At 35.9% G+C, this 137,753-nt stretch overlaps 1 protein-coding gene across 1 annotated transcript; it reads right to left on the bottom strand.

Annotated features, from left to right (window-relative positions):
- Positions 1 to 47,272: 47,272 nt before the first annotated feature.
- On the bottom strand, positions 47,273 to 112,920 carry LOC121736183 (homeobox protein Nkx-6.2). The gene is made up of 3 exons (XM_042127270.1): positions 112,659 to 112,920; positions 93,496 to 93,677; positions 47,273 to 47,434 (listed from the first exon to the last, which is right to left on the bottom strand). Exons 1-3 carry the CDS (start codon positions 112,918 to 112,920, stop codon positions 47,273 to 47,275), a joined length of 606 nt encoding a protein of 201 aa, XP_041983204.1.
- Positions 112,921 to 137,753: the final 24,833 nt, after the last annotated feature.

Below are 137,753 nucleotides of genomic sequence, written 5' to 3' on the forward strand. Positions count from 1 at the left end.
GTCTCATGTATGTGCTTTTTCCCAGCGCCAGAAAAAGATAAGCAAATCATGTATTATTTATTATACGCTGTAGAAAATGGCTTTATTAGTAAGAGCCAAAAGGGCATATTGTGCTGTTTTCTATTGTTTTTATTTTCTCTTGTTTCTAAGGTTTAGTTTGTAAATTATATTTTTTTTCTATCTCTAAAGATTTAAAAATTGTTTAAGGTCGATTACTCAAAATCTACTAAAATGTTTTATAATGTCAAAAATATAAAAAGCAAACTCTGTAATAAAGAAACCTGTAGAAACCCCAAAATATTCGTACTTCGTACTAATATTATAAATGGGAAAGTGTGTCTGTCTGTCTGTCTGTCCGTCTGTCTGTCTGTCTGTTTCCTCTTCACGCTCAAACCGCTAAACCGATTTTGCTGAAATTTGGCATGGATATGCTTTGAGTCCTGGGGAAGGACATAGGATACTTTTTATTCCGGAAAAATGTACTGTTCCCGCGCTATAAACGAATTTTGGCGCAACAGAGTTGCGGGCGTCATCTAGTTATGTTATATTATTAGTTTAAGCGTTATCTGATTTGAAGGAAAAAATGTAAAAAAATTAAAAAGTTAGTTCCTATTATTTTGCATTTTCATACACTTCGGATAAGAATACAAAATTTTGTCAATTACCTAGTTTACTATTTAAAGATTATTTTCAGACTTTGTAGTACCTTTAGATGCAAAAGTACAAAAAATATAATATACCATTCTACTAAAAGTATAGCAAAGAATATTAAAAATATTGATCGCCACTTACAACCTTATTAATAAACGAAAAATATGACAGGACTATCTAACTTTGCTGTCGTTTTCTGTTAAATGGTTTTTTCAACGTAGAAGACAAGGACAGAAACATTTTACTCCTGTTTTATACTCCGTTTACTAATAAGGCCGTCAAAGTTTCTATAAGGGCCGCGCCGTACCGGAATGGCAGCGGCGAGGCGAGCACTTTCAGTGTCATATGATTTTAAACTTTATCTTCATTATTATAATAGATAGTATCGCTTGAAAAATCGCGGCCACCGGCGGCCATTAGCGGCCATTAGCGGCCACGAGCGGCCACGAACGAGCGGCCACGGCCGTAGACTTCTCAAGTGCTCGTCTCGCCGCTGCCATTCCGGTGTAGCGCGGCCCTAAAGTTTGATGACACGACCGACTTAGACTATAGATACCTAAAACTTGTTTTACCTAATATTAACAGTATTTATAATAAAATGCAATACAAGATCTGGATTTTACTGTACATACGTATAGTTTTAGTGAGAAAACCTGCAGCTATTCATGATATTAGAAATGCAAAAGTCTGTTTGTTACCATTAGGTCAAACCGCTAAACCAATCCTTTTCCGGGAAAAATTTTATAGGCCGGGAAAAATACTCGGCTATTATTTAGTGCGACAAATGTGCGAATTTGCGGGCGATATCTAGTAAAGCCATGTCAATATGTAAAATAGTTAGATTATGTATGCTTTACAAATTATGTAGCTTGAGTTCAGACTTCGGATTGTGAAATAAAATGATTTTTACAGCATTGGTTTTACATTATTCCCCTTACCCACAAAATATTATATTAGTTGTACCAACCTTACCTAAAACTATTTAGTAGTAAATCAAAATACTTACATCTATCTTACCACTCCTTGATGACTTTACGGAACATAATACATTATTTTAAATACTGTGTACAGTCAAAATGAAATAAGGTGTCCCCAACAAGGATTAAAAAATCAATGAACATTGACCTTTTTAGTCTAGGAGCTATTTGAAAAATTCTCGCGCCTCATTATATTTTAGTTAAGTTAAGAAAAAATTTAACTCTTAGGCACTGATTATTATTAGCTGATATTCATCGTAAAATCTCTTGGTCACTCTTCGAATGATAAACTCCAAATTTGAGTGATATACTTACTTAAGATATGAATACTTCAAACTCAGTACTCATTGTTTAAGCAAAATACGATATCACCCGACTAGAAATATCTGTCACTTCATTGTCAATCGCGGTTTGTATAGAAATTAGAAAACGATAAACTATGACAAGTATATTGACAGGAGTCAATAACCGCTACGGACTGGTCACGACTCATGACATTATGAGAATAATTTATTTAAATAGATTTAAATAATAAATTCAAAATATGCAACGCAAAGTCAGAAGCTCTATCTAGTGGTCAGAGGTGAGACTTCCGATTAGCTGAGTTACTCTACAAATTCAGTGATTCAAACCTTTAAAAAAGTATATTGTTGCGCCATCTGTGTTATATAACTAAAACTATAATTCAAGAGAATAAGCACGTCGTTGTATAAAACGTCGTATAGATGACGCTGCAGTTACTTGCTAGTTTCCACAACTGAGTGTTTTCGTTCAATCACAGTAGATGGCGCTAGTAATAACATTACACTTTACAGTATATTCTGCAGGACCAATTAATATTATTAGTACGCGTACTTATATAGCAATTAGTAGGTATTTTCATTATTTACTTTTATATAAGACAGTAGTATACAACTAGATGATGCCCCAACCCCGTTGCGCCAAAATGTGTTTATCGCGCGGGAACCATAATATATATTTTCCGGGATAAAAAGTATCCTATGTCCTTTTTCCGGGACTCAAAGTATCTACTTACATAGACTTATAAATATGTCTGGTCTAGGTACATACAAATGTGTGACTGAAAGCGTACCAGCCGAACCTTTGCGCCTGCTATTTTATAGTTTTTTGATCGTCGTTTTTTTATACATCAATTAAATCAAGTCAAAAAAACGAATCGCCCTAGATATATTCTTTGTCTTTAATTCAGTGCAAAAATTATCTGAAAATTCCAAATTATTTGGACATAGTATGGAAAATTCGTTAAAAGAAGAGGTAAGTTTAGGATTTTTTCTATCGAGTGAAGTTCATGATATTGTGTAATGGAATATAAATTCCACTGTGTTAGATCCTTAACTAACACATATATTTTTTTCAGAATTTAAATAACTATATTTTTGTGTCTACTGTCACTTTTAAATCTTGAAAATCGTCCGTTTTTGGGAATACAGGGCCTTAATGCTGGCATGCTAAGGCCGAATGAGTAAATTGTATCTAGCTGTAATTTTCTATGAATCACGAATGTATGTTTTTATTCTATTGATACAAAACTGTATTTGGTCCTAAAAGAAATAAATGAAATATAATGAAATTAATAAAATATTATATAAATAATATAAAATTATAACTGTTTGTTTAAACTTCCAATCCCTATTTATTTTTTATTTTTAATGAAATAAGGGGACAAACGAGCAAACGGGTCACCTGATGGAAAGCAACTTCCGTCGCTCATGGACACTCGCAGCATCAGAGGAGCTGCAGGTGCGGTGCCGGCCTTTTAAGAGGGAATAGGGGAGGGTAGAGAAGGGAAAAGAGTAGGGGATTGGGCCTCCGGTAAACTCACTCACTCGGCGAAACACAGCGCAAGAGCTGTTTCACGCCGGTTTTCTGTGAGCCCGTAGTATTTCTTCATGCCGAAGCACGGCTCTCCCATAGGCTAGCATAGGCCGCTATTTTGGACGTTTCCAATGTGCCAGACAAAGGCAAGCCGACTTTATGTTAACAATTTACTAGAAAGGGGGATACAATATAAAGTATAAGGAGAAAATAAAATATCATCATGTATGATAATATTATCATGTACTTACTTACTAATATTATATTGTCGAAAGTTTCTGAGTGTGTAAGTATGTTTGTTACTTCTTTACGCTTAAATGGCTAGAGTGATTTCATTTTATTGCTAACTCTTAGATGTTAGCTGACATTCTGGGTTAACACTAACGGCCGTTCCCAATATCTATCTCTGGTTTTGCCCTACTAGAGATAGGAATAGCTCACATTTGACATAAAAATGTCTAACGGCGGTTCCCAATATTTGATCTATCTCTGGTTTGGCCCTACTAGAGATAGGAATAACTCACATTAGACATTAGAGACATATATTTTATGTCTAATGTGAGTTATTCCTATCTCTAGTAGGGCAAAACCAGAGATAGATCAAATATTGGGAACGGCCGTAAGTGTTCTATTATAACGCAATTTACTTATACCTAAAAAACCGTGTGTAACACCGCGGGGCACAGCTAGTTAATCTTCTTATATTAAGAGGATACACCAGGGGTTAGGGAAATGAAAAAAAAGTACGTGTAATATCTGTAGCTGTCTCCTTTACCTCAAGCCTATACCGCAGAATGCGATAGAGACAACTGCAGAAAATCCAGAAAATCAACGATTCGTTGTCCCCTGATTCCTTTCCCAAAACTTAACCGATTTAAGTACTTTTTTCATTAAAGATTAAAACAAGGCTGTGTTCCTATGTTTTGCTTTTTTTTGTATAATCTAGCCAAATCTGTTTTCTGGACGTTTGAACACAGCGGAAAATCTGGCCATTTTTTTAGGTTTTTGAACGTTCATATCTTATTTAATAATTAAATTATGAAAAAAAAGAAAACATAGGGACATTGTATTAGTGGCCGTAGATATTCAGGAAAAAAATTATAACTCTACTAGCATTATCCAGGGAGGAAACAGGGGACAACGTTTGTATGGAAAAAAGGGCGGTGTGGACTCCTCTTAAGTATAATATAAAATTCTTGTGTAACACTGTTAGTTACCATACTCCTCCGAAACGGCTTTACTGATTTTTTTTTACCAAAATACTCTTTCGAAACGGCTTTACTAATTTTTACTAAATTTTATATGCATATTCAGTAGGCCTGAGAATCGGCTACTGGTTACTTTTTATATTGATAAGTGCATTTGCTGAATAAGATATAATAGTAAATTATTACAACTCGAGACTGACGGCGACCATTGTCTGTGCGACGGGATAGCAATGGACGGTGACATACTTGTTTAGTCACTTCAATAAAATAATAATAGGTAGGTAACTATAGGTAAAAATTAAAATACATTATATTATCGTAAAATAACGTATGCCGGGACAGCTAGCAGTAATGTATAAGAAGATAATAATAAGGATATCTTCCACAGCCAATTTATCTGTATAAATGCCCTAACAACCCGTAGGATAGATGTGTCTGACCTCTGTTTACGGCCTAACGCGACCGCCATACTTCACCAGTAATTGGACCCCCGATTACTGTCTTGTGTCACTAACAGTTTATATGTATTAGAAGCTAATTAGATCTATCAGAATTTGAGATAAATCACAAGAGAAAAAGTTATAATAACACGAATAAATTGAGACTAATAAAATATAAGTAGAATAATAATTATTAATATTAAAAACTTTACATTTTTTCATAGCATATAGTCGTAAATTTAAAAAAATATGGCTAACTAAATGAATGTAAAATGTTCCGATTTTAGAAATGGTTCATGCGGAAACCGGCCTTATTTTGTTATCGAGTCTAATGACTAATAAACTACCGACATATTTACCAAATGTCGGCCAACAATAAGTAAATAGGTATGTTTCCTGATGTCAAAAATTGACCTGAGATCGCAACGTATCAAGTAGATAGCTCAACGGAACAGTACACGTTATTTTGCTGGGGCTATTCATTTGATTTTTAGTGGATATTAATATTATTATAATATTATCATAGATTGATTGGTCTCGCGCGCGACGCGACGCTACGTCGTAGCCAAGTAGACCAATCATTAATCTAAGTATATTATACAATATAATTATAGCAATTAGTAGTTGAAAGCATAATTTGAGACTTTTAGAAATAACTAAGTTCCTATTTTGATTAAAATTGAGTTTAAGTTTAAAAAAAAACAATTATGAAATATTTTATTTGCCAGTTAATGTTAGGACAGATAGATATACTGTGGTAGATAGGTTGTAAAAAAATCTTACTTTAACTTTAGCAATAAAAATACTAATCTTGAAGTACTAACACCTCCCCCCAAATTATTCTGCCGCGCGGCAAAGTGTAATAACAATTAAACTCAATATTTCACTAACACCTTTGATCTCCAGATGTTTATAATGCTATTTGTCGTAATTTGTCGAGATCGTGCAGCTGCCAATGATCTATAGATCGCAAAAAATCCTAAACGCCCGTCAAACATGCTCGATTTCGCACTGTTTGTGACAAATTTAATGAATTGTAAACGAGATTTCATTCGATTAAATTACAATAATTTATTATTTATGATATCGTATAATGTATTTTTTATGATTTATTATAATAATTATTGACATAATAAGAATATCCTCCGAAGACATCTATATAATAAAATTGTTTTATTTATCATAATAATAATTCATATTGCACCTTTAGTTTAGACTTTAGAGTTTGCTAAAAAGATTAGCTCTCGGTATAGTAAAGCTAAACTTAATTAAGACATTATGTTAGTCCTCATTTTTTTCTTGTAAATGAGAGGATATTACAATTTACAAACATTTTTTTTATTAAGAAACCATACTGGTTCAAACATCTTTAAATGAATAATAATATTAGCTATCTTTGCAGATTTGAAAAGAAATTGACTTCTTATAAGTAAACACCAAGCTAGAGTTATTTACCTCTTAAGTCTCACATATAATCTTTTTCTCAACTGAATAATAATATTAGCTGTCTTTGCAGATTTGAAAAGAAATTGACTTCTTATAAGTAAACACCAAGCTAGAATTATTTACCTCTCAAGTCTCACATATAACCTTTTTCTCAACTACATAAATGTCACTTTTAATAACATAACTCAACGGACGTCGGACAGTACTATGAATGAAACTATTTTTGACACATTCTTATTAAAACTCATTTCGTAATAGCATAAAATCCAATTCCAAAATTACGCACAAAAGTGCAACAAAAAATACAAATACGTCGATACGCTAATCCGTGCAGTAAGCCGATTATTGTAATAGATCCGACACTATACACCAGCCTTATTACACCGGTATAGAGTTCAACATGGATAAACTATTGGCTGATGTGACGTGACGTGACGCGATAATGGGTATTATGTTATTAGCCAACAGAATGACACACAATGACACAGAATGACACGAGTGTGGAATTGTCGGTAATATTGGATTTTGTGAATTTTGGTGTCAGTTACAAGTCAAAAGATTAACATTTTATAATTGACAGGAATTTTATTAAAAATTTGGGTTATAGCGTTTTTGCGCACCAGGCTTATGTACATATACTAATATTATAAATGCGAAAGTGTGTCTGTCTGTCACCTGTACACGCCCAAACCGCTAAACCGATTTTGCTGTTTGGCATAGAGATACTTTTTATACCGGAAAAATGTACGCGTGCGGTTCCCGCACGATAGACATAGAGTATGCCACGAGGCAAGTTAGGACATATAAGCTACTTTTTGTAGCGCGAAACAATATACTGGTACCCATAAGAGCTTTAAAAACGTTTGCAGTTTTTAAAGTAGCATTAAAATGAGCAGAGCATTTAAAACGCATTCAAATAAAGTTATAGCGCGTTATGGCGTGGAATAAGATGAGTAAATGATAATATAGTGTCTGCGGTGATCAGAATAAGGCGGGATAAGTTATGGCGGATTAGCGCCGGTAAAAACATATTAAACGAATATTTGTTTACGCGAACCGCCGAGTACGGTTAAGGCAGGTTTATACTGTAAGGCTCTTGGCACGTTGGTCCATATTATATGCCCAGTAGCTCTACCATGAGTTTAAAGCTATAGTATTTATCGATACTCGATACCGACTACGTAAATATTTAGTATGGCAAAGATGGCAAATTTTACAGCGCCTCTAGCGGTCACTTGTGGAACTAAAATTGAATATACTAAATATTTACGTAGTCGGTATCGAGTATCGATAAATACTATAGCTTTAAACTCATGGTAGAGCTACTGTTTCTTAATTGCAGCATAAGAGCGTATTGTGCGGCCATAGTGCTCAACGTTGAAAGATTCAACTACAGCAAGCCATTGTGTTTTTTTTTATGAAGGGGGCAAACGAGCAAACGAGTAACCTGGTGGAAAGCAACAACCGTCGCCCATGGACACTCGCAACATAAGAGCTGCAGGTGCGTTGCCAGCCTTTTAAGAGGGGATAGGGGAGGGTAAGGAAGGGAATAGAGAAGGGTAAGGAAGGGTAGGGGATTGGGCCTCCGCTGTAAAGTATTTTATCTAAGTATTCTCTGCTCCTTATGTATCTTTGTCGTGTTTGCACAATAAAGAGTATTTCATTTACTCTCAAACAAAGTAATTCACGTTCCAATTAAGCATTAGCACACTTGGGCATTGTGCATTACTTAGTCGCATTTTTTTTTACCTGAACCATAATGTTAATATACCGAGCGGAATAGAGAAACAAAGGCCTGAGTCAGAGAGATGTCACTATCAGTAACACTGCGTGGTAAAAAGAGACGTGTGATACATGACAGCAGCACTCTTTTTTGACGTCCAGTCGGCACGTGCCGCACGTTGACAATTAAATCTCATAGAATTCATGTTCAATCATGCTTGTGTAAGTGTGTACGTACACATATTTTTGACACAGATGAAAACCAATTTCGGTTTCAGTTGACAGCTCGACATTGTTGCTCTATTCCGCTAGGTATATTAACTTTATGGATAAAACTTAAATTTAAAAAATATGCTCTGCAATTGAACTATAATATACAGGGTGTAACAAAAATAAGTGATAATACTTTAGGGTGTCTACGTGTTCCTTATAGAGAGTTCACTGTGAGAGTAGGAACGCTGAAATAAGAAATTTTTTTTTCACTTTTGTATGGGCAAGGGCCCGAGCGTCACGAGTTTCCCCATACAAAAATGAAAAAAAAATTGGTCTTTCAGCGCTGCTAGTTTCACAGTGCACTCTCTACAAGGAACACGTACACACCCTAAAGTATTATCACTTATTTTTGTTACACCCTGTATATATGGGTATCATAAATATGATGGTCACTAATATTGCGAGGCTTATATCATTCACTCGACGTCGATTATGGGCAATCATAACCGTAATCGCTTGTATTGGTCAATCATGGACCGGAATGCTATATTATGGTAGAGGCCGAATAATGTCCCGGATTTTAGAGAGAAACTAGGCACAGTATATTACTATATAATTATGTAACTAATCTAATCTCGTAGAACGAACTAAGCTTGTAGAATTAGGTTTAGACTCCTGTAGTCAACCTAGTATTAGCGTGATCAGAAGAGAGTTAAAAGATCTCAATCTATACAGTGTGTAACAAAAATAAGTGATAATACTTAAGGGTGTGTACGTGTTTCTTGTAGAGAGTTCACTGTGAAAGTAGCAGCGCTGAAAACCGATTTTTTTTTTCACTTTTGTATGGGCAAGGGCCCGAGCGTCACAAGTTTCCCCATAAAAAATTAAAAAAATTTTTTGGTCTTTCAGCGCTGCTATTTTCACAGTGAACTCTCTACAAGGAACACGTACACACCCTAAAGTATTATCACTTATTTTTGTCACACCCTGTATAGCCAAAAACTTTGTATCCCTTTTGACGAAAAATGGGGAAACGTAGGTGAATGAAAATTTGCACAGTTATGTTTATATGTTGAAGGAGTGCCTCGAGCTAATATTATTTTAAAATTATGCTTTTATTCGTCACCGTCATTTTTTCAACAAATACACACACTACAACACACACACTAGGAAAAATGACAAATTTTTGAGTGACAAGCCTATAGTTAGTCTGTTGACAACATAGACTTATAATCATTGAGGTACCATAGACTGGAGAGACCCTTATATCGGTGTATAAGCATCAAAAAAAAATATCCACAGCCGAATATATAACCTCCTCGTTTTTTGGAAGTCGGTTAAAAAGCGTGTAATGTTATGTCCCACTTACTAGGACATAACAAAGGAGTCGGTCTGCATATTTCATGTAATAAAAGTGTTAGTAAAGGTTTTTAGTGAACATTTAATGTTGTTGATATTGTTGAGTTTTGTGGTTCCGCTACATAATAAACTATAAGAATGGTCAAAGAATGCTTCAAACACGTGGATTTAACATTAAATACGTAAGTTTTGAACAACGTTTTTTGGGCTTTTTAATCGGTATTTTTGTAAGCTAAAAAGATAATTTATAAGTTTATTAATCCCTTATTCGTGCTATATAAGGCATTAGTGCTAAAAATGTCATAACAATTAATAATTTGGCTATAAAAATTGCATAGCTTTTTACGTGTGTTTACGGATTCTCATCACTTGAACTATAGTTAATCGATATCATGAACTAATTGACTTTCTTTCCTGTATCATAATGTGCTTCGAAATAATCGACAAATAGAAATATTCAAGAAAATAAACGCACACTACTTGTATGAAAATAAGCACAAAATGGCCACGCGATGACGGGCTAAGACTCGCGGGCGTATATATAGCTTTGATAAGGGGGGGCGGGTCCCCCTAATGTAAAAAAAGCGGCCAAGTGCGAGTTGGAATCGCCCATGAAGGGTTCCGCAGCAGCAAATAGGCAACGTGTTCAGGAAATGAAAAAATATTTTTTTATACATGTACCACACCGCTTTTAATCGGCGAGGTACATAATATATTATTGTCGAAATTGGACAATAAAGATGGATAGTAATGGGGGGGATCCGGACCCTCAGGACACCCCCCTTATATACGCCCATGCTAAGACTACATCTATACTATAATTAGTATAATACTTTATCTATGCTTATAATATACACGGTTGACAATTACAAGGTGACAAATTGAAAATGGATTAAAGTTTTTAATGAATCTGAGATACTATTAGACAATGTTAGACGGCCGAAACTAAGCTCGAATTTCGACCATTGGGCGATCTCTAGTTCAAATAAATGGTCTACAAACTGATGTTGAATTACTTAATTCATTTGAAATTAAAAGTTGGTGGGCGTGTTGGTAGCCCATTTTTCATTATCTTGAGCTTGCTTTATTCTTTACAATATCGGAAGTGACTCAAGCGTTTACTTCCTGAAAATAAGAAGGAGGAATGGGCCGGCTCGACCGGAGAAATATCACGTTCTCACAGAAAACCGGCGTGAAACAGCGCTTGCGCTGTGTTTCGCCGATTGAGATTACCGGTCACCGGAGGTCCAATCCCCTACCCTATTCCCTTCCCTACCCTACTTCTTCTGTATATTTCTTTGGTCGTGTGCATTCAGCTTTTCTCTACACGCGGTCCTTATTAACTTATTTTGCTCGGCACCTCACCGCTCGCGATAAACTTATTTGTCCACACACACAACGAGTCACGACTTATTGACTCACTACCACACTTACCTGTATAATCCAACATTAATACAGCTTCAATACAGTCTGGGTCTGATAAAACTAAGAAAAACCAGATAAAAAATTCCCTCGTATATTTCCATAACAAATTTCAACAAAATCGGTTCAGCGGTTCAGATGTGAAGAAATGAGATTAATTAATCAATAATTTATTCAAAGGCGGTATAGATATACTTACTCGTTTTGAACGTCGGAACTATGATGCCTACCACCGGTATCAAACGGACAGACAAACAGACACACTTTTTAACAACATTATTTAGTATTTAGTATAGATCCAGAGTAGATATCTAGATTTAGAAATTAGTTGAAAAGTAACATAATATTAATTCTATGTTATTAGGTACTTATTTCTTACTAAATTTATTTCAATGTTGTATAGTTTCCACCTATCTTTCCACATAATACAAACAAACAAAACAAATATACTTTATTGTACACAAAAATTACAATATAAACTTAAATAACAATAATTATTCATAAATCAGACATGTACCTACACAAGTACTTTGAAGCAATGTCTTCCAGGCAACCTTTTAACATTCTTAACAGTGTTAAATCCAGGAAAACGGTGATGTGCAAAAGTATACCTAAAATTAATTATTTTAATTAAGAATCTAACAAAAGTACTAAATTAAACAAAATACATAAGTATACAATACATTTGATTTTAAATATGGTAAATAATAGTGTAACAAACACCCAAACATCGGTAGCGCTCATTAGCGGCAGGTAGCGGGCAGCGGGTTCGAGTCCCGACCTGAGCTCTGAGCCTGATAAATTACCGACTTCAGCTACTGGTGTTCAACACTGGAGGGTTCCGTATAGTTTTAAAACTGACTATACTTATTTTGTTTTCTGTTAGCGATATTTCCCCCTTATAATTTTAAGTTATTTGTACGAAATCAATTAACTTAACCTTGCTTATTTAATTTTTTTAAACTTTAAGTTTTTTTTCCGTTGCATCCTGTTTTTTATTTGTCAAAAATTCCCGTTGTCCATGCCCAGCCGAGACATTTAATGATTACTAAACTTCGATTTAATAAATTAAAAATCTTTATTTAATTACAATTAAGTTACATATATTTTATATTCGTCTCTGAGCCCGGCAGTTAGAGAATCAAATCAAATCGAAATGCCATTTAAAAATCCAAAGTTCTTCTTCAAGTGACTTAGATTTTAATCCCAAAGTAATACAGTTTCGTTATTTCGTGCATATAAATTGTCGTCTTTATATTTAACCTATAGTCTACTGTCTAAAACACGAGGACAGCAACAAATCTTTTAAATTCAAATTAAGAAAACCAAACCATATTCTTTATTATTAAATGCAATGATTGTACAAAAAATGATATGATCCTTTTTTATTTGTATAAAATATTCTACTATGGCCTCGTAGAGAGTTAGGTTAGTTTATAAATGATGGTTTTTGCTTCACTCGCGCGGAACTCCAAACAAAACAAGTAAAAGAGCCGCAGTCTTTTGTGGATCGGTATATTATGTCGGTGCTGAGCTGAGGCTCAATAATTTCTACAGTCGTTATGGTTATGGTGTTGGAATCATTAAATACTTAAGGTATAATCAAAATAACGAGGTACAGCTGGGCTAAAATGGTCACATTGAGCAATTCCTCTCAATCAATTCAGCAAATGAATTGTCAAAACTGTCAAACTGACAAATGTCAAATCATTACAGAAATACAGAAATGAATTGCAAGCAGAGTTGCATTTTGCGATTTTAGAAAAATGAATCATATTCTTCAAAGCGACCATTTTAGCCCCGCAGAATTATTGTATACTTACGACATTTTATATGATGTTTTATGCCACGATAACCGTTTGGACTTTAGTTTAGTTTGGTCAAGGTCACTAATTTTGTATTGGTAAGACAAAGATCAAATCTATTCCCAATAATATCAAATTTTGGCACAATACATTATACCAGGGGTTCCCAATCTTTTTCAGCCTGCAGCGCAGTTACACGTAAAATATTTTGTGACGGCGCCGTACTGTACCTAGTTATTAGATAAAAATACATAAATAAATACCTTTCATAATTATAGTTAGGTTAAGCAGGTAAATAGTAATAAACAAATATTTAATCATATACCTGATTAACATGATTAATATTATAATTTTATTTTATACTATTTCTGGTTTCGGATAGGGATGAAGGATCGACTCATGGCGCCCCTCTTGCCTTTCCACGGCGCATCAGGGCGCCGCGCCGCGGCGCACAGTTTGGGAATTGCATTATATACTTTCAATACGAAAAGTGAAAACCCTTTTAAAAAAATCGTTTTGATTGGCCAAATCTGTGAAAATTTAACAACAATATAAAGACAATATCAACATGACATACTTACGCTAGTTTTTATTGTAAGTAACATAAACTTATAATATACTGTAAGTAATTTAGTTATATTGTATTAGTTTATGGTTTTAATATAAAATATAATATTCTACATGACACAGTAACTGTAAATCTATGTTAATCATGAGAATTAGGCTATGAAGACGAATTTCTAAATTAATCTCAAACAATAACTCAACTCTCAAACTCAAGTCTCAACTCAATTACAAAATAGGTCATCAAAATGAAACTTACTAATTATCACGCAACGTATAACTAGAGCTCGACAAGGCTTTAAATGAACGTGGCGAAAAAAGGAACTAACGCTGCAATCATACAAAAACGTCATTTTTTGACAGTTCTCCTTTACCAGCAGCGCCCCCGACCACGTTCATTTAAGGCCCAGTAGTCCCTAAAATAAGAAGGTCGATGTCTGTCAGTACGAATATCGACGTTAAGGACATTAAAATAACATTCATATCAGCGCGCCTTGTACAGTGGCTGTTACGCGCTCGCCGCGTGCCTTGATAATAGAAAATAGGAGTAAAAACCTTTTGTTTTTAGTATTACACAAATCAAATATATCAAATCGTTTACGTTAGGTTACGACACATAAACTACATTTTTTGTTTTTTCTAGAAAGTGTAATAAATGATTTAATTATGAAAAACAGCGTTATAACAGTCATCTTTGAGATTTTTTTCTATCAAGCAGAATTTTTCAAATTGTGTACTGATATACCTTTGCGTATAGGAAATTTTCTCAATTTTAAAATGGTACTTATTTTATACTTAAATAATGACATTTCCTTTACTAAAAACGTGTTTTAAAAAACCCATTTTACGTAGTTGCAACAACCACAGCGCCTTAAGCCTTGTCGTACTTTATTGAAGTCCATCGTCTTTGTCTGTTATACGACTAATCTAATGTGCCAGACAGACAGGTAGACGTAATAATATAATTCCCTGTAAGTATAAATATTTTTATAAGTAAGAGGCTACAAGTCGTATAAACCATTTTAAATGTATTTAAATATCCATATGAACACCGTGCGTCTTTAGAAACAAAAACAACGACAGTCAACGCCACAGAGTAAAAACGGTTACAGAGAAACAACTGCATGTTGCAAGCTGTCAATTTCAATGGTCTACTGTAGCCTGGTTATCAAACAAATAGATAGACTCATAAGTTTGATCAATCACTGCTCCTTGTTTACGAATTTCATAGAAAATAATCGTGATGTACCATCGAGGAAATTTGTTCCTAGGCAGTTGACAGACCAACGTCATCATGTCAATCAGATCTGTCGGCTGGGTTTGACGTAACTCGACCAAACTACGTAGGTCCCCCATCTGCCTAGAAATCAACTTCTCTGATAGTACATATTGCTCTACTATTGTATAAAGAAAATTAGAGAATTAAATATTAACTGCTCGAGTAATAAGAGAGAACTAGTGAAATATCTAGCGGTAGGTCAATAGCGAATTTCTTCATGTTCAGTGACTGGGCTATACAAGAACACCTGCCGAATGTCTTCTTCTATCACATTACACATACGCGACTTTTTGTACACATTATAATATACTTATTCTACTGTAGCTCTACCATAAGTTTAAAATTTTAGAGCGCCTCTAGCGGACACTTGCGGAACTAAAATCGCCATACGAAAAGTTTACGTAGTCGGTATCGAGTATCGATAAATATAATAGCTTTAAACTCATGGTAGAGCTATGTTTGTAGCAGTGAAACTAAACTGTTAAAGTTTGTCAAGAAAGAGTAGACTCTGAACAAAATATTCTAAACCAAATAATTACGATCGAATGGTGGTTTTTTTCGCTTTATATTTCCGCAGACCATGCTTACTATACTTTTTAAATTATTATCGCCCTGACATATTTTATTTAATTTAATAAAAATTTAATACTACTAATATGTGATTTAAAAATTGTGGTCGGCGTACCTACTCTTTTTTGACAAGCTATACATACGTTGTTCTTCTGATTATCTTTACTATTCTATGACCGACACAACAGTGGATGTTGTGATAGGACCGTCAGCCATCATCCTGTCATCATGGTGTCACTCCAGATCCACTTCCGGTGGACTAATTGCCTAATAAGGATATATCCTTATAAGGTAAACAAACACAGGTTGTTAAGAAAATAATGAACCGTCACAGATATTAATAGCTATCTACAGATATGGCTAGACTGACCTACGTTATTTGGTCGGGCTATGTCGTATACTATGATGGTCAAAATGGGTTTGAAATAGTCCGATCATAATATTAATTATAAAGTTACTTCTTTAATTTTTCTGACAGTACTTGTATTAAAAAGAAATGTTATCCCATTGATTAGGTACACTTTCAAAACTTTCATTATTTTTAGAGTTTTTTTTTATAGTTTTAACTTGCTTTAAGTGCTTATGAATTAAAAATGTTTACCCTTTTATTAAAAATACTGAAAGTTTGTGTTAAAATTGTTGATTTGTTCGAAATAAAAAAAAAATTGAGTAGAGAGTAGATACGAGTAGAGACATAGAAGAATAATAGTCTTCCCAAGTTGATAAATAAACCGCCTAAATAATATTAACGCTTAGAAAACGTAAGAGTATCCAACATCCGTTACAAGAAATATATTATTGTGCAATAAATATAGTCGATATAGTTTACAATTGACTCCAATATGGCTAATAGTGTACAATAAAATCAAACAAATTAAAAAAGATTAATACTCACACAATAGAATTTGCACCGTGCATACAATGAATTGTAGTAAAGTCAATACTACAATACTACGAAGGTAAGAAAGAGAGTTTCAGTTCTATTACCTGGGTTTAAAGGTTGAGTTCACGTTGGGTTAGTTTCGTGGATCCGTGTGTGATGTGAAACCCAAGACAAATACTTTAATACAAAGTTGTTGACTGGATTCCAAACGTTATACGTTTGGAATCCAGTCAACAAGTAGGATGCTTCTGAAATCGTTTAGTTCAAGCTTATTCAGAAATTTTCAGCCACAATCACAAATCTTCATGTCATTTAATTTTTAGAAAGTTTTGTGACTAGTTTCATAGTTTGAATCATATTTATTGTGTTTATAGTGTCTTTTTCTATAAGAAAAACAGAATCCTACAACCTACTTATAACTAAATAGGACTTACAGTAGATTAAGAAAAAATGTAATCGTATAGATATAAAATAATACGCGATAAATTATGTAAATAAGACAAATAAAGGATATGGGCGACTGGCGACGACGACCCTAACGACCCTAAGACGACCCTAATTAATGTAATAAAAAAACCTACTTATAACTTATAAGTGCATTAAAGACACATAAACACCCCGTTGTCTACTTTTAAAGACATATAATATGATATGTATACCCCGTTATCTACTTTTACCGAGACTCAAAGTACCTCTACTTATAGGTACATAAAAATGTACTGTAAATACTGAAGAGGTAACAGACGGATAGGCAGTCACAATTTTGCATTACTAATATTGTGCATACGTATGGTTAACACAAAGATGTGCAGCGTACAAACTTTTCATAATGTTTCCAAAAACTTGCCATCATTTGTTTCCTAAAATCATTATTATGCGGAACCCGACTAAAATCGCCCAGCTTACACTCGCAAAGGTGCCATATTTCCTTTTAAGGTAAATCACAAAGCACCGAACCGGAAACGTGGCGATAAGTCAGACATTCACGAGCAGTTTCTGAGCTGAACAAATAAAACAATACACACACACAATACAGTCGAGCACACTAATGTTAGAAAGTGCGATACCGTACAGTCAATGAAGGAAGTAAGGAGTATTATTTAGATTCAAAATTGGATTTCTTTACTTACGTTATAGTAATCATTTCAATGAACGCCTCCGTGGTCTAGCGGTACAGAGCGCGGCTCTTGACTCGGAGGTCGTGGGTCGATTCCCGTGTTGAAAACATTTCCAAGTTTGGTTAGGACAATGCAGGCTGATCACCTGATTGTCTGACAAGTAAGATGATCCATGCGTCGGATGGGCATGTAAAACGTCGGTCCTGCGCCTGATCTCTCGCCGGTCGTGTCGGTCTGCCATAATGCCTCTATTCCTTTACTCTCATAACCACTGGGTTATGAGAGTAAAGGAATAGAGAGTGCTCTTGTGTACTGCGCACACACTTGGGCACTATAAAATTACTCCTGCGTAGCTGGCCTGGTTTCAATGAAACCGGCCACCGTCACCGAAATCGGTGTGGGAGCTTTTATTATTATTTCAATGAACCTTAAATGAAATTAATTAATGATGATTAGCTTTCAATTTAACGAAGAGTTTGACAGATAAGACAGTATGAGTTATGAGGCTTATGTCAAAATTTTAAAATTTTAAATTTAAGTAATAACTAATTAATGTTCGTCGGTGAGTGCAGGAGTTAGATCGTAGTAGCACAATAGACATAACTACCAGTAGTTCGACTGCAAAGAAACAGACAGGTTTCAATATCTGTCAAATTCGTCGGCTTTCACTAGGATTATGAACGGAATGTGCCTCGCGCTGGCTGATATAATTTATTTTTAAATATTTAAAATAAAGATTTCAAAATTGGATTCTGTCAATTTTAATCGCATGCGCCAAAACACAAACAACAATACGACCAAAGAGGAACACGTCCAGCGGATATGTCATAGTTTTAAATTCGTAGGTAACACTTAAACAACCCTAGCGACGATTTACGTCATAATACGTCAAATTTAAAAATTTCAACATCAGTTCTAAGTCGGTATATTACTCTATAATTCTGTCTACTCTGGTAGTAGGTATGCGCATGCCGCATGATGCATGTTATGTTTATATTAAGTAGTAATTAAAGTTTGCCATTACATTTTTTGATAGTAGTTTAATATCAGATCACTAGCAATTTTGATTGATTGGTTAGTCAAAATATTAGCCAATCAACAGCGATGTTAAACAGTAGTATAATGTAAGTACAAATAGAAATGACAAATAGAACATAAATTCTCGTCAGAAAACTTTAGAAAATTGACATAATAATAATTATGTAAACGGGTACTGGAATGCACTGATTGCATTCCAGTGCCCTGTGCCCGTTTAGTTTATTTCAAGCAATCAAGCGCTGGATTGGAATAATGTAATTGTAACTTTTCAATCATCATCGTTAAATATAATTTGGCATGTATTTAAATCAATATCTGTATATTCCCTTTTCTCGATCAAAATATTTGAAAGTTTCACCAAAAATACTGACTTGCACACTAATTATACACCCTAAATAATGCGAATTCAGCATACTATTTAAAGTTATTTGTGAAACTGTTTTACTGAACGAATAACTATTATTAAAATTGTATATCTAACAATTCCTTAGTTCAACAAACATACTACAACTTTATAAAGGAAAACCTAAATTACTTTTAGGAACATCATTTATTCTAAATAAAACCCAATTTAATCTGTTATGTTCATATAATAATTAATAACACATAAAAATCATCAAGAGCTAACTTAACATGGACTAAACTTTGGCACAGTGAATGGTAATCAGTTTATAAACAATAATAATAAACAATCGGCAAAGAGCGAGTCGGATTCGCGCACAAAGGGTTCCTTACCGATATATTGCAAAATAATTAAGCCTAAGCTTAGGAATTGCGCTCTAGGGGTTGACTACTAAAGAAAAAAAAAAGAAAAAAACAACTGGCTTCAATTATGAGTCGACGAAAGCTACGCTAATTACTGGCTAAGGCGGGAGCTACGCTGCGCTACGCTCCCGCCTTAGCCATCTAACCTAATCCAGTCAAGTCGTATTGGACCAACATTGCTATTAATTACATAAGAATCATTAATAAATTTATTACCCCTACAATTACAATATAGTAGTGAATTTTTTCTTACCTTATAATTACCAAAAATCTTTGTCGCTAACACAGAAATAGATCAAGATATGTCGGTGGTCGCTAAAGAGTAAAGAGCGAGCGCAAAGGAGGCCCCAACATGTTTTTCAGTAAAACAGAGAAACAAAAAGAAAATAAAGTTAGGTTAAAAATATTTTTGTTGCACGATTTGTCAATTTGTAGACTTGTTTTGATAATAGAAATTGATTTTATTGTGGTGCTCCTTTCGATATCGTTTTTAGAAATTTCGTTGTAAGATTGTCCAATTTAGAGTGCAAGTTTGTATTTTTGATAAACAATTTAAATTTTAGTTGTACAAATAATATATCCGATGTATGAACCATATTTTTGGTGTGAATTCGGTTATAAAGGTCGTCTCGTTTTGTATGATGTTTAAGTTTTTTTTGAAGGACGAGTTCAGTTAATCAATTGTTTTTTTTTATCAACATTAGTTTTTCTGGTACGCATTCAGTTAATTAGCGGAGTTAAGGTAGTGTGCTGAAAAATTATTCTGATGTGGATTTAATAATATCCCATATGATTTTCATAAAAAATATATCCTGTGTCATCAAAAAGGATACATTACTGTTTGTTTTACTTTTTATCCCCGACGAGTGTCATTTTCATCCTTCTAAATAGGCCGATGATGTCCCACACGTTTGATACGTCGCAGACAGCGTGGCACCGACATACCAATGAGTATTATCAACCTTATGTCAAGGGGATAAGGGCTGTAATTAGGCAGGTTATTTTAAAGTCAATAAAGTAGGTATCATTGGATTTTGAATTGTAATCCATTGTGATAAACTCTTTTTTACAATGTTCAAGAAAATTGTCCTTTTTAAAGTCAATTCAAGAGCAGTCACTCAATTTTAAGCTCTATAAGGTACGCAATAAGGGCCACCTTTCGGGTATAGTGTTGTGTCAACAGGAATGTGTCAAAGTGTCACTCAGGAGGAAGGAAGTCGCAGGTAAGATCCACAGGGGGCTCCCTTTGTGATGGAATTCCGGAAAGGTAATTTTACGGTTTTTGGCTGTTGATGTATCGATATTGACTTTTTTTTGCCAAGTTAGTGGACTGTAGAGTTAATCTGGGATAAAAGGATCAACCTAATTTGGCATATAGCCAAGTTACAATCTTAAAATAACGTTTACCTTTAAATTGGCAACTTTTAATCCGACGAACGACGAAACGACGAACGTGGACTCGTATTTCTTTCTTTTGGATGATTGTTGACATTTTTTGAATGTAACTTCTATTAGAAACAACAGGAATAAGCAAATCAGCACTTAGTAGTCAGGGTTGGTACTACTAATATATATTCTGTGGTCAGGGTTAATAATAAAAACTAAGGAAATGTAACTCCCATACTTCAATCGTTTTGAATTTGGTTCTCAAGGTTCTTTTCGCATACTAAAATAATATGGCAATAGCTACCAAACACTACTTTCAAATTGACAAAATAAAGCCGTTGACAATAATTGTCACTTTTATAATTACTTATACAAAATTCTTGCATGTATTCGGTCCTCTTTCTGCATAAAGTAGGTATGCATAGCTACCAAACACTACATTCAAATTGACAAAATAAAGCCGTTGACAATAATTGTCACTTTTATAATTACTTACACAAAATTCTTGCATGTATTCGGTCCTCTTTCTGCATAAAGTAGGTATGCATAACTACCAAACACTACATTTAAATTGACAAAATAAAGCCGTTGACAATAATTGTCACTATTATAATTACTTATACAAAATTCTTGCATGTATTCGGTCCTCTTTCTGCATAAAGTAGGTATGCATAGCTACCAAACACTACATTCAAATTGACAAAATAAAGCCGTTGACAATAATTGTCACTTTTATAATTACACAAAATTCTTGCATGTATTCAGACCTCTTTCTGCATAAAGTAGGTATGCGTGTATTCGAGTCACAGTAGAATCGGAACAAATTTTTTGACACAGTTACTCTTCCTTAGTTTTTATTATTCATAGTCTAAATTCTAATGACTCATTTCGTGATGTTTCTTTTTGCTATAGGCCTAGGTATGTCACAAGGGAAACTTAATACTATTATTTATTTATTTATTTAAAGATACACCAACAACATATTGTGACAACATTAATAACTTAAAAACTAATACATTTTTGTTTTAAACTAACACAATAGTTATTTACAGGCGTATGCAACTGTTTTAGAGGTATTTGCTCCTTCCATTAAAAATAAGTGTCTAGAAGTGTGTCATAAGAAATGCTTAACTTACTATAATATTTTATGTAATGATTAATATAGTAAACAAACTTACAATTAATTAGAAGAACTAATATTTAATTTTATTTCATTGCAATTAAGAAAAAAAAACAATCATCGTGCGATAGCTCACTGCGGACGCGCGTGTTGTTCTCCGCTCAACTTGTTTTCGTATCTCAGTGCCTACGGACGACGCGATATAAACAAAACTTCGGAAACGTAAGAAGGGTATCTCCTGGTAACAGGAGATCCTTTTATTCATTATGTCCTCAAACCCAACGTACTTAAGCAACTCAATGTCACAAACATCCACATCGTCAAACTTACCTACAATGTCCCAGAAAACATCAAGTTATGCAAATGTAACTTCTTCAATGTGCTATCCCAAAAAAGACCAAGCTGTAATATTAGATGCGATTGAGGGAATACCTCTAAGGGATTACATCATGAGCTTATCTTCCGTTACACCCGCTGCGTCTATTAGATTTGTGTCACGAATTTCCAACGCTCGAGTTTGTATTTATCTCGACACCAAGAAAACAGCCGATAACCTAATTGAAGATAAGAAAACAATTAGTGTAAAAAACCATATCTTAGCTATAAAACCCTTGGTGACCAAGAATAAAAGAATTGTTTTGTCAAACGTATGTCCCGTTATACCGAATTGTGTGTTACAAAGCAAATTTGAAGAATTTGATATTAAATTAATGTCCGAAATATCTTTTATGAAAATTGGTGCCACTGAACCAGGTTTCTCACATATATTGAGCTTCCGAAGACAGCTGTTTATCAGCCCAGAAGACGAAGTTAAACTGCCCGAGTCCTTCCAAGTTACTTTTGAAGACACTAATTATTGGATATATGTGTCAACGGACGCTTTAAAGTGCTTCACCTGCAACAAGATGGGTCATTTAGCCAAAAATTGCACCAAAATTTCTTCCAATATGCAACCCCTAGATATGGAAACTGAAACTGAAAATTATGAAAGTAGAAATCCCGAGAATCTTCTTTCTAGTCCTCCTGTTGTCACATCTCCTATGCCAGAATTAACTCAACTCTCTTCAAATGCTCAACCACCTAACATAAGAAGTGCTAATCAAGAAAGTAGTATCCGTGGCGATCTTTCATTTAGTACTAAGTTTATTACACCACAAGTTCCTGAATCATTTCAGCTCCCGGAAGAAAACCTGAAAGGAATAAAACGAATCCATTCTCCATCAACAAGTGAAATATCTACATTACAAAATAAGAAAAAAGATAATAAAGACGAAGAGAGTGATTATATGGAAGGAGAAACTGATGAATCTAGTTGCAGTAATATTTCAACAGATAAAGAAAAAAAGAAAAGTAAGAAGAAGTTAAAAAGATCCGATTCTAAGAATGAAGAAGATGTTTGGAGAAGTATTGAAAACGATTTTGATGAAATAAAGAAAGACAGTGAGTTTCCCATTAACCTAGACCAATTCATTAGTTTGTTAGACAATTCAAGAGGTAAACAAAATGTTAAAGATCTAGTTTTTTCGTATACTGATAACATAAAAGATCTCATTTATATGTGCAACACATTACACTGTAAAATGAATAAAAGTTTAAAAAATAGATGCTCTAGACTTACAAAAAAACTACATCAGATGTTAGGTAATTCATAGATTATAAAAAAAAAAAAACAGTTGATACGCTTTTTATTCTTTCTATAAATTTAAAATGAATAATATGGACATTTTACAGTGGAATGTTAACGGCTACTATAGACGATTGGAAAATATACAATTACTTAAAAAAAGATTACTTCCAACTTGCATTTGCTTACAAGAGACGAATTTCACAGGAGATCATTGTTCTAATATCAAAGAATACGATTCATTTTACAAAAATAGGGTTACAGGTAACAGGGCTAGTGGTGGAGTCGCAATATTTGTTAAAACTTACACAATTCCAGAAAAAATTAATTTAGTTACAAACCTGGAAGCAGTAGCTATTAAAGTTAAATTGCCTTTCCCTATAACAATATGTAATATATACCTCCCAAATAGTAGAAATCTCAATTTACAAGAATTAAATGATTTACTTGAACAGCTTCCTATTCCTTACATTATAGTAGGCGATTTTAATAGCCACCATTTTTACTGGGGTTCTGAAAAATGTGACAATAGAGGTAAATTAATAGCTGATTGGATTGATGAACATACAGATATGTTAATTTTAAACAACGGCCAACCCACTCATTTTGATTGCAATACTGGTCGCACAAGTAATATAGACTTATCGCTGGCTTCACAAAATATAGTGCCATATTTTGAATGGAATGCTTTGGACGATTTATATGACAGCGACCATTTCCCAATAAGTATTAAAAGTCAAACGACAGTTGATGAATTATCATCTCAAAATATAAAATTTCCATTAAAGTGGAAATTTGACAAAGGTGACTGGGATATGTTTCGTAATGAAATTGATCAAAAGATTAACAATTTAGTATCTCCAAATGGGTTATGTGATTTTTCGATTAATGAAATTGTTGACAAATTTAACAAATTAGTATACGAAGCAGCAATAAAGGCCATTCCCACAACATCTGGAATATTTAATAAAAAATACTTACCTTGGTGGACAGAAGACTGTAAAATAGCCGTGAAAGAAGCTAAGAAAGCATTTAGACTTTACAAAAAACATTCCAATAACGATCAAATTTCAGTTAAATACCAAATAGATTATAAGAAAAAGAGAGCAAAAAGCAGAAGAATTCTTAAGGAACACAGAAAAAAGTATTGGGAAGATTGGGTGTCATCTATTAACTACAGTGCGCCTCTAGCAGATATGTGGAAAAAGATAAACTGTCTTAATAATAGAACCAGAAGAAATAATGGCATATCTTTAGAGAAAGATGATGAATCTTATACATGTAATCCTATCGAAGTCTCTAATATTTTAGCTCGTACTTTTGCCAATAATTCTAACTCGAATAATTATTGCGATGAATTTAGAAATTTAATAAATAATAATCAATTACAAAATTACAGTTTTGATACATTAGATAATTCTAATTCGATTAATAGTGAAATTTACATGCATGAACTTTTGCTAGTTCTATCAGAAGTAGGAAATTCTAGTCCAGGGCCCGATAATTTACCGAATATTATAATTAAAAACCTACCAAATAGTGGTCTTAATTACTTGCTTTGCATATATAACTTTATATGGAAACAACAAGTATTCCCGGATATTTGGAAGGAGGCCATAGTTATTCCAATATTAAAACCAGGAAAAATACAATCTTTACCTTCAAGTTATAGACCAATATCGTTAACATGTAATTTATGCAAAATATTAGAAAAAATTATAAGCAAAAGACTTAAGTGGTATCTAGAAGGCATTAATTACCTCTCTCCTAATCAATTTGGTTTTCGGCAGCATCGATCAACCATGGATCATTTAATAAATATAGAAACAGAGGTGCTCGACAATTTTGCAAATGAAAATTATGTAATTATTGTAGCTTTAGATATTGAAAAAGCATATGAAATGGTTTGGAAACCCAGAGTGCTAAAAATACTTCAGGACATAGGTATTAAGGGAAACGTTTTAGGCTTTATTAAAAATTTTCTTTCAAACCGATTTATTAGAGTGCGAATTAATGATATCCTTTCTGACAAAATGTTTATAGAAAATGGCGTTCCTCAAGGCTCCGTGCTTAGTGTAATTTTGTTTTTGTTAACAATAAATGATGTTCTTTCACATATTATTAAACCTGTAAAAGGGTTTCTATTTGCTGATGATTTAACTTTAACTTGCAGTGGTAGAACTTTAAAACCAACTTTAAAATTGTTACAAAATACATTAGATAATCTTTACGAGTGGTCAAATAAGTCAGGATTTAAATTTTCAAAAACCAAAACTGAATTTATGATACTTACCAGAAAAAGAGCTAAAATTAAGAATGCACAGTTAAATTTAAACGGACATAATATAAACGAAGCTAAAAACTTAAAGATATTGGGGCTCATTTTTGATAAAAAGATGTCGTGGATAGATCATATCAATAAACTAAAATCTGAGTGCTATAAGAGGTTAAATATATTAAAAGTATTATCTTCTACTAAATGGGGTGCTGACAGTAGGTGCTTATTAAATTCTTATCGTGCTTTAATTAGACAGAAACTTGATTATGGATCGATTTTATATGATTCTGCAAAAAAACGCACACTTAATTCTCTGGACCCAATACAAAATCAAGCACTTAGACTTTGTATAGGTGCTTTTAGGACTAGCCCAATAATGAGCATCTTGGCAGAAGCTAATGAAGCACCATTAGAGTACAGAAGGAGGGAGTTAGTTTTATCGTATGGCTTTAAATTTACATCTCGGACTGATAGCCCTTTTAAAATTTACACCCAGTCACTAGCTGTTGATTCCGAATATTTACAACAACCTAAATTATCCCAACCAATACGTATTCGAGCCGCTAAATATATAAAAGATTTAAATATTATTTCACCTCCAATTTTTACTGAACGTTTATCACCTTTTTGCCCGTGGCATAATTATGAGATTCCAGTAAGTTTTGAATTAGTAAACAATGAAGAAATAACATCTAAAGATTTATTTCATGAATTTATGAATACCTTTTCTGATTACGAAAAGATATATACTTATGGCTTCGCCACAAATAGTCAACCAAGCTGTTCTGTTTTAATAAAAAACAAAAAATATATATACAAACTTTTGGACATTTTTTCAGTTTTTAGTTCGGATGCAATGGGTTTGATTAAAACTTTTCAAATCATTTCTGAAAGTTCCTCTCAACAAAAATATATTATTTTTACTACATCAAAATCATGTTTAACTGCTATTTTAAACCTTAAAAACAAGGATCCTATCATCATGGATTTAAAATTTAGGATTATAAGCCTTTTGCAAAATAATTACAATTTTAAAATTATATGGATTCCAAAGTATCTAAAAGTAGAATTAAATTTATATTATAACACAACTAATGAAATAAATATTGAATGTACAAATAAAGTTACATATTCAGACATAAAGAAATATATAAAGTACAAAATTAAAAGCAATTGGGACATTAATTGGAAATCAGGCAATGTCTCTAAATTATTTTCTATTAGAAATTCTATATTCGATAAAGTTCCTGCCCACTTTTCGTGTAGAAATGATCAAGTAGTTATAACCAGATTGCGAATTGGACATACAAACATCACCCATATTCACAATATTACTAAGACTGAAAAAAGCAAATGCAAATGTGGATGTTTTCTTTCTGTTTTTCACCTCCTTGTTGAATGTTTATCCTATAATGTTGAAAGAAGCTATTGTAAATTACCTACCGATCTAAAAGAATGTTTAAATGATGAAAATGGATGTATTAAAATTCTACAATTTTTGAAAATGATAAATTTATACAAATGTATTTAAGTCTTCTGTAATGTATTCTTTGTTGTGGTCGCTAATGACCCTGATGTTAAAGCGACCTTAAATAAATAAATAAAAAAAAAAAAAAAAACAATATACTTAATTAATTTTTTGTGAGAATAACTACAAGTTTAGTAACAAGGTGTCATCGGTTGAAACTAATTAGCAATAATATTAATAGAATCTAATTTAGTCAGAATAATTATTACAACTTACAAGTAATGAGATGTCACAGGTAAAAAACAACAAAATACATTAGCAATAAAAATAATACAATTAAATTTTTGTCAGAATAAATACAATTAAAATGTCAGATTAATTGCTAGCGGGATGTCATAGGTACAAACAAAATACATTAGCAATAATAATAATAATAAACAAGTAAGTATGTCAAAATCATAATAAATTAACTATTATTATTATACTAACAATCATTCCAATCCTTACTGACCTTACTAATAGTATAGATGCGAAATTTGTCTGTCTATTAATTTTGTGCTGATTGCACTGAACATTGGGAGATTGGAAAGGACCTAGTTTTTAACGAATTTAGTCCAATACCTAGTATTAATTTAAATGACCTAGTTTGAAACGAATTTAGTCCAGTAGAATAATATTATCATAATTAATAACCACCCTGTATTCAGTATTGTTTTCCATACGACATTCGTCTTTCTACTTCCCTACAATAACATCGGCTTGTATTTCAACGTTTGTCAGTCTGTATGTACGCACACACAGACACATATAATGCGTGTATGTGTGTGCGTCTAATGATCATTAATGGTGATTGGTGCTAGCACCTTCATAATTACTTAATAGTTTAGTAGTGTTGGTGTTTATTATGTCGATTAATTTAATTATTTTTTGTGTTGTGTGTTCTGTAATAAAATGTATGCCTATCGCTTATTCATAATAGAAAATATATTTAAATGTGTGATTTATATTTTAAAAACTATATGACGCGGCACTTTATAGCGCGAAAACCGTACATTTTTCCGCGATAAGTATCCTGTGTCCTTTCATGGGACTCAAAGTATCTCCGTAATAAACAGCAAAATCAGCAGTAGATAGTATTGAAGTATTTTTTTTTATGAAATAAGGGGGCAAACGAGCAAACGGGTCACCTGATGGAAAGCAACTTCCGTCGCCCATGGACACTCGCAGCATCAGAAGAGCTGCAGGTGCGTTGCCGGCCTTTTAAGGGGTAATAGGGGAGGGTACGGAAGGGAATAGGGGAGGGTACGGAAGGAAATAGGGGAGGGTAGGGAAAGGAAAAGGGTAGGGGATTGGGCCTCCGGTAAACTCACTCACTCGGCGAAACACAGCGGAAGCGCTGTTTCACGCCGGTTTTCTGTGAGGACGTGGTATTTCTCCGGTCGAGCCGGCCCATTCGTGCCGAAGCATGGCTCTCCCACGTCAAATGGATGTACTTTTCCGTGGTCTATTCTACACTTATGCTTCGGCCTAGTTTCAAAGTCTGTTCAATAAAACACACATATTTTTTTACAATAATTAACTTTAAGAATATCAAGATACATCATACAAGTTACAACACAGACATAATATTTGTTATTTACACAGCCAAACATAAAACGCGATTTACTCGATAAAATCCGCTCGATAAGCTGCGATATCGATAATTTAATGCAAATGAGTCGATAATACGTGTCCCATCACTAGTTAACACGTCAGCAATCGACAGCCTAATCCTTTTCGGCTACCGGTCGTATTGACCAAGCTTTTTATTATGGGATTATTATTTACTCACATCAAACTTATTTTGAACTTTATCCCTTTGACTTAAGAGCTGCTAAGTATAATATTATTAACTAAACGATTGTCATTTTCAACCTTACTGCCTGGAGATAAGGGTTGTACGTTGTTAGTAGTGATTTATAAGTCGAATGCCGTGTGAAGCCGAGCCGATATTATTATGAAATTGCCTCAGATTTGAAGCGAAGGCTTTAATGCCTTTATTGCGTTACAAGGGGGTCATAGTGGTCATACTGACATCTTAGAGTGATGCGGGACTACACCACAGAATACATAATAATTATGATTTCACTCCATACTATTATTAGATATTTCTCAGACTATGATAATGTTGACAATGTGACACAGTTAATGTTATAAGCCTCTGAAGTCTGAACCATAAAAATCATGGCCTACAAGATTTCGTGACGTCATCCATGAGTCACAATCGACTCTATCCATATATATTTAGTGTAAGTGTTAGTTCTAGTATAATTGTATATATGTTAGTCTATAAGGTATTTATAATATGGGCCAAGATGCCTGACCTAAATAAATAAATAAAAAATATTCTATAACGAAACAAAAGAACACTTAGAAGTAAGAACATTCCATCAGGCCTATCCTGTGTTTCAAAGATGCATTTTTTTTTATAAATAAGGGGGCAAACGAGCAAACGGGTCACCTGATGGAAAGCAACTTCCGTCGCCCATAGACACTCGCAGTAGCAGAAGAGCTGCAGGTGCGTTGCCGGCCTTTTAAGAGGGAATAGGGTAATAGGGGAGGGTAGGGATGGGAAGGGAAGGGAATTGGGGAGGGTAGGAAAGGGAATAGGGTAGGGGATTGGCCCTCCGGTAAACTCACTCCGCGAAACACAGTGCAAGCGCTGTTTCACGCCGGTTTTCTGTGAGACTCGACCGGAGAAATACCACGTGTATTTCTCCGGTCGAGCCGGCCCATTCGTGCCAAAGCATGGCTCTCCCACGCATGCCTCATCAATTCAACAGAAATGATTGGTTTACGTTTTGAAGTAAGCCAATCAAAAGCTCTATTGAATCAATAAACTACCGTCAGAAAATCTCTAAAACCGGCCATTAGAGGCAATATTTGTTCTCATTAAGGTCTTCATCGATCGAAGTGGTTTAGAACAAACACGAGACAAGAACAACAAATTAGTGGACTGAATCAACATCCGCTTCCGGGATCACTTATCAATAGCTTCATATGCTCGTTTATATACCAAACACGTGGAAATAAACAATATTGTTTTAATGGGCCATGAAAAATGTATCCATACCAATATTATAAATGCAGTGTGTCCTTCTGTTAATTTGTTAAGTTTTTTCTTTTGTTTAAATTGCAGAACCGATTTTCATAAACATAACATTAGGTATAATTAATGATACATTTTATCAAGGTTGAGACTTGAGGGAGATCGCAGACGACAGACTTTTTGTGCGATCGAGTCTGCGGCGCCCATACAGTCGGCATGGCGCGGGCGCGGCCATACCGACTGTATGGGCGCCGCAGACTCGATCGCACAAATTTTTTTACGGGCTTTGGCCCATTACACATTCCCACCACTGTATCTCCTGTGTCGCCAGGATCGACAGCGGTATCCAACCACGAAAACCCTATGATATGATCTCAGGGAGCCCGAGGGACAGCCTAAAGCTGTCTTGGGACCCGCAACGAAATTAATCAGAAGAAAATAGGAGGAGTAGGAAGAATTCCAGATTCCCTCCCCATATAAAGCGGGAGACAGCACAAAGTTGCAGTGACCGAAAGTCAAAGAACTGGAAGGGGGAAGCACCACGGGAATAAACGTTAATTATAATGGTGACTACTACGCTAGAGCTAAATTAATTTATTGTGTTAGACTGTTGCCAGTAGTAATTGTGACAAAAAAGCTTGAAGGCACGGAAGTTCCTAGCGCTGTCCACGAGATCACCGTAGTATGCGACACCAGATGTACAGAGTAGGTTGTTTAGCATTGTAGTTCTTTCGTCCTGCCAGAGACTGCACTCCCAGAGAACATGATGAGCTGTTTGTTCAAACATGTCGTCTGCGATCTCCCCAAATGTTGTTATCTAGTTCGAAGGTTAGGTAGACCTTTAGAACTAGGTACCTTCTAAGTTCTATGGTAACCGCGACCGAAACTCCATTGTTGCTGGTTGTTCTCCTCTAAAGTAATCACTGGTAATATAAAGAAAAACTTTCAATCTTATAAGATGACGAAAGTCTGGCTGTCGCGGCTGGCTCTTATATTATTATTTCGTTACCATACAAATTAGTAGCCCTTAGTGTGAGGTTTTGTCACTAACACTTTTAGGGAGATCGCAGACGGCACACTTTTTGTGAAATTTTGTGTGATACTCTCTGCGGCGCACATACATTTTGCATGGCCGCGCCATGCCGACTGTATGTGCGCCGCAGACTCGATCACACAAAAAGTGTGCCGTCTGCGATCTCCCTAAAAGTGTTAGCGACAAAACCTCACACTAAGGGCTGATCACACCGGAATGGCAGCGCAGTGGCGAGCATTTTCAGTGTCATATGATTTTAAACTTTATCTTCATTATTGTTATACATAGTATCGCTTGAGAAACTTGGAATTTCTCAAGCGATACTAATATATTACAATAATAAAGTTAAAGTTTAAAATCATATTATGACACTGAAAATGCTCGCCACTGCGCTGCCATTCCGGTGTGATTCGGCCCTAACACTTAACACACATTAATATTTATCTTTTGTGCATGGAACCCTAAAATAATGTCTTTTTATTGCATCTTATTAAATTATTGATGTCCTTAACTAGAATGAGCATTATAATGAGTTATTGGCCAATAATAGTGTATACGAATTGTATATCTCGATTTTATTTGATTCGATAGTAAAATCTGATAAAAATCGACACAAGTAAAAAAAAAGAAATATAATTTGTTAATAGCTGTTCATTGGTGAGGGAAATTATACTTTAATGCGAGGGTATAACGCATGTTTTCGGTTGGACGGGGGTGCGCATTAAAAATTACAACCTTCACCTCAAGCGGATGACTCGATCAGATATTCTCAAAGTGGCGGTTATTATTGTTCATTTTATTGGCCAATCATTTCTGATAGCATGTTTTAATGTTTTCATGTAGGTATACTTTTCGCAGTACCGTAAAATTAAAAAATGGGCTGTGGTTATCACTTAAAAAATACGGACACATAATATGTTTACGTATCCAGGATAATATTATTATCCTGGATTCTAATATTATAGATGCGAAAGTGTGTCTGTCTGTCTGTCTGCCTGTTACCTCTTCACGATTAAAATAGCTGAAATTGGGAAAGGACGTATGGGATAGTTATTAGCCCCAAAAATTTGGTGAATTTTGGTGCTGTTTGTGGTTTAAATTTTTTAATTCTTACTGAGTCCCAGAATCTTTTATGATATAATTGATACGGCAGATACGGTGATAGTTACGCACCTTTTTAGTAAAAGGTGGACCCGTGCGAGTTTCTTACGCCGGCTCTTCTCGCCGGGTACTTTCCCGAACCGGTGGTAGGCCTCATGTAGACGCGACGTTCTAAAAGTGTTAACTTTGTTAACCTATTTAGAAATAAATATTTTGATTTTGATTTTTTGCCTGGTTTATCTATATTATTAATTTATTATGTACCCCCAACAGTTCAAGAGGCGCTGTTCGGTTTTACAACTAATATCACTGACAATAATCCGTCCGTCTGTCTGTCATTAAACGCGCGACAGATTTATGCGCCGCGTTTACAGCCGGAGTCGCGGCTCGGATTATAATCATTAGGTTCACACGGTGCGGTGGGGAATGCCCTAGGTGACCTAGGATACCTAACCTAACTCAGTGCCGAATTTATATTTTTTTATGAGAGCATTATAATATATACTTTATTTCGCCGCCCCATGTATGTAATTTGTAGGGCTTCTATGGACGTTGCCATAGCCCATAGGCCTAGGAAGCTGCCACCCCTAGGCCGTGGCCTATAACGGCCTATCTATAAATCCGGGGCTAACCTACCTTTTTGCGATATGCAGGTGTTTGACATCAGCAAATATTGCATAATAATATCAGCTGCTGTCTAAGAAAACGTTTTCCTGTGGTCCTTCGTCATTTTACCTTGGTAACCTTACCTAACCTCGAACCTATGTGTAAAGGTGAATCTAGGATGGACTTGGCACCTATAGATTATTTAGAGCCAAGTCCGTCCTAGTTTTTAAAGAGACCTGGGAATAATTGTTTCTCTTTTACACACGAACATTGCTATTATGCTTCTATCGCTTTATACGTGGAAGAGCCATGCTGCGGCACGAATGGGCCGGCTCGACCGGAGAAATACCACGTTCTCACAGAAAACCGGCGTGAAACAGCGCTTGCACTGTGTTTCGCCGAGTGAGTGAGTTTACCGGAGGCCCAATCCCCTACCCTATTCCCTTCCCTACCCACCCCTATTACCTTCCCTTCCCATCCCTAACCTCCCCTATAACGCTATTCTCTCTTAAAAGGCCGGCAACGCACCTGCAGCTCTTCTGATGCTGCGAGTGTCCATGGGCGACGGAAGTTGATTTCCATCAGGTGACCCGTTTGCTCGTTTGTCCCTTTATTTCATAAAAAAAAAATCATATTTCGCAGAAGGAGACAATAAGTTAATTGTTCTCCATCGCAACCCAAAATCAAAAGCAATTCTCAATAAACTGGTGAAACACGAATAATAAAAATGTAATTGATGTACCATCAATTAATTATCGGGACAATAATTAGTGAAACACAACCGTGCCGATGATCGGCTTAGGGCCGGCGCATAAAAACGGTTCAAACTGCCATAAATAACCAGTTAACGAGCGACTACATGAGCCGCTATTAATCAGCTTTTATGGCCCGGTGTGCCCGGACCTTAAGATTTTTTTGATATTGCTATTTTTGGTCTTTTGTTCGGTAATCCGGCTCGAAGGACCAGTGTGGTTATTAAACAATTGCACTCGATAGTTTTGGCCGCAAAAGTAGAAGCCGATAAAGTATAACACGGTCAAATTAACTTGACGCATCGCTGTAATGCAATAACCTGCCCGCTTCATAATGACCATGCGTCAAGTTGATGTGACCGCGATGTTTGTCATGCTAGGGTCAATAGAGATGAAGAGACAAACCATCAAACATCGAGAAAACATGTAGAGTGAGTTAACTCGTTGGCGTATGCTAGGCAGGCATATCAAGCGATGCTAGGCTCGATTAAATGCGGCCGCGCGAACGAGCGGCTTAGCTGCTAGTCGCTACACCTTGTGGTGATCACAAAGGCATGACGACTATTTTTTTCTTATTGGTAATTGAAAGACCTTTCAAAAATAGAAACATCGGTGAAATTATGACTCTGATAGCTTAAAAATTCACCAAGCTATGACAATTCAAACATCTCATAAAATAAAATAGACCGGCCCGAAACGAATCCGCTCCATACATACGCGGACGCATAGATATAAGTCGAGTCTGGTTATAATTATAATTTTTTTATGTCGTACTTCGCTGCCGAATGTAATTTGATTAAAGGATGTGTTTTGATTTCTATTATCCCAAAAGTATTAAATTTTTTATGAGTCTTGCTAAGACATGTGAAGCCAGAAACTAAAAGCTCTTTTTTAAGACTAGAAAACCAAAAACTTTTTCATTTTTGTCATAAAAAATCAAAAACTTTTTTAAGATTCTGATTGTTATTAATATCATAAAATTAGACATATTTACCACAGTATTAAGATACTCGTCGTTAGTGCATGATTAGCACTACATTTTTAAATTTATTCAAAACTTAAAAAAAAGGCTAATAAAGAACATTGAACCTAATAATTACTAACAAACAACTACTCTTAATATTTTCCCATATATCCTAGTGTGTGTCCACCCTTACTGTTATTTACAGGACAATAAAATCGTGGTGTTCCGGGTCTGGTGGTCATTATTTTGATGGATGCCCAGCTATTTATTGGTCCCACTTAGGCGGACAGCGTAGGTTATGATTTTTTAATCTCTGGGTATGGCTTGATATGTGGTTTTAATGATAAAATAGGTATTTAGTGTCCTGACTTATGGTAATATGCAGATGATATTGCGTACAATATATCTATAGATTGATATTTTGTATACAATGATCTGCTTAATGTATTAAGGAGATTTAAGGCTTCTTACAGACGAACGGCACTTTCTAAGGTGTTGCAGAAAAAAATAATTGATATTCTGATGAAGAAATATCAATTTGTCAAGAAGAATAACGGCGGAATAAGAGCCATACCTCACCGGGATGCCACGGCGACGTGGCGTCTGGCGGCTTTACGTCGCCGCAAAGCCGTGTTTTTCTTAAATTATATGAAGATTTAAGAAAATACCTAAAAATGTTCAATTATCTGAGGATATCATTAAAATCAGCGACTGATTGAGTGATGGAGCATACAAAGACGTGCAAACAACTGGCAATGTCAACAGTCGCCGCATGCGGAGCGGTCGACTCTGGCTACGTCTTGGCCAGTCGTTCGCCAAGTGAGTTACCCGTCAATCGTATACATATATATATATACAACGGAACTAGTTGGCGACGCCGCTGGCCACGTCGCCATGGCGTCCAGGTGAGGTATGGCCCTAATCGTTGAACATACAAAAAATATACCCACAGCCAAACATAACATCCTTTTATCTTTTGTTATTTTAAATGACTCATTAAAAAACCGGCCAAGTGCGAGTTGGACTCGCCCATGAAGGGTACCGCAGCAATAATTTATGAAATTAAAAGGTTTTTGATTTATTTTTATATTTCAGTTGATTTAATCAAAGTTAAATTAAGGTAACATTTATGACGTATAAAAAAAACTATTTGCTAAATCTCGTTCAAACCAATTTTAGTTGGTAGTTTTTACAGTAATGTACATCATATATTTTTAGTAGCTGTGACATACGGACGGACAGACAGACAGACAGACATGACGAATCTATAAGGATTCCGTTTTTTTGCCAATTGGCTACGGAACCCTAAAAAGTAACGCAAGCAACGCAACACCTCGCGGTAATGTAATGTGATCCAATCCTTTTTTTCCCGGTGAGGGAAATACATTTACGCATCCCCGGCAGTTTGGGGAGGGCCAGGAGTCTGTAGCCAAGACTCATTCTTCTTTGCTTCTTACGGCCGTTCCCAATATTTGATCTATCTTTCTGGTTTTGCCCTACTAGAGATATTAATAGCTCACATTAGACAATAGAGACATATATTTTATGTCAATTATGAGCTATTCCTATCTTTAGTACTCGTAGGGCAAAACCAGAAAGATAGATCAAATATTGGGAACGGCCGTTAAAGAGTCGCCGATCAAAATGTATGGAATCGACAGCGTTCGTATGAAGTTGAAGTTTGACTCGTGTAATGTCAATTCCATACATTTAGATCGGCGATTCTATAAAGAAGCGACAAAGAAAACGTCCTTGCTAGGGGCTCCCCTAAGAATATTTGAGAGAGTCGAAAGTCGAAAGGAAAGTAAAGACATAAAGCATTGTTTAAGTGCGGTCTGAGACGAGTGTTTTATTGTTTTATTTATCAACCCCATTAAATGGTAAACATCAATCTTTTTATGTCCAACTTCGAATTTTGATGTTCACGAGGGTCAGTTCACACTACAGCGAAACGATGCATTTTAAACCAACTTCCAAAATACGAGGTTCTACGTTCGGCCGTAAAAGTTTAAATAAGACAAGCCAATTAAACTTAAAATAGGCGTCTTGTAAGTCTATCAATTCAATATGCATCTTCTTGTGTAGTAAATAAAGCTTAATTTTGTATGGATCACTAAATTATCCATCGCATTGCTTACGTAATGTGACCTGACCCTTACTGATCTGTGACAACAGTTAAACGCGGACAGGTGACAGTTATGGCTGTCAAAATTGATCTGTACCCATTTTAATTGTTTTATAGTCCATGTCGAGCTCGGAATGTGGAGATAAGAGAAGTGTTTGGAGCTAGACTATTAAAGTTGGAAATAATTGTTTACTTTGGGAGACTACGGGGATATTAAGGCGACGCCTTGATAATTTCGCTATAGTGATATCGATTTTTCTCAGCGATGACTAAAGCTAAGAAATTAAAGTTCAGTGTCGGTATTCATCATGTCTTTGTCTTTGAATTATATATATACCACCCATAGCATAACACGATTGGTCAACTTTTATAACACAGAATAATCAATCAAAAAGACCTCTGTAAAAACAGGAATTCTAAGTTTGCCAGCAGAGGAGAGTGATGTAAGCTTCCACATATTGTACATATATTGGTTCAAGTATTCACTTTATTTTGCCCATAGCTTATATGAAATGTATTTAATATTTATGGTTTATAAATTACGCGACAAAAACCATTTTGAAGCTTACGCCCTTTCCATTTTTTGCTGTTCCATTGCTTGTTTTCTATGAAAGGCCGGGCCGGCCTCTTATAGAAAACAAGCAATCTAAAATATATCCAACACGGTTTTTTACTTTAACGCGGCGTCACCTTAACCTTCTAATTGCGAGAGAATGTATACCAATTAAACGCACGTCAAATAAATGCGAAAGCTTATACGTCTTCACGCCCAAACCACTGATCCGATTTTTCTGAAATTTGGTATGGGGATACTTTGCTTCCCGGGAAAAGACATAGGATACTTTTTATCACGGCAAAATGTACGTTATAGACAAGTCGCAACACATCTCTACTGGAAACGCAGCCTATACCTCCCAAATACTAAACTGTATAGACAAACTGAAGTGTTTGCTGCCAATTATAGAAATACACAATAATGTATAATCTCCCCGTCTAGTATAAAATAAAGCTAGAAAAGCCTGCTTATTAATTATTCATGTTGAGAGTTGAGACAATCAAATTAAGCAATATAAAAGTTTATGATTACATAAAAATAATAATAATTTACACGAGTCAATAAAACATTAACAGCATACCCATTAAACATGATATAAAATATAGGACCGCTGTAAATATTTAATAATAATACTAAGGGCCTGTTTCACCACTTTCTGATAAAGTGCCGAATAGGCTATTCACAGCTTTTTTGACAGATTCTCCATACTTCATCTGTCAAGTTAAGTGGTAGATAGCCTATTCGTGACTTATCAGGAAGTGGTGAAACAGGCCCTAAACTAAATACATATTATGTAGTTCATTTTTATGTTTAACATTATTAGTTATAGCATCAGTTTTTTTGTTTTTAACTAAGTACAGTATCGAATTGAAGTATGGTGTACTGTATAAATATCTAAATATCTAAATAAGATCAAAATGAGATAAAACGCAGTATAATGCTAAAGGTCTAGCAACGCATCAATTACTTTATTGTTCCTTAATGTGTGCGCACTAGACTAGGACTGTATTTCTTTATTGTCGTAAATAGCAGGCGCAAGACTGACTTTTTTACCGACTAAGGTGAAGCCAAAAAAAAGGGTTAGTATTTTTGCCTGTTTAACATTTTTAGTTCTTTAAACCAGGAATTTAACCGATGACCTCTGAGTCACTCTGAGTGTTGCTATAATCCTTTATCGGCGGCTAAAGACACCAAGTCATGCCCAAAGGTCTGTTTCTCATACACATGGTATCGTACCAAATGGTGATGAACCCATAAACGTATTGTCAATCTTATGCCGGCTTCTCACGGCGCGTAATATCACGAGCCGCACCGCGTCAGCTCAAACTACGCGCCGTGTGAAGGGGGACGTGGCTCGAGGTGGCGCGGGCTGGCTCGAGCAGGCGCGTCCGATCCGATTGATATGCGGCTCGTGATATTTCACAATACGCGCCGTTGGAACGGGTAGCGCGGACTCGTTGTCTCTTGCTCGCTCGTACAAATCGGCACGGTGCGGCGCGGCTCGTCATATCACGCGCCGTGAGAAGCCTGCATTACCTCATCACGTAATGTGATAGCGACATCGCTCACTAATCACGAGGGCAGGCGTAAATCACGCACACGCACACACACACACATGTAACACACACACACAAACACAGCCAGTAAATCAACGTAAATTACTCATCGTCTATTCTGTCCGATTGTTTCATAGCAACGGGCTTATTCTGTAAGCCGACGCGATATGTACACGATGCCGTTTTTATCTCGCGACTACTATGTATATTTATGAGAACAGTTGTGGCGTATATAAAAGTTGTTGTGTGTATATTGTTTTTAAATTATGTACGTGATTATAGGACATGATGTTATTTAAACTACTTAATACTTAAAAAAAATTGGACTTTTTTACACTTTAAATAGATTTTCGCTCCAAAAATGATTATATCAACAGGTGGCATAAAATTTGAATTTGTAGACATAATAAACGTTTGAGACTTTACTTACCATGTTTGCGCACAAATTAAGTCAGTCCTTACTAAAAACCTATCTCTAAAACGTTTTAGCAATAACGTAGGATAAAATATATCTACGAATAGTAAAAACTAAAGAAACGTAACGTAACTCCCATTCTTCAATCGTTTGGTTCTTTTTCACGCACTAAAATAATAATACGAAAATAATTAAAAAAAAATAGCTACAAAACACTAACACTCAAAATTATGAAATAAAGCCGTCGACAATAATTTTCGCTTCTATAATTACACAAAATTCGGGTCTCTTTTTGTAGCTCGCGGAACAATTTTTTTGACACAATTACTCTTCCCTAGTTTTTATTATTCGTAGATAAATATCATAAAAATCGGATAAGCGAGCGATGACGTACGAATACACTTTCTAATGTCAGTGCGGATATTCCAGAATAAGCCCCCTCTACGTGTGGCCGTAGTACATTCGTCGTAATTGTGGCTGGCCCATTCCCGATGTGACTTTGTTTTATAGTTGTCGTCCGCGCTTGTTTCACGTCACATAAAAATGAGGACATTAATGTTGTTTTTAAATAATGGTGTTTTATGTATTGTGAGCTCGATGAGTTTTATATTTTGATACTAGTGGGAGATGTTCTAAACATGATAGTTTTGAATATCGTGTCATTTTTGTGTCACGGAGCGTGATTCCTACGGGAATCATAGTACATTTGGTCTAGTTTTATGAATATCGGCCTTAGTACCTTTGTAAGGAGGAGGAGTACCTTTGTAGTTTGGACGCAAACAAAACAAATGTTTTCTCTTTATAATAGGAGTTTTAACCCACTGCCTGGTAATCGTACATTTTGCCTAAATAAAAACCATCCTATGTCTTTTGTCTAGGCTCGAAATGTCTCCATAATGTTGTTTTGAGTGATACAATGCACAAACTCTTGAGCATTATAAAGTCTATCCTAGGTAGCCGGCCTGCACCCGTAGCATGGCTACAGTAGAAATACGAAAGTATAGACAAACAGCGGAGATAAACTGCAGAAGGTTCCGTTCCGATATTTACCGCGGCTATGCCGCGATCGACGAAAGATCGGAACGGCACCTTCAGTTTATCTCCGCTGTTTGTCTATACTTTCCTATATCTACTGTAGCCATGCAACGGGTGCTGGATTCAATGAAACCGACTACAGTCATCAGGACCGATGAAAAATAGCTTATCAACTTATAGCATTATTAGATGACACCCACAACTCCGTTACGCCAAAATTAGGCTTCGTTTCCACTGAAGCGGAGCGGAGCTAAGCGGTGCCCGAATTGACCAATCGTGCTATTCCAGCGGAATGACAGCGAAGATTTCGAGCATGGTGATTGGTGAATTCGGCACCGCTAAGCTCCGCTCCGCTTCAGTGGAAACGCAGCCTTAGTTTAGTTTACATTTTTCCGGGATAAAATGTATAATAATATGTCCTTTCCCGGGACTCAAAGTATTTTCATACTTTTCAGCAAAACCGGTTCAGTGTTTTGAGCGTGAAGAGGTAATAGACAGACAACTTTTGCATTTATAATATTAGTATGAATGGACTTCTGTTTGTTCTTGTTAAAAGCAATAAGTCCTTGAACTTTGTGACGTCCCAGTACATTGTGGCGATGAACACAGTGTGCGGTAAATCAGCCGCAAATCCCGGGGAGAAATCACAGTATCGCCGATTGCCAGTTTAAAATACACCATAACTCAAGGTACACCTTATCGTGAAAGAATACCTCCCCTAACTCCGTCCCTCTCCGATGTACGGGGAAAACCACCCCTCTCTGTCCCACGCCCCGCTTTACATTTATAAGTACACGGGTTCGCGAGCGTCCAGGAGTTTTTTAAATTAATCCACTTCGAACCTTATGGTGGTAACTTAAGGTTTGTTTTGTACTGTCGGAGTGGTGGTTAGTTGTCGGTCGCCATGGCAACGGCCCCCGCGTCTCGACTTTTGCTAGCGCCTCCTTCGATTCGGAAGATTTTTCTGATCACTGGCAGGATGTGTTATGTACGCGGTGACCGTCTCGTTGTATATTTGAGGACAGTTTAAATTGGCTAGGGTGACAAAGATGTTGAATATTTTGAGAACATAATCTTTAACAATACGAATTGTCAATTAAGTTGATACAATAAAGTTCCTTCTATTTTTGTTGAGTAAGTTTTTGCGGACCTATTTTAGAATGTGTAATTTTCCCCCTCTAAATGGCCAATTGAAATAGACGCTATTCTTCAAGTAAGCAAGTGAGTGAATGAGTAAATGATTGAACGAGTCTCTATGTACCTATCCATCTTTTATAGCAGCTTTTGTTCATTTAATGTTGATCGTTTCTGGCTTTTCATATTAACTTTTTCATAGTTAGATATTTCTTTTTTTAATAATAATTATAACAATTTTGCAAACTAAACTAGCAATGCGGCTCTCTATATCTCTCTAAAAATCACGTGAGAACCGTAAATTTTTTTACTAAATAAGCTGTTAGGAGAAGATAACTTTCCTATGGTCTACTACCCTATAGGAATCTGTGACTTATTTAATAAAAATGTTTCTTAACATACAGGGTAAAAATAAAATACCTTTTTTTAATTTATTTAAATGTTTATTTCAACCACATTACTTATTCTGTTCTTCACGATATCTAGCCGAGCCGATACTATTATATTTTCCTCAATAATAATAACAAAATATTCCAATTATAATAATAAAATGTCCAGAATAGGACTGCTGCTAATGATTATCTAGTATTATAATATAAAATCAAATTTAATATGTATGGAATAACTTATCATACAATAATAAAAAGCCAGATTAGCAATAAACAAGTATTTATGTTGTTTTAATTAATTATAATATTCTTATAATAGATTTAAATTATACCACATTATAAATGCAAATATTTCATATTTTATTGAGCCGGTTTGATTCTTATTTTTATTTTATAAAACTTATTAAATTGCTTTTTTAAGCAATTTGTTTGGATATTTTTATTTATAAGTTATTAGCAACTACTTAAATGTTTCCAGAAAAAAAAAACATAGGTACTATACCTACTAGGAAATACAAGGTCTACGAAAGCCAAGCCATTTTAGGACCTACTTAATTTGACTCAGTTATATGAAATTTGACAACCTTCTCAATTTGTCCGTGTTATATAAAATTATCGGTGAAAATTCTCTTGCCGTCGGCACAGTATAGCAATATGACATATACCTAAATAAAATAACATTAAGATTTTTTGTCGATATTGGGTAAATTTTAGAAAGTAGAAAAAAAGAAAACATTAATTCTCCATAATACAATAATAAATATTTCTGTCGATAATACTATCGGCTCGCATAATATATAACTTCGGTGTGTATTTACATAGTGTGTTTAAAAAATCGCCTATTTACAAGCGTCCTTATGTTAATATACTTTCCGATGAAACTTAAACTCTACTCAAAGTTAAAGGCTCCTTAATCTACGTATAACCTTTCTTGTGAAAATGACGAGCAAATGAGCTAAAGGATCGCCTGATGGATAGCGATTACTCGTGGACACTCATAACACCAAATGAGTTGTAAGTGCTTTACAGACATTTTAGGTACCATCAGAGTAATTGATTCATAGGCAGTTGGCAGGCCTACGTTGTTTGGTAGGGTTATGTCAAGTCAAAGTTGACCGTAGCCTGTCGGCTGAGCTGAATGTAACCTGACCAAATTACGTAGGTATCTATCTACCCATAACTCGATTTCTCTAAAAGTACATGGGATGAGAAGATATAATTATTTTTTGTAACTAGATCTGCTTGGCGAGATGGACCAGGAAAGCCTGAGACTAAGACAACCCAGGACAGAAAATTCTGGCGCAAACGTACAGGGAGACCCGACCCCAGATAAACTGGGACCATGGGGTGGACAAAGAAAGAAGAAGTACTAGATCTGCTTGGCAGAAACTTTTTTATGTCAAAGGAGTCCCTTAATTTAAGTAGAGTACTCAATTCGATCTTAAATGAATAAAATATATCTTAAAACAAAGGCTTGGTAGTCATTGAAACAAATGACAAAATGCGTTTTAAGTTCCTCTTAATTATTTTTTTACATAATAGTAATTCTTAACATAATTTGTAATGGTCAGTTTACATTATTTCAATCCAGTGATCCAATCTGGAACAAAAAAAGCACTGTAATGTAACTAGAATTCAGTCCTTTCCAGTCACTGACCTCCATTATACAAGTACGCTGGACTTGTATACCCTTTGAAATGACAGCTATTTTTTGTGCCTATTTGAAGTGGAATCAGGCATCAGCGCCCCCAATGCGGGGGAAGAGAACTAAATCTGACGTAAAAATGACGTTTGAAAGTCGCCATATTGGCGCTGATAGCAGTAGTGGGAGTACTTGGAACTAATACTAGTGACAACCAATAACGATTAAGCGGCCATTTGCAAGTTACGTCAGATTTAGTTCTCTTCCCCCGCATTGGGGGCGCTGACCGCTTCAAATAGGCACAAAAAACAGGTGGGTATCATAAGTCCAGCGTACTTGTATAATGGGGGTCAGTGTTTCCAGTGCCCGTTTATTCCAGTGCATTCCTGTAGCAAGTCAGCGTTGGATTGGATCACTGGATTGGAATGATGTTAACCCACTATTATTACTCTATTCGCGAATAGGAAACCTGTGTTATATTTTATAAGCTGGTAATAAGTAATAACATTTTGATAAAGCATTCCGAAAGAAAAATGCTTTACTTTGCTTTATTTCTACAAGTATTTTATTTTTAAAATATAATACTATATTATTAGAACAGGAACTAAATTAAAATAATAATGTGTGGTCACATATTAATGTGATTAGTACGACTAACGGTGGCACTTAAAGTGATTTTAATGAGAAGTATGACAGAAAATGTATGAAGCTTATGTCAAAATCTTCATGAATCAAAGTTAAGTAATACTTAAATTTCACTAAGGGCGGCCATAAGTCCTTGGACAGTTATAAACATAGTTACTGTACTGCACAAATAATTTGGGACAAAAATATGTCTTAAGACAATATGGTGACCACTTCATATAGAAAACATAGGACAGAACTTGCATGTGACCCAATACACGGAAACTTAGGACAGTAACGTCTACCCTGAAACACCAAAATAACGCGGTGTCGCTTCACATCGCCGGTTACAACTAATATAAATTCGTAAAGTAGCTATATACAGACTTACAGACCTACACATTTACATGTTATTGCCAATTCCAACAGATATTTACAAACAAATTGTGAAGCTAATATTTAAAAAATCGGAAAACTCTCCTCAGGATCAATTCACATTGCAACGTGTCGATGCGATGAATTTTAAAATGACACATTCAAAACTGAACTTTATTTGCTACAAAAGAAGGTGCACATTTTATTGACAGGTTGTTCGCGGTGTCGACCTGCCTGGTTCAAATTTAATGTCTGATTTATAGGCATATCGCAACGCTTCGCAACGTGAACATGAATTAACCCTTACAGTTTTAAAACTTTCAAGTTTCATTTTATTTATGAGTGTTAATTTTTTTATAACTGTTAAACTGTTAGTAAAATTATATCTCTTTTGCTTGACGTAGAAAATAACTTACATAATAATACTCGTAAATAAGTAAACGTTTTAATAAGAGTTTCAATAATATTTCTTCTGTCGTATACCTTACAGTAGTCCTCAGACAGAATAAAAAGTTTAGACAGAGTTTTGTCGAACAAAAGTGAGGCCATATTATTTTAAAGTTCATTTCTGCTTACATAATAAAAATGAATCATCAATTTTGTTAGTCTTGTTACAACCCGAGAACATTTAGTCTTGAAATATTCGTGGAAACCTAGTGAAGGTTTTTAATAAGAGGAAAGTGACACGACGTTCAGCCGGCCGTCTTATACCTACTTATACGTAATTTGAGATAAAACGGCCTGGTGAAGTTTAGTTTTATTGCATGTGTTTCACTCACAAAACTCTTTCTTTCCTTTTATTTGGTCCGAGAAACAGGAAAAAACTAAAACAAGCTTACGTCTAGTGTAAAATCTATGTAATAAATAACTTATTGTACCTGACTAATACTTGAACTATGTACAGTATATTATATTATACAAGCCTAAAGAAATCGCTTATTATAAAAATATGTAATTGAACAAGAGAGTCCACCCATTCGCTTTTGGAAAAGTTAGCTTGAAATGTGGTAAGTGCAAAATATAATAGGTAGGTATAATTAAATGTATTTTTGTAATAAATCACTAACGGTCTTACCACAAAAGATTTAAACATCTATTGAACCATAATACCATATACGTGGGAGAGCCATGCTTTGGCACGAATGGGCCGGCTCGACCGGAGAAATACCACGTTCTCACAGTAAACCGGCGTGAAACAGCGCTTGCGCTGTGTTTCGCCGAGTGAGTGATTTTCCGGAGGCCCAATCCCCTACCCTATTCCCTTCCCTACCCTCCCTATTCCCTTCCCTCCCCTATTCCCTTCCCTACCCTCCCTATTCCCTTCCCTTCCCTACCCTATTCCCTTCCATTCCCTACCCTCCCCTATTACCCTATTCCCTCTTAAAAGGCCGGCAACGCACCTGCAGCTCTTCTGATGCTGCGAGTGTCCATGGGCGACGGAAGTTGCTTTCCATCAGGTGACCCGTTTGTTCGTTTTCCCCCTTATTTCATTAAAAAAAAAACTAATTATGTAACCATTAAGTTTTGAGACCATTAAGTATTTATTTTTTTCCTAATCAACTGTTCAACAGGTTTTTAAATCTTTTGTAGAAGAAGAAGGTTGAAAATGATAGTTACGTAAGAAATTAATAGTTTACTTGGATATCACGCAAGTTTAAAGTAAGCATAATATTCTTTTGAAACAATATTATTACAAAAAAAGTATTTTTGTAAGTATGAAAAACAAAAAAAAAAACAGTTAAGTAATAAAATAAACAAATTCTTTTAAAAGATGGCCGCGTCAAACAAAATGGCGGCTTGACAGCTGATTCCAAAGTCTTTGAATTATGCTCTAATTTCAAATGGCATCTATTTATAATGTATTCTAATTTATGTTCTCAATTTAAGCAACTTAAAAACTTTCAATCGGCTAACTCTATAAATAATTATCACTGTGTTGACATTATATTAAATCCAAGATGACAGGTGATTTGGAAACTGGATTTTCTTAAATATAGTTACTTAATAATAAATGCGTCTTATGTGGGATAGTGAGGTAAGATGGGATACCTAAAGTTGAAAATATACCTTGTTAGTCTTGCTCCATAATAAATTATTTTTAAAATTATACAGTTAAGCAAATAACTAAAAGTAGGTTGTCTTGATAAATAAAAAAAACAACCTTAAGGGCCTGTTTCACCGCTTCCTGATAAGGCTATCCACCACTTAATTTGACAGATGGAGTATGGAAAATCTGTCAAATAACCCTATCGGGCACCTTATCAGGAAGCGGTGAAACAGGCCATAAGTATAATATTATGATATCAATACAATATATTCAGTAGTTTGAAAGTCAATATTAAATGCGAGATTTCTTGTTGTCCTATATAAGGCAAACGTTGGTAGTCATTATTGATACTTATACTTTTGCTTGAAAATGCTAGGAATACCAATTAAGTAACATTCTGCAGTAGAAACTCAAATTACGAATAATTGGGTGATTTATCTTGTGAGTCCCATCTTACCCCCTCTCTCCTATCAATATACACTGGTTAAAAATGGTAGTAAGCGAAGTTAATCGGTTCATCGTAATGTTCGTCACTCTCACTGGGCTCCTGGCACGGGCGCGGCGCCTGGCCGGCCTGGCACGGCTGGCCCTGGCACGCCTGGCTCGCCTGGCACGGCTGGCCCTGGCACGGCTGGCACGGGTCATGCCAGGTGTGTCGTCACTGGCGGTAGTCGAGGCGCGGCCGCTTGGCGTCGTCCTCGTCTGACGCATCCTGCTCCTCGTCGCAGTCGTCACCCAGCTCCTCCTGCTTGCGCTTGGCCGTCGCCATCTCCGCCGCGTGCTTTTTCCGCCACTTCGTCCGTCTGTTCTGGAACCATACCTGCGAAGAAGATGGATGTGAATTACACAAGCAATAAAAATATATCGTCTGAAATTTTAACACTCTATATATCTCGTCTATAAGACTGCTTAGAGACGGACGGACTAACCTTACCCTTTAGGTACAAAGTTCTGATAGCGACCACCGTTCAAATGTCATTTAAATTGGCAGTATTGAATAAGTAAGCCGCCATGTTGAATAAAAACTGAGCGTAAACATTGCTACGCCGTAGCGCGTCGTAGCGGAGCGGCGTAGAGGCGCTACGACGTAGCGATACGAAGTGTAGGTTTGATACACATATTATAATAATATTATATACCATCGAGGAAGTTGATTTCTATGCAATTGACAGACCAACATTATTTGGTCGAATATGTCAATTCAATGTTAATTGTGATCTGTCAGCTGGGTTTGACGTAACGCGACCAAACTAATTTTAATGTGGAATACATTACTAAATCAAATTATTTATTATAATAATCAAATTGTTAAATAGGTTTTGTTAAATTTAGTGTAACGAAAGAAATTCATAAATTAAAAAAAAATACCAAGTTGTCACTCTGTTCTCGTAAACTACATTACTACTATTATTATTATTACATAAAGTATAAAGGATTTTTGATCTATTAATTTAATTCCTTTATTAACACACATAAAATACGCAATAGAACAAAGCAGGCAATATACTGCTATGGTTAATAAAACCTGTGTTATGGCAATTAGACAACACATTCACGATTTTAGAGGTAGCACAAGATACTTTAATACTTTATTCAATTAGCCATATAGTCATCAAAACAAACATCAGTAGCGGTAGCACGGCGACCAGCGGAAATGCGAAAGTATGGACAAACTGTGGAAATAAACCTAAGGTGCCGTTCCGATCTTTTTTCGTTCCGAAAAATTCAATTAAAATGCCACTTTATGACACACTATAGTATATGTCATAATGTAGGATATTATTTGAATTTTTAGAACTATAGTCTGTCATAAAGTGGCTTTTTAATTGAATTATTTGGAACTAAAAAAGATCGGAACGGCACCTTAAGTTTATCTCCACAGTTTGTGACTATAGTCTGTCATAAAGCGGCATTTTAATTGAATTTTTCGGAACGAAAAAAGATCGGAACGGCACCTTAGGTTTATTTCCACAGTTTGTCCATACTTTCGTATTTCCGCTGGTCGCCGTGCTAGTACTACAGGTGCTGATGATATCCAAAATGGCGGTGCTCCTTAAAACAAACAAATTAATATCAAAATTCAAACAGAGGTTCTCCATCTGGCGCCGCCACAACTTCATGTTGTACCGAATATAAAGACCGGGTCACTGCTAATCCGACATCATAATGTGTCCCCACCTCACACGCTATACCTGTCTCTTTCCCCCCCGTGGATACCGCGGAGGCGCGATAGAGACGGACATAGTAGCCGTGCTCCCGGTAATTAAGGGTCGTTTTGCAAATTACACGGTACTTAACCACCCATATAACACTCATTAATCACGAACTTCGCTCGTGCCCCGTCCTGCTCGCTCTATTGCGACTCCGTATAGCTCGCTCTCTCTCTCTCCGGCCTCGGGCAAGACAGCGCTTTAATTAGGTCATAAATACATTTTCATGATTAGGACGAGCCCCGCCGTAAGAGGTTTTGAATTACCTGAACATTATGCGCAGTTTATGGATCAAATATGTGTACGCGTGTAAAATACGTCCCTGTGCTTACCCTGAAGATGTGTAGGTACTCTGATCACATGTACTGTGATAAGAGAAAACGAATTTGAGTTTTTAAGTTAGTTATTGCCTATCATAGTACTTATATCCAAAAAAAATGTCCAAAAACAAGTTTAAAATATCAAAATGGTTTTTAAGTACTGCACTAATCGTCCTTGGAAACCAATATCAGTTTGAAAGTGAAACTTTCATTAATTTTTTTTTCATTAATACTAGATAGGATTCCAATTTACAATTACCTACGTCAAAACCTAATTATTTATATTACGCTAATCAGTGCGAGCGAAGCGAGCCCTATAAGTATATCCTACAAAGTACAACCTGAACATTTTGTGATACACTTTACGGAAAAACTATCACGCGGCACGCCTATTGAATTGCGCTTTAATATAGTATTTTTTAAATATTTAGATGTGTTGATTGCGTGATTAATCAGTCAAGGTTTTTTATGTACAGATGTGTTATCATCAATCAGTCAAGGTGTGACGACGCGAGCCCTCACAAAGCTCGGCTTTTAGCTAGTGAATAACTCTGTTAAAAAAAGCCAGAAACTGGAAATTTTAGGCAAAAGCGGTGCCAGATTTTAAGTGCTGGTAAACCCATGATTTATAATTTAGTACATGCCATTAAATCTTTATGCACTCAAATCCAGATTATATTGCGTGCAATATCGACTCGTTTATGCAAGATTTTTATGTCGTTAATTATAAGTTTTAACTGTTACAAGTGTAAATTCGATCCGGGCTGTACGAGTATAGCGCTAACGAGTGCCAATAGTAGGGCTTTATTAAACGAGGTGAGGACACGGACATGAGCGCAGCGGAGAGCGAGTAGCGGGGAGTATTATGTTGAACATTGTTAAAAACGAAAACGATGCTACAAAATAAGTTTAATTCTGCAAAATGTAAAAATCCATAACTCTAGGTTACTTATTTTACCCGTGTCGTTTTAAATAATTCTGTTGACATCTCTTCAAACAAATTGGATCTGTATTTTAGGCCATGAAAATTTATATTCAATATATATTATACGTGGGAGAGCCATGCTTCGGCACGAATGGGCCGGCTCGACCGGAGAAATACCACGTTCTCACAGAAAACCGGCGTGAAACAGCGCTTGCGCTGTGTTTCGCCGAGTGAGTGAGTTTACCGGAGGCCCAATCCCCTAACTTATTCCTTTCTCTACCCTCCCCTATTCCCTTCCCTCTCCTTCCTTACCGTCCCCTATTACCCTATTACCTCTTAAAAGGCCGGCAACGCACCTGCAGCTCTTCTGATGCTGCGAGTGTCCATGGGCGACGGAAGTTGCTTTCCATCAGGTGACCCGTTAGCTCGTTTGCCCCCTTATTATCATAAAAAAAATATATATACAGCTGCACAATTGTTGGCTTAAAAATAAGTTTACAAGTTGTGAGTAGCATTGATTTTATTTAAACATATTATAAATAAATATTATAATCAACTACATTAACAACTTGTTGTTCTTATACTTTTAAATAGAGTATATAGGCTCATCATTTGATATTCAATAATAACAATATTAGGGGTCATATCCATACACGTACTTGACGCTCCCGCTTCCGCCCCCGCTTCCGCCCGCTCTATGGTCGCAGGCCGGCGACATTATTGTTGTAATATCGGCGGTAACGACGTTTTGATGGCATCTGCTACTACCACGTATTAATTAGTGACATCGACGTGGCGCTACAGACTAGATACACGATGCAGATAACATTGATGTATACAGGGTTATACGTAAATTATGTACCTCTACGTCAGGGTTTGTATATTTTAAAAATAGAAGCATTTTGTAAAGTTTTTTTATCAAGAGAAAGATGAATTTCGCCTTTTTAAGGATTTCGGCCTTTCGTTCTATCTGTATTTTCCCATACTACGATAAAAAACATTATTGATCCGATTTAAATGTGTTGAGGTGATCCTCACTCATCCCAACTCGATAGTTGGGGTATTGGATGTTTCTTAATTCATTCTTGGCAACAGTTGTTTCATTCTTTCTAGAAGAAAGAATAAATTTTATTATTGTTTAAATATTTTTTCTCAAGTTGAAACGACGAATCGAGGCACAAAATTTCATATTATACAATTTCAAAATTTGTCTAATATTGTAGGGCTCGTTATTTTAATCACAATTTACACCCGAAAATGAAGGGTCTACACTGTCTGACATCGGGTCGATCAGAAATCTCATAAATACTTCAGGAGCTGCGAGTTTAGAGCGGTGTTATATGGCGGTTATGGCAACATGGCGGTCGCTATGATGGCGGCTGTGGCGTTTAATTGGCGATTGGCACCGTTTTACACCGCTGTCAATAATGTTTATAGCTTTATTGTGACTATAATTGTGTTACGAGAAAAATCGCAATACTTGGACTTACGCCAAATTGGCTCGTTCGCATTATTGAGTCGGATTAATGGAGATGTTATTCCTTAGTTCAACGATATGATTCTTGGATAACGTTTTTGTAAATATTCAAATGTATGTATAAAATGATAGATATTATGAGTAGATATCTGTCTGAAATCTTTGCCTCTTCATTCTGAACGTTGAATCGATTTTTGTATGAATCGATGATCCTTGGATAATGTTTTTGTACTTCAATGTTCAAAATATGTATTTCCAAAATTATGTAAGTACCTATCTGTAATCTGTGTCGGTTACTGCGTAATGCTTAAACCGTATGATCCGATTTTGGTATGAAGATAGTTTAATATATAGTTATGTTATTATTCTCGAATCTTGATAAGTATACGGTTTCCGTTCCGTTTATTATATTTCATTGTGATTCTGCATAGAAGTGTATGTTAATTCAAATGGGTACAGTACCTATAAGATGGCTTTAAATTCAAACAGTACAATAAGAAATGAAAGATTCATTTCTTGTTTAACAATTTTTTCAAATATAAATACAATCCAAAACTTTCGTGTTACGAAGTCGGCCTCATGTTTGTTATTGTATGTCTGTTTGTCATCAAATATCAAGTTTACGATTATATATACGGCACTTTAAGAACTCGGAACCCTCAAGAAGCCTTTCCCTCTATCCCCCATATTCAATTACTTAAGTGATAAAAGACGGTCCATAGAAAACATATCTGTCCCGCTTACACATACTTCGTATTTGATCTGTCTTTTTCTTATAGATATAAAATTATTTCTCGTGAGGGATGACGTCATAATGTTATCATTGTTTTGTTGGACTGGATAAAAGATCGAAAAAGCGCATTTTACATAATGTGCCAACAATATCAGCTTTGTTTATGTGTATGAGATTACAATATTCTATTGTTAGAGGAAGAAAACGATTTATAATTGAAAAAGAGGTGATACATTATTATTTATTATAAAAAGTCTGAAAGAAACCATTGTACTGTAGGGATGAAAACTTTTCCATGTTATTTTCCTGGGTCTTAAAGTATTTTAATATAAATTTCATTAAAATCGTTTCAGCAATGGCGTCTGTGTGTGTTACCCTAACAGACAGACGTTTCATAATATTAAAAAGTAGTGATGGGCCGAATGTGGTTTGACCCGAATACGAACTTCGGCCGAACATTCGGTAAAAATGAAAAATTCGGCCGAACTTCGGCCGAACTTCGGTTCGATTTCGCCGCGCCTTTTCGAGTTGTGACTTGTTTACGCACTTGCTGCAAATGTGCCCCGCCCGCACTCTGCGCTTTCCCGCGGAGCCGTTAGCCAGCTAGTCATTTGTAAAGTAAAAGTAAAGTCAATTTTTTTGTTTTTTGAGTAGAGTTTAACTAAGAGAGATTTCGTAGACTTGGTGAGAAGGGCAGTAAAATTTGTTTTTTGATTAAGAAAGATTTCTAAGGTGGTTTGGTAAGTAAGAAGAGCGGTTTAATTTTGTGTTTAGTTTGTTTAAATTAACCAAAGATTTTTGAGACTGGTCGTTAAAAAGACCAATTTAAGTTTTTTGTTTATCGCGTATGATTACTTTTTCTAATTCAAATAAGTAAATAACTATGAATGAGTATAGTTCTTGTAGTATCTTGTTTTTTTTTTTCATAAATTCCTATTAAGATAGTGCAAGTATATTTAGTGCCGAATGTTCGGCATTTTAACCGAAATTCGGCCGAATGACGAAGTTCGGTTCAAGCTGCCGAAGTTCGGTTAACCGAATGTAAAACGAATTTCGGCCCATCCCCATTAAAATGTCCAAACAGCGTATTGAGGCACAAATCTAATACTACATAATATAAAATTCTCGTGTCACAGTGTTTGTGCGCGAACTCCTCCAAAACGGTTCAACCGATTTTAATGAAATTTTGTACTCAGGCCTGAGAATAGGTTTTTATCTACTTTTTGTATTGATACTAGAAATAATTTATATGGCAAAACAATGTTTTTTTTTTTTTTATTATAAAATTGGGGCCGTCTATGGACTGTTCGTCCATATCCTTTTTTTGTTATTTTATTATTTAGATTTTTCGCACCAAGGATAATTGAAATAATATTATGAATTTTAATTAATTGTGGTCCATCACGCCATGGACACTTTTTTTTTTTTTTTAAATATATATGTGTATATATATATATTTAATAGAATAGAGTATAATATATTATACATTTAATAAATAAATATATATATTTATTGTTTTATAAATTGCATAATAATAATATTAATGTTTTGAACGGTGAGGTCCCAGTCGGTGAGGCGGCCAGTAGATCCGACATTTTCCGATTTCCTTAGATTTTATGCTGCTCCACCCTTTGCCTTTAGATGTTGTGACATTGGCTTGGTGGAGAGGGGTCACTCAAGCTGGGTGGAGTTTCTAGGTTGTTAAAAAGATATCGTTCTGTGTCGAATCTACCCGCCATGTGGCTTAGGACTTTATCGTTCCTGTCTTTTATAGTCATTTTTATAGTTAATGGAATCAGGCGTTACTTTGCGGAAATCCATAGTTTAAATTTAGTTTGTTATTATTTTTAGCAATATTCCGCGAAAACAACTACCACCTTTAAGTAAATGAGTGAGTGTACGCATAGACATGCGTACAGCACCTCCCTCCTCCCACACTGCCTATGCGTACACTCGCATGCAAGAACTTGCAAACACCACCACCACACAAGCAATAATGTTGGCAAATCCGTGCAAGGCCCCTCACCACCATGTAGGTTGAAAACCTCGACGCGCGTTTCGTCCCAACACCGGAGCATCCTCAGGATGTGGACTCTACGAACAACGTCCGTTAAGTACGCATGTCTATGCGTACACTCACTCATTTACTTAAAGGTGGTAGTTGTTTTCGCGGAATATTGCTAAAAATAATAACAAACTAAATTTAAGCCATTTTTATATTATAATATTTTATGTGTTCGGTTGACACCTCCGTGGCTCTTTTTATGAAGCTTGCCACAGCGTCTCCATCAGTGTCAGTGTAATAGACACAGGTGTTAGTGACAGGCAAAACAATGTTTGCCGGGTCAGCTAGTCTTCATATAAAATGTCTGTATGAAATTGTACTATGCCTCATTGTTTTGAGACTATTTTGTATGGATTTTAATATTATAATGACTAGTTATCACTAGAGCTTGCGAGAATCCGTCCCCTGTCCATCATTAGCGCGTCATCTGTGACACTGTGACGTTATCGCCGCTGTGACGCGGTCGTTTGTCACACCGTCAGGATAATGATCTGACCGATAATGTGAGGCTGGGGGGGTGATGTCACTTAACATAAGAAGCGAAGATGTAACTTGCATTCTACTCATTTTGAAATAAGTTTCCTTAGATGTACTAAATACCTAACGCCCGTACTGAGAGTCTGAATGAAAAACGATTAAATTAGTCGAGTTTTTTGACAGAAGGTTAATAACCGCCGTCGCGCTAAAACACTGCGTAAACTATAAGCTATGTCCACACTATGCGCTTTCGTCTTCAATTTTCGTCATCTTCTTTCATTCAACTTTCATTTTGGCGCATTCAATAACTGAATGCGTCAACGAACGCAACGCCAACTGTCATTTTTAATAACAAATCGAAAGTTTTGGATACGGTCAGAGGGCATGCGTCGTGGGCATGCCTCACGTTCGCTGTTGACTGCACTATAACGCATGCCCTTGACGAACAGAAAAAGGCACAGTGTGGACAAAGCTATAGACAACGGATCTACGCCATTTAGTTCAGTTATGTAAATTCAGTTTTAGTCGTGGTCAGCTGGGTTAGACACAATCCTACCATTTTATGTGGGCCCGCTATCTGCCTATGAATCAATGTATCTATAATAATAATAATATAATAATATCTATGGACGCTTCACACCACGTCAGTCTGGCCCTGTGGTAAGTACCTGAAGGACTTGTGTTACAGGTACCAGACAACGGAAATATATTTAATACTTTTATACTATACATATATTTAAGATTTTTATTATATGATACACATATTTAATACACATCCATGACCCAGGAACTTTGAAAACTTTTTGTTCCGTCGGCGGGACTCGAACCCGCGACACCCGGCTTGAGCTACCAACGCGCTCACCACTGAGCCACAGAGGTCGTCAAATCTGATAGTACTTACATAAGAATTCAGCAAAAAATGCAATCTCCCGCAATAACTCAAACAATAAATTGGTCGCACACTCGATCATAAAAAGTTTACAAATCGAGTCGACGTTTAATTCCGGACATCGCAATTTGGCGGGATTTGTGGGCGCAGGTAAATTGGCGCGCTGATCGATGGCCATGTTGGAAAAATGGCGCCTGATTGATTGTGAGTCTACGCGTCTAGAACAAAGGACTAACGATCGCAGCCATCATAGCCGTCGAGTTTTAGTGTCAATGATAAAAATTATTCATTCATGTGCTGTCGACTTTACCTACAATTCATACCTACTTTTCTCATTCATAGAGAATGAGAAAAGTATGAATTGTAGTAGGTAAAGTAATAATAATAATAATAATAATAATATCTATGGACGATTCACACCACGTCAGTCTGGCCCCGTGTTAAGTACCTAAAGGACTTGTGTTACAGGTACCAGACAACGGAAATTATATTTAATACTTGTATACTATACATATATTTAAGATTTTTATTATATCATACACATATTTAATACACATCCAGACCCGGGAACATTGAAAACTTTTTTGTTCCGTCGGCGGGATTCGAACCCGCGATCCCCGGCTTGAGCTACCGACGCGCTCACCACTGAGCCACAGAGGTCGTCAAAGTCAACTTGCCCCCCCCTGCGCCATCGGCTAGCGACGCCCTTGTTAACAGGCGTTTATCTATTCAACAGTTTTGTTGATTGGTTCATATTTTGACGTTAGCCAATCAAAAGCAGTTGTGAATAGATAAACTTCAGTCAAAAATCGCTGAAACTGGGCACCAAACGTCAAACGTCGAATAGACGGATGTCGAAATCAAACTACAATTATAATTTTTTCTCAGGAAAAAGAGCATTAAAATGATCCAACAAAATGAAACTCAACGAATGGCGATTAAAAAAACTTTAAAGTGCGCTTCAATTCAATTATACAAGTCGGTATAATTGGGACGATGGTATCGTCCGTTTCTTTTTAAAAAGATTAAAAACTCGTCATAAATCATGGCCCCCTCTCGAGCGCTCAAATTTGGCGTTATTAAAAAAACTCATTAGCAAATTCCGAAAGACAAGGAGATATTAAAACGATAAACTTAATTATCTACAATTTAACCCCCTGAGTTCACCCCTTTTTTTAAACCCCGCATAAAAATGTAAATGGCTATCACTGATTACGACGATGAAACTGTCTTGTCTGGCATTTACTTCTTCTTTAAGCCTAGTACGTATATAAGTGATAGTCTGTCTATTGGTCCTCTTCTAAGTCTCGGAAAAAGATATATTACTCGTAGGATCATTAATTTTATCGCACAAAAAAAATATATCCACAGCCGAACATAATATAACCTCCTCGTTTTTTGGAAGTCGGTTAAAAATATGTGATTCCTGTGCTATAAAATAATTTGAGCGCAGCAAAGTTGCAGAAAAAAGACTATAATTACTACTATAATTTTAGTTTTCGAAAATAATAAAGATTACTTTTAAATATTATGCATTGTAGGAAAATTCAAAACAAACGTTTACTATTTAAGATTCCACATCGAAAACTTTTTCTCTACCTTCATGCAAATCGATATAAGCATTAAGCAGTCAACATTGAAATCGTAATAACTTTTTTTGTGTAAATTACATAAAGAAGTATTAGTGTGAGTATTAGGCTTTCATTTTAAATATTACACAGTGTGATATTTAAAATGAAAGCCTTTAAGAAAAACTTAAAATAAATGTTGTTCATTAAATACAAAAACAAGATAAAAACAAAATGAGTTGAGTCAAAAATGTTTATCGCGCAATAAACTCTGAAATCTCGGCTCGAGACAACAACACCGCCAAATTACGTCGCCGGACATGACACTTTGAGAATTAAGAAATTGTAATTAGTGCCACCCACCTGGGGACTCCCCCTCCCCACGGGTGGAAGTAATTTTGGACATTTCACGTCTCTGCCCACCTCTTAATTAAACCAAAATTTTTAATCTCGCGAGACGCGCCGGCGACATTTGATAACCTGCCGCTTTTTTAATTTGGCGCTTGATTAATTGATATTTTTATTAATTTTTGTGTGAGTTTAAATGAGTTTTTCTTCGGATGATTGTTTACCTAGGATATTATTAAGTTTTACTGTTTGTTAACGTAGGAACTGTATTATACAAGAATACTTTTTTTAGTCGCCACTGCAATTAATCATTGAAACAGTGAATGTTCTCGTTACATTAACATTATCTCGTTTTATGATAGTAAATTTAATTGTAACACAGATAATTTAACAATAATAAGCGTACAATAATATTATTCTTAAATTATTTTTTAGGGAACGAGAAGCGAGGGTGATAAAAATTCCAAATTAGAATACAATAAAACATTTTGTTTCGGCGTTTAGCATAATCGCGATAAGGCGGAGGACACACTAGCAATTTAAATGTGTAATGTGGCGCGATCGCCGCTGTAAAATGGCGGGCGCACGTGGCGCGCCGCAGTCATCGAGTCGGCATTATCTCCCGCGGCGAGGCGCGACGAGGCGAGGCGGTGCGCGTCTGTGCGGGGCGGTGCGTCATCGGGATTACGAATGCATTACGTGTGTGACGGAGGTGAGATTGAACGATTTTTTAGGATTTAGAGATTTTATTTAAATGGTGTAGCATTATGGTGTAGAGTTGTAGACAGTTTTATCTGTTGGAACGACAAAATTAATCGTCTTCTGATTTGAAAAAGGAAGGAAATGTATTAGAATGATTTAAGGATTATTATTTCTTGCATATTTATAAATTAACATGATGAGATCTTTAACATAATATTCACAATTCAAATTCTTTATTAAGCATACAATAATATACAATAGTATAAAGCTAGGTAATCTCATGCTAAGTAAAAACTTCTGTGATGGCAATCAGACAACGGATGCACGCCGAACAATTTTATCCCAATACGTTTAAAAAAGTATTTTAAGAGCTTGAACAATTATAATTCCATGTAATTTATGGACGTAATTACAACATTAAAATTCATTAAAAAATTAATAACTATTAATTAAGATTAAGACAATATCTCAGTGTCATGTTATGATCGTACTTTGTAGCATTACTGATGATATTATATTTTTACCATATTTTAAATAATTTAAACACCACATCTAGATTTTAAACCAAAACACAAAAAAACACCCTAAAAGCATCACATAATTTATGTGAAGTGCAAAAACATCATTAACTCGAACACAATCGTCCGAGCTTAGGCGTTATTTAAATTCAAATGATGGCATTAAATGTTCTGACGGCGGCGGTGTGCGCGCGGCTTTACTTATCTGATGTGTCGCCGCCTATCGCACAAATTGCTTTCGAATTCTCCGCCATTTTAAACAGTCACGCTTGTTTGGGTTCCCGTGATTTAAATAGTTAAGCATCCCTAATAATATAATGCGAAAGTGTGTCTGTTACTGATTCGGTATGGAGATACCTACTTTTGGAAATCGAAAAAGGACATAGTATTACATAAACGTTTTATTTTATTTTTTAGGAAAATATACAGTAATTTGTTACAAAATAGTATGCTATATAGAATTAATAGAATCTATTAATACTTTTCCATACTCGTATTTATAAATGTAGGTACCTACTGTTCCTCGCGAGTTGTTATTAACCGCCAAATTACATATTTTATGGCATTTTATATCAAGACTCAATACGAAGAGAGCTATGGCATTTCTGTTAACTATACTTAAACAAAAGTAATTTATTTACCTCTACATGACGCCAGCAACTCTTTTGCGCCGAATTTAGTTTATCACGGGAAACCGTCAATTTTTCCGCCTCTTAAAGTATCTCCGTGCCCATTGAAATCGCCAACCAATTTGTATCTGGCGCCTTGCTTAATGCATTATTATGTTTTGTTTTATGGTTATTATTATTTTTTTCTCTTGCATTGCTGTTCTTTTTTGTGTTTCTGATTACTATCAAGGTACTTGTATTGTGTGGTGTTTTTAAATTTAAATGCACAGAACTTTGTGTAATGTCCAGATTACTGAATAAACGTTTATTTATATATATATATATATATATATATATATATATATATATATATATATATATATATATATATATATATATATATATATATATATATATTTAAATCGTGAAAAGGTAACAGGCATATTTGTTAAAGAGAAATTAAAAAAATCATCCTTTTTTAATAAGAGTTTTTTACGCCGGTTCTTCTTGCCGGGTTAGTTCCCAAATCGGTGGTAGGCATCAGTTGTACGTTCAGAAAACATTTGAAAAAAATACTAATTATATTCTGAATAAAAAAAAAATAGTTTGAGTTCAAGACACACTATCGCATTTATAATATTAAAGAACAGACACATAAACTTATAATATATAAAGATAAGAATTACTACCACAAAACGCGCATTTTATCTAGTCGTCCGATGTTAAATCTTTTCAGATTTATACCCCACCGATAGTGCTATCAGTTCCCCCACGCTGGGCCAAATTGAAAACCGGCGTGTTTTATTATTTATGAAGTGTAATCCACGCCGATAAATCTGCGGGCATGTTTTTGCGGGAAAAATCGCGGAAAGCGGGAATGAGCGGCATTAGGCGGGATAAGTCCCGGGATATTAATGGCCCGTGACGAATGGCTAAGCGTTCGGTTTTTATCTAACCCCGCGCCTAAATATTTAAAGTGTGAAACATGCGAATTGTGTGAATTTAAATTATTTGTTAATCCTTTTGTGAAATCCTTATTAATATTGTAAATGCGATAGTTTGTCTGTCTGTCTGTTTCATCTTCATTATTTTTAAACGGCTGAACCGATTTAGATGAACTTTGGTTTGAACATAGATACTTCAAGATGGTTTTTATCAAAAGTATAAACATTTAAAGTGCGAAACATGCGAATTGTGTGAATTTAAATTATTTGTTCTTACTTCTCACCTTTTCAATCTTCAAATAAAGCTGAATATAGATGAGAAGGGAGATATATAAGAAAGAGAAGGTATGGAGATACTTTGTGAGACAGAAATAGGACAGTTTTTAGTTTTGAATAGAATTTCGGTGGACTTAAGTTGCAGGCGTAATCGTAATTGGTGATAAGAAGCATTTGCTAGCGAGAAAAATTAAAAAATCAGTAGCATCCAATCAACTCATTAACTACACTCCCGTGCAACAAAACTTGTACCCTATCATAATGAATACCTATCGCTCATAAACTCCATGTAACATCACTAATACAGTTCCAATAACGTCTCTATCTCGACCCGTACGTGTTATGGCTCCCCCCCCCTGTCCCCTCTTCCCCCTCTATGTCCTGAGAACTGCTTACTCGCATGTTTTATTGACTACCAATATTTTCCGTAATACGCCGTAAAAGTTATATGATTAGATCAGCTCCCGTCGGCCATGTTGTGGTCCTTCGAGCCGGATGTTTGTAATCAAATTTACATAATCTTTTACGGGTCGTTATAAAATTAGTACGAACGTAGCGTGAAGCGTTTTAAACTGATGATATGAGATACAATTTTGATGTTATTACTCAATAAATTTCTCATACTCGAGAAGTCGACAATTAAAACTATAATTAAGTTAAATTGAACGTTACATTTAGTAAAATTGTAGAAACACAATAAACTATAAAATATGTAGTAATTTTAAGCAAAACACATAACACAGTGTTTGTATATTACACGTAATCTGTATAGAATAAACCGACAGTTTCGACGGAGCACAAAATAGAAACGATAAGAGTTGTTTGGCCACTGTCGTAACACGCGCCCAACTTTACCAATAACATCACACCGATACACCGCCGAGCACGAAAATTGGGCACATTCAATAAGTTTTAACCCGCTTATTTAATAGTAGCGTTAGAACAAAGGGAGTTTACAAATTTTGAAAGCTATTCGTATTCAGTACCAATTCGAAGCATTTATCTTAATAGGAGAATGAAGGTGATAAAAAATCTATTATGAATATTTTTAACATATTGTGTTTTGGCTAAAACTATTCGTACTTGAAATAAATTGCAGCTGCAATTACACTCGTATATGGGTAAGTTAGTTAAGTACCTGAATATTTATAACACTTTTTTTCAGTATGATGAAACTAAACGAATGAAAGCTAATTCTTTCATACGTTACAGCTTTGATGTTACATTTATAAATATTTTTTGGCATACGATCTAATGATCGTATGCCAAAAATATTCATAAATTATTATTTCGCATAAAATATATATGGGAAGTCATTTTTTAGTTTGGAGTTATAATTTTGTGTTCAAAAGCATACATCTAAACGATAGCTTTATTCTTTTAATTAATAATGTCAACGAAAAGAGTTACTGTATGAAAATACAATATCGAGATAGAATGTAACTTTGCCCGTTTTTGTTGTCCCGCGGTGTATCGAGTGAGTGTAGCGCGGATATTTACAAGTTATTGCAGTGCGCCGGAAAATAGTGTTGTACCTAACATAATATACCCCACCCCCATCCCTCCCCCATCCCGGCTACCCCCATACACCCCCATCTTGGGCGAACACTTGACAATAACATTAAGTGTTACGTTTATTTTTATTTTATCTGTTGTTTTAGTGTTAGAACTGTGTTATGGGCGGTTTGGTGTTTTGATTGCGTACTTGGGTGATGTTTGTATGTATTATACTTTGTTTCAAATTAAATTAAGACTACAAGACGAAGGAAAGACATTACTTAGCATCAAACTAATATAATATCAACTAATTCAAGAGAATGCCACTTTGAAATATTTTTAATTGAAAATGAACAAAAATAAACCTTGTTCGATCTAGTCTGTTTCCCATTTAACTCTATTAATGTCACATTAAACTGTTAGGGTTGATGCAGACCGCAGCGCGACGCGTAGATGCATTTCTAAATTAGTATGGATTTGACAGATTCGCAAGACGTCTGACGCAATTGAAATCTGTCAAATCCGTACAAATTTAGAAATGCAGCTACGCGTCGTGTTGCGGTCTGAATCAACCCTTAGGCTTAGGCCAAACCTACGCGACCACGCGACTGCGAAGCGGGAGCGTCAATACGAAACACACATTTGACAACTCGTCAAATGTGTGTTTGTTTGGTATTGACGCTCCCGCTTCGCAGTCGCGTGGTTGCGTAGGTTTGTTCAAACCTTTAGAATTGCGGAGCAGAGCACTGCATTGAATTCTCAATTAGATTATTTAATATCATCTACGTTCGTCCACTATGAAGCAATACTAAAATAGTTTACTCAATTTTAATACTATGTATTAAAATTTAGTAAATTAATATTATGCCGTTAGCCACTGTCGTCTGTGAAGTTGCAGACGTCGGCATAAAAGCTGCCACGCTAAAATGGGACTGGGTGGGCCATACAAGTCGCATGCATCCCGACCGCTGGGCAAAGATCACCACAGAATGGGTACCAGATGATGGACGACGCCGCCGTGGCCGGCCTCGAAAAAGGTGGCGCGATGAGCTAGACAAATACGAGCCAGGTTGGCCTACGGCTGCGTTGGATCGACAGAACTGGAAGACTTTGGGGGAGGCCTTTGACCAGCAGTGGGACAGCATAGGCTCTTAAAAAAATTTATTATTGTCTTAAGAAATCAATACCCACATCAAACTCAAAAAATCATATTCTTCACATTGTAAACATAACATGGGGTTTCCGGTTCCATATTATAGTAATCTTATCCAAATGTCTGTATACTACCTTCTAACATGTCATATCACCAGCATTGTCGACTACCAAATGTCCTCAACAGTCTACTAGTACTCGCGGTGGTAAGTCCGCGATATGTATTCGGCGCGCGGACTCTTTATTATTATTTCCACATATTGAGTGGGGTTTGGGCGGGGGCGTTAGGCGGGCGGGGAGGGAGAATGGGGGGAGGGGGTTAGATCGATGATGCGATAACGATTGTCTGGACAAATATGTGTTTGATGTTACATTTGCGAATGTTGTAAGGAGTTTAATGGTGTAAAAATGTAGTCTATTCTTTTCTATCAATTCGAATTGTATTCGAAAGTTTGAAGTCGTTGTGCTGATAAAGGTGCTTAGGCCGTGTTCATATTTAAATATAATCCGTGCCAATAAAGTATTAATGCATCGTATTCGCATTGGTTGATCATCTTTGGTTGATGTCTTGAGGCTCAATAGCTATGTCCACACTGTGCACTTGCATCTTTAATTTTCGTCATCAACTTTCATATTGGCGCATTCAATAATTGAATGCGTCAAGGAACGCAACGCCAATGTTGTCATTTTTGAAGTTTTGGATACGGTCAGAGGGCATGCATCGCGGGCATGCCTCACGTTCGCTGTTGACTGCGCTATAACGCATGCCCTTGACGAACAGAAAAAGGCACAGTGTGGACAAAGCTATTGGTGATTAGACACTTATATAAAGAATTTGCTGCAACATTTAGCACAATTTAAAGAGGCTACTATTTTATATCGAAACCCTTGAGGAACCGAAATATTTGACGTAACGCAAAAAGTAACAAAACAAATCTCATACACCTTGAGATTTTCAAAACAATGTGTAACTGCATTAATTGTTGTTTGTCTGTTCTCTAATTCTTTAGTTTATTTTGAAAATAAGTACTGGTCTAAACTATTCCTTCAGGCCCCTTACACACTGCGACTTTTATCAGCGATGCAGTCGCGATGCTGTCGCGATGCAGCATCGATGCAGTCGCAAATGGTCCACCTTTACACACTTGCGCTACTTTAAGCATCGATACAGTCGCGATACAGTGTGTATCGATGTTAAAGCGCAACTATATCAATACTAACGCGCGACAGCATCGATACAAAAATTGCTGGTGTCGCGATGCTATCGCGTGTTTCAAAAACGCGCGTTAACATCGCTGTTAAAAGTCGCAGAAGAGGCTTTAGGGCCTTCGCCCACTGCGACTTTTAGTAGCGATGCAGTCGCGCGGCTATGAAGCGCACGACTGCATCACTACTAACGCGCGCTAGTCGCATATTTACAACTCCATACAAAACACACACCTAGCGACTGCATCGCGACTGTATCGATGCAAATATGCGACAGTATCGCGACTGCATCGCTACAAAAAGTCGCAATGGGCGCACGGCCTTACATTATTGAGCCTTACATAAAAGTAATAAAATAAATAAATAAAAATGTAATTTTTAAGTAGCGCGCATTTTTCGCGAAGGAGCTTAGTCTAGCATAATATGAAATTGATAACTAAAAATAACCGTTGCTTAAATTAATCTAAATTGTAAAAAACAATTAATTTAGTAGCTGTTGCGAGATGCACTTAATTTTATCTCATGAAGTCATGACACTATTAAGTGAGAGATCACTCAAAATTCCACACAATTAAACGTGCCACTACACGCCGCGCCGCTAATACGTCACGTCACGTCACGTCACGTCACGGCACGTCAAGGTGACTAATGAAAGCCTCACAGATTAAATACCTCCGATAATTATCACTCACCACACGCGACAAGGGAGTATGAACTCTATCTCGTAGTATTAGAGTGTAATATTATCAATTGTTCGTGTAACTCTTTTTGGAATCGGGTTATTTTTTGTTATATCTCATTAAATGGATTGTGGACCTTGAGAGGTTTTGTTAAGGTTGTATTTCGAGTGTAGGGTGTATAGTGTAAGCGGTAGCCGCGGCATTTCACGAGCATCAGTACTAATGATAGTTTAACAGATCACGGGAGACTGATCTGAAGGGCGGCCATGTTGGAAATATTCGATTAATTACTTTGATAATTATGTTTATGAGATGGTATTGATATGAAACACCTTGAGCAATGGGTCATCTAATGTGGGAATTGTGGTGAGTGACTGCGGGGCTAAAATGGTCGCTTTGAAGAATCATGATATGAATCATAATATGATTCATTTTTCTAAAAGCGCAAAATGCAACTCTGCTTGCAATTCATTTCTGAATTTTTGTTCTGATTTGACATTTGTCAGTTTGACAGTTTTGACAATTCATTTGCTGAATTAATTGAGAGGAATTGCTAAATGTGACCATTTTAGCCCCGCTGGTCCCCACGCTTTACAAAAATTTTTCTACAATGATTTTGCAATAATTTCGATATACGTAAACCACAAGTTTTGCCTCAAAGGCCTCAAGGCCGAAACACAGAGATTTCGAATTCATTCAGGCCGAAGTGAAGTTAGATCGGACTACAATAATTACTAGCTATTTGACCGAGCTTTGCTCGGTATTTCAATGAAAATGACATTTTCTAAAAATGATTCCTAGCTAGATTGATTTATCGCCCCCGAAACCCCCTATATACAAAATTTCATGAAAATCAACAAAAATAAGTGATAATACTTTAGGGCGTGTACGTGTTCCTTGTAGAGAGTTCACTGTGAAAGTAGCAGCGCTGAAAGACCAATTTTTTTTCACTTTTGTATGGGGAAACTCGTGACGCTCGGGCCCTTGCCCATAGGAAAGTGAAAAAAAAATCGTCTTTCAGTGAACTCTCTATAAGGAACACGTACACGCCCTAAAGTATTATCACTTATTTTTGTTACACACTGTATACATCACTTTGTTTTAATATAACTTACACCCTGTATTCGTATACAGGCTGTATATCACAGTATCGTTCAAAGACTGTCGTGTCTCAGTGAGCTAACTGTTAATTCAACAAATCTAACAAGTGCCTGTTTCACCCCTTTCTGATAAGTGCCGGATAGGCTACAATACTTTTTTGACAGATTCTCCATACTTTATCTGTCAAGTTAAGTGGCGAATAGCTTATTCGGCACTTTATCAAGAAGTGGTGAAACAGGCCCTTAATTTTCTAACATTATACATTCTAACAGAACTAAGATCGTAACCAGTGAGTATTGGAAATCGTTCTAACAACCGTAACGGGTGTTACCCCGTTTGGGGTAAAGGGGTTCACGTAACACTTGTTAGCAACGGTTACGCGTCTTGTAACCATAACTGTTGGAATAATAGCGATCATTGAATTTAAACAGTATATTCGCGGTGGGAATTAGCTATCCTTACTAATACTTTAAATCATCAGTGATTTATATGGAAGCTACTTTGGGGTATGCTAAAGACTATCTTAATCTGACAGATCCGATAATATCTCAATACTTCAAAATATATATTTTTAAACTCACCACGTGAGAAATCTGATTTATATACCATGATAACTAGACACATGTCGGAAGCCTATACACACATAATCTGACACGCTCGAGCAGGTCGCAAAATCCCCTCTTCCCCTCCCCTACTATAAGGCTGGATTTATAGTATACGTCCGATTTTTTTCAGCAATGACTAAAGCTAAGAAATTAAAGTTCATTGTCAGTATTCATCTTTGAATTACCCAATACCCATAGCATAACACGATTGGTCAACTTTTATAACACAGAATAATTATTCAAAAAGACCTCTGTAAAAAAGGGATTCTAATTTTGCCAACAGAGGTGAGTGATTTAAGCTTCTAAAATTTGTATATAGACTGGTTCAAGCATACACTTTAATTTGCCCATAGCTTATATGAAATATATTTATGGTTTTTAAATTACGCGACAAAAACCGTTTTGTCGCTTACGCCCTTTCCATTTCTTGTTTTCTGGCCGGCGCGGCCTCTCATAGAAAACAAGCAATCTAAAACATATTTCACCGGTCATCTATAGCGTCGCGGTCTCGCTGTTATTTTCTGATCTCACGGTGTATCCGCGCCAAAACTGCGCGTTAGGGCGGACTCATATAAATCGAGGCATATATTATAAATGCGAAAGTGTGTCTGTCTCTCTGTCTGTCTGTTACTTCTTCGTGCCCAAACTGCTGAACTATAGGTATGGAGATACTTTGAGCCCCGAGAAAGGATAAAGGATAGCAGAGGTTTTGGCGTGAAGAAATAACAGACAGACAAAATTTCGCATTGAAAAATATTACCATGGACTGTAGTTGTACCGTTCTCAGCGCATATTCAGGACAGTCCTGCATCATGCACCTGATTGTCACCCTCGCTCCTCACGTCTCGGCTATTATGGTAATCCTAATAGCTCCTGTTAACCCTGGCGTGATTGCTCGAATGTTCTCGACTAATAAACCGCTGTGTTAACTGCGAGGGTTAAATTGACAGTTAAAGTCGAATCCGTCGTAAAGGAAGGGCAGAAATATTTGCAGATTTCTTAATTTGAAATTGTCAGTTAAGGGTAAAATCGTAATTTTCCTTTACAATTTAAATTTAACATTAGAAAATTTCTAGAAAAAGACATTTAAGACATATTTCTAATTTCTATAGACGGAGTGTCTATAATTATACAAAACAAAGTGATACTTTAGGGTGTCTATTGTGTTCCTTATAAAGAGTTGAGTATAAAAGTAGCAGCTCTAAAAGCACACTCTAAATTTTAAAGTATTATCGTTTTGTTACATCCTGTATAAATATGATTGCAGAATTTAAAATGGCTAAGTAAAGAATAAAAATACAGAATGATTTTTTTATTTGGCTTAAACTTACACTAATTCGTTATTACTCATGTAAGTAAGTATTATATAATATTATAATAAGACAGTATTTACTGTTCACTGAACCTAATATAATATATATTCTGTGCAAAAAAATACAAAATTCTGTTCAATGATTTGACAAATTGTGTAAGAAACACGGTGCAAACTGGATGTAAACATCGCTCGGGGCTCGGGGACTCGACATTAATGAGAGGATGAACTGTAATTAATGCCATTAATTACTCCCCCCCCCTTCCCCCTCCCTCCTGGAGAAAGGGTAGGGGGAACACGTGGAGAGTCTTGAGTTACTGAAAGTATTGGTAGATAGAGTTAGTGTTATGACTTATGAATGAATTATAAAAAGTAGAGTATGAATTTTAAATGCCATGTAGTCGGTCAATTCTACTAATTGTTATTATAAATGGGTATTGGGTGTCTGTTTGTTTGATTGTTTGTTTGTCTGTTACTCTGTTACTTCTTTACGTACAAACAGCTGGCACCAATTTCGATGACATTTAATGTGGTGATAACTTTGAGTCCCGGGAAACGTCATGAAAGCATAAAATAATTGCAACATTTTTGTAACAATGTAGTTGTGGGCAACATCTGAATAAGAAATACTAAAGCAAAGAAATTAAAAGACTTGAAAACATTAACCCTCTTGCTAATAAAAAGTTACACAGGGTGTATAGAGGGTGCATAACACTTTTTCTACTAATAATCATTTTTGGACATAAGGCCTGTATAACGATGCTGTCATTTCCATACTTTTTTTCTGTATTTTACTATTTTTTTTGCATAGACTCTGTGTAACGTGTGTGTAACTTAAAAACTCCTGTATAGCTATTCACACGTTGAACGCATGTTTAAGAAGTTTTTATTAGTAAGATGCTTATTATTTAAGAATGAGATGCAATCATTTGCGATTATTATTATAAGCTAAATAAATCTGCCAATTAAAACTGACGAAACTGATCTGCAAACACATCACTCAGCGCAGATATTCGCAGATATTTTACCTCTGTGCTCTACCAAACTGCTCCTTATGTCGTCGGCATAGAGGTCGTGTCAAAATAATTGCGAACGGCGCCGGCATCGATCAGCGCTGCGGACGCCACTTTAAACACATAAGCCGAAGACGCGAGCGACATCTGTCGACGTAATTGAGGGATTAGGCAGATAATTGAAACCGTGCGAGCGGGACGCCCTCTGCCCGCACCGCGAGAGCGAGCGAGACAGACACACGTCCCCAGCTCCGTCGCTCAACGGAACGGATAACAACGTGTCTTCTTGTATATTGTATTATCTTACGTTTTATGCCCTATTAATCTTGTCGATCGCGCTCGCGATTTTTAACCCTGACACCGCGGGGTAAAGTCGATTTTCGCGCGCGATTCACCCGTGTATAGGGTGTTTAGATTCGGGCGTTATAAATAATTGTTTGCGCGAGTGTTTCTGTCTGTCAGGACGTAATCCGAAGGTTAAGGAGACAAGCTAATAAATGCGACGATCAATTTTATTCCCTCTCAACTCTCAACTTGAGTACAAATTGAGTTTTATGCTTCGGCATCCATCTTTGAAATTAATTCGGGAGTTTTGAGCGTTGTTTATATTGATTACGACAAGCTCATTAAGAAAACTTTAAGATTTAACGACTTCAGTCTTATATAAAACTGGTATTGATTTAATTTTGACAAAACTGATGTTTTTTTTAAGTTTTTCTAAGTGGTACATTATTATTATAATTATGTATTATGAAAGTATAAAATAAAACACAAACAAAAAAAAATTGAACACTCTGTATAACACATTCGATATTCAAACTTAGTACCTACGTTACCCTATTTTACATTATTTTTTATTACATTTAAAATAACTTGAGTCTTCGATTATGGAACTACTAAAATCATTATTAATCTCTTAATTATAATAATTTAATTAAATCTAATAGTTTCCTGTTGTGTGGGCGAGACATCGACTTTTTATCGACTTCTCGAATCGATTTCGAATCGAATTAATATCGATTATTTAATCTACCGTTAACGTTAAGCTTCTGAATGTAAATTGTGAATCGAAAGTGTTATAGAGGGATTATCTTACTAATATCGTTTTGAATGGAAGCGAAAGTTTGGATGATTGTTAGTATTCCAACTAGAAAATAAAAATAAAGGTACAAAATAAAATATGTCAGTTTGTAGTCAAATGCTTCCTAAAATTGGTGAACTGATTTGCATTATTTATAACTAGAAGACACCCGCAACTCCGTTGCGCCAAAATTCATTTATCGCGCAAGAACTGTACATTTTTTCGGGATAAAAAGTATCCTATGTCCTTCCTCGGGACTCAAAGTATCTCCATACCGAATTTCAGCTAAATCGGTTCAGCGGTTTGGGCGTGAAGAGGTAACAGACAGACAGTAAGACAGACACACTTTCGCATTTTTAATATTAGTATGGATGATTTGATATTTTACGATAAATCGTAACTGACCTTGTTACACGATCGAAATTGCTGGACTAAAATGTGTAGGTAAATTCTTGAGTATTTTATTTAAGGGACATACCAACATCATATAAAATATATACAGTTGCTTAGTGTTACAATATAATATTATTACAATACAAGTAAATAAAGACATATTAATATTATGATACAGCGATCGTCACGTTGGCAAATAACAAATATCATTTGTAAGGCGCGTGTAGGGCGGGCGGGCTCAGGAGGGGCTAGGGCGGCGCCCATAAAAATGCAAATGGCGGTGTCGACTGGGGATTTCATTGTTGTATCAATCACACTCCTTATTATTGCGGGATTCCCCGTTTATTGTTTCCCGAGGAGGGATGACGGGCCGACGGGCCGACGGGCTTTATACAATTGTTTTATGTCGCCAGATGATTAAATACTGTGCTGATTTATTTTATGGTAAGGTTTCGAGAATTACTGTAAAAGTTTGGTACTAATATAATTAATTGTTATTGTTTGACAAGTAAGATGATCCATGCGTCGGATAGACATGTACCTGAAAAGTCGGTCCTGCGCATAGACTTAATATATGTCCTGCGTCTGATTTCTCGCCAGTTGTGGCAGTCGTCCATCCCACTGCAGGGTTATGATAGTAAAGAAATAGAGAGTGCTCTTGTGTACTGCGCACACATTTGGGCACTATAAAAATTACTGGTTTGGTTTCAATGAAACCGACCACCGCCACCGAAACCGGTGTAGGGTATTGTACTCGTATCATAAATTGTTTTACAGTTTATACTTAGAAATCCATAGTTATATTAATTATATCTAAAATGAAATACAATACATAAATTTACTCGGCTTTTAACTTTTAATTAAGTTTTAGATTAAACCAAAAAGCGTAGTTTTTGTCCGATTATTACGAATTGCAAAAATCCCGGGGAATTCCCGTAATTATTTGCCAAAAAATCCATCAATAATATACCAATTAGGGGGTGACATCTGGTGGTATTGTGATGGAAATGCGACCGCATATGCGGATCCGACACGCCTCCGCATATGCGGGGTAAGCCCTGTTTAGTATAACAAAAGTCCAGGATTCAATCCGTGTGGTACACCCCGGCTTTACCATGTTTTTTGCAAGTCATTTACTGTTCCAGATGAGTGTTTTAACCGACTTACAAAACGAGTTTTTTGACATAATTTTAAAGATAATATTATGTTTCCGAGTTTGTAAGTAGTAATGATAGAAAACCAAGCATAACAATGTGCACCTTGTAATGATACATTGTGTAATATCTTGATACAGCTTGTAACATCAACTAGCTATCATGGAATACTCAAAGTCGAATGTTACATTACACGCGAATGCTGTATAGTATCTTAGAATTGAATGCTTCAAGTTTGGTATAGCTCATTTCAGCATCATGTCATGACACATTATTAGTGTCTAAGTCATAAAGTTAATATACCTAGCGGAAAGAGCGAGAATCTCGAGCTGTCAAACGAAACCAAAATTGGTTTCATCTGTGTGTAAAAATATGTGTACGTATACACTTAGACAAGCATGATTGAACATGATTTCTATGAGATTAAATTGTCAACGTGCGGCACGTGCCGACTGGACGTCAAAAAAGAGTGCTGCTGTCATGTATCACACGTCTCTATTTACCACGCAGTGTTACTGATAGTGACATCTCTCTTGCTCAGGCCTTTGTTTCTCTATTCTGCTAGGTATATTAACTTTATGGTCTAAGTTCGGTACTGATTTCGTCATGAGTCATGTCATGACACATTAGTGACCGTATGTGGCTATCTCCGTCATCGTATCTCAACATCTATAAATCTGCCCGTCAATCTTTACTACGTCGATACAAGGGTAATAAAACATTTTGTGACTTTTATGAACTTTTGGTTCTGTGTTCATCATCAACATACATCAACCATAAACTTGATTTCTACAATTTTATACTTAACAGTCTAAGGGTCGCACGCATAGACATTTAAAGCTGGCTTAACTTTAATTTAAATTAAATTTACGTCATTAGATCAAGGTTAAGTCTTTAGTCTTTTAAAAGCCTAGGGGCAACGAGCAAACATATCACCTAATAAAAAGCGGTTACGTGTAAAACACTCGCAACATCTACCTGCCATCTTACTTGTAAGGACTTTCCCTGGAACCATACTGGGACTATACTGGACTATACTGTCTTTTCTATCAAATCTTTAAGCGACATGCTAAGCAGACTGAGAAAGAGGAGTTGCAAGTGCGTTGCCATTTAAAACGGCTCCTAGACTATCAATTTTATTGTGCAATATCAACAACGCTTTAATTTTATTGAACAGTTTATTTGACAATCAGATAGGAGTCGCGCGGTGTTCAATATCAACCCTAGAGAGTCAATAATATGCAATACGTGAATATTGCGCAAAACATTGCTCGTCTAGGTGCCCGCTAAGAGCACGCTCCCTTAAAGTTCGTACCACATTTAATTCGGCGTGTAAGCCTCCTGCGGTATTTACAGTTTTATTTCGATGGAATTAGACGGAGGGCCAGCTGTGGGGTCCGCCTGCCGCCCCCGTGTGTGCACAATTCGTACGGTCATTAGACTAAACGCCCTCCATCCACCGTGTCAATACGGCCTGTTACTTAAGTGAATGGTTAATTTTTAAGTGATGAAAATTTTAATGTGACAAAAGCTACGAATAATAAAAACTAAGGAAAAGTAAATCCGTCAAAAAACATGCTCCACAATACTTGTCAAAAAAGTGTACCTCAGGTACACATTTCAATACATTTGCAATATTTAGGTGACCTTGAGCGGTACTAGGCTGACGTTACATGACAGATCAAAAGGAACCAAATTTAAAACGGTAATAGTATGGGAGTTACGATTCCTTAGTTTTTATTATTCGTAGGACAAAAGCTAATAATAAATAAATATTAATCAGTATCAACCTGCCGCAGAGTCCTTAAATTTAATGTCTCAACACAAAATTAAATATAAGTCTTAGGACCTGTTTTATCACTTGCTGATAAGTTCTGGCTATCGACCACTTAACTTGACAGATAGAGTATGGAAAATCTGTCAAAGAAGTTGTGGATAGCCTATCCGGCACTTTATCAGGAAGTGGTGAAACAGGCCTTACAAGCATCACGCTAAGATATTGCGCAAATAGGTTACGCATATTTAGGTATCTATAGAAAACTAATTAAAGGCTTAGAACTCGATTAACGCATAATTTTACATGAGAGAAAATACACGCTTTTCATATGAGGTTTTAGATTAAAAAAAACGCCATTAGCCCACGACCAGATATATTATCAAAAAAGTTAAGGTACTAATCGCCTAAAAACGGCGTTTTAATTCCGTAAAACAGGGTTGTCAATCGAGAGGAATCCAATATTACAAAGCTGAAATATCATCGAAATAATAAATTGTCATCGCGTGCAATACATTCTGTGAAACACATTAAGCTCAGGGCTGCCTCGCACGAGATAATCCCCATACAACAACTTGCAAAACGTGCTGTTATTTGTGGAGTTGTGTCAGCCCTGAATCAGCTGTCATCGGGAATTATGTCAGGATTATTGATTCATATTGGTGCCGGGGTCACTGGTATCATAGTGATATATCAAATATACTTATATGATCAGCTAAGTAAAGTAAGTATAGTGTATTACTAACTAGTACTACTACTTTGCTTCGTATATCCGTACCTAACTTGACATAGCTATAAAAAACTTGGGAGGTGTCAAGGGACACCCGAATGGAACGAAGTTATAAAAAAATCATAACTTGCTTTCTATGAGAGAGAGAGAGAGACACACAGAGACACGCGCATACAACTATAGCAAAAGTACAGACATGGATCGAGATAGATACCGCATGTCCCGCGAAGTACATACACATGCGGTATCTATCTTGATCTATGTCTGTGTCAAAAAGTGTCGATAAAAAGTGTGGTGTCGTTACATCTTTTTCCGTCTAGCCCCCTTTCGCAACGCGCGTAAAGGAACTTCGTTCCAATATAATCAATTTCTCTGATGGTACATATTTTATGGTAATTTTTAACAGAATAAGATTCTGTAAGCACGTTGATACTCACATTTCATGGTCACAATTATTAAGTTACAGATTGTAGACGCCCTGTTTTTGAAGTTTTTCCACTGGAGTAGGTATGCATTTTCTAGCGCTTCTACTATCTAACGATAAAACATTAACAAATAAGCGTTATTAAGAGATAAACTACCGTAAACTCCTCCAAAGAACGTCAGAAAATCATTATACAGTCTCGAAATACATGTCAATGTATATTCCATAGTCATCGGCGCCGAATGTTACTCAATACGCCAGCAATCAATCAAAACGACCCAAAATGGCGGCAAAAACGACCCAACACGCCGGTAAAACCCCATCATAACACCATCACAAGTTTAAGCATTCATTAATGCGCTATTTTATCAAAACACATTAAAATTAAATTATAATATGATCCATCAGCTCCCCTATTCACGATATTAAATTATGGCAGCACTATTTTTTATTTTTTAAATCGAATTACGCGTGCAAAATAGATCGATGCAAATGTTTTGGGGATGATAAAAGATCTGAGATAAAGGGATGGCGTAGCATCGTTAGAAATTATGGATGAAATTATTATTTTTAACAAAAAATTAAAACCGACTTCCAAGGTAAAAACAATAATAATATTAACTAAAAAGTATTAAATAACCCTTACTCTATGATAGTGCCTTTTTCAGAATTCGTCTAAATCTCAACTATTTCTGTACATACTACAGTCTTCATTATTTGAAGTCGGTACCAGCTAATTTTATCGTGAGTTCAGTCAATGTCAGAATATCTGAAGCTTTTGGGACTGGTACCGACTTCAAAGTAATGAAGACTGTAGTATGTACAGAAATAGTTGAGATTTAGACGAATTCTGAAAAAGGCACTATCATAGAGTAAGGGTTATTTAATACTTTTTAGTTCATATTATTATTGTTTTTACCTTGAAAGTCGATTTTATTTTTTTGTTAAAAATAATAATTTCACTCTTTTTAGTTATCTACAAGATAAGGCTTTATGCGTAAATAACCACTAAGAATGTTAACTATTCACATTATGTTACTGTAAGCGAAATTGTGGTAAATGCTTGAGGTTATCTAAGCGATGCTTCAATTTAAAAACTTTTATCTTTAAAGGTTCAGGAGTTCTGTTCAGTGCCTTTAGACCAAGAGACACCTTCGTATGAACTTTCTCTTATTCGTAACATATGTTTAAGTTACTAGAAACAACAATTTAAGCACTATGAGTCTTTTGATAAATTTCAAGGATTTCCCTCGATTGCTCATAGACCCTATCATCAGCTCACCACTTTCGTAATTATTATACAAAATCAAGATTATACCCTATACAACAACACAAGAATTTTGAAAATCGGTCCACAAACAGCGAAATAATCATCAAAAACATCTGCTTCGATGCAAAATATCACGAAAAGCATCAATAATTGGGTCATAATGTGATGACCCATGGCATAATTATGATTTTGATGATGATGATCAAATAAATTGATGTGTTGGCTTATGCTTTCAGTTGTTTAAACAACGCCAAAATCCCCGAACCTGTATCTATAAGGATTCAAAAGTTCTGTTGGGTACCTTCGGATCCAGGGTATAACCTGGTGCGAAATCTGACTTTTTGGTAGCATTTACCTTGAATGCTTCAGAATGTGTGTGTGAATATGTTTCCATACAAATTTCAAGGAGTCCCCTCGATTTCTCCAGGATCCCATCATCAGATCACCACTTTTGTGAATATGGTACCAAATTCGAGTTAAGCCCTATACAACACAAAAATAATTTTGAAAATCGAATCACAAACGGCTGAGTTATCGTTGAAGATACAAAAAAAAAGATACATACAGCCGAACGTATAACCTCCTCCTTTTTGGAAGTCGGTAAAAACTTTTCATTATATTTTTAAATGTGTTAACATTTATGGCCACAGTCAGAGATAATGATTGTTAAAAAAATAATTTAATGAGGAAAGTAATAGATATTGTATTAAGTTATGTCAAAATCTTTATTAAAGTAAGTTGAACTGTTAAAATAATGTCATGTACACATAACCCGCCGGCGAGGCGTAGGACAGGAAGTATTCCCTTTAGGTACTTTCTAACGCGCTGGGGCAATATTCCTACACCGTATTCACTTCTGTCGGCACTCCTGGAGTGCATTTTTTTAAGCGTTGTCAAGGTGACATATCAAACAGTTATCGCTTTGTTCGGCTGATGGCAGCAGGCATGGCGAGGCAGGGCCACCGTTCTCACGACTGACTATTGCCGACTAACGACTTAATAACGTTACACGGATTATATTACTGAATGGTCAGTTGGTAGCTACTGACTGTGTAGTCAATGACGAATTAATAATCTAATCTATCGAATCATGACTGCAAAACAATAATTATGGTAATGAAAGGAATTGATACGTTTTGATAGGCCGCGTTGTAACAGTTAAAGATGTACTATCGTACTCAGAGTGGAACATTAATTATTTAATACCTCGATCGTGGGAATCACAGACACAATCGATTATCAATTAATTTAAAAATTTGACATAAGCCCCACACATTATCTGTCAAACTCTTCATTAAATTGAAGGTTAATAATAATAATTAAACGTCTTTGAGTACGGCAGTAAGGCTGTTAACTTGGAGCCTGTGAAGAGCTGGATGTCTATATCATGCACCATTGGTCAACGTAGAGAAGCCACATAGAACCCTATAGATAGACAATAAGATAGAATATAAAATTAAATAATTTTATATACGCGGGAGAGCCATGCTTCGGCACGAATGGGCCGGCTCGACCGGATAAATACCACGTTCTCACAGAAAACCGGCGTGAAACAGCGCTTGCGCTGTGCTTCGCCGAGTGAGTGAGTTTACCGGAGGCCCAATCCCCTTACACCTAGCCTATTCCCTTCCCTACCCTCAACTATTCCCTTCCCTTCCCTTCCCTCCCCTATTACCCTATTCCCTCTTAAAAGGCCGGCAACGCACTTGCAGCTCTTCTGATGCTGCGAGTGTCCATGGGCGACGGAAGTTGCTTTCCATCAGGTGACCCGTTTGCTCGTTTGCCCCCTTATTTCATAAAAAAAAAAACCTACCTATAACACTTTAATGCTTTTATGAGAATTGATTTTAAAGTGTCGTTCGTTGACGTCTAATATATTAGGAGAATAAGCTACAAACCGTAAGTTAACGAATCTCAGCTGTCCAGTGTCCGATTGTCATTTTCGCAGTCCATCATCGATTATAATGATTTTTCATTGAAATTTTCGATAAATAGTTTTTTTTTTATGAAATAAGGGGGCAAACGAGCAAACGGGTCACCTGATGGAAAGCAACTTCCGTCGCCCATGAACACTCGCAGCATCAGAAGAGCTGCAAGTGCGTTGCCGGCCTTTTAAGAGGGAATAGGGTAATAGGCGAGGGTAGGGAAGGGAAGGGAATAGTTGAGGGTAGGGAAGGGAATAGGGTAGGGGATTGGGCCTCCGGTAAACTCACTCACTCGGCGAAACACAGCGCAAGCGCTGTTTCACGCCGGTTTTCTGTGAGAACGTGGTATTTATCCGGTCGATCCGGCCTATTCGCGCCGAAGCATGGCTCTCCCACGTATTTGTGGAACGCGTGAGCGGCATTCCAAATGGACTGAACGTAAATGAATTAACGTTGATAACACTTATGTTATATACAGTGTGTAACAAAAATAAGTGATAATACTTTAGGGTCTGTACGTGTTCCTTGTAGAGACTTCACTGTGAAAGTAGCAGCGCTGAAAGACGATTTTTTTTCACTTTTGTATGGGCAAGGGCCTGAGCGTCACGAGTTTCCCCATACAAAAGTGAAAAAAAATTTTGGTCTTTCAGCGCTGCTACTTTTACAGTGAACTCTTTACAAGAAACACGTACACACCCTAAAGTATTATCACTTATTTTTGTTACACCCTGTATACGAAAGTGTGTCTGCTTGTCTGTTACCTCTTCACGCTACAAACCGCTGAACCAATTTTGCTGAAATTTGGGGTAGAGATACGTCATGACATGGGATACTTTTTATCACGTAAAATGTACGGTTCCTGTGCGATAAACAAATTTTGACGCAACGGGGTTGCGCTATTCATCTAGTTATTAAAAAAGTTTCATACGCTATTTAAATGGTATGAAAGCACAAACCAAATTATAATACTTTTTTTTTATGAAATAAGGGGGCAAACGAGCAAACGGGTCACCTGATGGAAAGCAACTTCCGTCGCCCATGGACACTCGCAGCATCAGAAGAGCTGAAGGTGCGTTGCCGGCCTTTTAAGAGGGAATAGGGGAGGGTAGGGATGGGAAGGGAATTTGGGAGGGTAGGGAAGGGAATAGGGTAGGGGATTGGGCCTCCGGTAAACTCACTCACTCGGCGAAACACAGCGCTAGCGCTGTTTCACGCCGGTTTTCTGTGAGAACGTGGTATTTCTCCGGTCGAGCCGGCCCATTCGTGCCGAAGCATGGCTCTCCCACGTATAAATAATTTTATTCTGTGAATAAATTATTTGATTTGACTCCGTTTTCGAATATCTATTTCCACTTAAATACCAACTTACATAATACAAACAGAGACAGTTGAACTCCGGCCAAAGATACGGCTGTTGGACGGCCGCCATCTTTTATTCTGCTGATTTGGACATTTTGATTGGGAAATTGTGAATTGATTCTATTAAAACTCTTTAGTTAATCTAATAAATAAAATTCTTGGGTCAAAGTGTTTGTGCGCGAACTTCTCCAAAACGGCTCAACCGATTTTAATGAATTTCGTATGTACATTCGTTAGGCCTGAGAATGGGTCTACTTTTTATATTTATACTAGAAATGATTGATATGGTAAAACAACGTTTGCAGGGTCAGCTAGTATTCTTTATATTTATAGTTTATAGTCCAGCGTTTTTCAAACTGTGGGTGCCGACCCCCAGGGGGATCACGAAGTTTCTGTAGGGGGGTCGCCAAAGGTTAAAAGGACTATTTTATTTTAAAAAATTAAAGATTAAGGACGAAATTTAACAGAAGGAAATCTTCAAAAATACATTCATGAAAAAAAAGCCAATGGGGGGGTCGTGAAATATTATGTCGTGTCATAAATAAGTTTGAATAACACTGGTTTATACAACGGAGCTAGTGAGCGTATTAGAAATAGTTTTTAATCGCAGGAATATGTATACTTCTGTTTTCGTACATCTTTATAAGAAGGCCTTTACATAACTGCATCGGATTTATGAAACCCTAAGTACTGAATTTCACTGAAACTATATATTTCTAGACTACAGGTATCCCATATAATCTAATTTCCTTTATAGCATCAAGTATTAAAATGAGTTAGGTACAAGCTCTTATTTAACTTTACTACGAGACTGATAGTCCCTAGAAAGACAAATTGCGATACAAAATATTAGCTTGTGTGTGAATTCTAATGTGTTTTGTATATCGATAGTTTAATCTAAGACTGTGTGTCAAGTAACAGCTAGCCCTTATAGATAAAATTTTAATTTATAGTATCAGTTAACAATGCTCTTAAAGTGGCACTATTAGCGCTAATAATGATTGAATGCGAGCAACGCCTGGACGTAATTGTAACATACAAACAGACAGCGATACAATTAATTGCATTACTTTCGGCCCCTCGTGTGTAAATATAGAACCCCTCGAATGCCAAATGAGCAGCACTGCATTTCGCATAGGCTCTATTACAACTGAATAAAGTGCACTTTTGCATTTCCAGATTTAAAAAAAAGTTGGTGCGATATATGAACAACACGGTCTCCCAACACCTTATCACAAAGGAATAGAGTGTATTTTCCCGTGGAGAAGTGTATAAAGGTTGTTGCTAAATGCACCCCAAATGGTCCATTGGCTTTTGAGTCCAATTTGCGAATGTCACTTAGGGTTCCGCAGGGCTGGGTAATCGCGACGTTATCTGTTCGCGCCCTATTTAAATTTTAAGATTTTTAAAGCCCTAGCCCATTTTCGATAAAGTTCTTCGTGTATTAAGCACTAGTGACTAGATGTTCGATTTCGTTTGCGTAATAAAGTAATTTCGCTGAAGCGGTACATTACAAAAAAGTAGTCTAAGTCCTTCCCCATGTTTAACTCCATATCTGTATCAAATAACCTAAGTTTTTGAGATAAGAGCGTTCAAACGAAGAAACTCTGAGGGTCGGGACACAAAAACACGACGCGACGTCGTACGATGTCGTGTCGTAGTTTTTTACGACGCGCGTCGTAGATTCCCATGACACGACGTCGCATCATGAAACAATCGTCGCGTTGTGGTACGACACGACGTCATATCGTTTTTTTGTGTCCCGGCCCTTATGCTATTTTTTAACCGACTTCCAAAAAGGAGGAGGATATATGTTCGGCTGTGGATATTTTAGCTCTGTTGATTAAAGAAGAGGTTTGATTTTGTTAACTTATTATTAGCAACTACTTAAATTGGTGATACCCTTCTATGTTACAGTGGCGGACCAAGGAGTGTCAAATTCCTACATCGTGCTATAGAAGTTTTTAACTACGGATAAAGAGCTAATAGCCTTGTTCAATCAGAATACCTTTTTTGGGGCCAACCCCACCATTTAACCAATTCCAAGAACATAACTCAATAATATATGGCCTCAACTCTACTTATGCACTAAAAGTACAACTTTTTATTCACTTACGCTAAGTACTCACATACTGTTTTGCTCGATCCAGTCAATTACGTCGAGCAAAATCCGCGACTGGGGCTTTCGTCCACATATTTAACATTGCTCGATAGTTTTACTCTAAGGCGCTTTGCAGACGACGGGGCGGGGCGGGCCGGTCAATTTCGCCGCGTACGCCCGTCGATGTCTGCGGCTGCCCGCGCCGCGTACACAAAGCAGACGCCGTCTGCGTTACTGCATGACGCATATAAACTGGTTTGTGTGATCCACGGCGGGCAGCCGCGGACATGCGCCGCCAGTGCCCGCCGGGCACCAGCGGCGCGGTCTTTTTTAGCCCGCCGTGTGCGTTGGTAATATAGGATTCCCTTTGTGCTATCGTTCGCGGCGAAATTTACCGGCCCGCCCCGCCCTATCGTCTGCAAAGCGCCTAAATCGATATATTTAATTCCATCAAGCCGGCTCGATGCGAGCCTTCGAGCTGTGAGTTTTGCGGTCCACACAGTAAAATTACTCAATTTGGAGTAAAACTATCGAGCAAAACCGCATGTGAGTACTTAGCATTATACATCAAACATCATAAGCGTAAGATTTATTCATCATCCATCTGTCGTGTAACGCGACGTCACACGGCGCTGCTGTAAGCGGATTACTGCCGCTTCATTTGCTCCCCTCGCGTTGTGATCATGTGAGGATGTGAGGATGTTTGTCGCTACATTACTTCCTATTGTCGATAATTAAATTGATGCAGATGAACACGGTACTGACATTGCACAGTAATATTATAAGTGCTAAATATTTGTATACAAATGTGTATGACTATTTGGTTGTCTGTCCTAACGCTTAAACTCTTAGAATTCAACATTCATTCATTCATTCAAAACACATTCAACATGTAAAATAGTGAGAATGTATATTATGTTTTTTATTTACGAAAAAGAAACGGCATGTAAGGCTTCATACCGACATACGGCAAGTATCGACGGTTCCAGTAGCTCTACCATGAGTTTAAAGTTATAGTATTTTTCGATACTCGATACCGACTACCGTTAAATTTTTATATGTCAAATTTTACAGCGCCTCTAGCGCTTACTTGCGGAACTAAAATCGCCATACTAAATATTCACGTAGTCGGTATCGAGTATCGATAAATACTATAGCTTTAAACTCATAGTAGAGCTACAGTTGTATCTACCGTTGGCAAGTGTCGTTCGTCTGTTATAAGAAGCCTAAGTTGTGGGTAACATCTTGATATTATTTAGTAAGAACCGTACACTTTGTCCCCATAAATAATAAAACTTTATTGTCCCACAATAAATACAGATTGGAAAGGAACACAGATATTATCATAGTACCAAGGTTTACTATTTGAAGTGCGCAACCCCTTCACTAAGAATACTTAAAAATATATACTATATACCCTTAGATAAATAATAAATATATACCCTTAGATGTTCTTACCCGTTACTCCGAGTATATGTAATTACATAAAAATATTTCTTATTAGCAGCTTGAGCGTAAAGTCATAACAGACAGACAGACAGAAACACACTTCTGCAATTACAAATAAGTATGGATTTTTACATTATATTATAATTGCAGTCTACAATAAATTATTAAGCTCTTTCACCATAACCGTATAATGATCACAAATCGTAAGCATTCGCGTCGTTTGCTGTGTTTAAAGTTAATAACCCCACGGCCCCCAAATTGAATGTATCACTTAGTGGGGCCAGCCAGGGGCCGCAAGAGGGGCCACGGGGAGAGGGGCCGCAACAGGGGCCATCATCAATATCGTTCACAATAGGATAATCAAATCTGTAAGATTTATTTAAATGTTCATACGTTCTGATATAAGAAGGGACTTTTAGCTGATTCATAAGATAATGGTTTATATCATAACAGACATTGTAAAAGGTTTGGTAAAAACAATGTAGAATATTTTGGGGTAGGTTCCAAGAAATTTAGGTACAATATAGTTGTACTCAAAAAATATCATCAGCTGTCCCGGCAAACGTTTCCTTGCCATATAAAGTACTAGCGACCCGCCCCGGCTTCGCACGGGTATAAAATATATTACAGCCTATGTCACCAAAAAATGATTTAAATCGATTCAGTAGTTTTGATAAATAATTTATGTGTAATAATATCTTCGAAAATAATCATTTAAAATTTAAATCATAATACCTATGCTTTATACGCTTTCATACGTGGGAGCGCCATACTTCGGCATGAATGGGCCGGCTCGACCGGAGAAATACCACGTTCTCACAGAAAACGGGCGTGAAACAGCGTTTGCGCCGAGTGACTGAGTTTACCGGAGGCCCAATCCCCTACCCTATTCTTTTCCCTACCCTCCGCTATTCCCTTCCCTTCCCTCCCCTACCCTCTCCTATTACTACTATTTATAATATACGTAAATGACATTGATTCCTGCTTAAAGTTCGCAAAACTATTATGTTTTGCAGATGATATGAAAATTTACGCTATTATAACTTCATCTGTAGATGTTCTTAATTTTCAATCAGACCTTTCCAACCTTGAAAATTATTGTAAAATGAATAAACTAGATCTTAATCCCAGCAAATGTTCAATAATAACGTATACTCGGAAGCGTTTTGCCATAAACGCAAATTACTCATTAGGAGGCCAAATCTTATCTAGGTCGAGCTGTGTTCGTGATCTAGGCGTACATCACGATTGCAAGCTAATTTTTGATACTCAGATTGAGGCGATTATTAACAAAGCTTCCAAGGCCTTGGGGTTTGTGATGCGAATGTCAAACTGTTTTAACGAAGCGAAAACTTTAAAAATTTTGTACTGCTCATATGTCAGAAGTCACCTTGAGTATGCCTCGCAGGTGTGGAGCCCTTATTATCATAAATATATAGACCGTATAGAGGCGATTCAAAAACGTTTTATTAAATATATGTGCTATCATCAAAAAATAGCATACCATTCGGACAACTATCTAAGCCTATGTAAGAAATTTCATATCCTACCATTAAAAACTCGACGCATGATAGCTGACTATACTTTATTATCAAAGACGATGTCAAATGAGTTAGACTGTCCTCAACTACTTTCTAAATTCTCGATTAATGTCCCCACTAAATTCACCAGGTTCAACCCACCATTAGCTGTACCAATAGCATCTACTAACTACAGACAAAATTCGTATGTTGTGAGAGTGAGTCGCAACTTCAACAAGCTATGCCGGGATTATGATCTTGACGTATTCACTACAAATGCAACGTCGATTAGAAACAGTTTGAGCCTTAAATTTTTTGATAATTTGATTTCTTAAAATTTGTATCAGTTGAAACCATATTACTTATTTTATAGTTGAAACCATATTACTTATTTTATTGTAAGTAGCTTGTTGTTCTTTTTGGTTCCTTGGCCATACTATCGTTTAAACCTTTTGCTATAAGTACTTGTTTTGCATGTATCCTATTTAAGAAACATTTCTATATAATGTAATTAAGACCGTTCACAATATCATGTATAATTTTATCTGTTACTTAGAGGTGAAAACTTGTAATTGGCTTTCTGATAATCATACATAAAATTGCCACCGACATTACTTAGCTGTAAGTTTTCCATGTTATATAAATAAATAAATAAATAAATAAATAAATAAATAAATTACCCTATTCCCTCTTAAAAGGCCGGCAACGCACCTGCAGCTCTTCTGATGCTGCGAATGTCCATGGGCGACGGAAGTTGCTTTCCATCAGGTGACCCGTTTGCTCGTTTGCAGGGGGCAAACGAGCATTTCATAAAAAATGCTGTAAAGGGCCATAATCAATAATGTATTCAAGAGGAGTCCACACATACAAACGTTGTCCCCTGTTTCCTCCCTGGATGATGCCGGTAGAGTTATGATTTTTTCCCTGAATATCTATGGCCACTATTAACATGTCCCTATGTTTTCTTTTTTTTCATGATTTTATTATTAAAAAAAGATAAGAACGTCCAAAAACCCAAAAAATTGCCAGATTTTCCTCTGTGTTCAAACACCCAGAAAACAAAACTGGCTAAAATATACAAAAAAATTAAAACATAGGAACACAGCTCAAGCCTTGCTTTAATTCTTGATGAAAAAAATACTAATATCAGTTAAGTTTTGGAGAAAAAATTAGCGGACAACGAATCGAAGATTTTCTGTTCTTTTATTTAAACTTTTGTCTTGTTGTCTCTATCGCGCTCTGCGGTGGGAGACTTGAGATTGGTGAGACAGCTATACATTTTCAAATACCTATTTTCAATTTCTCTCGCCCTTGGTGTATCCTCTTAAAGTATTTAATTAAATAAGGATTATTGCCGTATTGGTTAAAATCGCTTCGAAAATTAGCCATTATTTGAAGTTAAAAGTAAATGAAAAAAAAATGTTATTGTGGGATATCCTTTTACGTATAATATACCATCGCGGAGTTTTCTGTAGACCTTTTCAATGTGTACAATACTTGGTACATTATTTACATGAAAGGACATAGGTTTCTTTTTTGCGGAAAAATGTACGGTTTCCGTGACATTCCTAAATTACGCGGGCGATGTACATTGTACATAGTGATACCCTTCCCGCGAGCGCATCGCCGCATTGGTGGCGCCCACTTCGAAACGGGCGTACATCGCAATATTTTAGTTTCGCCATAACTTCTACACCAAAAATCAAATTTTAATAATTCAAAGACCAAATATATTCTACATAAACTATACTTAGTGATGAAATAATTTATTTTGATAAGGATTATTAGCATGAGTAAAATAAATCCTTTTAAATGTAGTCCAATAAAAATCAAGATTTTTAAATAAAAAAAATGGTTGTTGTGCCTCACTTGACATAGATAGGTATAGTGTGTCGCGGACATTTTTGTAGATATTTATAAGATCTACATTTACTTAGAACATTGTATAGTTCTATCTTTTACAGTTTAGGCAGCGTACGCAAAATAAGTAAATTTTCTGGTTGTTTCCAAAAAACTGAAATATCTTACGGAACCCTATATTTTCCAAAATAAAAAGTAGCCTATGTTACTCGTAAATAATGCTTTCGAATGGTGAAAGAATTTTTAAAATCGGTCCAGTAGTTTTTGAGCCTATTCATTACAATTAAACAAACAAACATACAAACAAACAAACAAAGTTTACCTCTTTATAATATTAGTATAGAGTATAGATTTCGGCCGTATTATTTTATTGAAGTGACTAAATAAGTATGTCACCATGGCAACATCCATCGCTATCCCGTCGCACAAACAATGGTCGCCGTCAGTCTTGAGTTGTAACAATTTACTATTATTTATTCAACAAAATTACCAATATAAAAAGTACCCATTAGCCGATTCTCAGACCCACTGAATATGCATATAAAATTAGCCGTTTCGGAGGAGTACGTTATCTAGTAATATTGTGACACGAGAATATTATATGTTAGATTTATTACGGCTAGAATCATACTAAGTGCATTACGTCTAGTTTTATGCCGTTAAAAATAGGTGTAATTATTTTCACATCTAGTATGGGCTGATTATTTTCCAGTAAAAATTGTTGTATCTAGTTTATTACCAGCCTGGATATATCATAAAGAAAAAGAGGAATATATTATTAAGGACAGGACCTTTATATTTATGAAAAGAAGTCATTTAATTAAAAGACTAGCCCACATACAAGTAAGCCTTATTATAGCTAATATATGAAATAATAAAACTATATCTAGCAATGTAACTAAGTAGGCGACTAATTCGTCGTTTAGCATAGGGGAGGCCGAGTGCGGTGTCGCGTCACGCGGGTTGCGCCGCGTCACGCACCGCGACCATTTGCTCGCGAATGCTCCGTGAAATATATTCTGTCAGCGCTTAATACTGCACTTATTCAATTGCTTGATTCGTTTGCAGTGAGTCAGCTATGTTAATGTCAAGATGGTTAATTAATTACTTCAAAAAATAATATTCAGTATTGTAATTGGTATTGAAGACGTAGATGTAACGGCTAATAAATAACCCTGTTATAATTGTTTAAACAACAACAAATATTTGGTAATTAATGTCTGTGGATTATGTAAAAGTCTTCAATTTAAAATAATTAATTATTTTATGTCAAGATCCCTTTAAAGGCTTTGATTGGCTTAGTTATGATGATTAATTAAAATAATAAATGCTCTAATTTTTATTAATTACTAGATGTTTTCCTTAAATTCGTTAGTCCGAGTTTCGTTTATCGCACAGGAGTCGTATATTCTTCCATGCTTTAAACTATTCTGTATCCATTCTATGGATTCGGTTCAGTGGTAGAAGCGAAAGGTACCTAACAGACGGACAGATACTTTTGAATATATACTATTAGTATGATTACATTGTAATATCGATAATTAAATAATCTATAATCTATATAATATATAAACCTCAAAGGTGACTGACTGACATGGTGATCTATCAACACACAGCCTAAACCACTGGACCGATCGGGCTGAAATTTGGCATGCAGGTAGACGTTATAGGCATCCGCTAAGAAAGGATTTTGATCAATTTTACCCCCAAGGGGTTATAATAGGGGATGAAAGTTTGTATATAATAATACTTCTTAACGCGAGCGAAGCCGCGGGCAAAAGCTCGTTAGAATTTAATGTAGCAAAAATGGTATATGCTAGCAATGTCATTTATTATGTTTTTATGAGGTGGACACATGTTTGTATAAATTCCATACTCACACATGTGCCCGGATTAGGAAATTATTTGTATGTGTGTATACAGTAAACACATAATATATGCTTGTGCATGTGTGTTAGCGCTAATAGACCAGCCGTTTGATCTAGCCGCCTAAACTGATTGACTTTTCAATCTTCGTAATCCGATTACTGACAGTCTACAACGCGACTATTAATGTACCACTCCATCACGCCACTATCACCCTTCCACCTACGTAATAAAAGCTACAATAGCGTGTGTACATTTGGTCGTGCTACTCATTACACGGGCTCCCCTATCTGCAATCTCCCCGCATATGTCATAACGGCGTTCAAAATCAATTCCTCAGGACCCCTATCACTAACTTTGTCAAAACCTGAGCTAATCCGTGCAGGTATGTAAACAGTTGTAAAGTGAGTGGTTCTGTTTCGGTATCATTTGCACTTTTACTTCTCAATGGTTTTAACCTGTAATATTTGTCTCTGAACTGGATTAAGAAATGTCAAACACGAACGTCAAATTTGACTAACGGAATTGTTTTTTTTTTAGGAATTGAAATGGCTTAGCCATAACGACTAACGGAAAAATTGTAAATCAAGATGAAAATATAGTTTAAAAAAAGATTGATATTTTTTATCATAAAATATACTATTTTCTAATATATAACGTGGTCAATGTAGGAATAGTTACTTTTGCACCGATTTATTGTATTTAAAGGTAATTATTATAAATGTGTAAATGGTTTTATTTATATTTTTTGGTATTTTATAAGCCCTTTATGAAAACACTGAGAAAATAACACTCCTTCATGTTTATATTATCACAAGCATGGCGATCTAGAGGAGAAAGAATTCTCTGACATTGGCAACTAACTGAGTCGGCAATTAAAAAAGAGAAGAAGAAGGAGACAAAAAAAAAAGATAATTAGATATTGTTATTAAGTTTATAGAGATTATGTTTTAAGCAAGAAATTGATAAGTTTATTATATCCTATACCTATTTGATACCTACGCTAAATAATCTACCATGAAAAAGTCTTAGAAATGCATCAAACTTGTGGATTACAATTACATGCATTACAACAGAGTTGATGTCATGAGTTGAACATAGTTTGTTGAACTTGAACTCATTCTTGAACACCTACGTTTTTTTGAGCTTTCAAATAGGTATTATTGTAACATAAACAGGCAATTTATAAGTTTAATAATCCCCTTTTCGTGCCTTGTAAGGCATTTTACATTATTAGTACTGTGTACGCTGAACCAAATATTTTTCAGGATAAAGGATGATTGCTAACACTGAGATACTATAAGTACTACATTTTATAATAAAGAATTGCAAGTGTAATGATGACGAAGTCCTAGGAAGATAATATATATTCACTCAAAAGCTTTAATTAAAAGAAATTTAATAAATACTCGTTTTTAAATGTTTTTTTATTTATTTTCTCACTTAAATATACCTACCTTAGATACATATTCATACACAGCTTTCATCAATAGGTACTACATTTGTCTTAAACCTTATTATCAACCTAGTATCAGATAGGCAAGTGTTAAATATCTTTTTTATTATACTTATAAAAATATTTATACAGCGGAAATCTTAAACAAGGTCTTGTCACTTAAAATCAAAGAAGATGAATCAAATATCCCTTGTGTAAATATTAATTTATTATTATTAAAGGAGTTCAAATACCAACTTTTGATGAAAGATAAAAACAATATTATAATTTCAGACTTTTATTTGGCAAACCAATAACAATTAGAAACTGCATTGCAAGTTGCAACTATGGGAAATTGCCTGGGATATCTCAGACAGAGAGCGGTCAAGGGTTTTGTGTTCTTTGTGTTGTATTATGTTGTAGAATGCCTCCCGTGTGAGTATCTCTATATACTCACACAGGAGGAGTTCTGTGTGTCAGAATTGCTCCTCAGTCACACACTGACTGCTCCAACGCAAATGCTTCAACGCGTGACCACTCTGTCTGATAGGTCCCTAAAACGACCACATCTTTTTAAAATGTATAATACATGAGGACTTACTAAAGTCCTTATTACATTAAAATTTAAAATGTATTTTAAATTTTAATGTAAAAATATAAAACTAATATTATTATTATTGAGGTACAAAAGAATTTTTGGTAATAATAATATAAGTTCCAATGAAAATATTATGTTTTATGAACAATAAGTATGTTTGTTATGCAATTTTTGTTATGTCTTTTTGGAAAAAGTACTATAAGTAATGTAGGATTATATTTTTGAGTTTTAGTGACTATTCCCATTATATATTATATCATATTGTAGTCAAGAGAAGTTATAAATGAAAAAGTGCATATGAGAATTTAGCTAATTTGGATTTTATATTATCAATGATTTAACTTTTCTAGTAGTTTAGGTGTATGTGTGTGTGTCAATATTTATTCGTGAATATACATGAATCTAAAGTTTCAAAGGTTGTGTTCTCAAAATTCTTGTTATTGAGAAAGTAATACCTTTGAATTTACCTCTTTGGTGCAGCGTTTATCATGCATGGTTTACAAGGAAATAGTTTGTGAAATAACACAAAGACCTACTGCAATCAAAAGATTGTACGAAATGCTCCTAAGATAGGTTCCTAAGAAGTACATAGTAAGTCCTCATGTATTTTAAGTTTTAATTTAATATAAAACTAATACTTATTATTATTATTGAGGTAAGTACAAAAGTATTTTTGGTAATACATAATAATATATGTTCCTATGATAATATTATGTTTTATGAACAATAAGTTCCATATGTTTGTTATGCAATTCTTATTAAGTAAGTCTTTTTTGGAAAAGTACTATAATGTAGGTTTTTGTTTTTGAGTAAAATTTAGTGATTTACACTATTCCCATCATATAATACCATATTGTAGTCAAGAGAAGTTATACTTAAATAAAAAAGTGCTCATATGAGAATTTAGCTAATTGGGATTCTATGATATTATCAATTATTTAACTTTTCTAGAAGTTTAGGTGTGTCAATGTTTATCCGGAGCATGTTATACATACATCTAAAGTTTAAAAGGTTGTGTTCTGAAAATTCTTGTTAAAAGTAAGTAATATTGAATTTACCTCTTTGGTGCAGTGTTTATCATGCATATACCAATAATACTTCAGATTTACAAGGAAATAGTTTGTGAAATAACACAAAAACCTACAATGCAACTATAAGATTGTACCTGTAGGTTTTTGGTGAAAATTCATACTTGTTTTACAGTAAGTAATTATACACAACACTTGTGTTCCTTATACCTTGTATGTGTTTCTTGTGTACTAAATCAATGCAGTCTTAGCTCATCGCACAAATGCAAACCTTATTGTTGACTAGACATATAGGTATACTACACCTCACTTATGTTATTATTCTGAAACCTCACTAACACTAAATGGATTACTAAGGTCTCTACGTTTCTTATGTATCACTTCGTGATTAACTTGAGAATACCTACTTAATCGTTTTCCAAAAATTTGGACACTTCGAATGTTTAGTTTTTTGGTTTTAATAACGAATTATTTTCACTAAAATATATGCTATAGACTAAAATATAACTTATTAAGTAACTAACCAACTAAATAGCAATATAATTTAAGACTAAAAAGTATGTAATATTAATAAATAAAATTACTAAAATGTAAACTATTCAGTAAAAGCTACTCGTTGGTTGGTGTTTATTGAATTGCTGTATTTGACGTAAAAGCAAGCGAGCTTATGTCAGAAGTGTTGTCATGATTCGAAATTATTACTCAGTTAACAATGGAGAAGTGAGTTTTGTGTCACGTGACCACTGACTGGCTGGAAAATAGAGGTCATGGTACCAAAATGCGAGCCAGTCAGTATTCTGGCTGGCTTTAAGAGCTCATGATAGAGGGGCAGGACAAACAAATCGCGTTTATATTTAATTAAATGATTTAACTGTTACTGACACTCAATAGAAGTGTCGTTAATTAATTAATAACATAATGTGTTTATAATTATATCATGCAAATAATACAAGTGTTTTTAATTATTATAATGACGCTTTTAAACATTGATTTTATTACGTTGTACACTTATCCAAATTTCGGATCGGCCTGAAATTTGGCATGCAGATAGATGTTATGACGTAGGCATCCGCTAAGAAAGGATTTTGTTAAATTCCAATCCCAAGGGGTTCAAATAGGGGATGAAAGTTTGTATATAATAAATAATAATACTTCTTCACGCGAGCGAAGCCGCGGGCAAAAGCTCGTTTATAATAAATGTAAAAAAGTATAATTGTTGGTCTATATCTGTTGCATCTTTACGCTTAACCACTGAAGTGTTGAAGTGTTGAAAAACCACGTGAAAGAATTGTGATTTAGATTAAATTGTATATAGATTGAATATTTTTGTTAAAAATATTCAGTTCAGAAGTTACAGGCAATCTCTATATAACTTTTTTAGGCGGTGGCAACCAACGGTGGGAAGAGAAAATACCTTAAAAACAACATTTATAATATTCTTTTCATTCATCTTAATATGAATTTAGTGTTTTGCCTTACGGCTTGTGCTATTACAATATCGCCGACATGGCGTACCGGCCATACAGAAATTCTTAAAAGTACTGTATGGTACTTTTAAGAATTTCTGTATGGCCGGTACAGCCGGTACAGCAGGTACGGCAAAACACTAAATTCATATCAAGATGAATGAAAAGAAATACACAAAACTTATGAATCGTGTCACGAAACTTTAGTGTTATCATGAAACTCATATCATGCCTCTTTATATCAACTGTTGTATGTTATTATGAAAAGAGTGGCTTTTCTCATGCCTCTATATTTTTTAACCTTGACCTGCGATAAAAGTACTTAGTGTACTCAAAACCATAAGTCACCTGTGATGTTAAGAGGGTGACTAACCGAAAAAATCATATATCGTCTTTCTCTCTTTACACTCACTCCCGTCTTTCATATGCCAGGTGAAAAAGGACGACGCGGAATCATCGCCAAGTAAGTTTTTTTTTAATAACTCGATATACCAACAACATTTTAAAAATCGGCCAGGTCAGTGTCTCAGTGATAAAGTTTTATACATTGTGTTAAAATATTACCTTAGTTTAATGCACGGTCACGGCAATATATAAAAAAATCGTGAAAATTAGATGCATTTCTGTGATTTTTTTCTATGCAGAAAATTTTAAGATATCGTGTTTTCGCTCAGATCAAATTCTTGGAAATATAATGTAGTATCTAAGTTTAGAAAATGAAACAATTCGGGGCTTATTTTCAAGTATAAAAATGAATTATAAAATCGTCAATTTTGGGTTAGTCGCCCCCTAATACAAGTTTATGCCTAGTTTCTGACCTACCTTGACTTGTGACTCCGTCATGCCGAGCGCGTACGCCAGCTTCGCTCGCTCCGGCCCCGCAAGGTACTTCGTCTGCTCGAAAGTTTTCTCCAGCGCGAAAATCTGCTGTCCACTGAAGGTTGGCCTTGTGTGCTTCTTCTTCCCATCCTTGTCGCCGCCGCATTGGAGCGCGGAGTTCGACACTGGAACGAGAGGGTCTGGTTAGGGTTAGGACTGCTCATGGGTGGTCATGATTGATACGTAGATATAGGTGTTCTAACTATAGGTACCTATGTATCAAAATTCAAAAACATTCTATAAGTAAATACTATTGGGGAATATTAAGAAAACTGAATCCAGATATTAATACAAATAGGTAAGTTGTAAGAATCTAGAAACTTGTAAAAATAAATATATGAAATATCGTTTATAATGTTTTGGGAAATCAAATAACATCCATAGAAAACCGTGTGTTTTTGAGTTTTTTTTATATTTTTATCCCAGTCTCCTAGATAATAATAATAATAATATAATATCATGTTACACATTAAAATATTATTATAAAAGATTCTTTCATAATATTAAAAATTAGTATGCAAAGGTATTTAAAAATTGACTTAAATAACTTCACAGTTATAAAAACACTCATCAGCTTACAATGACTGAAAAGCGCAATAGATACAATAAAAAACATAAAACGAAAATTTCCCTTTAATTAAAAAGAAACGTTCACAAATTTTAAACCTTATCGTCATTAAAATAAGATCTAAAGTCATCTAGCAATGAGTGTGGTATCCCTGTCTCGCTCGCACATCTCCCCTCTCTTTCCCAGGGGGGTTCCACCGTTTATGCCCGATGAAAAACAAAAGTCCACTATGGCTCCGCTACGTTTTTATTTATCTTCATGACACTTCAGTTGGAGGATTTTATTGAGGTATCTTAGTCGGCATGTCTATAAAATAAAAGATTTGATTGTTTGTATGTTTTCGTGAAAAGGTTCTGGATGTACCGGATCATTTTTGATGAATATTGGAAAGAACACAGAGCAGAGACTACTAAATATTATAGACGGTTGTTGCAAGAAAATGTTAGGATCTCTCGGAAAGTTTTTTAAGTGACACAGACTGCAATAAGTCATGACTACAAAAGATGTCAAAATTGACCAAGTAAAACAAGATATTAATAAAGTTTCACTCCAAACGCAAATGGACTTACTACATGCACTCAGAGACATTTAATTATGATTAACCTTTAATTTAATCATGTATAAATGTATGGGCTTATGAAAAAATTTCAAATTGATTACGTCTTTTAAGTATGGTATTGAATGTACTGTCACTTTTTGGTGGAAATTCATCTTCAATTAAATAATTATACACTTTCCTTGCATTTATTCCACTTTATTATATCATCATCAGATACACCAACCAACCCTAATAAAGTGGAATAAGTGCAAGGAAGGTGTATAATTATTTAATTATATACATTAAGTACATTTAAGTAATTAATGTTCGACTCTTATTGCGGCAGATCGTATCTATGATGAAAGAATATTCTTATATTTTCCTGTGATGTTTCATACTATTTTGTTTATCAGAATATAAATATATTTTTGTTAACTATTCATGTACAGCCTAAAAGTATTAAGTACTTCTCCTAATTATTCAACCCTATCTTACATTATGCTGTATTAATATTAATGAAACTCTAGCGAATTGTTGTGACTTATTCGTGTAATATCTCGGCGTGGTGCACATATTTTTGCCATGAATAACTTTTATGGGACATCTTTAAGAGGCCGAAGTTCGTATGACATATTATCTTAATTATTCATTACTATGTTAAAGCTAGTACATATTATTATGTAGAAAGAAGCATAAATATACTTTGGGTAAAATATTTACCAACACACAACATAATATTTTAATTTTTGTACTTGATACAATCTAAATATATTGTGAAATATTCGGACATTTTGTAAAAACTAAGGCCGGTATAAATAGTCAGTACTTAAGTTGCGACCAGGTCTCAAGACGCGGTTCGGCTCTGTGATTGGTCCAAAATTTGACAGAGCTGAACCGTGTCTTGAGACCGAGATGCATCTTGAGTACCGACTATTTATACCGGCCTAAGATTCCTGAAAGGCTTTAGGGACCTCTATACATAATAATACATTCTGATTGGATATACAATGGAAAATAAATAAAGACTCGATTCGTTACTTTGGCAATATTTCGAAATTTCCAATAAAAAAAAAATTGCTAAGTTATATCCTGGTTACCAAGCTAGTGGTATTATATTTTATGTCATGTCTTGCTCATTGTTGCAGGAAACATATCTTGTACCTGTGGGAAAGAGCTTCGAGAGAAAGAGACAAGAAGCGATAGGTCAATGACCCATTTCCACGAACAAAATAGCTTCTCAAATAAATATCAAGATGCCAAGTTTCAGGAAAGTTTCAGCAAAACTACAGGCGAAGTCGCGTTATATAACATGGACAAGCGTGAGCCAGCTACATCGTGCGTCGAGCCAATATCAACTCTATTACATACGCATTACAGTTAATAATAGCTTGTTACTTACACTCGGTATACTCCACTCTATTCTGCACCGTATGTCGTTGAGATAGAGTGTGTTATTTCGTGGGTAAAGTTATGCTTTTTGTTTTCGGTGTTAGGGAATTTATCATCGTAAACGATTATCATTTCATTCGTGTACTCAATAACGATTGGAAATAAATTGTTTTTTACACTGTAATATTCTTTCATCGTTAAACAAATAATAGGATTTTATGAAAATGGCAGGCGATAGTAGCATTGGATATACAGTGTGTAACAAAAATAAGTGATAATATTTTAGGGTGTGTACGTATTCCTTGTAGAGAGTTCACTGTGAAAGTAGCAGCTCTGAAAGACGAATTTTTTTTTCACTTTTGTATGGGCAAGGGCCCGAGCGTCACGAGTTTTCCCATACAAAAGTGAAAAAATTTTTGGTCTTTCAGCGCTGCTACTTTCACAGTGAACTCTCTACAAGGAACACATACACACCCTAAAGTATTATCACTTATTTTTGTTACACCCTGTATAGATATATATATATATAGAATATAGATGTTATTATGTAAAAAAGTAACATTGTGTGTTTAATATATAGAAACATATATAGAAATGCACCAGTTGGTTTAACATAACAACACCTTTGATCTAGTTGGTCTTGACTCTACGATTCCCGCGTTGGAAAAACATTGTTTTGAGCTGTTGCATTAAAATTTATTCTACAGTAAAGTACTAAAACGTTGGTTGGACTTCCACTGTATGTCAATATAGGATAATATTTTGTGAAGCTCAGCAACTATTACTTTAAAAAACTTACAAGTTTCTTTATATAATACATCTAATCTTCATACTTTAAAGTTTTGTAGTAATGTAGCTGCATGGTTCTACCTAATAACGCACTAATTTTATACGTGGGAGAGCCATGCTTCGGCACGAATGGGCCGGCTCGACCGGATAAATACCACGTTCTCACAGACAACCGTGAGTGTGAGTGAGTTTACCGGAGGCCCAATCCCCTAACCCCTACCCTATTCCCTTCCCTACCCTCAACTATTGCCTTCCTTTCCCTTCCCTACCCTCCCCTATTACCCTAATCCCTCTTAAAAGGCCGGCAACGCACTTGCAGCTCTTCTGATGCTGCGAGTGTCCATGGGCGACGGAAGTTGCTTTCCATCAGGTGACCCGTTAGCTCGTTTGCCCCCTTATTTCATAAAATAAAAAAAATAAAAAACTGCTATTACAAACATGGTTTATCTGCTAAAATAAATAAGAGTTTGGAAACCTCTGGTTTAGACTGTACAGTGCTACGCGGCTACGGCGCTACGAGGCGCTACGGCGTAGCTAAGCGCGTAGCAGCTTCCCTACCCAAAGGGTTGGGGATGATTTTGTAAAGATTAATTTGAATATTTTAATATGATAAAAATCGTATTACCTTGTTTGCAAATATTAGGAAACAATACAAAGTTATCAGTACAAATGTACTAATTTAATAAAGAGAAAAGATTAGCTTGTAAGAACATTTTATGATATATAAAACTCAAGGGTGACTGACTGACTGATTGACATAGTGATCTATCAACGCACAGCCCAAACCACTGGACGGATCGGGCTGAAATTTGGCATGCAGGTAGATGTTATGACGTAGGCATCCGCTAAGGAAGGATTTTGATAAATTCCAACTCCAAGCGGTTAAAATAGGAGATGCAAGTTTGTATATAATAATCCTTCTTAACGCGAGCGAAGCCGCGGGCAAAAGCTCGTTTTATAATATGATTATCTAATATTTCTGATTCACAAATTTGACCAACACACAAAACACATCACACACGAAACCTTCCACCTTCCCAACGGAAGTATCAACTAATTGGGGGCCCTCACGGCCTCATCTCGTTAGGGGCCCGAGATTTAATCGGCCCCTTATAATTGTGAGTGTAATTGTTACGAGGTGTTTCAGCACCGCGCCCCGCCGCTTCCTGCCACTTCCCACCGCTTCCCGCCGCTTCCCGCCACTTCCCGCCGCGTCCCACCCCGTGCCGTCATGAATATTAAGCCGCCGTACAGATTGTGTAAATGTAATCAAGGATTACAAGACGATGAAATGGTCTGGTTTGACGATAAAGTAAAAGTAGTTACTTTTAAGTAATGGATTGTACTTAATGAAACACAAATAAAACACAATCTTCTTGTACTATTTACTAATCAATTTTTTTTTTTATAAAATACACGGCTGGTTTCAATAAAAATTGATCTGGTGATGATATATTTTTAACTGACTCCAAAAAAGGAAGAGGTTTCTGAATTTGACCGTATTTAAGATTTTTTATGTTTGTTCGAGAATAACTTAGTCGTTTATGAACTGATTTTGATGATTCTTTTTGTAGAAAAGAAGACATTTCAACGCTGGTCTCATTATAAGGAAATACTATTCGAAGTCGTTTTTTTTGTCTAAAATTATATCGAAACAGATCGTGTATTTTGTTGAAAATTCATATTAATTAGTAAAACAGATAATAGTTCAAATAGATTAATTTAATATTCAGTTTTACTAGTGTTTGTTACTTCTGTAAGTTTTAAAATTGTAATAGTTAGGAAGCAATGTTTAATATTATTTACAGGTATACTTAATGCTGTTTTTTCGCTTAAATCTTTACTAATATCAGTACCTCAATCACAAATAACATCAATGTTGCCAACTAAAATAACAACACTTTTTTCCCAAACAAATGTTTTCTGTATCAACCTACCTCGAATCCCTGTCTTTATTGAACGTACCCGTATGATACACACGCCGTAAGCCGTTTACATACGGCTACAAGCCGTAACGTGTCTACAAGGTGTTCAGAGCCGGCATATTGTAACCCCCCCCCCCACCCCCCGACACACCCAACAGGGGGTTACCCACTTGTATAGAGTAGACTGAGGCAGAAGAAACTTGCGTATGACTGAATAAAATGCTAAGATAGAGTTCTATGAATATGTGGCTGGTTTAAAGTACTATAAAACAAGAGATCGCCTAATCGTCGAAATTCTAAAATTTAATTATCTCCTTCTTTCGGCTCCCCATTTAAAGTATTGACTATTTCAGATATAAAAAAAACAACAATCCATTTTTTATTTGACAACCATAAACAAAAGAATATATAATTCGTATGTATAGGCTTGTTATTCAAAAAGAATGGTAGTGTGCACATTGTAGTGTGTGTAATGTTTTATTTGTTAAAAAAATGTATGATAAAAGTATAATTTCAAAATAAAATTAAGCTCGATGCACTCCATCACCATGTAAACTATAACTGTGCAAAATTTCATTCACCTACGTTTCCGAATTTTTTTGTCAAAAGGGATCCAAACTTTTTGCCCGCGTATTAATATATAATATATAAGTACGTAATATTATTAAGAGTTATGACCACGGAGCTAATACAAAGAGGAGCTGGCCTAAGCAACTGTGCACTGTGATTTTCAACTAGGTCCTGACGTCATCATTGTGGGCGGGGCTTAAGTCAGTACACTTTCAGCGTTTGTCAGGTGCACACGTAACGAGACTCCCAATAAATTGGTGTTTTCTGCGTTTTTAACAAGGAAAGGATGAAGTATTGTGTTTTACAATGTCGAAAACACTCAGACAGACGTTCTGATAATATAAATACCATCACATTTCATTTGGAAATAATTTTAAATGTAATTTAAATATAAAAGTTCTAGAACATTTCAGCTTTCAGCGTTAATTATACTACTTGACACTAGGTGGCCAAACCTTTGAAAGATAATACAGACGTAAATGCGTATAATTTTGCATAAGTTTATTACAATAATCATACTTGAATACTGAAAACCGTTATACACTTAGTCTTAAACACATTTAATAGCTAAAACCGTGATTATATAGCTTTTATTATGATATTACTTATAAACCGCCATCTGTCACCTATGATAACTATTTGAAACGTAAAAAATATCCAGGGCCGTAGTACGTCCCATAATATTCAAGACAAAATGACATCTAGTGTAAGATAGTTGAACTACGTAGTGACATCAACATCGACCTAAGCTAGTAGTTTGTCTTTTAGCCGATAGATGACATATTGAGAAGTGGGCGGAGCTTGACACCCCCTCACCCCGCAAATTGTCACGCGTCGTTTCATATGGAAACCTGATTACAACACCTCCTCTTAGTATTAGCTCCGTGGTTATGACACATATACTATCGAAGACCACCATTATGGGATAAGTCCTAGGATCTAGCTGGTCAATTAACAGTAGGTGTACTTATCTTGAGCGATAAATTTTAAGCGATATTTTGTCGCTACGTTTGATCTTAAGTATTGCTCTACTTAGGAAACTACAAAGCGCCAAAAAAAACAATTACTTAATGGACTTGAGATTCAAATTCAAAATTTTTTTTTTTATTTTTTTTCATTTCAATAACGAAAAATGCGATTAAAGTCAGAGCTACGAGCTATTACTGTAGAACTCTGTTGTTGTTGTTTCACTTTTGGAGTTGAATATTTTATTAAAAGCCTTTTGAAAATTTAAAAAATCACGAAAAATCTTTAACTTTTATACGACATTAAAAGCGTACTTTCTGTCTTCGTCTGCTCTGTGTCGGGGGGCGGAACCAAGAAAAGGGTTGCTTCTTGCCCCCCTCCGTTTGCGGTCGCGGAGTTGTTTGTCGCTGTTTGTTTATTGTTCGGTTGTTGTTGTTGTTTGTTGTTTGTTTAATCAGAGGCGACGTTTAATTGCTCGGGGCTGGAGTCTGGAACTGTAATTTGACAATTTAAAAGTATCATTCGGCGTTATTGTACGCGGGAGTGCGTTAAATGAAATTATTTTGTGGGACAAAAATCTTGGGTTATCAAAAGTACCCTAAATGTCTTAGGGTAAGTTTTGATGACAAGCTCTCAACGCGCGTTTTGATATCGCGCGTTTATTCAGGGTGTACATACGCTAACGCTCGTATCCGCTATTTAAAAATGTATAACTTATCAAAGCGAGCGTTTAGCTTGTTATCAGAACATAACAGAACGACGGAATCCTTTAAGGCTTCTGTAAAAATGTTCTTTAATGGGATACCTTTTTTGTCGCATTTATCTTTATTGAAGTATATTCAGATTATGATTAAACACTTCAATAATGATCGTGACATTATGTCTGGATTTGACATAATATAATAATAATAATATCTATGGACGCTTCACACCTCGTCAGTCTGGCCCCGTGGTAAGTACCTGAAGGACTTGTGTTACAGGTACCAGACAACGGAAATTTATTTAATACTTTTATACTATACATCAAACATATACATAATATATTTAAGATTTTTATTATATTTAATACACATCCAAGACCCAGGAACATTGAAAACTTTTCGTTCCGTCGGCGGGATACGAACGCGCTCACCACTGAACCACAGAGGTCGTCAAGCTCGACCAAAACGATGTAGCGCAGCATCTAGTCTGTTAATATTAATAAATTTATCTGATGTACGAGACTCTATATCGAGATTTTTCGTTCCCACAACAGTTATTTAGATCTAGTCACTGGTTTTAAGCACTACCTCGCTTTAAACCACAGAAACAAGCCAATATTTCCTCTCTATTATTTAAAGGTAAGGTGAATAACGTTGATCGTGATAGTGGTCCAACTTGATCAGTTGTAAGACACAGTCGGCGTTAAACATTCATACCGCACCTGCGCGCCGCCCGCCCTCGCTCCCGCCCCCGCCCCCGCGCCCGCCCTACGTCGTAATGATCTGCCTCGATATCGATATTACACCGTTTTCGTGTCGAATATGAATATCTAGTTGATTTGACGTTGAATATAAAGTTACTTCAAGGCTTATTAGAAGAACGTTCATGAGGTACGAAAAAAAAAACGTTTTGTAAGTCAGTACTGACTAGTGTTACTGGATAGGTACTTAGTCACACAAAAACAGAATTCCGTTGAAACTGTATATTTTGCCATCATCCTAATAATGATAAGTGGTTAGTACATCTTAAAAGTTAGTACTCCTAATGCTAAGTACTCACATACGGTTTTGCTCGATCGAGCAATAACGTCGAGCAAAACCCGCGGCTCGGGCTTTCGTCCACACATTCAGCATTGCTTGATAGTTTTACTCTAAATCGATATATTTAATTCCATCGAGCCGGCTCGATGCGAGCCTTCGAGCTGGCTCGATTCGAGCCTTCGAACTGTAAGTTTTGCGGTCCACGCGGTAATTATTACTCGATTTGGTGTAAAACTATCGAGCAAAACCTTATGTGAGTACTTAGCATAAGGATGATTTGGTTGACGTGACATGATTTGGTTTGCTATAAAAATTTCAATGATTCTTTGCGAATTACTTCGTTACTTTTGGAGTCTCTCTCTCTTTATATATCTCTCTCTCCTCTTTATAAAATTAATTTATAACAAAATACATCATAATATTATTAGAATGAATTTTATCAATATTCTCTCCCTAAGCCCGGCGCGGCATATGGCGCGATACGGAGCTAATAATGTGAATGCCGACAGTACAAACACTGACTACATTTATAACGTATGCCATTTTACTTGTTATCTCTATCATAATAATGATTTATTCCTTATGATGTGTAACAGTTTATTCAACGTGAAATTTTAGTGGTTGTTTTCCTGTGTACTATCAAATCATGCATGTCATTTTTTGAAAATAAAAAATATTTTGTATGCCGTACTACCTATGACAACTTTATGCCGATACGCGCGAGCGGCTAGGACCCAGTAGAATTTTGTTTATGATTTGCATTTAAAAAACTTCACAAATCTATTATTGTAAGTACTACTAAGATAGAATAATTTTACTGCGGGAAAACCATTAAAATTTCACGCAGTATGTACCTACTGTAGTATCGAGTATAGCTGCGCCGATGCATTATTATAACATTCAAAATATGTGTCTTTGTAACTTTGAGCATAAAGAATCAATAAATAATAAATTATTGTAGCTTGTTTATTTATCGGTTCAGTAGTTTGGACAAAAAGAGTTTCCAGACAGACAGACACACTTTCGCATACTTTTTATTTATACATTAATATGGATGATGTGTACACGATATTATGTACTAATTTATGTACATTTTGTACTATAAAGAAATGGTGGACCTATCTTATTTGAAGACTTGGGCGGATTAGATGAAGATTGGGAGATCGCAGACGGCACATTTTTTGTGTGATCGAGTCTGCGGCGCACAGAATCTGCATGGCCGCGGCACACAAAAAGTGTGCCGTCTGCGATCTCCCTTACTGTTAGTCGTGATCTGTCCAGCTCCAGCTCAGCCGATGCCCAGCCCAACATAGCACGGCCAAATTACGTTTTTTAGGGTTCTGTAGCCAAAGGTTAAAAACGGGACCCTATTACTGAGACTTCGATGTCTGGCCGTCCGTCTGTCTGTCTGTCTGGCCGTCTGTCTGTCCGTCTATCCGTCTGTCTCCAGGCTGTATCTGAAGAACCGCTATAGCTATACTTCTGAAATTTTCACAGATTGTGTATATCTGTTGCCGCTACAACAACAAATACTGAAAACAAAATAATGTTAATATTTTAGGTGGGGCTCCCATGCAACAAACGCGATTTTTTTGGCTTTTTTTGCTCGTTAAAATTGCAAGTGCCTATCTATTTATTATTTGTTATAATATTTTGTGAAATTTTCACAAAATATTTAATTATATTCGTAATTTAATATTTAATAATAAAATTAAAATAAAATAAATAATTAAGAGGGGCTCCCATATAAAAAAACCCTTTTTTTTCTATAACGGTAAGGAATCATCGAGCGCGAGTCCGACTCGCACTTGGCCGATTATATTATTTATTGTCTCATGTCTTTGTGAAACAAATCTGTCTAAGGATTACAAAAAAAACTACTTACCCAACCCAGAGTGTTAAGGCAGTTTTACCTACGAGCTGTTTAGTTTCAACAGTTAATCGACATGATCCTATAATATTTTACCTTAAAACTGTCATGTCTGGAGTATTCGCCCATTAATTATTATTTCACCAATACGTGTAGGTAATTCGAACCCTCACCCCAATAGGTACATCAAGGTGTTGCAGCCCCTCCCCTAGGCGGGGTGACAGCGCACCCCACGATGAGGGGAGGACTGGGGTCATTTTTGACCATGAGATTTGTGATCGAATTGAAGCGATTAAATTAATTGAGGTATTGTTATGTTTTTTTTTTAATGAAAAAAGGGGGCAAACAAGCAAACGGGTCACCTGATGGAAAGCAACTTTCGTCGCCCGTGGACGCTCGCAGCATCAAAAGAGCTGCAGGTGCGTTGCCGGCCTTTTAAGAGGGAATAGGATAATAGGGGAGGGTAGGGATGGGAAGGGAAGGGAAGGGAATAGGGGAGAGTAAGGAAGGGAATAGTGTAGGGGATTGGGCCTCAGGTAAACTCACTCACTCGGCGAAACACAGCGCAATCGCTGTTTCACGCCGGTTTTCTGTGAGAACGTGGTATTTCTCCGGTCGAGCCGGCCCATTCGTGCCGAAGCATGGCTCTCCCACGTCTAAGGTATTACGAGTAACTAACGCTTCATCACCATCACTAACGTTGGCAATAAGGTTAAAGGTATTGCTTTTCTCTCTCTCAGAATATCTTCAAATCTATTTATCATCTCAATAAGTCAATATTCATAGATTTAATAATATTGTCGCTGCATTGTCTTAAAACACTCACGCGTATACAAATACAACATATTTGTATATAAAAACTGCACACAATTTCATCAGCTAACCCAAACAAAACGCGGCGCGTGTTGAAAATTTTTGCAAACACAAAACCAATTAAACGAGCTAACCAAAAGGTCATCTGGATTCCGAGTGCACTGAAAACTTTATACCGCCGACATATGCCATCCCCCCTTCCCCACCGGGGGTCACGGGGGACCCCACGCGGGGGGGGCAATTAAAAAAATGTGTCCCACTTCATTTGAGCGCGACCGCACCGCTAATTAATATCGCGCGCCGCACACCGCCCGCTATAATATACGACGCTTTTATTGTGTGCGACACTGAATTAAAACGGTGTTTACTGTGTTTCGCGCTAGTTAGTTTTGAATTAAGAATTACTGTAGTACTATAATTTCTTCGAGCAAAGCTCGGTCAAATAGCTAGTATTGTCATAATACACAGACAGTCGTACGTTTTATCTCTTTTGTCTACGAAAACCCCCTTAGACAAAGTATCTTTCTTTAAAAACGATGACGAAATTCGTTATTAAAATGTATAGGGTTTGACATAAGTCATCGCTAAATGACATTTAGCTTTCGAAGACTAATGTCAAATCCCATACATTTTGATAACGAATTTCGTCATCGTTTTTAACGTAAGGGACTTTTGCTACAGCCCCATAGCGTAAATATGAAAGTCAAAAGAACAAAAGTAGCACCGAACAATCCACATGGACTTTTTATGAAATCAGAAAACCTATAATTACTAAAGATTCTTCAGAAACACACTTATATCGTCAAAAACAGTAAAAATTTGAGAGTTTGGTTACCAATTTTTACTGTAACAATATTATGACAATTACTAAAATATGTATTTAACTTTTAACCTTTTTTCGCTACAAAAACACAGTTTAGCATATCTGCCACTGGCTCACAGTCCCGCAGCCAAAGGTTTTGACCATTTTAATAAACATCAAACGCTACGACTGCGTGAGGGGGGCGGGCGGTGATGCCGGGGGGGGAGGGGGGAGACAGTGGACACACGTGCTGTTGTTTTTAATTACACCGACCCAGGGCTTGGACCCTTTGATAAACAATTACAGTAATGCAAAATGGACTGTTGGAAGGTTGGAAGTCGTTGAAAATTCAATTCAGAATATGTATTAGTAAGTTGTGTAAGTAGGTGAATAGGTTATACTGGGTGACATATTTTAATAATCACAGGATGTTTTGATAACATTGACTAATTTCGAAGCTTTGTTCTAATATAAAATTGGTCATATTACTGTACGTCGTATGAAGTGTCCAAATACGTAAGAGATAAATTATCGGGATACTATAGGGTGGGGTGTACCAGAGGAGTTGTAATAGTTAATGTTAAGGTTATCGTCAAATATGGCGTCCAATATGGACTTTTACTAGGGATTCGACAGTACATTTGACATTTTGTTATAAACAACTCTTTATTTCGCTTAAAGAAACTTACATGCTAATCTTACACATGGTTAAAGTTAAAGTAAGTTGGTGCAAAAAATTGTCTATTGTGCTAACACACCTTTTATCAATTTTTCTTACTAGCAAAACGGACAGTCTTAAACGCTCCTTTTGTAATGAGTTTAAAAAGCAATACTTATAGTGAATCCATACTAATATTCAATATTTTAGATCCGAAAGTGTGCCTTTGTGATGGGTGTGAAGAGGTAACAACCTCTTGACGCCCAAACAAAGGACATAGCGTCGTTGCGCCTCACAAATCCTTTATGTGTTTTAGTGAAATTTTCAGGGGTAGACAATAAACTGTCTTATTGAATGATTGATAAATTTATCAATTAATTAAAGCTCTTAGTTCATACGTGATAAGATTTATCATCCATCATTAAAGAAAAAAGTTTTTGTTTACCCCTGAAAATTTTACAAAAAACTTTGGCAGGCGCAACGACGATAGGATACTTTTTCATCCCGAAAATGTACGGTTTCCGTGACCCGTTCGTTCCCGCTCGATAAATGCAAAATTTTGGCGCATAGGAGATGCTGACCTCATCTAGTTCTGTAATAATTACTAAAACAAAATCACTTAAGTAAATTAATTTTATTAATGTAACCTACAAAAAAGTTGATACCAAATTACGAAGACGATTATCATTTCCTATGAATACCTACATCGTATCGGACAACCAATATTAGTATCACGATCCTTATCAGTAACAATCGTAACAGAATTAATAAAGCCGTTATCCCCGCGGCAGATTACTTTATATCGCCGGCGGTGTGCCACGACCATAAAAACTAATTAAATGGTGCCAGGTAGATGGAGCTTTTACTTTTTACTTTCATTGTTATTACTTTATTAGAGAAGGTAGATTTAAAAGATTTCTGGCGTATTGTGAATAATCGTTTTGCATGTGTATTAAATGAAAACCGTAAAAAAATAGTTTGTTAAACAAACAAAATAGAAAAAAAAGGCACGTTATATTTAACAAGACATGTCCTAATCATTTTTAATTTGCCGGTCTCGTTTAATTAAAAATTCTGATACCTCAAATTTTCCTACTCCAACAAAAAAAAATGACGGCACAGGTCTGATGATCATGAGTAAACATAAGTGTTGGGTTAATATAGGCTATACCATTAATTAATAGATAATCTGCCTTTATCGCGCCGATATTACAATATTACACGGGTAATGCACGTAATCACCTAATCTCCTCTTATCTGACACTCCGCTCCCTCCCTTCCCTTCCCCCGGGCCCCGGGGGTGTCACCTCCTCACTTCACGGTAATTACAATATAAGGCCCGCCACAAACCGAGCAATATTACTTGTAGACAATAACTACTAATAACTTGATTTTGGATTTCGCTAAGGCTTTCAATTGCTTTGATCATCTGTTATTTAAATATTCCTTCAAGCTTGGGCTATCACTATAATGTATTTATTAGTTCGACTATCGTTATTTCGTTAGTAGCGAGAGTAAAAGAACTGGGAAAGTAATAAAAGCTCATCGGGGACTAATAAAGACTTGGAGATGCCCCAGGGATCGATATTAGGCCCATTTCTCCTCTTCATGTTTATTAATGACTGACTTTGTTTCATCAAAAACATAGATGATTCTTTGTGTGTTTGAAGATATTATTTCATCTTTATTATGATATTTTTATTGAGAATAGAGTTTCTACATACGTTACTGAAAAGTTAATTATATGGAAGAATTTTTCATACGTTTTACGCTTATGAGTATCAGCTAATAGCTTAGTTATTTTAACGAAAAACTAAATTATTTTAACACATAGTTGCTAAAAATACCTAACAGTAGATAATGGTTAAATGTCTTTATTATAGAAACTTTTCTACTTAATGTTTTTTTCATTGGTCCTCGAGTTATAACCAAATTATCTATTTGAAGATTATAATGAGCAATAAATAATCGTGTTTCCCCGGACACGTATTATCTTTACTACTGCTTATTGCCACTTTATGTGGTTCATTCCATTAGATATGTTACTGACATCAAATAATTTATGACCAATAAAACGTTAAGTGAAATATTAAGGCTGACCTTTCACTGTATAAATCCATAGGGACTAAAAACCTGTACGTTTATACAGCCATCGTTTAGGTTTGGATCTAAATGATGACTCGATTTATTCTGGTATTAATATCAGGTAGTTATGTTTATCTGTTTATTGCCCGACTTCCGAAGAAGGGTTCTCTTTAGTCATGTTTTATAAAAGGCGTAAACCGTAAAACGTAAAAAATCGTAAAACAAAATTGGATTCACGAGACCCGTCGATTGCGTCTTCCGTCGGCAAGCATTTTGCAAAAGTTACAAATATTTAGAATTTCAGAGAAATATTGTTACTTTTCATATTTGCATCTTTTAGCTTCCTAGCCTAGTTAAATACTAAAATTAACCGTAACCAATATTAAAAATAACCATGTTATTCTACTAGTTTTCTAGTTACTAAGCTCCGACAGTTAAAAATGAAAAACACAATAAACTCTATAAAGTAATTCTGAAATAAATCTCTAACTCTACTTCTTGACTTATTCGTTTATTATTACATAATCTGTGAGACATTAAAAAAAATTACTTGAAGATATAAACGGACATATAAATTATTTTTTACCTTACTCGAGTTGTGAGATTTGATAGAGTTTAATGCGCTGCCAATATTTACTGACACGATAAAATCAAAGATACGAAAATAATTATTTTCATGCATAAATGTACTTAATTAAAACTTAAAGTGAATCAACAAATGCTACCAAAAGCTACCAATTTTATTATTTATCGCCTGCGTAGGGTACAAAGACTTTGTCATTAATTTATTATGTCAATGACTTTATTTTAAACCATATTTTTTTACTTAAAATTGTTACATCTTCTTTATCAGTGATATCCTGGAGAGTCGAGACAGTTATACCTAATCACAATTATTGTGACACCTTAGTATTTGTTTCGTGTTTCCTGGGATATTTTGATTGTGTGTGCACTGCAGTTCTCACATTTCAAACTATAATTTAATTGCGGGTATGTCTTTTTGTACGCTAAAATGATTTGAATGCCACAATAAACTTATTTCTTTGCAACAAATTCGCTTACAAATAAACATCTTGTTTTAAACATCAACTATTTGTTAGGTTAAAAAAATAAAAAGCACAATAAATAACCACAGTAGTTAAATGATAATGTTTATAGCTCGATAAGCACATACGTCTCGGGACACATTAAAAATTACTATAATTTACGACGCCATCTTGTTTAATTTGTTACATTTATTTTATTACCTTTTATATTATAAAATTGTCTAAGCGATAAAGAAGCGAGAGCACTATTTAAATTATATAATAAGCTGCTTAAGTGTTTTGAAATGAAATTTAAAAAATGTTTTTTTTTTTTTTTTTTTTTTAATAAATGACGTCCGCAACTCCGTTACGCTAAATTCTAAAATAGTTTATCATGCGAAAACCAAAACGCGAATTTTTTTTCCGGGATAAAAAGTATACTATGTCCATTGCCGGGAATCAAAGTATCTCTATGCCAAATTTTAATAAAATCGCTTCAGTGGTTTGGACGTGAAAAGGTTACACACAGATAGACAAACACTTTCGCATTTATAATATTATTAGTGTGGATAAATGTAAAAAAACAGAATTGGTATACTTGTTGTTGATTAAATTTTATTAGGATGTAAATAAAAGAATACTTATTCCGATTTAAGAGTGACCACGACAAAAATGTATAAAATGTACGTTGTGTCACATTTTAGTATTTTATGCATAAATTTAGATTTTATTAGTTTTATTATCTAGTTTTTCCACCTATCAATGAAAATTTTCCGATTGGCATATTAATATTCCTTTATAAGCGATAAAATTAGTAAGCGAGTAAAATTAGTAAGCGAGAGTTATATTATAATCATATTATTATTATATAGGCACTAATACTAATGTCTAATACTACTACTAGTACTAAGCTAACCTAACCTACCAGCAATTTTATATTTTAACTACATTCAGAATTGGTTACCTGCTTAAAAAAAAGTAATTACTTAAGTAAAAACAAATTAAAATAACTTGTATCTATACACTTCATTTACGTTCATAATATTTCTTATACAGTATTTTGTTTCAAATGTATAGTTTTCTTAATATGCTTGTCTCGTAGATACACGTTTATTCCTACGCGACATTTTTTATATTTCACTTAAATACGACTAATATTTCTTTAATTAAAAAATACTTAATATAACCAGTCTGTAATGAACCTAAGAGTACTCCTATTAAAAAATATATTTTTGGATCATTAAATCAAGCTTTACATTTTGCGCCACATAATGCCACATATAATTGGTCTATAAAAATATTCTTAGGTATTTATTAAATCACCTATTCTATAAATATATTGTGATGTAACGATAGATCAAAACAAAAACATAGTTGGCTAAATTTTTTGATTTAATTTAAATATTTTAAAACAATGATACAAAAAGCAGATACCTTACGTAGGTCTGCTTGTTGTAAAATATTTACTTTTTTATTTCAGCTTAATTAATGGTTAATAAAGAATGCGAAATAGTGTGTCTCTCTGTCCGTCTATCCACGCCCAAACCACCGAACAGATTTTGCTGAAATTTGGCATGAACATACTTTGAGTCCCAGGAAAGGACGTAGAATATTTTTTGTCCCGAAAAAATGTACGGATCCCGCGCGATAAACTTGTTTTAGCGCAACGGAGTTGCGGGCGTTATCTAGTGCTTAATAAAGACTCATTTATCATTATTAAAAATCATTAATCAAAACGAAATTAAAATGAAATAAAATTTGTAGAGCAGGTAGGTCACCGTCCACTGATAAAACTTCATTGTTTTATAAAAAACTAGATGACGTCCGCAACCCTGTTGCGCCAAATTTCGGTTATCGCGCGCGGATCGTACATTTGCGGGATAAAAAGTATCCTATGTCCTTTCCCGGGACTCAAAGTATATCCATGCCAAATTTCAGCAAAATCGGTTCAGCGGTTTAGGCGTGAAGAGGTAACAGACAGACAGACAGACGGACAGACAGACACAGTTTCGCATTTATAATATTAGTATGGATGTGAACTGATAATACCTGATTTAAATATTAAGTAATTATAATTAATCCATTATTTTGAGACAGTTTCAGTGATAGGCATGACCAATTACTATAATAATATATATTTTAAATCGTAGCAACTATTACTCAACTATCCTTAGCTCGTAGCCGCAAAAGCTCAATTACACAGAAATCTAGTTTCTTACCGAATACGGAATGCTTAAAACAAACGACAATTGCAAATTAAATATTTTCTTGTTATATAACTAACAAGAAAATATTTAATTTACAATTGTCGTTTGTAAAAACTAAGGATTTATGATCATGGAGCCAATGAAATAGAGATTTAAATCCGATAAACTCCTAACCTAACCTAACTTTAAACAAAAATCGAGTTACGACTCGACGAAGTCGCTGTCGAAATAGGTACATCTATACCTAATGCAAAATTAGTAATAATAAAAAAAAACAAACTACAGACGTAACATTAAATTTAGGTAGAATTTAAAAAGTTTTGCCATGAAATTTTTTTTAATCTTCATTACAAATTATCATATCATTTAAATAAGTAGATATAATAATCAAAACTTAAGATACTAGTAACACTGATAGAGTCACTGTGTATCAGTTTTTTCAGACTCTATCATCTCAATAACCAACTTAAAAATTAAATCTCAATAAAAATTCTAGCGTCGGAACTCTGCCAACTCTACATAGAACTTAAATTTTCAACGAAACTGAAGAAAACATTCGGGTTTTTTTATTAAATCTGAAATAGCCAATACTTTTAAACGGGGAGCCAAAAGAAGAAGATAATTAAATTTAAGGTCAAATTCCGACTATTGGGCGATCTCTATTAATAATATTATTAATAGAGATCGCCCAATGGTCGGTAATGCCTCTAGCGCAAACTTAACAAATCTATGTAGCGCTATGTTCTATCGTTTTAACTTTCACGTCAATGAAAGACGGGAGTCGAGCGTGAACTGATTTATTGTAATTGACAATTGTAACACTGACGATGCGCATACACAACAATAGGTTGAACAAAACAAATCGATAATCCTTTAGGGTGTGTATGTAGCTCTTATACAGAGTTTGTAGTAAAAGCTAAACAGATACTTTTGACTTATAGGTTTGAGGTTTCTATTAGAAACGCTCCAGCCTACGGTTCTATTAGAGACGTCACGAAATTGTCCACACAAAAATTAAGAAGAGAACTTTTTCAGCGCTGCTACATTTATTGTGAACTCTATACACGGAACACATACACACCCGTGAGTGTTATCACTTTGTTTTGTTACACCCTGTATATTGAATAAAACATTATAATTATATTGCACTACAACTTACTCGATTGCAGCCTCTCCCTCCAGGCCATGGGGTTGCTGACGAGGCCCTGAAAGCCGGGCCAGTATAGCGGCTTGTGTTGCAGGTAGTGGGCCATGCCCGCGGCCGCCGCCGCAAGCGACAGGCGCGGCGGCAGCAGCGGCGAGCCCACCGCCGGCCGCGCCAGGATGTGGTCGATGCCGTGCGGGTTGGGCGCCGGCTGTGACATCGAGCTCAGCGCGGCCAGCGGCGCGAACCCGTCCGGCGAACCGCGCAGCTCCGACATCTTAGAACATCGCCACACTAACTGGTAGAGCACGACGCATCCCGAGCGCGAGCGGACACCGAATGATCGCCCGAAAAAACCGCTCAATTGAGACCGCCCAGTCAATCTAAACCTTATATCCCGGTCGCCGCCCCTTCGTAGCGGCCGCGAGGCGCTATCGCCGTCCCGCTCGGGTAGTAGCGCGTGCGAGCGAGACGGCGCTGTGCGGTGTTAACACGCGAGCGTAGATTTAACGAATCGCTATTTAATGGCTCCTCTTGTCTCTTTATAATTAAGTCGGGTGCAGTTTTTGCGGTCCCCCCCTGCGCGGCGCCTGCCCCCTCCCCCCGCTATTGTCCGCCGGAAGGACGTATTTAGTTCTGCGGGTAGTTGATACTTTATGTGACAAACGCACGGGCGATGTGCGACGATGTGCCACTTCATGAGAAACACCCAGCGTATTATATCGGAGGAAACGCACTTTTGATATCCCAGTTTGAGGGGTCGATAAGTGACTCTACTCACACAATAGGCTGAATATACTAACCATATGGGAGGAAAAATAACTCTCCACAAAGCAAACAGTTATGTGTTATAGTTGCTAATGATTCTTTTCAATAATAATATAATATACCCTGTACGTTCAAGGTAGAGCTTAAAAGAGAAGCAATATTGCTACAAAAGATGTCTTCCTGCAAAATGCTTTAGACCTCTACCAAGAAAATAGCGAGAAATCGTTACAACCTTTTTTAAAAATTAAAATTTTTGGTAAGTAGAAAACTAATTTCAGTCCTGATTTATAATAGACCGCAAGTCTCAAATTCGTAATTATAACCATAAACTTAACAACCACCCTTTCCGATTAGTTTATATCACATTAAAAAATATTATCGCGCGATCAATTACACTCGCATCCGGCTCGAAGGACCACAATAGTCCGCAGACAATGCCCGCACATGGGGACTCAATGGTAAAGCGTTTTTTAATCTGTATCCGCGGCCATTAGAGTCAAAAGCCTCACCCCAAACGGCGCAGTCGACAATGGAAGTTTGAAAAGTATACAATTTGTGTAGACTTTAAACGGATATAGAGTATAGTTTTTTGTCTGCAGTAAATACGGATTTTATACGATACAGGACTGCGTGATTGATGGCGAACGAGAAACCACAAATATTACAATATAATAATTGAAAAAAATATATTATTCTTTCATATTAGTCCAGAAGTAGAGTATCGAATGAAAATGAAAATAAAAAAATGTAAATCGAATAATCATTATTGTAATGTTAAACAAAAATATTATTGAAAGCAAAAAAAAATATATTTTTTTGCATTTTCTATTCATAATTATTTACTAAGCTAAAATGGAGACCAAGGCCGGGAAATCAGGGTCTAGGTCGACCTCCAACTAGGTGGGACGATGATCTCCGTTTAGTTGCAGGCCCCTGTTGGATGGGAGTAGCAGGAGATCGGTCATCTTGGCGTTCATTGAGAGAGGCCTATGTCCAGCAGTGGACGACTATAGGCTGATATGATGATGATGATGAAACTAAAATGACAAAATTTGCAAATCAGAAAAACTTGATACGATTTGTGTTGGACCTTCATCATATTATCATTGCAAATTGCAATTATACTTTTTGAACCTGGTATCTCAAGCTTACAATTTATTTTATGAGCAGCGTTAACTGTCGTAATATTTTTGCACCATTAACTAATAAGAGCTAGTTAAATCTACTGGGGCTCACCCTAACTTGAACCATTGTTGAACTAACTGTTTGACTTTCGACGTCACATTACAATAATTATCATAATAATAATAGCAATATTATAATAGTAAACCTCGCCCCAATTATTATAAATTGTGTACTATTATTATTTAAATCTCCATTTTACAAGACCAATTTGACTGTAAAATTTTGACAAATTTTAGAAAGAATTTAGGTTATTTGCTAATAAAGAAACTCGTCCTATATATGTGATTTTATATTATAAAGGTAAAATATAAAATAGATAAGAAGACTTTTGCGAATAAAGAGTAAGTGAAAGTATGGACTACTGCTGAATCTTAAAGTGGACTTCAAAAAACCGTTTTAGACAGATAAACATTTTTACAATTCATAAGAAATCTAACAATTCAAAAAGTCAACCGACTACTTCTACAATAGTAGCTGTAACAATAAACATTGCATTGAAACCGACAATTATTGCAATAAATATTGCATACATTACAATTTACAAAGAGTATCACACATTACTTCCGCTCCGTTTCCTCGTTTCAACAGTCTCAACAGTCGTCTCGGTGTTGCCGACAACAAAACTGTTGTAATTAATGACAACATTACAACGGACCGGATGGGACGGCCGGACGCGGGACAATGGGACGAGATGTGACCGGTGGGCCGAGTTGCAGCGAGGTGAAATATATAGCCTTTTTGTTGAATTTAATAGATTTTTTAAGTAGATCGTTTTAAATATTTCATCTTTACCTAATATTAAATTGTTTTATTTTAGAATATACCTAATTTTATTCATAATCAATTTTATCTAGAAATAAATCTATATGTAACCTTACTTTTATACCTAAACAGAAACTACCAGTTTTCCCACCTTGACAAAAACGAAGATCGCACAATTCTTTAGAAGATATAGCACATCCTGCACATGCAATATACAAAAAAAATTGTCCACAGCCGAACATATTATTATAACCTCCTCCTTTTTGGAAGTCGGTTAAAAATCCTATATTATATCCATTAACGTAACTAGTAGGTTAAAAATAAATGTATGATTCGCCAGATGCTTTACGTTGTCTACATTTCTATTATATTATGACAAAAAACTTAAGTCGACAAAACAATTTTTTGCCTTTATCTTGACAAATCTATACCATACCTAACTCTTATATTATGCAGGGTAGCTGTAAATTTTTCTTGAAATAAGCAACAAAAAATATTCTTCATTTTGAGTATGAGCGATTAGCGATAAGCTAAGCGGACTGTGCGCTGTCACTCCGACCACACCTGCTCGCTCATTCATCCGCCGTCAATTAGGGCTTCACCTTTACACCAATACCAAATCCCCTTTATGATCATATACACACGGCCTTACAATACACACTCCCGGTTACTATCGACCTTATTACGTTGCACTAAGTGCTACAATCGCTCGGCAGGGTGTTATTTTTTTTAATTTCGAATATAATAGGCACCGTATAATGAGATTAAGGGATCGGCCACTAAATTAATTAATTTTTATATTCGTAATGCCTTAATAAATATTCTGTTTGAATATAATTGCTTTGGTTTTTTAAATGACGGTGATGAAGGTGTTGTCAAGATTGATTTAATTTTAGTACTACTTTGTATGCTGAAAATTCATACAAATGAGTTTAATGTCGTAGCGAAATTTATTAGAATTATCAAAAACACTGTCCGTATAACTTAAAAGTAAGTGAACATAATATTACCCAGTCAAATAAAAATACATTTCATAAAGTAGAATAATTCTACATCTTTAACAAATTAATCCAAATATCCATTTCAAAAGCCGTTGCGTTAAAGTTACACTATCAAACGGCAGAGCAGTATAATAATTATAGAGTATGGAGTATGGACACACAAAAAATTGACTCTAAATGCGAGGAATGGACTGCCAGCAGAAGCGCTACGCTAGAGCGAGATAGAATATAATAGCGTGCGCTGATTGGTTGACTCGCGGGGATGCTCCGCCCCCCCGCGCGCGGCGCTCCACGTGTTTTTGTTGCGTCAGACGCAAGCCAGCACCCGGCGCGAACGGACGTGACTAGCCGATAGAAAACTTCGCAACTTACGTATGCAATTTGTGTTGCACATGATCTGCATATTACACAGCTGTACAGCTGCTGGAAGAGATTTTTGTTATTTCAGCATTATCTTTCAATTGCATGTGGGTACTTAGATAACTTAAATTCTGACAGCGAAAGATGAGTAATGACATCAAAAATGTATGAGATTCGAAATGATGCGCCACTAAGCGAAATGGCGCTTGCGAAGCTCAATTTGTTTTCTGCTGTAGCTCGAAGTTTTTGAAGTTTATTTTCTAGTATCAAGGGCCGGGCGTAGCTAAGGGTCAATTTATAATAGCGCAGAGACGAAGCGAAGCGAAGCGAATTCCCAATAACTGAACGCAGAAAATTCAACCTTAACCTTAACATATACGTTACTTCTGCGAGACCAATCAGCGTTGGTCGGGCGCATCGACGCGAATTCGTGCGGATGCACGCGCCTTTTTAAATTCTCAAAAGTAATAAAGTGCGTTAACGCTTTGGAGTAAAGGTTGAATTTGTTATGTTCATTTTTAATAATTCGCTTCGATGCGCTTCGACTCAGCGCTAGTATAAATTAACCCTAAGAAGTCAGATTTTCAAAAGTAGAGTTTTAAAATTGAACTCTACTCATAGCGCTTACTTAATACTTTACACAATTCTTATCAGATAGATATAGACTAAAATATAATTTTAATTTACATTATTCTTTTAACATTTCCATCGTGAGTATCGCAGACACAATAGATTTTCAATTATTGTTATGCGGCAGCCGGCTCCCGCTTGGGGATTGATGGGTTATTGAATATAATAATGACATATCTGTAAATGAATAAAATATGCGTGATTTTTTGCCACTCACTGATCCCAGATAGCACAGCATTATAATATTAAATCATATTCTGATTAGATTTAATAAACCAAATGTAACTTTTAATCAAAACAAAATGATGCTCTTAGCGGATCACTATAAAGGGTCACTTAATTTGATTAGAGTCTGTTTGATAATATTTAACATTGTTAAATGGTGCGTAATATTAAATAAGCGTCACGCTGAGGAGCCTCCCCAGTGGGGAACTGGGGAGTGAGGAAAAGCGGGGAGTTTGAGTAAGGGTTCTACACACCGAGACGCGAAACGATGCTGAATACTTCAGTCAGTATTTAAAGTCAAATTGCATTAAATATTTTTGTCAGCAAATTATGATATCAAAAATGTATAGGATTTGACATTTTAGCATTTTAGATATTTTTAGTTTTGTGTTTATTTTAAAGAACTCCATGTAGAATAGACCACATGTTTATTAATAAAATTAAAACACTGGAATTTACTGCAAAAAAATGCGGTTTAAAATTGTTAATTTAAATTTTGGCGTCAAAACGGATCTATAGTCTGTTAATCTGTATGACGTCATTACAGTCAACTGTTTGACAATTATTGACAATGACCTGACCTGATCGTACCGTTAAAAAAGTTGTCATGCCCCGCGTTCCGATCGATCAAAATGCTTTAAATGGAGACATTTTGATAGTTTTTAACGCTAAATGGAACGCGGGGATAGCATGTGTCACTAAACGCTGATTGGTGTTTTGAGGTCCGTTCCGTTTGAAGTTACTTTTAAATTTTAATTCATAATTTTTGTAAAAAAAAAACAATATTTCATAAAATAATAACCTTGCAGTGGCCCTTCTTTTATATTTTTTAACGTTTTTTAAAGCAGAATTTTCGTAAATATTATATTTACGAAAATTTTGCTATTAAAACGTTAAAAAAATTGCATGTACCCTATTCCATAAAATGTATTCGGTATCGAATTTTATCGAAATCAAACGTAATTTGTCTATATCATTTGTACGTATTAAAGTTGTGCTTTAATTTAAACAAGAAGATAAATCGAATACGATGACGAACATATTGTCACTTCTTCTGTATTCAATTAAGTTCAATTTTGATTGTCTTAAAAGCGCAGCGCCGCTTCTCGTCTCGGTGTAGTCCCTAGGGGAATCCCCGGACAAGGCAAAGCGGTCATTAGATTTAGTTTGTTTAATACGAGGCACGAGTAAGGGATTGTTGATTTATTCTGACATAATTGGGTTAGTATCCCTTAAACTGCGATTCAAATTGTGTATTTATTTTAATAATTTTGAAATCTTTTGGGATTAAATTTTTGATAGAATATCCATATTAATGTTTTAAATGCGACAAGCGTGTCGATCTGCCTATCTCTTACCTCTTCAAGCCGCTGAGTTGATTTGCTGAAATTTGGTATGGAGATACTTTGAGTCCCAGGAAAGGACACATAAAGAAAGAAAGAAAGAAAACAAAATATTATTAGTCAAATCAAATCAAATCAAATTAAATCAAATCAATTATATTGCGAGTTTCTTACGCCGGTTCTTCTCGCCGGGTTAGTTCCCGAACCGGTGGTAGGCATCTGTGTAGCCCCGACGTTCAGAGAATATTTGAAAAAATTTATTCTGAATAAAAAATTTTGAGTTTTGAGTTTGAGTTTGAGTACTAGTAATTATATTAGTAATATTAGTACACACATGACACAATCTATATATATAAAACTCAAAGGTGACTGACTGACTGATTGACATAGTGATCTATCAACGCACAGCCCAAGCCACTGGACGGATCGGGCTGAAACTTAGCGTGCAGGTAGATGTTATGACGTAGGCATAAGCTAAGAAAGGATTTTGATAAATTCCAACCTCATGGGGTTCAAATAGGGGATGAAAGTTTGTATATAATAATACTTCTTAACGCGAGCGAAGCCGCGGGCAAAAGCTCGTTACAATATAAGCAGTAGAAGAGCAGACAAACTAGTACAATTATTTAACGAATTGTGCCTAGATGTGGCCAAAAAAAGGTTCAGTTCGGCTAAGGCCATGCATGTTAAACACATGACACCGGTTTTCAACTGAACCGCTAACGGCCGTTCCCAATATTTGATCTATCTCTGGTTTTGCCCTACTAGAGATAGGAATAGCTCACATTAGACATTAGAGACATATAATTTATTTCAATTGTGAGCTATTCCTATCTCTAGTAGGGCAAAACCAGAGATAGATCAAATATTGGGAATGGCCGTAAGTGAAATACGGATGTCATTTACTTAACTACGAGTAAACATCATATCACTAGGGTACTCTACATAAGATACTTTCATTTCGCAAAAATGTAGGGTTCCCGCCCGATAAACGAATTTTGGCACAACGGAGTCACCTTAAGCCCTTATAATTCTTACTAAAACAAAAAGTACATATTATATTAAAAGACTATACTTTCTTTCAATTAAAGTTGAACAACTTTTTTATTTTACATCAAAACAGCACGTTGTTTTTAATAAAGCTAGACAAGTTATTGATGGATATTATTTCTTTTCCCCTCTCACCTGTGAACACCTCCCCCCCCCTTCCTCCCAGGTGCTAACCCCTGGTAAGGTAACAAAATGAAAACAATAAATAGCACCGTATTGGCGAATTAAAAAACTTTCAGCGTTACAACTCGGTAGATTAATATCGAAATGTGTTCAGCCGATTTAACGAGGTGTTTCAACTTTTTTATTTATATTTTCTCATTATTACGAGAGCTAGGGATTGCATATTGCTGATTTAATTTATGAGTGAAGTTGTTTTCGAATAATCTACAGAGTAATTTCAAAAAGTGGTAAGTAATTTATGAAGATATCGATCTTTAGATATTTTATTTCCTGTTTGTAAACTTACTTGTTATAAATTGTAATATTATACCGCATTTATATATTATCCCACAAAAAAAAATTGTTTTAGTAAGCTATGTATGCAGTCTAGTTGTAAATGATCTAAAGAACATTACTGCATTCATAGAAAGAAATAAAACGTTTATTTGTGCAGGAAAACATACATAGTTTAGTTACAATAAATAATACATACATCATAAAATGTTTTCGAGCACAAGCCGACGCAGCTCAGCATATGCTGACTGTAAGCAATCAGCGCTGATCTTCCGCTGGGCCGACAGGTGACGTCACGGACATCAATCCGGGTTCACAGATGCAAGTTTATATAACTTATGACACAACAATATAGAAAGCAGCAAGTCACAAAAGTTTATTTTTAAGATGAAAAGAGTAAAGACACAAATATCAGGAATATACCTGTAGTGATCTCCTAAATCTAAATATTCACATTTTATTTTAACATTATATACTATTTATATTTACACGTATTTTATTTACACAAACAGCTATTTACAATATTACATTATTACTATATTTAAAACAATAAAATATTTACAAGCAAAATCTTAATAACTATCGACCAAGCATCAGGTGCGCGGTCTGCTCGTTTAGTTATTACTTATCAGCTGTTAATATTTCACGGCTCACGCGCCGCGCGCTGTGGATAGCGAACCGGTTTCGCTAGCTGCGTACGCCTAGGTAGATGTGTTTATCGCTAGGCCGTACGCGCTGCGCGGCCGCGCCGGCCCGCTTAGTTCGTTTGCGAATTTGATGCGAAATACTCGCCCGCCGAAATCATAACTAATTTCCTTTCGTGTACGTAATAGACAATAGTATACTGTACGATTAATAGCCTCAATAAACAGCTAAAACTACACACTGTTTTTACTTGCTATATACCTAAAAATATTATATCCTCAATATTAATCATAGCTCAATACGAAATTGTTTTTGTGGGATGATAGTTATCAGTGTTATCACAAATACTTAGCAGCGTCCATATACATTATACTGTATACATTTCCACCATAAAAGCTTATACAATATACAAATGAATATATTTTTTTGTAATTTATATGGGCAAACGCTTCAGTCATTAAATTTTCCCATACAAACCACAAAAACGTTTTGCTCCTTCAGCGCTGCTACTTTGACATTATTTGGACTCTATTATGGGACACATAGTATTCATTTATCACTTTGTGTCACACCCTGTAAATCTAGATAGCCGGAACAAAGTTTCAAAGATCTCAATCTAAGTTCTCCAAGACGTAATCCGGAGTCCAGTAATTAGCGCCAGCAACTCCACAGCCCCGCTGTCCCGCTGTACCGCGGTCCGCTAATGACTGCTAACGAGCTTAAGATAGCTGTTTAACGACGCAGCTGCCGCCCAAACATTATGTCGGACGATAAACTGAGCACTGATTTCACGCCAAAAACAATGTCAGTTCATCGTAATGTCTAAATTACTGATTAGTCCTAAATAAACGAATTGGCAAGAAAACAATTTGGGAACAAAAAAAATACAAATATATATCTATTATATCTACAGCCAAACATAAATTAACATAACCTCCTCTTTTTCGTGATATATATATACGTGGGAGAGCCATGCTTCGGCACGAATGGGCTGGCTCGACCGGAGAAATACTACGTTTTTACAGAAAACCGGCGTGAAACAGCGCTTGCACTGTGTTTCGCCGAGTGAGTGAGTTTACCGCAGGCCCAATCCCCTACCCTATTCCCGTCCCTACCCTCCCCTATTCCCTTGCCTTCCTGTCCCTACCCTCGACTACTACCCTATTCCCTCTTAAAAGGCCGGCAACACACCTGCAGCTCTTCTGATGCTGCGAGTGTCCATGGGCGACGGATGTTGCTTTCCATCAGGTGACCCGTTTGCTCGTTTGCCCCCTTATTTCATAAAAAAAATATACTAAGGAAGTGTTACGAAGTACACAGCGTCATTCAGTTTTAAATACAACTATGTATAACATTGATAATTTCCTACTTAACACAAGACGCCATTTTTGTAACATGGCGTCAATGGGGATTGTCCATTTTTTTTTTAATTTTGCTCATTACAAAAACATTTCGAGGAATAAGGTCAATGATCCTTTTTCTGTATATAAACGAAAAAAATACCCATTAGTTACATACATTTTTGAACAAATATGTTTAACCTTATTTTGACCTTCAATGGCGTTAAATTTGCAATAAATTCGACCAACATTACGTTTCGAACTTTTGGTAAGCTTCTCGTATCAGCTTTCACATAATGAGAAGAGGCATTTGACGAACCAGCCATTATAAATAAGATTGAAAGGAAATTTAAAACATACTGCAGAGGCCAATTGGCCGCCGATGATGACGTCAGAGCGAAACTTTAAAAATCTATTGAGAAAGAACTAGCCAGTGAATTTTAAAATTATTTAATTTATATTCTTGAAATACCCTATTTTAACGAAAAAAAATATAAAAAGTACATGTGATTTTTTTTTGACAATGCCCATTGTACAATAGTCAAGCTAAATGACATGGAAGCTCAATTATATGTTTAAATACATGTATTATATGTAATGTACACAATACAATACAAAAAAATATATAACCTCCTCCTTTTCGGAAGTCGGTTAAAAATCCCCGTGATATAGATATTATCAATACCAATAATATGAATGCGAATGTATGTCTTCTCTTCACGTCTAAATCGCCAAACCGATTTTGCTGAAAAGTATGATGATACTTGAGTTAAAAAATGTAGGGTTTGCGTGCGATAAACGGATACCCGTGCACCGTTGTAGTGGACGAGTAGTGTTGACTAAAACGATAACGAAAGACGAAATTGCATAAAATCATCCCTGGTGTCGACCAATGTCTCCAACAGAAGTGTTACGGTGATAGCTAATTGGTGAAATATGGTCCCGCAACACTAAGTTATGGTGACCGCAGACTAATCAGGATATATATCGGACGCGCTAAAAACGCACTTAGCTGCGGTCGGGGGGTGTTGGAGGTGTTGAGGGTGCCGGGGGGTGTTGAGCGATGGAGCTGCTAGCGGCGCCGCGCCGACGGAAAGCGTCGTAAATTGAAATTTGGTCAAAAAGATTCAAAGCTTTTTGTTTCGTGTGCAGAGTTTGGATTTGGTAGAAGCGCCGCTGTAATTCAGACGGGTGATATTTTAGATAATGCTACGATTACTGCGGCATCAGGGAGTTGTGGTATCAATAGTTATATTATAAATGCGAAAGAGTGTCTATTTGTCTGTCTGTTACCTCTTCACGCCTGAACTCCTGAACCAATTTTGCTGAAGTCTGGTATGCCTACTTATATAACTAGGCCTTTACATCCGTAATGGATGATTTATACAGTATTTTTCAGAGCGAAATAACCACTCTTTAAATACTGTAGTGCCTGGGACAAGATTTTTAAATGTCCGTATGGTTGCCCAAGCGCATACGGCATTCTCGCATCATAGTCGGCCTAGTCCAGAGGAAAGAACTAGTCAATACGTCTGGGACCAACTATGTGCGGGTTTCCTCACGATGTTTTCCTTCACCGTACGAGCTACTTATATAATAGGAATAAATATATACCTAAGGATACTTTTATCCTAAAAAATTAACGGTTCCCACGCGATAAACGGGTTTGTCGCAACGGAGTTGTGGTAGCGGACGTTCACCCTAGGCAAGCTATCTGCTATCTGGACGTCTGGTCTCGACTCTCGAGCATGCAATAATATTTTACAGGTGCATATATGTCTATTTTTTTTAATATATACTTATCTAGAACAAGATGTTGCCCGCAAATTCATGGCTTCGGAATGAAAAGGTAAAAGACACATAGACGAATCAGACAAACTTTCACATTAATAATACTGGGACTTGCCGTGTCTACGATCTGCTAAGCTCTGTGCGATTGGCTCTTACCATCTCCGTTACAATATTGCTAATCGCTTTACCCTTACACCAGTTCCACCCGACTTTACCCACACTTTGTCAAGCAGTTCAGTGTGTTAAGTAACGAATTTTCATCTGAAAGTAATTGTTGAAATACTGGTATGGTTTTGAATTCTTATGTTATTTAATTATGATGCTTCGGATGCGAATTTTGGCGATCTAGCTAGGAATCATTTTTAGAAAATGTAATTTTATTCGTGTTTTATCGAATACCGAGCAAAGCTCGGTCAAATAGCTAGTATTAATAATCTATGTATCAGTACCTGAAAGAACCAGACATTTAATACTTATACACTATATTATATTTAGATTTTTATTATACCATAAACATATTAATACAAAATCATTACTGGGATCCGCGACCCCTGACTTGAGCCTTGAGACACCACACGCTCAACCACTGAAGCACAGTGGTAACACAAATATTTATAATTTGTTAAACATAATATAGTCTAAGAGCAAACGTCCTTTATCAGTATCTATGTACATTCAATGAAAACTTACCCTTTAATTTCAAGAAAGGCGTTTTAACAAATTAGCACACAACTAAAGACATGAAAATTCACAACGCAAAAACAACTGGCGAAAAACAAAATTGAAAATTATGATGTTATTAGATTAAAAGAAAAATTCCAATTAGCATTAGTACCAGAGCGATATATCATCGACGTAAAAACACCTAAAATGGCTGCCGACTAAGTTCCGATTCTTCATTTCCAATCTCCTGTATTTATTGGAAACTGGAATTAATCTTTAATTCCCCCCTCTCCTTCGACAATTTAAAATTACTTTTTCAGCCATTTTGGACTTTATCGCGATAGAATAAAGGACACTTTGGATTGTCCGTAATGGTCTGTAAGTAGTAAAAGTGGGATATATTTATGAGCTCGGAGGAAATTCTTTCTGAATGTTTGCATTTATGAAAATATGCTTGAATGAAGGGGCCGGCTCCTGGACTATGATATGGGGTGTTCAGTTTTATTTGGCAATTATTATTAATCTTAGTGGTGTTTGCGAAAACTGTTATTGAACTAATAAATACCTTTTTCGCAATTATATGAATTGTAAATTAGTGTCATTTTTTTATTAAATAGGACTATATTAAGTATAATATTAATTATAACTTGTATTATTCTGTCGATCAACCCTTTATTATTGTTGACAGGATTTAAAGTCATCAATTTTTTTTATCGTTTGAAAATACCTTTCATAAGTTAAGATATTATGAAGATGGTGATGACGATGATGACGTTTATAAACTCAGGAACCGTGCATTTTTCCGTGACGAAAGCTCTTCTATTTTGTAGCATTTTCATACTGTTACCATTGCCATTTTCTCTTCAATTTGTGAGGGATTCGGTTTGAACCATGACAAGGTAACAGACGGACGCACTTTCATATTTGTGTTATAAATAATTAGTATATAATATATATTAGATAAACATTATTAGAACAAACAAATAAACAGAAACTCTCGAGCATCCTGTATACCAAACAATCGTTTCCGATCAGATGTAATTTATACGGGATCAAACGGGGGCTAATAACGCACCGCCGGCCCCTGTGGCCCCCGGCCCCCTGGCCCCCGGCCTCCGTTGCCCCCGCTGGCCCCCAGCTCATTACAGTAATCGCTGCACTTGTCGCCGATTGACTCCTGTACTATGTTGTATTGGTGACTGATCCCTGATTAAGCGCCGGCATTATGCATAGTGTATATTATGCATATTTTGACATAAAAATGCATATAATTTATGGCATTATTGCATATTTTGATCTTCTTTCTTTTTAGCGCATATTTGCATGCAAACTTCGACACTTTGATAGTATTGTGAAAACTCTTCCATGCGAAAATTATTGAATAGGTTTTTTGAAAAAAATGGTATAGTTGGTTAAATTAGTAAGCTCCAGACATTTTCTGGGATAAAAAATATCATATGACCATGAGTATTAACTCAATCCAAGTACTCAACGTATCTCCGTACCATATTCAGCAAAACGGTTAGCTGCAGTTTGAGCATAAGGGTGTAGCTAAAATTGTGAGTCGTAGAATTTCGGCTGGCAGAAATTCTGCTGCATTCAGTTTCATACAAAAGTCCTGTTTGATTTACACGAGCATAATTTTGTGAGTCATGATTTGTATGAAAAGATATTTATTATTTACGCGACCGAAATTCTGCGACTCACAACTCACAAATTACGCTCGTTTAGCTTCGCCCTAAAGTGTTAACAGAAAGACACACAGTCGCATTTATTATATTAGTATAGATATTAACACGGGCGGAGCTGCAGGCAAAATCTACTCAATTCATAAATTACGACAACGTCGAAATGAAAATTAATCAAAATGAGCGCAGCCACTCCCAACCGAATCAAAATCGTAAATTCTCAAATCATTCAATGTCTGATTGTATTAAGGCATATTTTTTCCATTGGTAAGTACAAGCAATCTTTATTAATGTGCGTTTAAGAAAAAAACAAACATAATCTAAGAGAATAAGGTTCAAAATGTTATTTTTCTTGAATTTAATGGTACGCGCAAATTACAGTCGAAATGTAAATTACCTATATATTTTTTTAAATATAAAACCAAACCAAAATATGCCTTTGTGAGGATATGCCTCTAAGGTTGGCAGATGCTTGGTGGCCGCAAAAGAAGATCGGTGAGGCCGAAGCCCACGTGATTGATTTCAGCTGTCGTTACATAATATAATATCAGCGCACTTAGAAAACTTCGATAGCGCGATGCAGGATTGTTGCGCTGATTTTGGGTACCTACCGCCACAGCCTTATGCATTTCGAAACAAGTCAATAGGTGTTATGTATCTACGCTAACAGGATAGCTAAAAAAACACAAGTGCCAAAAATTATCGATTAAGCTATACACAATACTATTTAAAGATTGATAGCAATATTATTAATATTATTACTGTATATTGATCGTGATTATAGCTGTACATTTTTGAACACAGCCAACCTAATACTAAGTTCGAATCAAAAAGCATATTTCCATTCAATCCGGCTCGAAGGACCACCACGTCTGTAGTGTGCGCTTGCAGTCGTCTCAAGGTTCGATTCCGTTATTTTAATAAGGGGATGATTTACGCGCGAGTCTCGAGCACGCGGTGAGTGGGGGCGGGGGCGGGCGCCGCCTAATTACAGGAAAAATCCGCCCAAGTCATTGTGCACAATCATGCATCACCTGACACTTATGGCGTAAGCCAAGATTATGACCAGGGTTAGAGAGAAATGTTTTGATGCAATAATATTAATAATAATATGTTTACAACAATATTACATAATATTTATGCAATATTTATTTATTTTTATTATAATTATTATAAAGCTGAAGAGTTCGTTTGTGTAAACGCGCTAATCTCAGGAGCTAGTGGTCCGATTTGAAAAATTATTTCAGTGTTAGATAGTTCATTTACAAAGGAAGGCTATATAATATAGCAACATACAAAATATGATAAGACCAGCGGGTCTAAAATGGTCACTTTGGAGAATCATATTATTAATCATAATAATATGATTCATTTTTTTTAAATCGCAAAATAGTCACTTTGCTTGCAATAGGGATGATGACAAGGTCAAAGATTAGCGAATTTTGTTAATAAAATAAAGAAATCACGGTAAAAAATAAGTGTTCCCAAAATTTCAGCTTGATAGCATTTGTATTTTTTTTTTGTTATGCGCCTTTAAAGTTGGATATTCAAGTCGAATTTTTTTTCAATTAAATTTCTTAATATTTGTATACAATTCGATAACTTATGCAATTAAAAGCAACTTTTGTTATGAAACCCCTTTCATAAACGCAATATTTAATATACCTGTGGAACAAAGTTGTCTCCCGATGCGTACAAACTACGAAAGACTGACGTCAGTCTTTCTTAGCACTTTGTATGGAGCGTTTCGGGCAGGTCTTTTTTATGAGATATTTGAATTGTCATATCTTGGTGAATTTTTAAGCTATCAGAGTCATTCTTTCAACGATGTTTCTATTTTTTAAGTGTCCTTCAATTACCAATAAGAAAAAAAAATAGTCATCATGCCTATTCATGTCTAGTGTGTGTCTAGTAAGTCGTACTAATTTGACATTCGTCAATTTGACAGTTTTGAAAATTCATTTGCTGAATTGATTAAGAGGAATTGCTAAATGTGACTATTTTAGCCCCGCTGATAGTATTGAAATGTTGTATCTATTGCGATGATGGACTATTCAACTATGAATTCACCGTTTATATTAATATATTAATATCCTATCTTATTATACAAAACAAACACGAGCAGCTTAAAGATCCAACATTGTATGATTATGTAATAGATTCTAAGATCCTTTGTGAACCAAAAGAAAACAAAATAAATCCCCATTCTCTGTATTATGATAAGTAAAACCTTTATAAGCTCATACGATGTTATTACAAGCCGTACCTTTGATTTGGAGATGCCATAACAGTACGAGCACCTGAAGCGATTCTAAATAAAAACATTACGAATCGTTTGTTCCAAAACATTCCCCAATACACTAACAGTAACTCACTCGAAAATGGACCTTAAAGTAAAGGAATAAGGCGGGGGAAAAGGTACATGTATGTGTGTAAGTGCTCGCGTATGCAACATTAAGGTGAGCGAATTTAAATATGGCAACATCGGTTGCGGCTATGAATATTATATCGATAGCGATTTATTTCAGGATTATTGTTTTCTGTACCACAATAACGCCATAAGGTTATGATTACGCTACAAAGTTAAATGCCTAGTTTATCTTAATAAAATTGTATGAAATACACATTTTAGTAAATACACCTTAAATAAATATATTACTGCTTTCTACCTTTGTTTTAAATATATATATGGTCGCTGTTAAGCATTTGTGTACTAACCCACATTTTTTTTGTTGCATTATTAATGCATTCTTGTTCTAAATTATCTACAGAACATGGCTGTATTCATAACTCAATGCATTTTTTTTGTGGGATGATATACAGAATATGCCTCACAGCGTCCATATTGTAGTCTCTAACATATAATTACTGTCCTGCAATTATTATCATTTATATCAGAACCAAAAAAATTCTAAACTTTTCTAACTAAAACTTTATTAACTTTAAAATACAACCATTACATAAATATTTAGCTGTAACTGCTACGATGTTTTTATATTATAAATCAATAATGATGACAATGAAATTAAAGGTATTAGAGGTCGCCCAATAGTCGAAATTCGACCTTAGTTTCAACGACATTAGGACTACTACGTTTAATTTGTACAAAAATATTGACTTTATCATAATTTTTTTTCAACTCTCGTCTCTGGGACTCAGCTGATCTCAGACTGGCCGTGTAAGCATTGTCTAATAGTATCTAAGATTCAATAAAAAAACTATAATCCATTTTCAATTTGTCAACTTGTTGTCAACAGACTTCAACCATAAATAAAAGAGTATAATTCGTATGTATAGGCTTGCCACTCAAAAATCTGTCATTTTTCCTAGTGTGTGCAATGTTTTATTTGTTCAAAAAATGTATGATAAAAGCATAATTTCAAAATAATATTAGCTCGATGCACTCCTTCACCATATAAACTATAACTGTGCAAAATTTCATTCACCTACGTTTCCCCATTTTTCGTCAAAAGGGATACAAAGTTTTTGGCTCACATATTAATATATAGATTACCTCTTTAAAATTAACCTTTGTCAATCTCGTAAACCTTAATGGCATGCAAAACTTTATTAGAGAAGATTTAGTAGTTTTTGCCTAAAGTCGAAACAAACTTAAGACTCTAAGATCCACTTGCGCAGATCCAGGTTATAGTTAATACCGGGTTAAATAGTGTGTTGTCTCTTACATTCTTCGTATATTTTCCGAAAGAGATAACGTTAAATAGGGTTAACTTTAACCCAGATCTGCGCAAGTGGGCCTTAAGAGTACATTTACTAACTTTCAACTTAATAATAATAGTTATTATTAGTGTGCTATGATTTTAGTGAACCACCGAAGCTTGTTACACTTTACAACATACCTACATATTATATACCATACATATAACATTGAACATAACCAATACAATATTAAGTGCACACAAATATGTTTTGGCTAGCGGTCGTATATTCAAATCCGGCCAATAAGCGTTTACGACGAACATAAAACTACGCCACGAATATATCAGGACTTATGAGCGATGCTACATAGAACATACATACTGGAACGGACATGTTGTAATATCATACAAAGCGAATTATAGGAATAAGAATCATTTATTCACTTTCAAGTGACAGAAAAACACCACCATTATAAAATATACAGAAAAATATTATATAATAACAATAAAGAAAAATACATATATAGGACGACCTCTGTGGCTCAGTGGTGAGCGCGTTGGTAGCTCAAGCCGGGGGTCGCGGGTTCGAATCCCGCCGACGGAACAAAATAAAAATCTTAAATACGAGTATATGTATAGTATAAAAGTATTAAATATATTTCCGTTGTCTGGTACCTGTAACACAAGTCCTTTAGGTACTTAGCACGGGGCCAGACTGACGTGGTGTGAAGCGTCCATAGATATTATATTATTATATTATACGGTAACCGTACCTTTTGCTTCGCCGTATTCGGGTGACAAAACTAAGAAATAATAAGAACACTCTCGATCATGTCAGCTTTCAAACAAAAAAAAAATGATCAAAATCGGCCCACCGATTTGGATGCTACGATGCCACAGACAGATAGACACGTCAAACTTATAACACTATTTTGTCGGGGGTTAATTGTAAAGCAAACAAATCAATCGTTATAAAAAAAAATACAAAAATACGGCATGGCAGTGCATTGAAACGAAAAATAGAAAATAAATCACTCAGGTTTTAACAGCGGTAAAGGCCACCGCTGTCCCTGGTCTTTCGTGACCAACTGTCCCTATAGACAGACCTACTTAATTTGTTCGGCAGGGCGGTTACTTATCTATACATTTTGCAGATAGCAGCCGGTCTAAGCCACCGTAAAAAAGTTTCTTTCGACGGTAAAATTATAAAATTTCGGACTGGGTAACTTAAATCCATCTCTTTTGACTTTAAAAGAAGCTTAGACAATATAGTATCTACGCCGTAGCAGCAGCGTAGCTCGTAGCACTACGGTCTACGTCCCGTAGCACGTCTACGTGGCCGTGCTACGAGCCGTAGCGCCGTAGCGGCTACGATGCTACGGCGCTACGGCTCGTAGCAAACGAATGATTTCGCCATTCACAGGAAATAATAATCAAGTAGAATCAAAAAAAAAAAAAATGATAAAGCATTGGATAGAGGTGCATGTTAGATAGGGATTAAGTTTCATTAATAGTTTCAATGCCTTTATAAATATTTTTTTACTATAAGGATTGGAATGTAATGTACTAACGTAATTTAAATTTCAATTGTATTTCTACTAACACTATGGATTTTTTGTGATCTAAAATAAATGGTTCTTATCATTATTATTTATTATTGAAAATGGTATCTTTGTTACTACTTAATTTGTTTCACACGTCCTGGCTGTCGTCCATCTTGGAGAGAACGAACGAAAACGGAGCACAGAATTTTGCCGAGCATGTTACGCCGATTTTAGAACACAACCTAACATGCTCGATGCGTAACACGCTCGATGCGAATGTTACATTACATCTTGTAACGTTGGTCTGTACCCGCCTTTATAGTCATACATATTATTGCATCAGCCACTTTTGATAGCGAAGTTTGATGTCAAGTATGTACGAGGAAGGCAAACCGCAGGTGGTTTAAGTGGGTAAGACTGGCACTTCTCGCCGGGAATCCCACATACCCCCGGGGTGCTTCAGCTTAACTGAGGCACACCCCCTACCCGGGGCACCCATAAAGGGTTTTCCCGCGCAAAAAAAAAGGTGTTGACACGGCGCGATGCGTCATCGCAACACATGACCCCTGAGACGAAGCGGGAGTGTTGTTGACGTTAAAGACTGCTTCGTACTAAAAATAATAATAATAGCTCCCACACCGGTTTCGGTGACGGTGGCCGGTTTCATTGAAACCAGACCAGCTAAGCAGGAGTAATTTATAGTGCCCAAGTGTGTGCGCAGTACACAAGAGCACTCTCTATTCCTTTACTCTCATAACCCAGTGGGACGGACAACCGACACGACTGGCGAGAGATCAGGCGCAGGACCGACTTTTTACATGCCCATCCGACGCATGGATCATCTTACTTGTCAGACAATCAGGTGATCAACCTGCATTGTCCAAACCAAACTTGGAAATAACATGTTTCCAACGCGGGAATTGAACCCACGATTCCCGCGTTAGTACGCTTCGTACTAACGCTGCGATGACGCAGCGCCCGTGTGGCCGGCTATGCGTCAACTGGCTCTAAGGGTCAATTCAGACCGCAATGCGTCTGTCATGTCGAATTCCATACATTTTTCATATTAAAAGGTTATTGGAATATAGTCGATAATTATTATAAATAAATAAATAAACATTTATTCAACAAAAATTTAAACATTACACAAATTACCTATAAAACGAAAATCGGCATTATCGACTAGTTACATTATTAAAAATATTCAAAACAACTTGGTTGTAACTTGTACCATATCCAGTAGCATGTATCGTTGTCAAGGAGTTATAATATCAGCAGTAGTAACGGCTATATCGTAACCCGGGACTAATTCCGCACCTGTATCGGCGCCCCCGCGCCCCTCGTGTGAACCCGCCCCTGACTTTACGACCTCCGACCCGCAGATTAAGCGTTGTGGCCGCACACGAAAATATTACAGATTTCATGTGTGTAAAGGTAAACTGAATATTATATACCTATAGCTTAAACCTTAGAATAGATTCCGCAAAAAAGTTGCTAAGGCATTTTGTTATAATATTACTAATTGAAACTACGAATAATAAAAACTAAGGAAAAGTAACTCCATCAAAAACATGCTCCACAATACTTGTCAAAAACTAGGTACTTACACATTTCATTGACAAGTATTGTGGAACATGTTTTTTGACGGAGACAATGTTGACAAACGGCGGAGTAATCGTTGAACATACATAAAAAAAATATCCGCCGCCGAACGTATAACCTCCTCGTTTTTGGAAGTAGGTTAAAAAAGTAGGTACACATTTCATTACATTTGCAATATTTAGGTGACCTTGAGCGGTACTAGGCTGACGTTACATGACAGATCAAAAGGAACCAAATTTAAAAAGGCAGTAGTATGGGAGTTACGTTGCCTTAGTTTTTATTATTCGTAGAATTGTAACCATTTATTTATCGCGGGTGTATTGTACATTTATAGGGATAAAAATTATCATAATATGTCCTTTTTCTGGACTCAAAGTATCTTTATACCAAATTTCGTCCAAATCGGTTCAGTGAAGAGGCAACATACAGACAGACACACTTTCGCATTTATAATATTAGTATGGATATGCCGAAAGACATTTTTTTTTAATAAGGGGGCAAGCGAGCAAACGGGTCACGTGATGGAAAGCAATTTCCATCGCCCATGGACACTCGCAACATCAGAAGAGCTGCAGGTGCCTTGCCGGCCTTTTAAGAGGGAATAGGGTAATAGGGAAGGGAATAGGGTAGGGGATTGGGCCTCCGGTAAACTCCTCCAGCAAGCGCTGTTTCACGCTGGTTTTATGTGAGCCCGTGGTATTTCTCCCATTCGTGCCGAAGCAAGACTCTCCCACGGTGCAGCAGGTTAAAATAGTCCTGGGTATAATATTATTTACATTTTCCGTATTTCTCGTTATTTTATGACAGAAAAAGCATGACAAAAATATACAGGTTCATAGGCTTTAACTTTAAAAAGTGTTACAGGTAACAAACAGACTGATAGAGATATGAGCTGCATGAATTTACTTATAACATTACATAGTAAACAATGCTTTTCATGCAGGATTTATATGCGGCGGCGCGAACGCTCGGTTTGGCGGTCGTAAGATCACAAACAAAATATATTATTATGTTATCTAAAGATTTAGGTACCTACATATTATATTTGCTCTTGCATAGTAACATACCTCAACTTAAGTACGTAATAATTAATCGTTATTTTATGCGTACTTAAGTTGACTTAATTCACTTAAGTCTGTAAGCGCGACTCGCGAGGCCGTGAGTGGGTGTTATAATGACAGTTTAAGTTAACTAATAAATCACAACTAACTAATAGTTAAAGTTATTCACGAGGCCTCCTGTCTTGGAATTATGTTACTAAAAGTTGGTTGTTACAAATACGATGTAAGCCTCCGTGGCTCATAGCCCAAGACCTGGCTGTCTTTCTTTAGTCATTTTATTACCCGACTGCCAGGAAGGGTTATGTTTTTTTAAACAAGCTGTAAGTTTACCTCTATTATAATAATACTAACGACCCGATCCCAGACCGCGTCGAAAAAATTATTAAAATCGATAGCATATGATCCTTCACGTGGTCTACTTCTTATTTGTGCCAAATAACATAAAAATTGCTCCAGTAGTTCGCGAAATAAGCCCTTTCAAATAATTTCCCCCGTTTTTTCCACAGTCTATTAATGTTAGCGTGATAAAATATAGCCTAAAGGGAACAAAGGGTCATGAGGGACAAAAGCGACTTTGTTTTATAATAGGTATGTATAAATATAGATGACACCTATAATAATAATAATAGCTCCCACACCGGTTTCGGTGACGGTGGCCGGTTTCATTGAAACCAGGCCAGCTACGCAGGAGTAATTTTATAGTGCCCAAGTGTGTGCGCAGTACACAAGAGCACTCTCTATTCCTTTACTCTCATAACCCAGTGGGACGGACGACCGACACGACTGGCGAGAGATCAGGCGCAGGACCGACTTTTTACATGCCCATCCGACGCATGGATCATCTTACTTGTCAGACAATCAGGTGATCAGCCTGCATTGTCCTAACCAAACTTGGAAATAACATGTTTCCAACGCGGGAATCGAACCCACGACCTCCGAGTCAAGAGCCGCGCTCTATACCACTAGACCACGGAGGCGTCCTCTTCCTTAAATATACAGTGTGTAACAAAAATAAGTGATAATACTTTAGGGTGTGTACGTGTTCCTTGTAGAGAGTTCACTGTGAAAGTAGCAGCGCTGAAAGACGAATTTTTTTTTTCACTTTTGTATGGGCAAGGGCCCGAGCGTCACGAGTTTCCCCATACAAAAGTGAAAAAAAAATTGTCTTTCAGGGCTGCTACTTTCACAGTGAACTCTCTACAAGGAACACGTACACACCCTAAAGTATTATCACTTATTTTTGTTACACCCTGTATATTTTTTTATCTTATTTTAATAAGAAATTTTAATATAAAAACAATAATATGACATTAAGTAACACTTTAAGAATTAAATACGGTGTAGTAATTCTACTACTCGTATAATCTATCGTGATTAGATTAAAAAGCTATGGGGGCTTAACTGAACTATATTACAATCCTGAATTAATGTTTAATTTTCCCGAAGTAACACCACAATATATGTAATGTAAACAGTATTGCAAGTGTCTTACGAGTACGCCGGGTTAGTTACCGAACCGGTGATAGGCACTATAGTTTGCAATGTTTAGATTTTTTTTTGTAAAATATTAAGTCAGAATTAAAATTATTTAATTTGATTTGATTTATTTTGTACTGTTCAATATAATAAAACTCCCTAATTGGCGCAGACACACATAAACGTGATTTTAGATAAATTAAGATAGCAAAATTAATATTGCTAGATTTGCGTGTTTTGTCCCATAAGGTGACACGGGACAATTATCGTGACGATTTGTCGCCTCGATGTTAAAATCGAACGAGTAATTATTGTACGTGAGTGGCAACATCGCAAACGATTTTATGGTCAAAAGATCGATTAGACGATTTTCTTGACGATCAATCGAAACGATAAATTGTCCCGTGTATTGTTGGCACCTTTAGGCTATTCCCATTAAATAATAAAAAAAATATTTAAGTCAGTCTTACCGTCTTCCGCACCGCACCACAACCGCACGCGCACCGTTAGCGATGATGGCCCGAGATGCATGAGAAGCATAATATTTAAAAAACGCGTAGCAGTCAGCGCTGAATGCAGAAAAATCAATAACGATACATTTCGGTGTCAGCGCTGATGGTCAGCGAGCGGTCAACGCGACACTAAAATGCCCGCCTAAGTTTGGTTTCACGGACACGTCAAAGTGACTCTACTATACTCTACTTTTATTGTGGTAACACAATTACACTGTAATCATTGTTTGCAAACATGTAAGTAACCCTTTATGAGCTGCGCACGCGTCGCACGTCGGCCGCCAACACTGCAATAACAGTTTGTCGACACGTGCCCGACACGCGCCAATACGCGGCGACACGCGGCAACACGCCACGCAATATTGCAACACGTATTAATGCCTCGTTATCGCGTTAGATAGCGTGTTATTAATAACCACAGTATGTTTGGAAAATTGGCTTTGGATGTGAGATGGTCGATGAACCAATATTTGCCCTTTGCCCCTTTTATATAGGATGCACTGAGGGCGTTCGACATTTCACTTGCCTCTAGGTGGCAGACACGGTGTCGGAAAATTCGTATCGGTAGTTTTCAAAAACTACCGATACGAATTTTCCGACACTCGACTACCCTTAGGTGGTACACAAAAGAAAAATTCATAGGATGATGTTGATTTTAATCCTGATCTCATGCTGCAATGTAAACTGACCCTTATGGGCATAGGTACTCAGAGATGTTTAATGCTTACCTACTTAATTTAATTTAAACAGATTTTAATATAAGCTCCATCTGTCAGCGTCTTTATTAAATAAAACTAGAATAAGAGCCACCCTTATACTTTCTTAAAGTATTAGACTTTGTGGCGTTCTGGCAGTGGGAAGCAACTGTCAAAAATAATTATTGGCAGTGGAAGACGAGATTTCTACAATTGCCCCGAAAAATCTATACTTATAAAATTACATGTCCTGGACTGACTGATTGACTGACTGATTCATCATCGCTGAGCAAAAACTGTAAAAGTTACAGCCACGAAATTTGGTGAGTAGGGTTGTTTTATTAAGTAGACACCCACTAAGGAAGGAATTCTGAAAATTTTACCCCGAAGGGGGTGAAATAAGGGTTGAAAGTTTTAATGAAAGTCCTCATTTCTTGAGTTAGAAACATGAAACTTTATTTTTGGGTTACTGATAAAATGAATGGATAGGTATTTAAGCGTTTTTAGAAATTCTACCCCCAAGGGGGTGAAATTGGAGTTGAAAGTTTGAATGAAAGTCCGTCATTTCTTGAGTTAGAAACATGAAATTTTATGTTTGGGTTACTGATTAAAAATGAATGGATAGGTATTTAAGCGTTTTTAGAAATTCTACCC

This window comes from Aricia agestis, chromosome 18 (genome assembly GCF_905147365.1).
Source record: "Aricia agestis chromosome 18, ilAriAges1.1, whole genome shotgun sequence".
NCBI classification, from domain to species: domain Eukaryota; kingdom Metazoa; phylum Arthropoda; class Insecta; order Lepidoptera; family Lycaenidae; genus Aricia; species Aricia agestis.

Coding starts and splice junctions, on each gene's coding strand:
- LOC121736183 (XM_042127270.1), bottom strand. CDS start 112,920: ATGTCGGAGCTGCGCGGTTCGCCGGACGGGTTCGCGCCGCTGGCCGCG. Junction 93,678..112,658: donor GAGGGAGAGGCTGCAATCGA/GTAAGTTGTAGT, acceptor CTCTCGTTCCAG/TGTCGAACTCCGCGCTCCAA. Junction 47,435..93,495: donor TGACGGAGTCACAAGTCAAG/GTAGGTCAGAAA, acceptor TCTTCTTCGCAG/GTATGGTTCCAGAACAGACG.